Genomic DNA, 144,179 nt, shown 5'->3' on the forward strand with positions numbered 1-144,179 from the left:
GGCCCTGAACCCCAATTGAGATGAGCCCAGCAGTTTGTTTCATGTAGAAAATTGGCTAGTTGGAGCTTGATGGTCTACTCCAGGACTTTGGTGAGGAATGAGAGGAGGGAGATGGGACGGTAGTTCTAGAGCTCTCTGGGGTCTGCCAAAGGTTTCATGCGTCTGGAAAGGTGGCTGTAGTTATGGAGGTGTTGAGGATGGTGGTGAGCTGGTGGCTGATCTTGTTGCTTCCCAGGTTGAAGAGTCAATGGGAGCAGGGGTCGGTGGGTGCTCCTGAGCAGATGGAATTCATCATGGTGTTAGTTGTTGATGCGATAGGTTGATTCCATGCGGTGATCGAGTGGTTGGTGGCTGTGGTTGATGGGTTGCAGAGGCGGTCAGAGGGTTAGGGACCAAAGTTTCTGTGAATGGTTGCTATCTTGTTGTGGAAGTGGTCGTCGAGAGAGTTGCAGAGATCATGTGGGGTAGGATCAAGTTTTGTGTGGCTGATGGGCAGGTGATGATGGTGAAGAGTTCCTTGTTTTGGTTGATGCTGATTTTTATCTGGCATGTCAGGGTCTCCTTTTTTGTGTCTTTGATCTGGTGATGGTAGTTGTTGAAGGCTGATTTGTAGGCATCTCATTGGGGTTGTTCCTGCTGGTTTGCTATCTTCTTTTCAGTTGTTTACACCCATGTTTAAATGTGTAGATTTCTGGCATATACAAGCTGGCTTGTTTGGTGGGTCAGTGTGTTTTGGCTGGTTTGGTGAGGGCAACTTGGTTGGCAGCACTGGTGATTCAGTCGGTGAAATTCTCTACTGTCGGGTTCAGGTTGGGGGTGATGTTGATTTACCTTGATCCAGCTGCAGTAGGGATCATTGTGTCAGTTGGTGGTGGTGTGCGGTGGGCCAGTGAGGGTGAAGTGTACGATGGAATGGTCCATCTAGGTGATTTCTGATGTGTGGCTGTATCTGATTCTGTTGCTGGATATAAAGATGGGGTCTAGCGTGTATCCTGCTGTGTGTGTGGGGTTAGTAACAATATTCTCGAGGCCAATGTTGTCTAGTCTTTCGAGGAGGTTGGTGGTGTTGATGTCAGTGGAGTCATCAAGGTGAAAGTTGAGGTCTCCCAGGATGATGTAGTGTTCTGATTCAATGGCAAAAGGGGTAATGAATTTGGCGATGACGTCACATAGGCCGGGTTGTGGTCCTGGCGGTCTGTATGAGAGGATGCCTTTGACAGTGGGTTTGGCATCGGCGTGTACCTGGAAATTCATGTGTTCCATACTCAGTGTGGTGTCGTCATTAGTGAGGGTGCAGGTTATCTATTCTTTGTTTGCAATGCCTTCACCGTGTCTGTTGGTGTGGTCTTGGTATTTCATCTTGTATCCACTGGGTGTTGCTCTGGCAATGTCTGTGGCCGGTGTGGGGGTGAGCCAGGTCTCAGTGATGAAAGTCACGTTGGGGGCGATGGTGGAGATGATGTCCTAGATTCCGGTGTCATGTTTTCAGAATGATCTGGCATTGATTAGGAGGCAGTTGAGTTGATCTGATGGAGTGTCAGTACCTGGGATTGGTGTAGCATTGTTTTATGAGGTGGTGGTCGGAGGAGGGGTGGTGGTGAAGTGGCCGGGGATTCAGGTGAAGGGTCCCGCTGTGGAGAGTGGTGATGGGAGGTAGCAGTTGTTGTTGCATGCGCGGACCAGTAAATGGAGTTCTTTGACAGTGTACCTGGTGGGGTGCATTGGGCCAGTGTTCGTGGCACTAAATGCTGTTCAGGCACGGACGGGTGCAGACTTGCTTGCCTTTGGTGCACTTTCAACGTGCCTGCGGTGCAGCCATGCTATGGCATCCATTAAGTAGCCCTGAGAGGTGGGAGGGGCTGCCAATGGGGCAAGAGGACAGTGGGAAATGTGGCACAGAGAGGCGAGAACTGGAGTGAACCTGGTATAGGTAAAAGAAGACAAAAACAATAGGGGAGAAAATGAAGTACAATAATAGTCTGTTACAGCACATATAGGTTTACAATTGCAGGAGCTGTAGGAGAGAACACACAATCAGGCAACGGAGTCACATGTAATTTCAGGCAGTCATGCTTTGGTTAAAATGCGTTTTCAGTAATATAGTCAAAAAAAGGAGAAAAACATAGCAAAACTTAGCAGGAGTACCGGGGCTCGAACTGTGTAGAGGGCAGCTGGAGGGTTGGGATGGTGCCCATGCGCTACATGACCTGCAAGGAGGGGAGCGGCGAGGAAGACCAATAGTACTAATATATTACTATCAAAATTGAAGTAACAAGGTGCGTGTAAAAAAAGTACAAATGTAAATGGATATGGTGCACACTTATATATGTGCACCCCTTCACAGATATCTGTACTCTTTTTGTGAACACAACTTGTCATCAGTCTTGCAGTTTCAAAACAATGTTAAGAGATGACGACCACCCAATGCCAAGTCATTGTGGACACTGTCGCCTGCCCTGAACCTTTCACCTACAAATCATTGACTTCAGGTGTGTCAGTCTAATTTGGTCCGTGGAAGCAAAAGAAAACTAAAACACCCAGAATGCATTATCTTATCAGAAGAAATTGGACAGCTGGAAACAGTGGCTGTAATGACCTGAGGAGAGATGGCCACCCTATGTTGAGATGTTTTTGCATAGCACTAAAGGAAGACCTGCAGAATCCAAATTCAAATCTTAGCAAGATAGTGCAGTAGGCTCATGCAGTTGTTGCAGATGTCCTTGTGAAACTTGAAAATTACATGCTCTAATTCTGGAAAATCAATTATGAGGAATACACCTTTTACAAAGGTCTGCCTGTGATCAACTTAGAATAAATGTGAATTGTTTCAAGACTAAAGCAAACTTTATTTCCTTGGACATTGATAACATTATTGCCTTTGAATTGGACTGCAATATTAAGAAGTGTCAAAACAATTTAGATTGTTTTTGTGCTGTGAAAATCATCTTTATGCCCTTTATCCATATTCATCTTCATACTAGCAAGATTAAATATTATTAACTACACAAGGAGTTTACTAGCCTCTAACAAAGACAGGATATACCATCTGGTGCTTTTTTGCTCTTGTGACATCAGGCACATTTTTATGGCTTGCTTTAGCTCTTTGTCAACCAGTAAATGACACTCAGACAGATGAGTCACTTCGGACACCTCCTTGACCACAAATGCAACTTAGGCAATCAAAAAACAATAATGCATTACAATTAAAGAGACAGCAGGGGCTCTCTCATTTCATTTACTAATAGCTGCCTTTCAACTTCTCAGTGTGCGGCTTACCTCAGCAGCTGGAGCTCTAGTGTACACAGCAGGGGTTCTTTGCTGCCCATTGTGCGCCCCCTCCTGTTGTACTGCCTCGCGTGTGCCTACTACTGTGCTTCTGTGGCCGCAGTGGGTGTGTGACTGAGAGACCACCTAATTCTGACCCTGTGTGTATGCATTTGACTTATACAGAGGGAACCTAACTACATGCAATGGCACCACAGTGGACAATGGGGTTTGTAATAGGTTGTGAATTACAAGAAGGGGGTGTGGAAACAGAGCTCTATGGAGGGCTATGGACTATATTGGTAACTGAAGAAGTGGCCAAGCTGCAGGTGTGAGAGCAGATGGGGTTGAGTGGTGGTGGGGTAGGAAAAGTGAGTGCTAGAACTCCTGATGGGTATTCCTGTGTTTGGATGGTTATCATGCAACAAGGTATTGAATGAAGAGTTATGCTTTCAGCTACATGTGGAACCATTAAATTGTGCAATTTGTATCCCTAGTTCGAACCCAAACCCTAACCTTAAATCTAAGCCTTTCCCTAAACCTTAAACTAATTCTAACCCTCAGCATAAATGTAGCTTAATTTTAAATCTTAACCCTAATCTAAACCTAAATCCAGACTTAGGGCCTGATTATGGTAGAGGGCGGTCGGACCACCGCCCCCTATCATGGCGGTCAGTAGACCGCCCAACAAGCAGGCAGCGGTCCGACTGCCCAATTACAATAGGACCGCCATGCTGGCAGTCGGAAAGTGCTCTTTAACACGGCAGCTAGTGCTGTGACCCAGGAAAAGGGACGCAGCACAAGCCACAGTGTAAAAGAACACTTAGTGGACATCCATGCACTGTGTGCCATGCACCATCTGGTGTATGGCACACGGTGCATGGATGTGCGTGGACAGTACATGTGCCCCCAGGGCCACTATTTAGTGGCCCACAAGGGGAAGGAGCCCTGTTTGGGGCCCCCAAAGTCCCTTTCCGACAGGCTTTTCCTAGCGGTCAGACAGCCATGAAAAGGCTGTCAGAAAGGGACTTTGTAATCCCGATTGTTGTGCCTGCCTCAGCACTGCAGCCACTCAAGGGATACAATTCAGACTGCCGCCCGATGGGATCATATATACTATCGGAGGCAGTGGTCTATCTCCCGATGGTTTCGGTCAATCCGCCTGCATCATAAAGCAGTAGTCGAACCAAAGGCCTGTCTGTTGTTCAGACTTCCACCGACGGTCTGTCGGTGGCGGTCTCCCCGACACCAAAATCAGCCCCTTAGATTTACATTACACCTTACCATAAACATAAACCAAATTCTAAACCAACTACTACCCATAGTGTAATCTTAACCCTATCCATAACATTATAAATATCCCCAGCAATGTCCATGCATTGATGCTGATGTAGTAGTATTTAGAAGTGGTGCTATTCATTGGAGGAGTTTGTATCAGTGCAAATACCTATATGTATATGTGCATTGATATAGTAAATTCAAAGTAATGGGAGTGCACCAGCTGAATGAAACCAGGGCTTATCCTCAGAAGTCAATGTTATCACAGCATTAGAAAAAAAGACATTCACAGCATGTAAATAAAAACAATAGAAATATTAACCCCTTCAGTGCCCGCCCCTTTCCCCGCCCTGTGCCTGCCGTTGCATTAGCGGGTGGGGTTTATGACGAGCTGGACTCGTCATGGGCACAGCGCCACCGCGGCCCATGACGAGTCCAGCTCGTCATGGGCACTGAAGAGGTTAAAGTAATCGTAAAAACAAATAAAAAACTAATAGTGGCAAAAATAAATACAATTCTCCTAATTTTTATGAAAATAAACATGGAATGAGTGGAAATTCTAAATGTCCAAAGAGGCCCTGGCACAAAAATGTTGTGAATGCTGTGTTTCACCAAGTTTCCCTGTGGGAATAATGCTGCCTCAGAAAGATGATGCGGTTACTGCCCATGTGAAAGATTTGTATAGTAACCCCTTGCCCCTACTTCGAAGACCATGAAATAACTGATTGGGTTTGAGTATTGGTGGACGAAGTCGGGGTATGGATACACGTGAGAGAGTGATGATGTTAGAACATGGGTGTTAGAAATGGGAATCCTGGTGGGCTAAGGCTTGCGCCAAAGCCAGGCAGAGACCACCACTCTAGTCAGGTCAAGGGAGTTATACGCCAAAGATAACCCCTGCTCACCCACTTGGTAGCTTGGCACGAGCAGTCAGGCTTATCCCGGTGGCAACGTGTAAAGCATTTGCGCACGCACACAGCAACAACATCCCAGGCACACTACAAAAGGAACGCCACACAAGGTTATTTCAAAAATAGCCTTTGTATTCTCATAACACATTAGAATAGTAAACACATAATATACATGGTGCCACCTGGCACTAGGTCATATTTACAAGGGATTATATACACCTTACATGGCCCACTGGAGCACTGTCAAAACCATCACAAAGCGAACTTAGTAAAAGTAAAACATATCATAAACATACAACCAGTAACCATTGGTAATCACTGTACTTAGCATCAGCCTGTAACATAAACCACATTATGCACAGTATCACATTTAGGCATGAAATACATTCTGCGCCAACCTCACCAGCATAAACACATTATGCAATCCTCCCATAAGTCTAAACACATTAGACCCTAACCTCCTAAGTATAACTCACATTTAGGAAATAAACTCAGTAGAACATAATCACACTAGCATAAACCATAATATGCAAACCAACCTCATATTCATAACAACCACATTTAGAGGTATAAAACAGGGTGCGTAAATCATACTACACGAATCACATTTCCTAGCACCACATAAATCACATTTAGCACATAGTTTCCTAATAAAGACCATAGTAGACATAAATCACATTAGGGCCTGGAGCCCTACAAACCTCCCAGTCCCCCTGGCCAACTGGCCTTCTCGAGGGGGCTCAAACGCCCTGTGTCCAGAATGTCAGGGCTGCTGCCTGTGCAGCGGAATCCAAAGTGCACCCATGTGCTAGGGCAAAGGAGTGCATCTCACTCCTATCTCATAATGCCCCTAAAGAACTGCGGCCTAAACGTTGCAGCTGACCACTACTTGCTGGGCAGCTGTGAGTCAAGCGAAGACCTGGCACCTCTGTGCCACTTCTGTCCCTCTCAGGGACTCCTAAATTAATTATACCAAACGGTGCTGCTGCCCGCGCTGGTGCAGCTGGGATCAAATAACTCGGCCCTGGCACAACTGTGCCCTCGGGTCCTCACAGGTAGCAAAACGGGATGAGGGCAAAAATGTGGCAGCTGCCCACTGTCAGACGGGGCAGCTGGGGCAGGAGCACGAGCGCCGACAATGCGCTCCGATCTGGGAGCCCCCTCACGTACCACAAGAATCTGCTCCTCAACGTTGGAGCCACACAGGCTCCTAAAACCAAACATGCCCCCTCGTAGGAGTGGTAATGAAATGCGGCCATGTCCCCTGCCCAGCCCTCACTCACCGGACTCACTGGCACTGGATTCTCTCACTCTCCTTCTCCTGGGCAGCAGGTGGGTCTCTCTCTCTTATGAGAGCCTCGCTGGGGATCCGGCTGCAATTCTCTCGTGGCGCTCTGTGGGACCGGCATCACAAGGTGCCACGTCGGGCCTCGGCCGTGTCTCTCCTTCACCCGGGCCCCATCCTGGGACCCGGGACTTCTCTTTTCTTTGGCCTCCACCACGAGCCTCTCCCTCATGCATGGGAGACCTGCGTCACCTCTCACGCCGGCCTCTTTACTCGCGGGGCTTCCCTTCCTTCGCGGAAGCCCCTCCTACTGGAACACAGCCTTCCGGGTCGCACTGGGCAGCGGCCCGAAAGAGATTCTATGAGCGTCTCGGGCCACGGCAGTGCTTTTCTTTGCGGCCAATCCGGCTAGGCTCCCTGTAATTAAATATGCCAAAGCGAGGTGGGCACCCGCGTTTCTCAAACCAAAAGCGGGGTGGGCACCCGCGTTTCTCAATCCATATGCGGGGTGGGCTCCCGCGTTTCTAAACTTCAGCAGGGGGAATCCCCACATCGGGATTTCCTCAAGAAGATTGCAGCTCAGCGCTGCGGAGCTCTAGTGCTCCTTTTGCTGGGGGGATAATTCAGAATACAGCGCTCACAGGGCACTAGGATTCAGCCAAGGTTCTGGGGGAAATAAAGCAAAGCGCTCCCAGGGTGCACAGGCAGCCAGAAGTCCTTAGGGATCCAGGGCAATGCAGGGGATCAGAATAAAGCGCTCCCAAGGCTCTTAAGTCCTTCCAGAGTCCCAGGGGCATAGCTGGGCCCAGGTAGGCCAGCACACAGGGCCCTCCAGCAGGGAGGCAGCCCCATGGTGGTTCCTCCTGGGCCCCAGCAGCAGCAAGCCCCCACAGGTTTTGGATCAGGTTCAGAACAGCACAATCTCATGGGGTCACAGCCCCTCTATTTGCATCAGCAAAATCCCTTTGTGTCACAGTACAAGGCTTGGGGATACCAGTCAGAAATGGTTTAGAGGGGATTTGGAGCCCTTTGTTTTGCCCAGCTCCTCTCCCCTTTGTCAGGTTGGGGCTCAGTTTTCGGACACACCACAGGGGGCGGAGCCAGCAGTGTACTAGGGAAGCACCATCCCATTTAGAGACAGGGGATTACTCCTCCCACCACTCTTTCTCCAGGTGTCCCATTCAGCCTAGCTGACTCACCCTGCCCCTCCTGGAGCCACCCACACCTCTCAGCTCCTGTCAATCACAAGCCAGACATGCAATTCACATCAGGAAGGCAGGCACACAGAAATGCCAACTTCTAAAAGTAAAAATAACTATTGATGGACAGAATGCAGAACAATGTCATACATTCACCCCAGTACAGAGATCTGGGCATAAATCCATCGTTTTTTTGCTCACCATGCCATTCCAGTTTGAACCCAGCCATATGCAAATCAGTTTTGACCCTGTGCCTCATGGGAACAGTCCAGCCCGAACTGCCAAGCCAGGTCCTCCAAGGACGGGAAACAAGCATCCTAGGACCGGTTTCGGGGTTTCACCCCTCTTCAGCCAGGATAGCTTGATTCCAGTGGCATGGAGAGCACGGGACTCACGTCTGAGCATACCCGTCTCACTCGCTGTGACAAATGCAAAAATAACTATTGATGGACAGAATGCAGAACAATGTCATACATTCACCCCCAGTACAGAGATCTGGGCCTAAATCCATCGTTTTTTTGCTCACCATGCCATTCCAGTTTGAACCCAGCCATATGCAAATCAGTCTTGACCCTGTGCCTCATAGGAACAGTCCAGCCCGAACTGCCAAGCCAGGTTCTTCCTGGATGGGAAACAAGCATCCTAGGACCGGTTTCGGGGTTTCACCCCTCTTCAGCCAGGATAGCTTGATTCCAGTGGCATGGAGAGCACGGGACTCACGTCTGAGCATACCCGTCTCACTCGGGGTGACAAATGCAAAAATAACTATTGATGGACAGAATGCAGAACAATGTCATACATTCACCCCAGTACAGAGATCTGGGCCTAAATCCATCGTTTTTTTGCTCACCATGCCATTCCAGTTTGAACCCAGCCATATGCAAATCAGTCTTGGCTGAAGACGGCTGAAATGCCAGAAACCGGTCCTAGGAAGCTTGTTTCCGGTCCAGGGAAGGCATTGTAGGAGAGTAGGGTCTGCAATCCTATGATCACCCAGATTTTTTGCTTTTGCTTCATTGGTTTACGACTTTCTCCGGCTGTGGGCCTGCCAATCAGACCCACAGCCTAGCTGTTCTCTCTCGAAATTAACACACATGTACGTTAGGTGCATCCACTAATTGGAACTGGGCCACCTTGTCAGTCCCTGTCTCAGCATACCACAGGTATCCAGGGCATCGGTGTACCCAGGGCCTACCAGGGGCTGAAGCATGTATTATGCCACCCCTGGAATGGCCGCCCAAATCTGACACAACTGGCTGCACGACAGCTGGGGCCACGTGGTGTAATCACCCGTTGCTGTAGGTGTAGTATTCCTACACCTAAACCCTAAAATGGACACATGGATTCCTATCAGTCACTCCTATAGCAGGCCTTATCAATCCTGAAGGCAGAGTGCAGGGAATCATGTGGGACGGTGCTCTGGCGCGAGCTGAGCCCGTCGACGGCTTGCGGAACCAAGCCCTAATAGCCGTTCCATGGTGACGCGGGCCAACTACTTTTAATGCATTATAATCCTTGCGGTTATTTGCTAACTTTGGCATCGCATCACCTATACATGTCGAGTAAGGTGTCATACAGATGGGAATACGAACCCCTCGCCAGTCCTGGTGACGGGGTTAGCATTCCCCCCTTTTAGAGGGACACGACATGGAAGTAACCTTGAACCCCGGTTAAAGTTGACTCAAGCCTCAGCATCACAAAATGGATGCTGCCACCAGACACAAGTCTGACCTCCTGCTGCTGGGGGACCTTCCAGCAAGGGGAGCTTGGACAAAGGGTTTCCTGTCGAGGGCGGTGTTAGCACCATCCCAGACAGGGTTTGTGTATCCCAGGTAGGCAGGGCTGAAAGGAAGGTGATTGCAAGTGGCACCCCGGTGCTCACTGTGCATAGCCCGGCTCAAACCAGTTTCGGGGGCACACCAGCCCCTGAGCTGGCGCGAAGCCGGACAAAGGATAGGGGTGTAACCACCCCCCTCCTGGCTCCACCCATAGGTAGAACCTAGTCACGGGCCAGCCCCTTTTTCTTAGAATAAAGGTAGGAGCGAGTCCCCTTCCCAAATTGGATAATCAGATAATCGGATAACTCCGAATCACGAACTACTTTCCACGAAAGGAACTCTTGACTATTTCTGAAGACTCTCCCTTGTGGCTAAGGAGTAGCCACCCTGCACCAGCAGGCACCATCTAAGCGCTTGCGGTTTGCTGTAAGTCTCTCCTACGGATCAAGACTGCCCAGCTCGACGAGACCCGAGTTCCCTGCCATCTCTGACCTTTTACCTCCCTCATCAGCTCAGCTGAGAGTCGTAGGTGTGACGAGACCTGCGGGACCGGCTATCTTCAGAACCTGCACGACGCTTATCTAGCACGCCCACCGAGGGACCCTCGAGTGAGTGCACCTAGGGTTTGAGAAGCCCTAACCCTGAGCAGCTCCAGCATCGAAGTCTGCCTCCCCAGCATCCCCGAGATCTGCGTGGGGGCCCTTCCGCTCCTTGTTGTTCACCGCGTTGTTCGACCACTTGCCGACCGGCTTGTGGCCCTCTTCACGACACACCACGATTGTTTCATCACTAGTCTGGTTGCTCCAGACTGGCTCTTGCTCCCCTTCAACAGAGGAGTACCCCGGACCCTCCTGGTCCACTCCCGACGCCATCTTGACTCCCCCGCTTGGGTTGCCACTGCCAAGATCCGCTGCCCCTGCCTGGGCCCAGCATCATCGACAGCAGACACCTTCGTGGGACAGCTCGCCCTCCATCCTGGTCGCCGCCGCGCCTCCTGGTCCGAGGAACAGCCGAGTCCGACGTCACCCACTCACCTGGTCGAGGTGACTTCAGCCGGTACCCTCCTGGTACCCACACGATCGCTGGCTAGCGGTTGAGAACTGAGTCCCCTCTGCTTTCAGGTTTTCCTTCACCACCGATCCAGGCTTGGATCGCTCTGAACATCGTCACTGGTCGCCTGCCAGCAACTTCTTCTTTCAGGCTCCTGAGACTACACGAGGACTCCCGACATCTTGACGAACTTCACGCAGCCGCAGCCTCCGGGCTAGGTAACTCGAGCATCTCGGTGCTCCATCGCAGGTTCGCTCTACAAGTGTCCAGTTCCTTTTTCGTTTAGTCCCACTGATCGGATCACTCCGGAATCAGTACCTCCAGACTCTAACCATTCGCATTTCACTGTTAGTGTAGATGGTTTCTCGTGCCCCCCCGGGCATTTGTGTAAATTGTGCAACTGAAGTATTTTCCTAAGAGTTTTGTCGTGTGCTTAGCTCCCTGACTCATAAAGAGCCAGGGTAGTCTTGTTATAAATAAATATCCTTTTATTTTCATAACAACTTGTGTGGTGTCCTTTCACTTGGTGTTCAAGGGGTATATGTGATGGTAAACAGCTGGCTTAACACGCCCTCTAGAGTTTAGCCTAAGACTGCTCGTATCCACGCTACTAGGATAGCTGGTCTAAAAGGTTGACTTACAACCAATCATCAATAAGGGTCGTTTGGAATGATACACAGTGATCACTAGAATAGTGAGCACTACATATCAGGCCAACTTCTCACATTGGTGAGCAGCGGTTGGGATTTGAGCTTGCTGTTGTTTTACCACACACGTATCCTAAGAATATCGCAGTGAAAGATCACATAAGTACCCAGGTACATATAACTTAACTTAGAATACTCCGAGTTCTACTGAACCGGCTGTTGTAGTGTAACAGGGCTTAGCACACCCTGACTACAACTCTTAGCAAGGGATCAGTAGGTAAACCCATAGTGTAGGTAGGTGCAACACTTACACCTCACTAGAAAAGCATGTCGGTCCACGGAGAGTCTGCAGGGACTCCCCTAGTGGTCAGTGACCCTCCACAGGTCGTGTCACGATATGCAACTCTTAGCTTCAAGGAGATGAGACAACTGTGTGCCTCCAGGAAGCTAAACCAGGGTTCTAACCCTACCATCGCAATACTGATAGGTCTCTTAGAGGCGTACGATGCTAGGAGGTCCTCTAACCCAGGTCCCCCCAGTGCAGATGGGAACATGCCTCCCTTAGAGGGAACCCTCGGTGACCCAGACCTCGACCTCCACACAGAGGAGGAGGACGAGGACGAGTTATCGGGAGACGAGGCAGACAAAGGTCCAGTGGTAGTCGGCAGGCTTACAAGGACCAACTTAAGCAGGCATGAGAATGGAACTGGGGGAGCCCCGGGCCCACGCTCAAGCAGGCTTAACCTTGGGAACGGACGAGCTAGGTCTCTCTCCAGAGGCTCTGGCAGATCGGTTCATACACATGTCTCTCAGGCACCTTCTCAGAGAGGAATGACTTCCCCTCAGAGGAGGGAGCATGAAGCGAAGATGCGGGAGGTCAATCTGAGGATCGAGCGGGAAGAACTTGCCCTCGCCAAAGAAAGACTTGCCTTAGCCCGAGAGCAGAAATTAAGTGGGTTAGATCCCACTGGTGGCAGCATTCTCAATAGAGAGAAAGACAGGGGTATAGACACTAGACACCTGAGTAAAATAGTGCCCCCCTTTAAACAAGGGGACGACATCCACAAGTGGATAACTGCCTTGGAGAGGGCCTGCACTGTCCAGTGCGTCCCCCCAAGTCAGTGGGCAGCTATACTGTGGCTTTCCTTTGAAGGTAAAGGAAGGGACAAGCTCCTCACTACAAGAGCTGAGGATGCTAACAACTACCAGGTCCTGAAGAACACACTGATTGATGGGTTCGGCTTAACCACGGAACAGTACCGGGTGCTGTTCCGGGACACCCAGAAAATTCAGTCTCAGGATTGGGCTGACTTTGTCGATTGTGCCACTAAGGCTTTGGAAGGCTGGTTGCTGGGTAGCAAGGTTACTGATTACACAGGATTGTACAATCTTATCATGCGAGAACAGATTTTAAACAACTGTCAGAACCAATTGTTGCATCAGCACCTTGTCGACTCGGATCTGACCTCTCCCCAAGAATTGGGAAAGAAGGCAGACAGATGGGTCAGAACAAGGGTCAAGCAGAACCAGAATCAGAACCAGGGTGGTCAGAAGAAAGCAGACCAGAAGGGTAACAAGAACGAACAAAATGACCAGAAGTCTTCGACAGGTCCCCAACAAACCAAAGAGGGTGGGGGTCAGGCTTCACAGAAGAAGAAGACTCAAGAAGGCCAGTCAAAAAGGTGGTGCCAATACTGTAAAAGTAAGACTCACTGGTTTAGTGAGTGCACCAAGAAAGGAGGGCAAACTCCTACCACTGCAGCCCCTAAGGCACCTGCGCCCCCTAGTACAGTCAGCAGTGGTAGTGCGCCTCCCAAGGCATTAGTTGGGTTAACCTTGGGAACCGAGGGGAGTGACGACTTAGTCGGCACGCTCACTCAGGCCGTCCTTGTCTGTACAGGGGATATGGATATGTCCCCTGATGCCAGTCCCAATACTTTGGGCAAATACAGGCAGACACCTTTGATAAATGGAAAAGTGGCTCAGGCCTACAGGGACACGTGTGCCAGTGTCACCATGGTGACGCCTAACTTCGTGGACCCTGGACAGATCATGCTAGGTACCAGTTACCTAGTGACCAATGCCAGCAACGTCACTACCAATCACAGTATGGCAGTTGTTGATTTCTCCTGGGGAGGGGTAAGTGGCCCGAAAAAGGTTGTGGTTAGTTCAGACCTCCCCGTAGAATGTCTGTTGGGCAATGATTTGGAAACGTCACAATGGTCAGAAGTGGAGCAGAGGACTCACATGGAAATGTTAGGTTTGCCAGCACATGTCCTTGCTGTGACCAGGTCACAGGCCAAAAGATGCCCCACTGAACAGGTGCTGGATCCTGGAAGAACGGACCAGACACCTTCCAAGAAAAGGAGCAGTAAGGGTAAGGCTTCGCCTTCCCCCTTGCCCCAGGTCGTGGATCAAGTCTCCGAGGAGGCTGACCGTAAAGAACTGAGGGAAACTGAGCCGCAAGAGCTTGAACCTGGTCAGGTTGAGTTTCTGGGCTCAGGGGGACCCTCCAGGGAAGACCTGGGGAAGGCACAGTTAGACTGCCCCTCACTTGAACCCCTCAGACAGCAGGCCGCTGCTGAGGCTGCAGGGAACGCCACAGGTACCCACAAAGTGTACTGGGACGATGGACTCCTGTACTCTGAGGCAAGAGACCCCAAACCTGGTGCGACCAGGAGGCTGGTCATCCCCTTGTCTCTGAGAGGGTTCCTTCTCACCTTGGCCCACGAGATTCCCCTTGCAGGTCACTTAGGCCAGAATAAGACTTGGGACAGAATTGTTCCACACTTTCACTGGCCCCACATGTCCGAAGATACGAAGGAGTTTTGCCGCTCCTGTGTCACTTGCCAAGCCAGTGGTAAGTCAGGTGGCACGACAAAGGCCCCCCTCATACCACTACCAGTGGTGGGGGTACCCTTTGAACGAGTGGGGATCGACATTGTCGGACCAATGGAACCCCAGACAGCATCAGGGCACAAGTTTATACTGGTGGTGGTGGACCACGCCACCAGGTATCCTGAAGCTATTCCCCTTAGGACCACTACGGCACCTGTGGTGGCACGGGCCCTGCTTGGAGTGTTCTCCAGAGTGGGCTTCCCTAAGGAGGTCGTCTCAGACAGAGGTGCAAACTTCATGTCGGGATATCTGACTGCTATGTGGAAGGAATGTGGTGTCAACTACAAGTTCACCACACCCTATCACCCACAATGCAATGGGCTTGTTGAGAGATTCAACAGGACCCTGAAAGGGATGATTCACGGACTACCTGAAAAGCTTCGGCGGAGATGGGATGTCCTGATACCCTGCCTCTTGTTCGCCTACAGAGAGGTCCCGCAGAAGGGGGTTGGCTACAGCCCTTTCGAGCTTCTGTTCGGACATCCTGTAAGGGGACCCCTTTGTTTGGTAAAGGAAGGATGGGAGAGACCTCTCAGAAAGCCGGCATCAAACATTGTGGACTATGTGCTCGGTCTCCGCTCGCGGATGGCGGAGTACATGGAAAAGGCGTCTAAAAACCTGGAGGCGAGCCAAGAATTACAGAAAGCTTGGCACGACCAAAAGGCTGTCCTGACTGTGTACCAGCCTGGACAGAAGGTGTGGGTGCTGGAGCCAGTGGCCCCAGCAGCATTCAAAGACAAATGGTCTGGGCCCCACACGATCATTGAGCAAAAGGGAGAGGTCACCTACCTGGTAGACCTGGGAACTCCCCGGAGCCCCCACAGGGTGCTCCATGTAAACAGGCTCAAGGCATATGTCGACAGGGAGGGCATGGGCTTGCTCATGGCCACAGATGAGGGACAGGAGGAGGAGAGTGACCCTCTCCCAGACCTGCTCTCTCAGAACCCTGACGATGGATCAGTAGATGGTGTTGTCTTTTGTGGCAGCCTCTCTGGACATCAACAAGAGGATTGTAAACAGGTTCTTCAATCCTTCCGACATATGTTCTCTCTGACACCCAGTCAGACCAAGTGGTGTACCCACGAGGTCGACACTGGGGACAGTCTGCCCGTAAAGAGTAAAATCTATCGGCAACCTGATCATGTCAGAGACTGCATCAAGACAGAGGTGCAGAAAATGTTGGAGCTGGGAGTCATTGAACCCTCGGACAGCCCCTGGGCCAGTCCCGTAGTGCTCGTGCCGAAACCTCACACCCAGGGCGGTAAGAAAGAGATGAGGTTTTGCGTGGACTACAGAGGTCTCAATGCGGTCACTAAGACCGACGCCCACCCGATACCAAGAGCAGACGAACTTATCGACCGGTTGGCCTCGGCCAACTACTTAAGTACGTTTGACCTGACAGCTGGGTATTGGCAAATCAGGTTAGCTGAGGAGGCCAAGCCCAAAACAGCATTTTCTACCCCGGGTGGGCATTATCAGTTCGTGGGAATGCCCTTTGGTTTGAAAAATGCACCTGCCACCTTCCAAAGGCTGGTGAATCGAGTTCTCACTGGGTTGGACGACTTCTGTGCGGCGTATCTGGACGATATCGCTGTCTTTAGCTCCACCTGGGAGGATCACCTGGTCCACCTGAGGAAAGTGTTAGAGGCCCTGCAGAAGGCAGGCCTCACTATCAAGGCCACCAAGTGCCAGATAGGGCAGACACAGGTTGTATACCTGGGCCACCTTGTAGGTGGAGGCCAGGTTCAACCGTTGGAGAGCAAAATACAGGCCATCCAGGACTGGGCTCCTCCAACCACCCAGACTCAGGTTCGAGCTTTCTTGGGCCTGACTGGTTATTACCGGAAATTTGTCAGAAATTATGGATCCATTGTGACCCCGCTAAACGACCTGACAAGTAAAAAGATGCCAAAAAAAGTTCAGTGGACAGCAAGCTGTCAGAAGGCGTTCGATGACCTAAAGCGGGCCATGTGCACAGCACCTATCCTAAAGAGTCCAGACTACTCCAAACCATTCATTGTCCAAACAGACGCTTCGGAGCTGGGTGTGGGAGCTGTTCTATCGCAACTGAATTTTGATGGTCATGACCAGCCCATAGCTTTTATTAGCAGGAGGCTGACCCCCAGAGAGAAGAATTGGTCAGCTATTGAGAGGGAGGCCTTTGCTGTGGTTTGGGCCCTGAAGAAGTTGAGGCCATACTTGTTTGGCACTCACTTCAAGATTCAGACCGACCATAAGCCCCTCTTGTGGCTAAATCAAATGAAGGGTGAAAACCCCAAACTACTTAGGTGGTCCATTTCCCTACAGGGTATGGACTTCACAGTGGAGCATAGACCTGGCACTGATCATGGCAATGCAGATGGGCTCTCCAGGTATTTCCACTTAGAGCAAGAAGACTCACCTGGTCAAGGTTAGCTTATTGTCCCAAAGTTTGGGGGGGGGTCATGTAGGAGAGTAGGGTCTGCAATCCTATGATCACCCAGATTTTTTGCTTTTGCTTCATTGGTTTACGACTTTCTCCGGCTGTGGGCCTGCCAATCAGACCCACAGCCTAGCTGTTCTCTCTCGAAATTAACACACATGTACGTTAGGTGCATCCACTAATTGGAACTGGGCCACCTTGTCAGTCCCTGTCTCAGCATACCACAGGTATCCAGGGCATCGGTGTACCCAGGGCCTACCAGGGGCTGAAGCATGTATTATGCCACCCCTGGAATGGCCGCCCAAATCTGACACAACTGGCTGCACGACAGCTGGGGCCACGTGGTGTAATCACCCGTTGCTGTAGGTGTAGTATTCCTACACCTAAACCCTAAAATGGACACATGGATTCCTATCAGTCACTCCTATAGCAGGCCTTATCAATCCTGAAGGCAGAGTGCAGGGAATCATGTGGGACGGTGCTCTGGCGCGAGCTGAGCCCGTCGACGGCTTGCGGAACCAAGCCCTAATAGCCGTTCCATGGTGACGCGGGCCAACTACTTTTAATGCATTATAATCCTTGCGGTTATTTGCTAACTTTGGCATCGCATCACCTATACATGTCGAGTAAGGTGTCATACAGATGGGAATATGAACCCCTCGCCAGTCCTGGTGACGGGGTTAGCATTCCCCCCTTTTAGAGGGACACGACATGGAAGTAACCTTGAACCCCGGTTAAAGTTGACTCAAGCCTCAGCATCACAAAATGGATGCTGCCACCAGACACAAGTCTGACCTCCTGCTGCTGGGGGACCTTCCAGCAAGGGGAGCTTGGACAAAGGGTTTCCTGTCGAGGGCGGTGTTAGCACCATCCCAGACAGGGTTTGTGTATCCCAGGTAGGCAGGGCTGAAAGGAAGGTGATTGCAAGTGGCACCCCGGTGCTCACTGTGCATAGCCCGGCTCAAACCAGTTTCGGGGGCACACCAGCCCCTGAGCTGGCGCGAAGCCGGACAAAGGATAGGGGTGTAACCACCCCCCTCCTGGCTCCACCCATAGGTAGAACCTAGTCACGGGCCAGCCCCTTTTTCTTAGAATAAAGGTAGGAGCGAGTCCCCTTCCCAAATTGGATAATCAGATAATCGGATAACTCCGAATCACGAACTACTTTCCACGAAAGGAACTCTTGACTATTTCTGAAGACTCTCCCTTGTGGCTAAGGAGTAGCCACCCTGCACCAGCAGGCACCATCTAAGCGCTTGCGGTTTGCTGTAAGTCTCTCCTACGGATCAAGACTGCCCAGCTCGACGAGACCCGAGTTCCCTGCCATCTCTGACCTTTTACCTCCCTCATCAGCTCAGCTGAGAGTCGTAGGTGTGACGAGACCTGCGGGACCGGCTATCTTCAGAACCTGCACGACGCTTATCTAGCACGCCCACCGAGGGACCCTCGAGTGAGTGCACCTAGGGTTTGAGAAGCCCTAACCCTGAGCAGCTCCAGCATCGAAGTCTGCCTCCCCAGCATCCCCGAGATCTGCGAGGGGGCCCTTCCGCTCCTTGTTGTTCACCGCGTTGTTCGACCACTTGCCGACCGGCTTGTGGCCCTCTTCACGACGCACCACGATTGTTTCATCACTAGTCTGGTTGCTCCAGACTGGCTCTTGCTCCCCTTCAACAGAGGAGTACCCCGGACCCTCCTGGTCCACTCCCGACGCCATCTTGACTCCCCCGCTTGGGTTGCCACTGCCAAGATCCGCTGCCCCTGCCTGGGCCCAGCATCATCGACAGCAGACACCTTCGTGGGACAGCTCGCCCTCCATCCTGGTCGCCGCCGCGCCTCCTGGTCCGAGGAACAGCCGAGTCCGACGTCACCCACTCACCTGGTCGAGGTGACTTCAGCCGGTACCCTCCTGGTACCCACACGATCGCTGGCTAGCGGTTGAGAACTGAGTCCCCTCTGCTTTCAGGTTTTCCTTCACCACCGATCCAGGCTTGGATCGCTCTGAACATCGTCACTGGTCGCCTGCCAGCAACTTCTTCTTTCAGGCTCCTGAGACTACACGAGGACTCCCGACATCTTGACGAACTTCACGCAGCCGCAGCCTCCGGGCTAGGTAACTCGAGCATCTCGGTGCTCCATCGCAGGTTCGCTCTACAAGTGTCCAGTTCCTTTTTCGTTTAGTCCCACTGATCGGATCACTCCGGAATCAGTACCTCCAGACTCTAACCATTCGCATTTCACTGTTAGTGTAGATGGTTTCTCGTGCCCCCCCGGGCATTTGTGTAAATTGTGCAACTGAAGTATTTTCCTAAGAGTTTTGTCGTGTGCTTAGCTCCCTGACTCATAAAGAGCCAGGGTAGTCTTGTTATAAATAAATATCCTTTTATTTTCATAACAACTTGTGTGGTGTCCTTTCACTTGGTGTTCAAGGGGTATATGTGATGGTAAACAGCTGGCTTAACACGCCCTCTAGAGTTTAGCCTAAGACTGCTCGTATCCACGCTACTAGGATAGCTGGTCTAAAAGGTTGACTTACAACCAATCATCAATAAGGGTCGTTTGGAATGATACACAGTGATCACTAGAATAGTGAGCACTACATATCAGGCCAACTTCTCACAGGCATGGCTTGGCAGTTCGGGCTGGACTGTTCCCATGAGGCACAGGGTCAGACTGATTTGCATATGGCCATGTCTGAACTGGGGTGGCAGAGTGGGCTAAAGAACGGTGATGGATCAAACCCAGATCTGTTGACTGGGTGTGAGTGTTTGATTGGTTCTGATGCTCCGTCCATCACCACCCCCTTTTGTACAGCTTTGTTCGCCATAAGTTGGCAGGGTATGCTCAGACGTGAGTCCCTTGCTCACTTTGCCACTGGATTCAAGCAAGCCTGGCTGAAGACGGCTGAAATGCCCGAAACCGGTCCTAGGAAGCTTGTTTCCGGTCCAGGGAAGGCATGGCTTGGCAGTTCGGGCTGGACTGTTCCCCTGAGGCACAGGGTTAGACTGATTTGCATATGGCCATGTCTGAACTGGGGTGGCAGAGGGGGCTAAAGAACGGTGATGGATCAAACCCAGATCTGTTGACTGGGTGTGAGTGTTTGATTGGTTCTGATGCTCCGTCCATCACCACCCCCTTTGTACCGCTTTGTTCGTCATAAGTTGGCAGGGTATGCTCAGACATGAGTCCCTTGCTCACTTTGCCACTGGATTCAAGCAAGCCTGGCTGAAGACGGCTGAAATGCCAGAAACCGGTCCTAGGAAGCTTGTTTCCGGTCCAGGGAAGGCATGGCTTGGCAGTTCGGGCTGGACTGTTCCCATGAGGCACAGAGTCAGACTGATTTGCATATGGCCATGTCTGAACTGGGGTGGCAGAGTGGGCTAAAGAACGGTGATGGATCAAACCCAGATCTGTTGACTGGGTGTGAGTGTTTGATTGGTTCTGATGCTCCGTCCATCACCACCCCCTTTTGTACCGCTTTGTTCGCCATAAGTTGGCAGGGTATGCTCAGACGTGAGTCCCTTGCTCACTTTGCCACTGGATTCAAGCAAGCCTGGCTGAAGACGGCTGAAATGCCAGAAACCGGTCCTAGGAAGCTTGTTTCCGGTCCAGGGAAGGCATGGCTTGGCAGTTCGGGCTGGACTGTTCCCATGAGGCACAGGGTCAGACTGATTTGCATATGGCCATGTCTGAACTGGGGTGGCAGAGTGGGCTAAAGAACGGTGATGGATCAAACCCAGATCTGTTGACTGGGTGTGAGTGTTTGATTGGTTCTGATGCTCCGTCCATCACCACCCCCTTTTGTACCGCTTTTTTCGCCATAAGTTGGCAGGGTATGCTCAGACGTGAGTCCCTTGCTCACTTTGCCACTGGATTCAAGCAAGCCTGGCTGAAGACGGCTGAAATGCCCGAAACCGGTCCTAGGAAGCTTGTTTCCGGTCCAGGGAAGGCATGGCTTGGCAGTTCGGGCTGGACTGTTCCCCTGAGGCACAGGGTTAGACTGATTTGCATATGGCCATGTCTGAACTGGGGTGGCAGAGGGGGCTAAAGAACGGTGATGGATCAAACCCAGATCTGTTGACTGGGTGTGAGTGTTTGATTGGTTCTGATGCTCCGTCCTTCACCACCCCCTTTGTACCGCTTTGTTCGTCATAAGTTGGCAGGGTATGCTCAGACATGAGTCCCTTGCTCACTTTGCCACTGGATTCAAGCAAGCCTGGCTGAAGACGGCTGAAATGCCAGAAACCGGTCCTAGGAAGCTTGTTTCCGGTCCAGGGAAGGCATGGCTTGGCAGTTCGGGCTGGACTGTTCCCATGAGGCACAGGGTCAGACTGATTTGCATATGGCCATGTCTGAACTGGGGTGGCAGAGTGGGCTAAAGAACGGTGATGGATCAAACCCAGATCTGTTGACTGGGTGTGAGTGTTTGATTGGTTCTGATGCTCCGTCCATCACCACCCCCTTTTGTACCGCTTTGTTCGCCATAAGTTGGCAGGGTATGCTCAGACGTGAGTCCCTTGCTCACTTTGCCACTGGATTCAAGCAAGCCTGGCTGAAGACGGCTGAAATGCCAGAAGCCGGTCCTAGGAAGCTTGTTTCCGGTCCAGGGAAGGCATGGCTTGGCAGTTCGGGCTGGACTGTTCCCATGAGGCACAGGGTCAGACTGATTTGCATATGGCCATGTCTGAACTGGGGTGGCAGAGTGGGCTAAAGAACGGTGATGGATCAAACCCAGATCTGTTGACTGGGTGTGAGTGTTTGATTGGTTCTGATGCTCCGTCCATCACCACCCCCTTTTGTACCGCTTTTTTCGCCATAAGTTGGCAGGGTATGCTCAGAGGTGAGTCCCTTGCTCACTTTGCCACTGGATTCAAGCAAGCCTGGCTGAAGACGGCTGAAATGCCAGAAACTGGTCCTAGGAAGCTTGTTTCCGGTCCAGGGAAGGCATGGCTTGGCAGTTCGGGCTGGACTGTTCCCATGAGGCACAGGGTCAGACTGATTTGCATATGGCCATGTCTGAACTGGGGTGGCAGAGTGGGCTAAAGAACGGTGATGGATCAAACCCAGATCTGTTGACTGGGTGTGAGTGTTTGATTGGTTCTGATGCTCCGTCCATCACCACCCCCTTTTGTACCGCTTTGTTCGCCATAAGTTGGCAGGGTATGCTCAGACGTGAGTTCCTTGCTCACTTTGCCGCTGGATTCAAGCAAGCCTGGCTGAAGACGGCTGAAATGCCAGAAACCGGTCCTAGGAAGCTTGTTTCCGGTCCAGGGAAGGCATGGCTTGCCAGTTCGGGCTGGACTGTTCCCATGAGGCACAGGGTCAGACTGATTTGCATATGGCCATGTCTGAACTGGGGTGGCAGAGTGGGCTAAAGAACGGTGATGGATCAAACCCAGATCTGTTGACTGGGTGTGAGTGTTTGACTGGTTCTGATGCTCCGTCCATCACCACCCCCTTTTGTACCACTTTGTTCGCCATAAGTTGGCAGGGTATGCTCAGACGTGAGTCCCTTGCTCACTTTGCCACTGGATTCAAGCAAGCCTGGCTGAAGACGGCTGAAATGCCAGAAACCGGTCCTAGGAAGCTTGTTTCCGGTCCAGGGAAGGCATGGCTTGGCAGTTCGGGCTGGACTGTTCCCATGAGGCACAGGGTCAGACTGATTTACATATGGCCATGTCTGAACTGGGGTGGCAGAGTGGGCTAAAGAGCGGTGATGGACCAAACCCAGATCTGTTGACTGGGTGTGAGTGTTTGATTGGTTCTGATGCTCCGTCCATCACCACCCCCTTTTGTACCGCTTTGTTCGCCATAAGTTGGCAGGGTATGCTCAGACGTGAGTCCCTTGCTCACTTTGCCACTGGATTCAAGCAAGCCTGGCTGAAGACGGCTGAAATGCCAGAAACCGGTCCTAGGAAGCTTGTTTCCGGTCCAGGGAAGGCATGGCTTGGCAGTTCGGGCTGGACTGTTCCCATGAGGCACAGGGTCAGACTGATTTGCATATGGCCATGTCTGAACTGGGGTGGCAGAGGGGGCTAAAGAACGGTGATGGATCAAACCCAGATCTGTTGACTGGGTGGGAGTGTTTAATTGGTTCTGATGCTCCGTCCATCACCACCCCCTTTTGTACCGCTTTGTTCGCCATAAGTTGGCAGGGTATGCTCAGACGTGACTCCCTTGCTCACTTTGCCACTGGATTCAAGCAAGCCTGGCTGAAGACGGCTGAAATGCCAGAAACCGGTCCTAGGAAGCTTGTTTCCGGTCCAGGGAAGGCATGGCTTGGCAGTTCGGGCTGGACTGTTCCCATGAGGCACAGGGTCAGACTGATTTGCATATGGCCATGTCTGAACTGGGGTGGCAGAGGGGGCTAAAGAACGGTGATGGATCAAACCCAGATCTGTTGACTGGGTGTGAGTGTTTGATTGGTTCTGATGCTCCATCCATCACCACCCCCTTTTGTACCGCTTTGTTCGCCATAAGTTGGCAGGGTATGCTCAGACGTGAGTCCCTTGCTCACTTTGCCACTGGATTCAAGCAAGCCTGGCTGAAGACGGCTGAAATGCCAGAAACCGGTCCTAGGAAGCTTGTTTCCGGTCCAGGGAAGGCATGGCTTGGCAGTTCGGGCTGGACTGTTCCCATGAGGCACAGGGTCAGACTGATTTGCATATGGCCATGTCTGAACTGGGGTGGCAGAGTGGGCTAAAGAACGGTGATGGATCAAACCCAGATCTGTTGACTGGGTGTGAGTGTTTGATTGGTTCTGATGCTCCGTCCATCACCACCCCCTTTTGTACCGCTTTGTTCGCCATAAGTTGGCAGGGTATGCTCAGACGTGAGTCCCTTGCTCACTTTGCCACTGGATTCAAGCAAGCCTGGCTGAAGACGGCTGAAATGCCAGAAACCGGTCCTAGGAAGCTTGTTTCCGGTCCAGGGAAGGCATGGCTTGGCAGTTCGGGCTGGACTGTTCCCCTGAGGCACAGGGTCAGACTGATTTGCATATGGCCATGTCTGAACTGGGGTGGCAGAGTGGGCTAAAGAACGGTGATGGATCAAACCCAGATCTGTTGACTGGGTGTGAGTGTTTGATTGGTTCTGATGCTCCGTCCATCACCACCCCCTTTTGTACCGCTTTGTTCGCCATAAGTTGGCAGGGTATGCTCAGACGTGAGTCCCTTGCTCACTTTGCCACTGGATTCAAGCAAGTCTGGCTGAAGACGGCTGAAATGCCAGAAACCGGTCCTAGGAAGCTTGTTTCCGGTCCAGGGAAGGCATGGCTTGGCAGTTCAGGCTGGACTGTTCCCATGAGGCACAGGGTCAGACTGATTTGCATATGGCCATGTCTGAACTGGGGTGGCAGAGTGGGCTAAAGAACGGTGATGGATCAAACCCAGATCTGTTGACTGGGTGTGAGTGTTTGATTGGTTCTGATGCTCCGTCCATCACCACCCCCTTTTGTACCGCTTTGTTCGCCATAAGTTGGCAGGGTATGCTCAAACACGAGTCCCTTGCTCTCTTTGCCACTGGATTCAAGCAAGCCTGGCTGAAGACGGCTGAAATGCCAGAAACCGGTCCTAGGAAGCTTGTTTCCGGTCCAGGGAAGGCATGGCTTGGCAGTTCGGGCTGGACTGTTCTCATGAGGCACAGGGTCAGACTGATTTGCATATGGCCATGTCTGAACTGGGGTGGCAGAGGGGGCTAAAGAACGGTGATGGATCAAACCCAGATCTGTTGACTGGGTGTGAGTGTTTAATTGGTTCTGATGCTCCGTCCATCACCACCCCCTTTTGTACCGCTTTGTTCGCCATAAGTTGGCAGGGTATGCTCAGACGTGAGTCCCTTGCTCACTTTGCCACTGGATTCAAGCAAGCCTGGCTGAAGACGGCTGAAATGCCAGAAACCGGTCCTAGGAAGCTTGTTTCCGGTCCAGGGAAGGCATGGCTTGGCAGTTCGGGCTGGGCTGTTCCCATGAGGCACAGGGTCAGACTGATCTGCATATGGCCATGTCTGAACTGGGGTGGCAGAGTGGGCTAAAGAACGGTGATGGATCAAACCCAGATCTGTTGACTGGGTGTGAGTGTTTGATTGGTTCTGATGCTCCGTCCATCACCACCCCCTTTTGTACCGCTTTGTTCGCCATATGTTGGCAGGGTATGCTCAGACGTGAGTCCCTTGCTCACTTTGCCACTGGATTCAAGCAAGCCTGGTTGAAGACGGCTGAAATGCCAGAAACCGGTCCTAGGAAGCTTGTTTCCGGTCCAGGGAAGGCATGGCTCGGCAGTTCGGGCTGGACTGTTCCCATGAGGCCCTGGGTCAGACTGATTTGCATATGGCCATGTCTGAACTGGGGTGGCAGAGTGGGCTAAAGAACGGTGATGGATCAAACCCAGATCTGTTGACTGGGTGTGAGTGTTTGATTGGTTCTGATGCTCCATCCATCACCACCCCCTTTTGTACCGCTTTGTTCGCCATAAGTTGGCAGGGTATGCTCAGACGTGAGTCCCTTGCTCACTTTGCCACTGGATTAAAGCAACCCTGGCTGAAGACGGCTGAAATGCCAGAAACCGGTCCTAGGAAGCTTGTTTCCGGTCCAGGGAAGGCATGGCTTGGCAGTTCCGGCTGGACTGTTCCCATGAGGCACAGGGTCAGACTGATTTGCATATGGCCATGTCTGAACTGGGGTGGCAGAGTGGGCTAAAGAATGGTGATGGATCAAATCCAGATCTGTTGACTGGGTGTGAGTGTTTGATTGGTTCTGATGCTCCGTCCATCACCACCCCCTTTTGTACCGTTTTGTTCGCCATAAGTTGGCAGGGTATGCTCAGACGTGAGTCCCTTGCTCACTTTGCCAATGGATTCAAGCAAGCCTGGCTGAAGACGGCTGAAATGCCAGAAACCGGTCCTAGGAAGCTTGTTTCCGGTCCAGGGAAGGCATGGCTTGGCAGTTCGGGCTGGACTGTTCCCATGAGGCACAGGGTCAGACTGATTTGCATATGGCGATGTCTGAACTGGGGTGGCAGAGTGGGCTAAAGAACGGTGATGGATCAAACCCAGATCTGTTGACTGGGTGTGAGTGTTTGATTGGTTCTGATTCTCCGTCCATCACCACCCCCTTTTGTACAACTTCTAAAAGTGGCATTTCTCCACCAGTCACCTTAAAACTGCGCACACCATTGCGGAGCATTTATCCTCCCGCGTTAATACATACTAAACTCGCCCCTCCACTCCTCTCATACGAGGAATTACCATGGATACACATATCCCCCATGCATTCCTATGGGAGGGCAGGCCAATCTCACCACACGCACTCAGAGCGCACACGCACTTTACACTGGGCCACAGTGCTAAAGTGCCCAGAGGCCTAAAATCACTACCAACATGTCAGAGCTTATGGCAAAAAGTTCAGGGGTGAACCTGCCAAAAAGGGCCAAGTCCAACACTGGGTGAAAACACAAACTTTCCAATTGCCACCTTTTATCTTTTATTCCTAAAGTTTTCCTTTCTTTTTTGCTTTTGTGGAACAGCTAAATGGACCCCTAATCCCAGGGGACACCACAAACCACAAATGTATTGTAAGTATGGTGCATCCATGGTGGTGCAAGAGTATCGCAGGCTGGCGCAGGGAAACTGACGCATCTCTACAGATGTGCCAGTTTGTTGTAAATCTGCCCCCTAGACTCTTTCTCAAAGCAGGAGCGGTGGTCCGCGCGTTCTGCAGGAGCCTCAGGAGCACTGAGATCCACGGGAGAGAGGAAAAGCAGCCTGGAATCACAGAGATGGTGTTGGAAAGCAAACAGTCAACAGGGGAGAAGTTATAACCAAGTGTTGCTAAATATACACCAGCGCGAAGGTCCCCGCTCATCTCCTGCCGGCCTCCTGCGGCTCACAGCCGGCTTTTAGTGTGGTGCATGGAAGGACTGTTATTATGCCTCCTCTTTGGGAGACCGGGGGCGGGTGGGAGGACATATGAAAGCTCCCCGAGCACCTTAGCATTGGTGCAAAGAGCAGGTGCAGCACAGGAGTAGGGCAGAGTGACAGGTCAAAAAAAGAGGCCTTCAGGAGCCTATTTGAGGATGCCGGATGAGCACACACTTTCATGTAGAGACACAGAGGATCCTTAAAATGGCAGATGCATCAATATTTCCTGTCAGGTTGCCAAAAGGGGGTGGATTTAACACCAACTAAGACATTTGTTGCTGTTTGCTGCTGATTATTGATTTAAAAAATGCCTTTAGTATACCGCCAGCATACAAAACTCTGACAAATATCAGACAGACTGTACAAAAAAAAACATAATGATGACGAGAGGACTAAAATAAAGGCAGGTTTAGTAGCAAAAAGTGCACTTCACATCAAAGACACATGCAGCCTTGGGGAAATGTGAGTAATTTCATTGACAGAATGATAGTAAATGCGTTAAAAATTATGTGGTATTTTATGTTATTATGCTAAATGCCGTTTGCAGCATTCCGCAGTATTTTTTTTTTTTACATGAAATGCATCCTCTTATCCATTTTTGCTCCAAAAAATGCATTTTTGTGCTAAAAGAAAATAGCGCGCGATGCAATCAACAGCCGCTGAGATTCAGTTCACTTATGTTCTTCCTTTGTTCTCTTGATAGGATTTTTACTTCAAATTTTAATTACACAGTGTTGGGTATTCTCAGGCATTTCGAATTACAGTCGTTACATGAAATGTCAGAAATGGATCAAGATTATGCCAGCGTGAATGAAATTGTGCCCAAGCGCAGCATGCAGTGTGGTGAGAGCGTTCATCATGGTTTACTCAGGGGTGATCAAGGTGTGGCCCACTCTGAGTATTAAGGGTTTATTCAAACAAGGGAACTGTTGAGGACAGATAGTTTCAAACAGCTCTGATTTGAGGTTTTTTTCATATTTAATAACTTCCTCCATGCAAGCAGTGTTTGAAGGCTCAGTGACAGATTTCAGGTTCAAATGGGCCTTCGATGCATGCCTTGGTTCCTCTGCAGCAGGAGGAAAGTGGTGGGTTGGGGAGTGGAGTTGTTTTAAGGTGATAATAATTACCCATGAATAACAAAAACAGTTGTGATCAATAAACCATAAAAAGTTACCTTGCATGCCTCACCATCTTTTCAAGTTGCTTTAATTATTACTTGTTATCCTTGCAGCGGCAGCAGGCGCGGGTAAGCGCTGTGGGGTGGAAGGGGGGGGGGGGGGGGTAAGTCAACAGACGTCGGAATAGGTCATATTAAATAAATAAATAAAACCTATTCTGTTGTCTGTCGACTTCACCTCCCCCGCCCTGCTCCACCGCCTCACCGCCCGTACCTGTACCGGCCGCGACTGGTTAAAAGGCAAAGTGGACTCCTGGGACTTAAGTAGCCCATGAGTCCGTGACCTGATCAACATGTTTCATGCCTTTTCTTTACCCAAACAGGGTTAGTGGCAATTCTTCAGGACCTTAATCTGAAGCCCTAATCTTCTATGAAGGGACTGAAATTGGGAGAGATTTTTCTATGTCCCCAAATGTGAAAAGTATTTTCCCTTCTATTAAAGTGAAATTGTTTTGTAGTTGGAAAACCTATGTTTTTATAAAATTACATCTACAGCACTAAACCTTCATTTGTCAGTGCCCCTAAAGAATCCCAGGATTTGCCACCCTTTATTAGTTTTCTTTACTGGATTAGTGTGCAGCGGTCTCCCTACCCGTGGCCACCGCTCTGAAATGCGGCACTCAGGACATGAGAACATGCCTGTTTACCTTGTAGGTGACATTCATGTATAATCATGCTTTCAAATCACATTTGATGACATGAACAGGTTTATTTACAAGGGGATGGCGCCACCAGAATATCACTTTTAACAACGTTCTGGTGGCGCTATGACCTTCCCCATATTTACAAAGCGACACTGAGCCACTTTTTGTGGTTTAACACTGCCTTGTAAATACAGCCCCTTTACATGCATCACCTAGAGTGAAAGGGGCAAGCAATGGGTGTTGCTGCGTGTGTTCCACGGCAGCACCCATTGCTTTTTGACGCTGCCCTAGATTTACAAGGATGTGTAAATCTAAGGCAGTCCCAAAAACTAACACCATGCAAGAGCATGCCTTAAAATGGCAAAAAGAGCAAATATACTTTTATTTCACCTTGTTTTTGCTTTTTCTATGTGTGCTGCAGCGCACATAGAAGGAGCAAAATGCCATGAACGATTGTTTATGTGCAGTAAGGTGTCCCTATTTGCACATAAACAATCATTAAATAATGAAAATTTGCTACTTCTATGTGTGCTGTAGAATGCAGCACACATAGAAGTAACACATCGCCATTAAGGATTGTTGATTTTCAGGAAGGGACACCTTCCTGCACATAAGCAATCATTCCCTGCAACGCAGGCATTCTTGCACCATAGTCCAAGGGTACCTGCATTGGTACTAGGCAGCTAACTTTAGCGCCAGCGCTCAGTAAAACACAGGGGTTTTGTTGTTAACTACGGCGCATCCCTGCGCTTTGGAAATGTCGGAGTTCACCGCTGCCAAATTTGGCACAGCTCCGCGCTCCGACATTTCATTGTAAATATGCCCCGAAGTTCAGAGCATTTGAAATATATAAATATCACGCATTTTAAATCACAAATCACGGAGCATCACATGACATATTTGAACACTGAATGCAAGTATAAATAGCTCACACTAGCACAATTAGCAGAGCATCTTAATCACACATAAACACCTCAGCGAGATGTATTTTCACATAGTTTGCATATCTGCCATCCCTCCTGCCTACTGGAATGCATTGCAAAATAAATCAGTAAACTCGTACTTTTAGGGACCACTGCTAAAGCGGCCCGTTAAAATACCATAATCCAGACTTTGCAAAAAATGTGAAAATATCAGGGTTCCTTCGGCACGTGCTCCCCCAGTATTGCATCACTATATGGGAGCAGAGGAGCAACATACACCATGAATCCCAACACTTCACATTTCTTTCATATCAAAAAATAGCTTTTCATTCCGAGGTGGCCAATCAAATCAGGAACAAAGGGGCATATCAACAACAACCGGCGATAATTATCGCTGAGCGCACTTAGCGCTCGGATAATTATTGCCGGCTAGCACCGATTTGTATCGCTGAGATAGCGTGCTATTAGCAACGCTTATCTCATCAGCAATAAAAATCCTAGCGCTAACTGGCTAACGTGAGATTATCGCTGGAAACCCAGCGATAATCTCACGTTAGCTAGTTGATAGGGACTCACAAACTTAGCCATGATATCCACCTTCCATAGGATATCATGGCTAAGTCAGTCCTGAAGCAGGCATGAGGAAAGTAGCGATAACAGGGGTTATACCTACTTTTCCTGACGCTATGCTTCATAGCGTTAGGCTTGCTGATAGGAGAAATGTCGCTTAGCGACATTTCTCCTGTCATGCCAGGTCAGGAACACCCCACTTTGCATCTCATTAGAGATGCAAAGCTGGGCGTTAGGAATCCTGACGCTAAAGCAAGGTTTCACGCGTTAGCGTGACCTTGCTGCTTAGGCGATAAAATTATCGCCGCTTTTCGGCCGAAAACGGCCGCAAAAGCGGCGATAATTTTTTATCGCCTGCTTGTTGATATGCCCCAAAAACCTCCCATTATCACACTGTAACACTGTAACAAAAAATGGTATTAGCATTACAACATGTGGTGGTTTTTACACCTGATAACTTCTTCCTAATAAGGGAATGGTGAAAAACATGCAATCCTAGGCTTTCGACTGGTAAAACTACACTGCTTTTTGGTTTTGTACGGTTATGGCCTTCCGTATTTCTCCCTATGTTGCCTGAAAGCAACTTGCATGACTACAACCTCAGGATTAAGTGCAATCCTCATTTGACTCAAACTACAGTTGTTAGAAGCAAACATGTTTCTGCCTGATAGCCGGTTTTTGGCCTGTGGTGTTTAGGAATACCAAGGGGAGTTTGTGGAGGAGATGTGCTGTGCTATTTGTAGGTGGTTTTGATAGAGGTGCACTGTTAAAGTCTGTGCCTTCTCACTTTGTTCATACCAGACCTCTGGCACAATAGTTGCATTTGATTTTGGCAAAGAAGTACCAGGCATATGAAGGGAGCTAGAATTATTCAATCACTTATATAGGTATCTCTTGAGTCCATGTTGTTATGCTCCTTCGTGTGAAGCGAAAAAGTGGTCCAGGACGACTGTTAGCAATGCCATTCGCAGTGACAGTTCAGGAGTAACTTGCGTTAAATAACAGCAGCTCCAACATCCATAGTAATTTATCCATCCGTCTGATTCTTTTTTTCTGTGCGACCTAAAAAAGATGTAAACCAAGCAAAGTAATCGAAAGTTATTGATGGACTTCTCAAGATTGGAGTCAAATGATTTTTTACCTGAAACTCTGTGTCAATGATCTTTTGGGATTTTGAAACAAGTACCAACTAGCAGCCCATTGTTATGAAATTCTGAGGGGTTTTGTAACTTTAGGTCATGGGCTTTTTTTTTAACAAATACCTTTGGGATACACCAGTGTGGATGTTCTTCTTCTGCTTGTTGGGTGACTGAAAGTGACAATGTGCAGTTAAAAGTTATACGTCTGTATATGCTATTTTGTAACTGGTAGATCACTATTGGTGTGATATATTTCTATTATGAATTTTTAAAATAAAATAGTTTTATAATAACGTTTTTTTGTCGAGCATGGACATAATTTAGTTAAAGTGTGTATCGTCCTTTTTTGGCTTTTTATAATATACTTTGATCTTTTTGCTCAAAATTTATGTTCCCTTTTACATGCTTTGTTGTGATTTCAAATGTAGCGCAGTGCTCAGAATGAGGCAGTAAGTATTCTGATGCGGGGAAAATATCTAAAACATATATTGAGAAATTCAGAGCAACAGGGTTGATGTCCATTCGAACTAAAAGAAGTAATTTGAGATGAGACAAGATGTAATATTTGAAGCACGTAGACATTTAAGGCCTTATTTATCGAGGGGTTGAGTCGCTAATGCGACACAACCCTTAAAATGGCCTTGCTTGGCTAGAGTAACGCAATGCAGGGCAGATCTCTGCATTGCATTATTGTGCCCCAGGAAGGCATTCCAGGGGTGGTACATGGGTGTTCCCATGCACAACCCATGGATTTTGATGCATTCTGAGATTTACCATAACTGTTAGACCTGGGAATGTGCAAAAATGCTACACCTTTCCAGGGAGGCATAATGAATAGAAATACCTTAATTTCTCCTAGTTTTTCCTCTTTCTATGTGTGCTGCATTCTGTAGCACACTAGAAAGAGGATTATTTTTGTGCAGGAAGATGCCCATTCCTGCACAAAAACAATCCTGCTTACATTGCAGATACCCTTAAACCATGGAGTAGGAGTACCTGTGTTGGCACTAAGCAGCACATTGTGTGCCAGTGCTGAGAAAAGTCAGAAATACGACGTATTGTGTTAAATATGACACATTACTGCCCTTTCACTGTCACACTGTGCAGCGTAGCAAGGTGGCTTGCCACACTGCATTGCTGGAGCGGGTAATTCAAAAAGATTTTGTATACCCTCCCCATTTTGCATGTTTATGCTAATTAAATTAATTCATTAATTATAATCGAACTAATGGATTGAAGTGGAAATTATTAATCAATCTTATTAATAATTGAAATACACGTGGGATTGCTTTGCATGACTTTATTAATCCGTAAACTAAATTATGTACGCATACTAATGATAGACAATTAGAATATTGCATGATATATGTGGCTTTTGTGTTGTATTTGTGATTTGTGCTTTATTCAGTAAGTATAAACCGCTTGAGTGTTGCTTATTGCTAGGTATATACATACACATATGGGTATTAGCGAGGGAATAACATTTTATTAGTTATTTTTTATGTATTAATTGCGTTATGTGTTTCTTTTGCTTAAGTTGACCATTTGGGCCTGCCACATAATGGCTGCCTCCGGTACCTGACTTGACTGTCGACGCTACACGAGGTTTTGGGTGAAGTGCGCCTGCGCTAACGCCAGCTACAGTGGCCTCGTCATGACCCTAACCAGACTGTACCCTCCAAGGTCGCCCTGGGAAGCAAGACAGCTTTTCGAAAGAGCAATAAGACGCCTCTTAAAACCAGAACAAGCAAGACTGATGATCTAAGAGACATTAATTCATGAGAACCCTGTCAGACGATCTCCGACTGTCCAATCAGAGGAGCTGGAAACCAATATTTGTTCCATTTTGTCAATGATTTTACTATAAATTATGGTAGAATAGAGAGGTTGGTGCTGGTTCGTTTTGGCTTTTCTCGTTTTCCTGACGTTATGCTGACAGAGAGGACGGTGACGCTGCAGGACAGCTGTTTCCCTGAATCTTTGACGGACTGAATTAATGCCCAAACTCCAGATGAACTGAAATTACAAAATTTGATGGGCATAGATTTGCGAGACTACCGGATTTGACTTAGAGGACGACAATTAGCCAGAATAGGTAAATATGATGATTGGTGGCTTGAATAAACAAATGATTTAATTTGCATTAATTAGATAAAGATGGAATTGATTAACTACAGAATGAGTTGGGTTGTTTATTCATTGAAAATGTATTAATTTAAAGGTAAATTAGAGAATTGGAAGTCAACCTAAACCAGCAACTAACTGATCCATCCCAATTTATGAAAGGAATACTAAGGGTGAAGTTCAGGGCCTAATGAGTATCAGAAGGTTGTGTAGATTTGTTGCTCATTAGGGAAAAGAGGTAATTCCTTTCATGTCAGTGTTTGGAAGATAATCGCCTCCCGAGAAACACAGATTGATGGTGAGTGAATGTTGGTGTTATGGGCCCCACCAGCGAATGTATGGTTAGTGTGTGTTTGTGAGATTTTTGGTCTGTGACGGAAGGAGGGATTTGTATTCCACGCTGCATCAGTTTTTCTGGTAGCAGAATGATGGTTGTTATTGTTTTGGTTTGGTGATTATTGCTTGTACATTGCTTATTGATTTTTGGTTATTGATTGGTATTGATTTATGTACTAACACTCTATGTTAAGTTGCGTCGAGATATATGTTGTTTGCACTGCTTCTGGGATGTAGGAAGTCGGAAGTTTGTAACGGTTCCGTAGTAGAGCAGAGGTAAGCGCTGCTCTCGGGAAAGATGGAATTCTTGTTGCCCTGTAGGTACACAGGGGAAACGTGTAACGATTGAAGTTGCATGACACATTGTCTGGGTTCGATTCGGTAGCATCGTCGTGTGTTGCCATTAGAGACATTTATAGTGTGAGAGAAGAGTGTATGATAGCGAAGGTTACCTGTGAAGTTCTGGTCTTAGGTACCAGGGATCCAACTGGCATTCCGATAACGCTTATCACTGGAAAGGTATTAGGTATTCTCTGAGCTTGCTAGAAGGACAAAGTAGAGGGAAGCGCTGCTTTGTTAACGTATGTCATAATTCTGTAGTAGGACAGACTGTTCGCTGTTCTCGGGAAAGACAGGATTCTGTGTGAATGTACTACATTTTTCATGTGTGAACGTGCGTGAATGTAAAGGCATTCAGGTTAATTGCGAAACTCTGGGTTTATTTCTCAGGAGCAATAGGTCTCCAACTATGTGTCTTTAATACTAGAGAAACAATTAGCTAATGCTCGTTAGAAGGCTGCAGTAGAGGGATGTGCTACTTTATCAATGGAAGTAACGATTCCGTAGTCGGGCAGAGGTAAGCGCTGCTCTCGGGAAAGACGGAATTCTCGTGAGAAAGGTCTTTTGCTGTTCTTTGGTTAGCGAAGCGGACAATGGAGACGTTTCTATGTTGTTACTAACAGAAGGGTAGAAATTGAAACAACAACGTACTGAGTAGATTTGTAAAGGAGGGGTAGACAGGAGCAGGAGCTGCCGCAGCGGCTGCTGACGTCAGAACGACCGAGCTGGGATTGGACAGTCGGTCAGAACTGTAAAACACTCTGGATTGGTGCGTTAGTGTACGCCGCGCTAGGAGTAGAGAAATACAGGATGTCGTAGACGCTCCTTATAGGTGCGTTAGTGTGAGTCGCGTTGGGATTTCAGGATTGTGACAGTGACGTAGATGCTCTGAATTGGTGCGTTAGTGTGAGTCGCGCTGTGATTGGATAGAATAGCGGTACAGTGTAAAGAGAGATTAGTGATACACGAAAGACAAGAAATTGTATTACGATCCACCAGAAAAAGAGAAAAAGTCATGGTTCGGAAGAATCAAGAAGTGGTTTAAGAAGGACAAACCGGTCAAAACTAGGGAAGGACAGTTACTTCCTCCACCGAAAACCCTGCATCCTTCATGATTGCGAAATATGGGTATCATACTTGTGTTTGGTTAGACAATTGGGTGAGATACACAAAGGAGGATGGAGTATTAGCTTTCCCAGAACATGGTTCATTTAATTTGGCTGTTTTGAGAAATTTGAGAGAGAAAATGATGAATTTAGAACCAAGACCTAGACCGACGCAGTTTGAGGCTTTGACGGAATGGGAAGACGAAATGCATGAACGAGAGAGACAAAGAAATGGTGGAGGATATAGGTACCTGTTTGGCAGATCATATGGACATGAAACGCATAATGATCGAATGAGAAGATGGCGGGATGCGAGTATGACTGAGGGTTTGTTCCCTGTAAGAACTGCGGGAGAGAATGAAGGACGAAAGTGCGTAGAAAAGAGGCATAATGTGGAGTCGAGAGGATATGGAGTGAATGAGTCCAAGGATGATGTTCTAGATGATATGTTCTATAAGAATCCACCACCGTATCAACCAGAACCAGAAATATTAACTCCAAGTGCCCAAATGAAAGAAACAGTACGAATTATAAAATCTGAACCAGAGTTCCAAAGTTTGGGTAAAAACAATGCCATTAGAGAGATAGAAAAGAGGTCAGAAGAGAAAACAGATGGAGAAAATTCTGCAGAATTAGCAAAAACGACCCTAGAATTAACTGAGAAAATAAGAGAATTGACTAAGAATCTGGAAGCGGTAACTGTTCCAGTAACGATAGGTCCAGTAATGCCTATTTTTGACAAACAAAAAGACAGTGAGCATTGTTTGACAGTCCCATACAAAAGTAGTAAATGGGTTGAACAACCAAGAGTGAGTCAGAATGAGAATCCATGGAGACAGACTATGAGTATAAGTGAACAGAATTTTTCAAATAACCTGTTTGTAGGTCAGAACTGTGCAGAGAGACGTATGACAATGATAGAGACAATGTCAGAAACACAAAAAGATTTTGGACAAGGAAATGTAGAGAAGCCAGTAGGACCATCGACAGAGGAGTTAAGTGAATGGTTAAGAAGCTTGCAGAGAAAAGACAAAGAATCCCAATCAATTGATGTGGCTAAGTTTCGAATGGTATTGGAAGAACTAATAGAAATGACTATCCTAACAGAAAAATTGAAAACTTATCAGGATGAAGAATTACTATTTTTGTGCAAAAGTGTGACCTGGAGAGCGAAAAACCTACATGAAAGGTTAGAAGAAGTGGCAAATGAGATGGGTATTGATATTGAAAAGGTAAAAGCCTTACAGAAACCATATCGAGTAGATTTCACTGAAAAAGATATTGAAAACATGAACACCACAGGACGAATAGGTCAGATTAAGGACATAATCATTTTATTGAGAAAATGGGGAGATGTGGATAAATGGAGAAGCAGGTGGTATAGAAAACGTGATGATGCCTCAGATAAGACATTTTCAGCATTTCCTGTAAGAGAAAAGGAAAAGGTAGTGACAGAATGTCCATGGACAAGACAGGATATTTTGTCTTTTGCAAATGATTTCCCTCGACTGCGCGAGAAGCCCGTCGAGTGGTACAGGCAGGTAGACAGATTTGTAAAATTGTCTAAAGTACTATGGATTGATTTGAATAGTCTATTTGACATAATTGTACCAGCAGATTTATGGACAGAGTGCAAGCTCATGATAAATTGGCCAACTCAGGAATATCCTAGGGATCCCAAAACAGGAGCTCCAGACCCCGAGGTAATGAAGAAATATGAACAGGTTATGGTATTTTTGAAAAACAAAGTGCCCCCTAAAGAGACAGATTGGGTAAAAATTGATCGAACACATCAAGAAAGTAAAGAGTCAGTACATGCATATTATGAGATGCTAATACTAGCTTTTAAGCAGTTTAGCGGAGATGAGAATCTGAGTGAAAAGGATTTGAGTCATTTTGTATACAGATTTGTATATGGTTTACGTCCAGAAATTGGTGAAATGATTAAACAGCATACGGTAGATTGGCAAAACAAGAAAATAGACAAATTATTGAGACATGCTAAATTTTTCAGTGATGAAATTGAAGCAAAACAGTGGAAACTAAAAGAGAAGGCAATGTGGGCACAGGTAAAAGTAGCAGTCGAACAAGCAGGGTCAAAGCCGAAATTTAATCCTTTGAAAAATAAAGGGAATATTGAGGAAGCTAAAAAGAAATTTCCGTGTCATAATTGCGGTAGGATAGGGCATTGGAAATCCGAGTGTAAATTTCCCCCAAGTACTAACAATGAAAATCCATCATTGAACCACAGGTGCAGCATGAGGTGAGTGGTCAACTGCAGCAACAGCAGCAAGTTGTTACCCTCCAGAATCAGGTGCTAAAACCGCCTTTTCCACAGAGCAGAAACTCACAGAAGTATAGTAGTGAATCGGGATTCTACAATGAAGAACAGGTAAATAAGCTGCCACGCGCTAGCGCTGTTTTGCAGTATTGGCTGCAACGCGATGAAAGTGACTCAGAAGAAAGCTATTGACGGTGCCGAAGAGAGGAAGGAGAGTGCGTACTTGGCGCAACTCTAGAAGTAGACCAGACAGGACCATTTGTAGATGGGAAGGTTAATGATGAAAATATTACTTTCCTAGTGGATACTGGTGCTACTCGATCAACTGTTAGATCAGCTGATATTAAGAATCTTCCTCTCTCGGATGAAACAATCCAAGTAGTTGGTGTGTCCAACAGACAGATTAAAACGTACCTTACAGAACCAGTGAAAGTTAGCATAGGGAAATTTTCAGAAATGCACCGCTTTGTTGTGTGCGACACCAGTCCTGTGAATTTATTAGGTAGGGACCTGTTGTGCAAAATGAATTGCACTATGTTCTGTACTCCGGATGGAATAGCTTTTGAAACACCGGATGATGATGTACTGTATACGATGACCATAGCTAACAGAGAAAATGAGGTTACTGAAACATATGCTGTATTCAACCCTGATGAATTACCTAAAGAATTGAAACAGTCTGTAAAAGCGGAAGTTTGGGATTTCACTGGAGAAGATGTAGGACTAATGAGAAATGTAGATCCAAGAAAAATAACCGTAAAGGAAGGAGTAACATACCTAAATGTCCCACAATACAAATTGACACCTGAGATAATTGAAGGAGTAACTCCTGTAATAGAGTAAATGATCAGGCAAGGAATTTTGAGAGAAATAATGAGTAGTCCAGGTAATTCACCAATAATGGGACTGAAAAAGCCTAATGGGAAATTCAGGATAGTGCAAGATCTGAGAAAGGTGAATAAAATTGTGGTATCATGTTGCCCCATTGTACCGAATCCATCAGTGATCTTATATCAGATTCCCCATGATGCAGAATGGTATACAGTAATTGATCTGTGTCATGCTTTCTTTTCCATCCCATTGCACCACGACAGTCAGCAAATTTTTGCGTTTCGTTTTGGCGAACGTATTTTGGCATGGTGCCGAATCCCACAGGGGTATACAGAAAGCCCTTCGATATTTTATCAGTTATTGAAGAAGTCTTTGGAGAGTCTTGAAATTCCTGAGAATTCAGTGTTAGTTCAATACATTGACGACCTTTTGGTGGCGTCAAAAACACGTGAAGCCTGTGAGGTAGACACGATAGCTTTGCTGAATCATTTGGCAAATGGAGGACTTAAAGTGTCACCATCAAAGTTACAGCTTTGCAAAAAGGAAGTACAGTACTTAGGACATAACATTGAGAAAGGACTAAGAAAAATAACAATAGACAGAATCAGAAATATAAAAGGAATGAGAGCTCCCATGACTCAAAGAGAGGTGAGAATGTTTTTGGGAATGGTTGGATACTGTCGTCAATGGATCAGCAATTTCTCTTTGATTGCGAAACCTTTGGTTCGACTGACGAGAAGTGATGTGAAAGATCCCATTGAGTTGAACAAGGAGGAATTGGCAGCATTTAGAAAATTGATAGATGGTTTGTGTGAAGCACCTGCATTAGGTATGACTGACTATGAGAAAGAGTTTGAGTTGTATTGCAGTGAGAGAAATGGATGTGCACTCTCTGTGTTAATGCAGAAGCATGGAAAACTAAGGAGGCCAATTGCCTATTTTTCATCAATGCTTGATCCCGTAGCTGTAGCTTTACCTGGATGTTTGAAAGCAGTAGCTGCAACTTGCCGAAGTTTGGAGCAGAGTGAAGGAATTGTGATGGGATATCCATTGAAAGTGTTTGTACCTCATAATGTAGCGATCCTGTTAACAAGGAGTCGTACCCAGTATATGACACACAGTCGGCTGACTAAGTATGAAAAGGTCATATTAGGTGCAACTAAAGTGAGTCTTGCAAGATGTGTGAATGTGAATCCTGCAACATTGTTGCCTGATGCTGAGAATGTGGAAGTAAGAGATGAAGCAGGTCATGATTGTTTGGATGTACTTGATTTTTGTACAAAACCACGACCAGATATAAAAGATGTACCTTTGCCAGAAAGTGATTTTGTGATGTTCGTGGATGGGTCATGTTTGAGAACAGATGAAGGAGTGCTGAGTGCAGCGTATGCAGTGTGCACAGTCGCAGCAGTAATAGAAGCATCCTATCTGAAAGGAGTAAAATCGGCCCAAGTAGCAGAGCTTGTGGCTTTGACTAGAGCATGCAAGATTGGGAAAAGTGTGAGAGTGACTGTGATAACTGACAGCCAGTATGGCTTTGGAGTTGTCCACGACTTTGGCCAACTTTGGCTACAAAGAGGTTTCCTAACCTCGAGTGGAACTCCTATTAAGAATGCTGAAGTGGTTGGAAAGTTGCTTGAGGCGATACAGCTGCCTAGACAATTGGCTGTTGTAAAATGTGCTGATCATAGTCAAGGTGGTGATTATATCACCACAGGAAACAGATATGCCAATGACATGGCACAGTATTGTGCACGTAATCAGAATTCGGTCAATCGGGCTAAGGAAAGAGAAATGTCTTCTTGCTCATTGATGTTTACTAACATTGTAGGAACTTGGGAAGAGGTAAGACAGTTGCAAGAACAGGCAGGAGATGAGGAAATGAAACAGTGGGTAAAAGCAGGATGTGCCCCAAGAGAGAAGGATCATGTGTGGGTCTAGCGAGATGGAAGACCAGTTATGCCTGATAGCATGATGTCTACCATGGCACGGATGTATCATGGCCAGGGACACATAGGGAGAGACGCCATGATCAGGTCATTTAAGCAGACCTGGTACAATGCAAAATTCAGACTTGTAGCAGAAAGTCTTTGTCAAAGATGCCTAATATGTCAGCAATACAATCCTGGGAGAAAGACAGTAGTGAGTCTGGGAACAATAGGTCGAGAAGGAGGGCCTTTCACCAGAATGCAAGTAGATTTCATTGAAATGCCTCCCTGTAACAGACTGAGGTATGTTTTGGTTGTGGTCTGCCTATTCTCTAGGTGGGTGAAAGCATTCCCAACAAGGAGAAATGATGGGATGACAGTAGCCAAGCTACTGCTGAGCGAGTTCATCCCTAGCTTTGGGTTCCCAGTGACGATTGAATCAGACCGAGGAGGACATTTTCATAATGAGATTGTAAAATTAATTTGTGAAGCATTGAATGTACAACAGAAACTACATTGTGCCTACCGACCAGAGGCTTCTGGTGTGGTTGAACAGATCAATGGTACTATCAAAAATAGAATAGGGAAAATGTGTTTAGCCACAGGTATGAAATGGCCTGATGTCTTGCCTCTAGTACTCATGACTATTAGATCAATTCCAGACAGAACTACAGGATTAAGTCCTCATGAAATAATCATGGGACGTGCCATGAGACACGTATTTATACCAGTCAACAAGCTGATGACTATAACTGATGACATGGTGTTGGAATACTGTAAACGCCTGGCTGACGCAGTTCATTCTGTGTTTCATCAGGTTGGAGCGGATGCCACCACCCTTGAAAAGAAGCCAGCCCATGATCTGAGCCCAGGTGACTGGGTAAGGATAAAGGTTCACAGAAGAAGAAATTGTTTGGTTCCAAGGTGGGGAAAGCCAATACAAGTCATTCTGACCACGACAACAGCTGTGAAGTGTGCTGGTCTGAAAAACTGGATCCATGCGAGTCACACATTGAGAATACCAAATCCAGTGGATAGCACAGAAAAAAAATATTTTGATGAATCAGAATCAAGTACTGAGTCAGATGACGAGGAGTCAAAAACACAAGAAAACTCTGAAAGGGGGGAAACAGAACCAAGTCTAACTTTAGTCCCCAGAAGTAGCTCTCTGAGAAGAAGATTGCAGATTTCTGAATCCAGCAATTCTGGAAACGAACAGGAAATGCAAGGTTCTAGAACACAGAAAGAAAAGAGGGAAAGATACTGAAGAAACAATAAAAGAAATTGGTGAAAAGGAAGTACCAGATGAGAGACTGAGAAAAATTCCACCGGAAATAACAAATTTAAGTGAACAAGGGACAGGTACAGAGAGAGAGGGACAGATTTCTGTGGAAGACCCCCGAGGAGGTGTAGGGAACTGCAACATCCAGTTAGGTGAAGGGACAAGTAGCCAGCAGGAAGATTGCGTGTCGGAGACCCGAGGAGGGACAGAAGTAGGGAAAACAAAACAAGTGGTGGAAGAGGAAATTGTTGAAAAGACAAAGCAATTTGAGACAGAGTCTGAAGAGAGTGAAAATGAAAATACCTGAAGGTCGAATTCTAAGAAAGAGAGCTTGGAGGAGTGAAAAGAATGACAAAGGAAGTAAAGTAAAAAGAGTTGCAAAGGATGACATTTGGCCCAATAAAATAAAGAAATTGAGATATCGACTGACACGAGTGAATTCACCAAGAGCTGAACAGGTGAATGAAGTAACAAGTCAAGAAAAATCTAAAGAAGACGAAACAACTGAGAATAAAACAAGTAAAAGAACAAGGAAACCTAACCAGAAATATAAGTCACTGGAATGGACGTACGTGGCTCTGCCTGAAAAGGGAGAAGAGGCAGATAGTCAAGGAAATCCAGAGGAGGCTGTACTGAAAGTGGTTGAAGAAGAGGAAGAATCGGAAATCCTGAGAGTTCTCTTGTCCGACATTGGAGAAGAAGAAACAGAAGTTCTAGAAATTCTGTATTTGGATGATGAGAGGAAAGTGAAGAATGATGAGATGCCAAACTGAATAGATCAAGAAAGCTGTTGATGAAGAAAATAAGAAATTAATTCAAAAGATAGATACTGGTAGAACCAAATAGGTGCTTAGAGCCTTAGGTTAGAAAACTAGTTGTGAAGTGAAAGAGGCTAAGTCAAAAGACACAGTCCATTTTTAACAAAAATGGCTAACATAGATAGTAGCAAAGGTAGATGTACATTCATGAAAAGATGGTGTAAAATGTGTTGTTGTTGTACAGGATTATTATTGCTTTTATGGAGCACCCTTGCTCTTCTTATTTCTTTTAAAGTCACTATAGATACATTAGAAGGACCTAGTGAGAACAAAACGAATATAGGGAAGATTCAAAAGTTAGTTCCGACTAGAATAGATAACAATTATTTACATAAAGACAGGTCAATAACAGATTTTTCTAATAATGTGTTTTCAAAATTATTGTATGAATATGTAAAGACAATGGATGTAAGGGTCTGCTACGTATGCATGCAGTTACCTGCCTCTGTTTCTGAAGAAATGACTTATCATCACCTTCCAGCAACGTATGGAATAACATGTAGTGTAATTATTATTATTATGTGTTCTTATATAGCGCTCAACTTACCCTTGGGCATCTTGGCGCTTGCATTGGGAACCCGTCCTGGTTTTTCCCTGTGAGATAACCCGTACTGGGCATCCCCAAGGTGAAAGCCAGGCATCCCGCCGCGGGGGGGCCGTTGTGGAGATTAAGCAAGCTTGTTGCCCAGAGCTGCATAGTGTGAACTCGTGCTTAGAGTGGGCACCGAAGCGAGAATTATCGAGTCCGTGGACAATTGGGCTCCGGACTCTGCCGCGTCGGGAATTGAACCCTGGTCCCGGGTCTGACCTCTGCTTCAGGGTATGCCTCCTCTAACCAGTGAGCTACACTTCTCCACTGATAGCTAGTTTATTTTATCAGACAGGAAAATTAGAATATTATTTTTCAGATGTAGATAACATCTTTGCGCAAGTGCCTGCCTTTAACAAACTAAACAAGGTAAAACTTGCTAGGGTATTAGGTGAATTTTTCTTAGAAACTAAAGAATTAACATTAGCATATATTTTTAGAAACAATTTGACGTGCAGTTTGAAGAAAGAGGAAAGGACATTCTTAGACATGGTTGAAGAAAGGAGACTGAAAATGCAAAGAAAGACAGCAGAGGGAAAGTGGAGAAAACAGTCTGGGATGTAGAAAGGGAAAAACATTTGAAAGGAGAAGCTAGTCCAACCATAGCTTTAGATTGGCCTCAGAAAGGGAAATTTTGCATTCGAAGGAATCAAACTGTGTATGATAATTATTTTCTAGGTAATAGTGAGTGCCATGATACATACCGAATCATGGGTGGATGGGGATTTAAAGGCGGAAAAGATCCAGTCTTTCCTGGATTATATTTTATTTGTGGGAACAGGGCATATTATCATTTGCCAGACCATTGGTATGGCACATGTTATGTAGGCCTGTTTTTTCCGAAAATTTTTCATATGTATGGAGGAGAAGATGGTGTACATAGTTTAAGTAATCATTTAGTACGTAGTAAGAGAGAATCTTGGACAGAAATTGTAGGTGATATTTTTGGAGCATTGATACCAGCAGTGGGAATATCTCTGAATGCAAACAAAATTAGAAGACTTTCAACAGTAGTAGATCGCTTGTCAACAAGAACCGCTGGAGGATTTTTATTGGTAGACACTGAAATGGTTGCCATGCGTGCTATGGTAATGCAAAATCGACTTGCCCTTGATATATTATTGGCAAAAGAGGGTGGAGTCTGTGGAATGCTGAAAGTTCAACATTGTTGTACTTACATTCCTGACGAAAGTAAAGATCTGAAAATTTATATTAGGAATATTACTGAATTGCATGAGGAAATTGTACCACTGGAGGTTGAAGGTGTTTGGGAAAAGATCGGAAAGAAAATAGCTGCTATTAAAAATGTCTTAGTAAAGCTTGGTAGTACATTTATAGGTAAAATATTGTTTCCATTAACATGTGTGATTTTCATAATATTAGTGATAATATTAGGTTGTATTTGTTGTAGAAATAATAAAAACAAGAAAAGAGTAACAAGTGAAAAATTAAGAAGAAAAGACAAGAAACAAGAAAGAGAATTTGAGGAGATAGAATTGGAAGAGTGGAAGGAGAGTATGTAAGAATCAGCAAAAAGAGGAGACGTGGGTGAAACTGAATTATGATTAAGAGCAAGAAAACATTTTAAAAATCCGTAAAAGACAGAACAAAACTTTTGATTGGTTGGTATGGTGATAAAATCACCAAAGGGGGATTGCTGGAGCGGGTAATTCAAAAAAATGTTGTATACCCTCCCCATTTTGCATGTTTATGCTAATTAAATTAATTAATTAATTATAATCGAACTAATGGATTGAAGTGGAAATTATTAATCAATCTTATTAATAATTGAAATACACGTGGGATTGCTTTGCATGACTTTATTAATTCGTAAACTAAATTATGTACGCATGCTAATGATAGACAATTAGAATATTGCATGATATATGTGGCTTTTGTGATGTATTTGTGATTTGTGCTTTATACAGTAAGTATAAACCGCTTGAGTGTTGCTTATTGCTAGATAAATACATACACATATGGGTAATAGCGAGGGAAAAACATTTTATTAGTTATTTTTTATGTATTAATTGCGTTATGTGTTTCTTTTGCTTAAGTTGACCATTTGGGCCTGCCACAAAATGGCTGCCTCCGGTACCTGACTTGACTGTCGACGCTACACGAGGTTTTGGGTGAAGTGCGCCTGCGCTAACGCCAGCTACAGTGGCCTCGTTATGACCCTAACCAGACTGTACCCACCAAGGTCGCCCTGGGAAGCAAGACAGCTTTTCGAAAGAACACTAAGACACCTCTTAAAACCGGAACAAGCAAGACTGATGATCTAAGAGACATTAATTCTTGAGAACCCTGTCAGACGATCTCCGACTGTCCAATCAGAGGAGCTGGAAACCAATATTTGTTCCATTTTGTCAATGATTTTACTATAAATTATGGTAGAATAGAGAGGTTGGTGCTGGTTCGTTTTGGCTTTTCTCGTTTTCCTGACGTTATGCTGACCGAAAGGACGGTGACGCTGCAGGACAGCTGTTTCCCTGAATCTTTGATGGACTGAATTAATGCCCGAACTCCAGATGAACTGAAATTACAAAATTTGATGGGCATAGATTTGCGAGACTACCGGATTTGACTTAGAGGACGACAATTAGCCAGAATAGGGAAATATGATGATCGGTGGCTTGAATAAACAAATGATTTAATTTGCATTAATTAGATAAAGATTGAATTGATTAACTACAGAATGAGTTGGGTTGTTCATTGAAAATGTATTAATTTAAAGGTAAATTAGAGAATTGGAAGTCAACCTAAACCAGCGACTAACTGATCCATCCCAATTTATGAAAGGAATACTAAGGGTGAAGTTCAGGGCCTAATGAGTATCAGAAGGTTGTGTAGATTTGTTGGTCATTAGGGAAAAGAGGTAATTCCTTTCATGTCAGCGTTTGGAAGATAATCGCCTCCCGAGAAACACAGATTGATGGTGAGTGAATGTTGGTGTTATGGGCCCCACCAGCGAATGTTTGGTTAGTGTGTGTTTGTGAGATTTTTGGTCTGTGACGGAAGGAGGGATTTGTATTCCACGCTGCATCACATCACTTCTTCATAAATATGGCCTTATTGTAAGGATCACAGCATTGCCAATTTTTGGCTCGATTGGGATATTGTGCCAGAATTCGGATTTCGTCTCAAAGGGTAATATCCCATCGGCCTGGCATGGTTGCGTAATATTGTAACCATAATATTGTCTGACAGAAATATTGTTCTATAATCATTTTTCTTAAATAGCTAAACATCTGCCTCAAAGGGACGATATTTTTATAGATGCTATTGAGGACACACATTTTCCTTCACAAGATATTTCTGTTAACAATTCCCAGACATAACATAAATTGACCCTACAATTTTCTTCTCATAGATTTTGCAAGATAAAACCCGATAAAAGTGCCGATCACGATCCGGCAAAAACCGGGTACGAACCGTCGGACGGAGCATAATCTCCGTCCGACGCGTACCCGGTCGTCAATTTTTACAAACAAGGAATTACGATTCGCACGGGTACACCAGTACCGTACGAATCGTAAAAAAGCCCGACCGACCAAAAAAAACCTACCAATGCGATCCGGAAAAGCGCCGACCTGACGTCGGGACGCTCGCAGCCAGCCATTCACGACCCAGGAATCACGATTCGCACCGACGTCACCCCGCACGGTGAATATTTTGCGGCAGCCAAAAACTGCCGGGAAATCAGGACGACGCGAACAAGGACCACCAGTACGCGACGGACAGACGACGACGCGAACAAGGAGGACCAGTACGCGACGGACACACAGGACCACGCGACCAAGGAGGACCCGTACGCGACAGGACGACGCGATCAAGGAGGACCCGTATGCGACAGGACGACGCGATCAAGGTGTACCAGTACGCGACGGACAGACATGGACCCGAACCTACGAGTCATCCCTGCCCTCATAGCAGTCCACCTCCTCTACAGGTTACGACGCAGACGCCGCAGAAGGTCAGAATAACTAAGGGTGGGGGGAAAGTGGGGTGGGGTGGGGGTGGCAGGACCAGGGCAGGCCACAAAACAACCACATAAGTCACACACCACACATGGCCTGGACATACCTGACTCCCATGCCCTGGTCACCACGAGGGGGTGGGGGCGTGTCCTGATAAGCCAGCGACCGCCACAACGGAAGTCCGTCACCACGCGAACCGGCAACACAACCAGACAGGTACGTCCCGTACCCACGCCTGAAGAGCGTGGGTACGAGTCGGACCACGCCCACACACGTCACCCCAACAATGGCGGGACGGATCGCACCCACGTGGCAAAGGCCTGGGTACGGGCCGCACAAGCATCACATAGCGTGGGGACGGATATGTACAGACCCTACCCCCACCCCGTATGCAAGGAGCGCACCCCCCACCCCAACAGTGAAAGTACGACCCGTACCCCCACCCGCGTATGCATGGAGCGTACCCCCACCCCAACAGTGTAAGTACGACCCGTACCCTCACCCACGTATGCATGGAGCGTACCCCCCACCCCAACAGTGTAAGTACGACCCGTACCCACACCCGCGTATGCAAGGAGCGTACCCCCCACCCCAACAGTGTAAGTACGACCCGTACCCCCACCCGCATATGCATGGAGCGTACCCCCCAGCCCAACAGTGTAAGTACAACCCGTACCCTCACCCGCGTATGCATGGAGCGTACCCCCCATGCCAACAGTGTAAGTATGACTCGAACCCTCACCCGCGTATGCATGGAGCGTACCCCCCAGCCCAACAGTGTAAGTACAACCCGTACCCCCACCCGCGTATGCATGGAGCGTACCCCCCATGCCAACAGTGTAAGTACGACTCGAACCCTCACCCGCGTATGCATGGAGCGTACCCCCCAGCCCAACAGTGTAAGTACAACCCGTACCCCCACCCGCGTATGCATGGAGCGTACCCCCCATGCCAACAGTGTAAGTACGACTCGAACCCTCACCCGCGGACGTACGGACCGTACCCCCACCCCCACCAGTGTAAGTACGACTCCTACCCCCACCCGCGGACTCACGGACCGTACCCCCACCCCAACAGTGTAAGTACGACTCCTACCCCCACCCGCGGACTCACGGACCGTACCCCCACCCCAACAGTGTAAGTACGACCCGTACCCCCACCCGCGTATGCAAGGAGCGTACCCCCAGCCCAACAGTGTAAGTACAACCCGTACCCTCACCCGTGTATGCAAGGAGCGTACCCCACACCCCAACAGTGTAAGTACGACCCGTACCCTCACCCGCGTATGCATGGAGCGTACCCCCACCACACCAGTGTAAGTAGACTCGTACCCTCACCTCGAATGCATTGAGCGTACCCCCACCGTGTATGTTCCAAGCGTACATATCCTGAAATCGGAGGTGTGTGTGCAGAGTCCACCCAGCAGTGCCCTGAGACAGGAGGGGTGGGTGTGGAGTCCTCCCAGCAGTGCCCTGAGACAGGAGGGGTGGGTGCCTATCACTAACAGCAGTGCCCTGAGACAGGAGGGGTTGGTGCCTATCACTCCCAGCAGTGCCCTGAGACAGGAGGGGTGGGTGTGGAGTCCTCCCAGCAGTGCCCTGAGACAGGAGGGGTGTGTGCAGAGTCCTCCCAGCAGTGCCCTGAGACAGGAGGGGTGGGTGCCTATCACTAACAGCAGTGCCCTGAGACAGGAGGGGTGGGTGTGGAGTCCTCCCAGCAGTGCCCTGGGACAGGAGGGGTGGGTGTGGAGTCCTCCCAGCAGTGCCCTGAGACAGGAGGGGTGGGTGCCTATCACTAACAGCAGTGCCCTGAGACAGGAGGGGTGGGTGCCTATCACTCCCAGCAGTGCCCTGAGACAGGAGGGGTGGGTGTGGAGTCCTCCCAGCAGTGCCCTGAGACAGGAGGGGTGTGTGCAGAGTCCTCCCAGCAGTGCCCTGAGACAGGAGGGGTGTGTGCAGAGTCCTCCCAGCAGTGCCCTGAGACAGGAGGGGTGGGTGTGGAGTCCTCCCAGCAGTGCCCTGAGACAGGAGGGGTGTGTGCAGAGTCCTCCCAGCAGTGCCCTGAGACAGGAGGGGTGGGTGTGGAGTCCTCCCAGCAGTGCCCTGAGACAGGAGGGGTGTGTGCAGAGTCCTCCCAGCAGTGCCCTGTGACAGGAGGGGTGGGTGCCTATCACTAACAGCAGTGCCCTGAGACAGGAGGGGTGGGTGTGGAGTCCTCCCAGCAGTGCCCTGAGACAGGAGGGGTGGGTGTGGAGTCCTCCCAGCAGTGCCCTGAGACAGGAGGGGTGTGTGCAGAGTCCTCCCAGCAGTGCCCTGAGACAGGAGGGGTGGGTGCCTATCACTCCCAGCAGTGCCCTGAGACAGGAGGGGTGTAACACATGTGTGTGAGGCCAGAATTATCCACATGCATACTGGCTACAAGGGAACATGTCCCCATGAACTCATGTCAACAGACTCCACACACAAGTACAGTGATCACCAAGGATGCCACGATTGTTGCAGGTGGAGACATGGCCCTGCATGCATGGCCAAAGTAGAAGGGCTCCGTCACACACACAGCTCATGTAGACACAGCTCTGCGCTAAACATTGGGAACACCCTGCAGGGAAGAAAGCTGGGTACACAGAGGAAGGAATACACCCTGGGACAGGTGCACCATGCAGTAACTGCTTACATGAACAAAGAAAGTTAGCCAACACCTTGTGATGGCACACAGATCCCAGGGTCCCACCAATGAGCAGTACACTACTACATATCCCACACACCCAAACCCTTACACACCACCCAAAACCATGTAGCAGCCCCACCAACACCAATACCAGCATAGCAGTAGTGTGATAATGAAAACAAAATTAAGCTTTATTCAGCATGAGCACAATGTCCGTGGATCGCAGGCAGTTCAATCTTCACAAAGCCCATAGGGCAGTCAATGATTCTCAGCTGGATGGGGGACACAGTGGGATGCGTGTCCCCTACCTTGCCTGCACAGTCAAATGGCATCGTCTTCCACACTGGTGAGGGCATCAGGGGGGGGGGGAAGCAACAGGCACCGCAGGGACATCAGGGCAAAGGGGCGGCGTTGTGGGTGCAGGGATGGAGGACTCCACCACAGGGGGTGGGTCAGTGCCAAAGGCGGAGGCCAGGATGGCACTACACACCTTTGCAAGGTCCTCCAGGGAGTCCCCTGCACCCGAAGGGACCTCAGGCCCCAAGGAGGGGGGGGGGTCAGAGGGATGGGTCGCAGCGCCACCGGGGGAGGGTGGAGACAGGGGGGGAGACTCAACCACCCTGACCGTGGACCTCCTTGACCGCTTGCGTGGTGGTGTAACTGTGGGGCTCAGGGACAGAGCGGCCATGAAGGAGTCCTTGGGGGAGATGTGGCCAGGAGAGCTGAGGGGAGGGGATTTGGAGGGAGTGGACTGGGTGGAATGCGGACTCCCACTATGGCTGCGTGTCACACGTTTGCCCCCCAACCCAGTGGGTGTGCCTACCTCACCCTGTGTGTGCGTGTCAGGAGGAGTGCGGTGGACCTTCCCTGCTGGTGTGGTGCCCGTGTCCGTTGATGTGGGTGCATGCCGACGTCTGGGTGTACGTGGGACAGGCATGGGAGTGGGAAGTGTGGATGGGGCAGGGGTAGGTGGGGGGAGGTCGCGCTGCAGGAGACCCACTGCTGCAGTCAGTGTGGAGTCTATGGACCTCAGCAAGTTGCGTTGGTCAGCCTGCGATGAATGAATGCCCTCCAAGAAAGCCTCGATGTTGGTGAGGGTTTTGCCGTGGGCATGGAGGACATTAAGGATCGCAGCCTGACCAACCTGCAGTTGCCGCTGGATGTCCACAGACTCTGCATTGGCGGCAGCAGTGGAGACAGGGGCAGGGGGTGCGGTGCCTGGCAGGAAGGAGACATGCTGTGACCGGGCACGCTGGGAAGGGACACGAGCAAGTGGGAGGCGGCTGGTGGGAACTGAGGGGGCGGTGCGAGGTGTTGTTCCGCTGTCAGCTGCTGGTGCAGCCACCGCCCACTCGGAGACATCCTCCTCGGACCTGTCAGCTTCGTATTCTGACGTGACAGTCGACAGGTCCTCGGCCGCACTATCCTCCACCTCTGTCCCACTCGATGTGCCAGCCCCGATGTCACGGCTGGCACTGGTGCTCGGTCCCTCCGCCTTGCCTGTGTCCATGTCTCCCTCTGTGTCCCCCGACGATGCTGTGGGCAGGGTGGAGAGACAGAAATTAATCAGACAGCTGTACACATCAGTCACATGAGTCCAATCGACATAGGTAACACTGCATAGCCTGAAAAGGAAGATCCCTAACATCTACTAAACAAGGTACCGATGTAGGGCATGAAACACACAGTTGGTTGAGCCACCATGCCACTGAAATACCATGGAGAGCATGAGACAATAGCTAAACACAGGAAACGGAGTCTGACATAGCACCCAGGCCCTGGGGACAATCCAGCACTGCATCTGCACCACACAGCGTTGGCGAAAATACCGATGACCAGGGACCATATCCATGCACTTGAGACACATGCTGCATAGGTAATGCTGAAAACATGCCCAACATGACTCGGTCGCTGCACATTGCGTGTGTGTCCAGACACATCACACACTGCCCAGACCCAGCAAGTAGAAATCAGGATTTGACACATAGGCATTGCCCGCCCCAACAAGACCCTACACGAGGCAAATTGTTGAGACACAGGTGGCACCAACATCTCATAGTCTGGGTGATACACACAGGGGCAGGCAAAAAGCAAGATTGGACGCCAAACAGCCAAGGTGCGCCTGTACAAATAATGAGGTACCAGTGCCCATCCTCAGATGAGTATAACAAGACACACAGGCACTGGCAACTGTGAGTATGAAGAAGGACAATCAGGTCAGGCTGCACAGTGGACACCTGTACAAAATAGCACGTCTATATACATGGTGACAGGGGACAATGGCACAGAGCACAACCTACGCTGTAGACACTGAGATTGTCCACGTTTATGATGACACATACACCACTGAGGAAAATGTGCCCCAGGGGACAGTAGTGGGCACGCAACTACATGCTACTGAATGGTAATGACTGCAACACACGTCACCATCCCTGCACTATGTGTATCGCACACTCATGCACATCATGTCACAGGCCACTACATAGGACATGCGCGCTGTAAGGCATGACACATGAGAGACCAACTCCCATGTCTGGAGTCAGCATCAGTGCCAACTGACATGGAACCCACATGCAGTGAACTTGACAGTGCACAGGCAAGGTCCCACAACCTGTTACACACCACCCCCACACATGATGCTACAGTCATTGTTCTCGTGGACAAAGCGCCAGCCTACATTACCTTGTGAAGGAGTGACTACACACAGACCAGGGAACACATTGCAAGGAGGGGAAGGGTGGCAGGGGCGCAGCGCTATACTGGGGCAAACAGGATCTGCAGAGCACCTTTAAACCATGCCAGTGAATTCATGCTACTGTGCCCTTACAAATGCCGGTGACACACAACAAACACACATGTACCTACCCCCTTCCGGCTGCTGCATCGCCTGTAAGCGCCTCTCCAGGTCTGGAAAGACCACCGGCAGCACACGCCTGTGGAGGTGACTCAGACGGCGGCGGCTGCGGTTCTTGTGGCTCTCAGGTGAGTCCCCCAGCAGGAGCCGTGCAATCCTCCGCGTCCAGCACCGGATATCCTGCCAGCCTTTCCTCACCTGGGGCAGGCTCCGCCTCCGACCATCCACACCCCTCACGGCACTGACGGCGGTCAGCCAGATCTGCTCCTTGGCAGTGGCGCCTACCTGTGAGGAGGAACAAGTGACACCACATCAATACACCAGCCACATGTCACAGAGAGACATATGGGTACAAATTAGCTGGTTACAACAAGGCATGTCATGCAGCCAACGCATTGCACCTTTGTCATAGGGACATCATCCCCTGGTGAGGGAAAAAGCAGTACGTGCCACAGTGGGTACACAGGTGGAATGATGGCAATGTCACAATCAATGATCAAGGCTCACACTATGCATCACACCCACCCCTCCTGTCTCAGGGCACTGCTGTGAGTGATAGGCCCCCAGCCCTCCTGTCTCAGGGCACTGCTGTTAGTGATAGGCCCCCACCCCTCCTGTCTCAGGGCACTGCTGTGAGTGATAGGCCCCCACCCCTCCTGTCTCAGGGCACTGCTGGGAGGACTCTGCACACACCCCTCCTGGCTCAGGGCACTGCTGTGAGTGATAGGCCCCCACCCCTCCTGTCTCAGGGCACTGCTGGGAGACATCAGGCACCCCCCCCGGGACTCCCCCGACAGTACATGGCATGTGTGTTACACCTGGACACAATGGCAGAAGTCACAGTCACAACATAGGGACAGTCTGTGGCAGTGGCCTATGCACTCACCTGATACCCTGGTCGCCCATACAGCATGGAGTACTGTGGGAGGATCACATCCAGCAGAGCCATGTTCTCCTCCAGGGTGAATGGCTGTGTCCTCTCCACAGCCCTTGACATGGTTCCAGGGACTCAGTAGCAGCAGCTGGGTCGACGAATGCAAAGATGTGCAGGCAAGTACTCCCTCATGGGACCTGGCTGCCTTATATGTGCCCTTCTGCCCAGTCTCATGCACAGGAGTACAGAGTGATTGGTCACTCACATTTGCATCCTATGTTTCCACCAATCCCTTCAAACCTAGCAGTCTGTGGGTTCTCTATCGGTTTCATTCTCCTGCATGATGTCAGCCCCACAAACACATTGCAACAAAGTAGAATAATTCCAACTGACTTCTGCTGTGCACCTTCCAGAACAATTTCGAATTTTGAACTTGGTCTCCATGACAACCAGCATGCATGTAGGCCGTAATACTTGTCCCCTATGTAATTTGGAGCATCACACACAGGTACGGTGCGTTTTGGGGCCCTAGGGCACCCCAAATGCATGGCAACGGCCCGTACATGCATGCCTACGTTCACTATCACTATGGGTCTGCACGCGTATGCGTACTCGTAGTGGTACGGGCCGTACACTCGCATGTACGCTCACTATCACTACGAGTACGCATACGCGTGCAGACCCATAGTGATAGTGAGCGTAGATGCGTGTGTACGGTCCGTACCACTACGGGTACGCATACGCGTGCAGACCCATAGTGATAGTGAGCGTAGATGCGTGTGTACGGTCCGTACCACTACGGGTACGCATACGCGTGCAGACCCATAGTGATAGTGAGCGTAGATGCGTGTGTACGGTCCGTACCACTACGGGTACGCATACGCGTGCAGACCCATAGTGATAGGGCCGTACACACGCATCTACGCTCACTATCACTATGGGTCTGCACGCGTATGCGTACTCGTAGTGGTACGGACCGTACACACGCATCTACGCTCACTATCACTATGGGTCTGCACGCGTATGCGTACTCGTAGTGGTACGGACCGTACACACGCATCTACGCTCACTATCACTATGGGTCTGCACGCGTATGCGTACTCGTAGTGGTACGGACCGTACAAATGCCTGTACGCTCGCCATCACGATGGGTACACATACGGCAGCACTCCCACAGTGATTTGGGAACATACACAGGCCCTCTTAGCAGCAGTACAGCGGTTTTTACACATCACAGTGGTGATAGGCGACACACAGGTAGGAATAGGGCGGACATACTTGTCCATGGATGGACATACTTGTCCAGGAATGGACATCAAGGCATCGTCTGTGCATTACTACATGTGTGGGGCACAGGTGTGACAGGCTGTGATGTGGAACATGCCTCCTGAGTGGAGAAGGCACCAGATGTATGATGAGATGTGCATAGGTGTACTGTGTGACGGTGCAATGTGTGCCAGGCATGCCCTTGACTCCTTTGACATGTGTGCATGTCGTACTGCGCACTTGGGGTGAGCGTCACTGGCATGGCACGGACACCAACACACGGAAGTGTCCCATGATGCCCGGTACAGGGGTCATGACACATGACTTGTCACTACCCACAGTGCACAATGTGACTATGTCATTTATGTGTCCGGGATTTTCATCCGGTTGATGTTGTAGCACCCTCAAAAGCTGCAGCCGTTGCAGCAACCAACATGTGTCTGTGTGTAGATTGTCATTGCACACTGTTCCGCACACCATGCCACATGTGGTATCGGATGTGAGGTGCACATGTATGCATGGGACACGGAGTAGCGTGACAAGGCCATGTCAGCATCCTCACAAGGAATGTGTGGTGAGTCATGACATGTGCACCTTCATGGCAAGGTGTGTGGGCAGGCCTAGTGTAATGTCATGTGACCTGTGGCTCCGGTGTTCCGCAACCAGTCTCTGCAATCGGCATCCCACTTCTGCTGATGTGTGGGTGTATGTCACTCCTGTCTTGCGTCGGGCTGTTCACTTGCACTGGGACACAGCTATTCCCATGGCGTGGCATGGGGAGGTTCTCAATCTCCGTGTGTAGCTGGGTCTTGGAAGGAGTGTCACCTTGCATCCATACGTGTCCTGGGCATGTAGAACATACCTGACTCCCTATGTAGCATGTGTGTATTGCCAGATTTACATGTGCTCAGTAGACATGAGTTGTTGTCGTAGTGCACTCACTCTTCCTTGTCACTTCCAAATTACTGCAGAGCGCCGCCTCTTGCACGAAGAATTCCAGACTTGGCTGCCATGCAGGAGAATGACAGGATCCGGCTCTACCGCTTCACCCAACCGTTGATCCTGGAGCTGACGGCGAGACTGGCACCACACCTGCAACCGCAGCACAGGTATCCTACGGCACTGACACCCCAGCTGAAGGTAATGGCTGCCCTACATTTTCTTGCCACGGGTACCTTCCAAAATACCATAGCTCATGTTGGTGGCATGTCCCAGAGCATGTTCAGCGGTGTGCTGCATGATTTCTTGGAGGCCATGTTGATTCACCTGGATGACTTCATCAAGTTCCCAACCCCTGAACAGATGACTGAGGTCAAGCGTGGATTCTATGCCCTGGGAGGGATGCCCCATGTCATTGGGTCCATAGATGGGACACATGTAGGTTTGGTACCACCACACGCACGGGAGGTGGCGTACCGCAATCGGAAGCACTACCACTCCATCAATGCCCTTGTGGTGTGTCTGTCCAATATGGTGATTTCACATGTCTGTGCTCGTTTCCCAGGATCAGCACACGATGCCTACATCATGAGGCGTAGCAGGATGCCTGATATGATGATGCAGCTGCGCAACGAACGGGCATGTGTTGTTGGTGCGTACAGTCTGTCTGTCCTGTATTCTGTATAGCCGACCAGCACGACCGCTTCACCAGTTCTAACGATGTCCATGTGCTTCCCATGTAGGGGACGCTGGCTATCCCAACATGCCTTGGCTGCTGACACCTCTCCGCAACCCCATCACGCCGGCACAGCTCCGCTATAACACCGCCCATGGCCGGACAAGGCGAGTGATAGAGAGGATGTTTGGCATGCTGAAGAGCCGATTCCGGTGCCTCCACAAGACCGGCGGTGCACTCCCTTATGCCCCGGCGAAGGTCTGCAAGATCTTCATGGTCTGCTGCATGCTGCACAACATGGCAGTTGAAAGAGCTGTGCCACTCATCCTGAATCAACATGACGAGGACCATCCACCCGTGGAGGACGAAGGGCTTGGCAATGGGGCTAGTGATGGGGAGGATGTGGAGCCGCAAGAGGACATCCGGACTCGGCTCATACGCGACTTCTTTGCTTAGTGGTGAGTACCAGTGTCTGAGTGTGCACGCATTGGTCCCCGTGTGGCATGCGTTGTGATGTGTGTCTCCACCTACATGTATGGCACGTGGGTCAGAGGTGTGTGTGGGTGTGTCACTGGAGTGATGGTGGCAGTGATGGTAGTATTTCCCCAGTCATAATTGTGACCTAGCATGTTGTCATCCATACATGTGTCGAGTAAATGCACATGCAAGTGGCTGTGCTTTTTGTGGCTGACTTCTTGTGTGTCTCTCTTCCCCAGGTACCTGCGCATGCCGTTTGCTGGTTGCATTGTTGTGGCACTGCTATTCCTCATGGACATGACATCGTGGGCTGACTCAGCATTACAGGCACGGACACGTTTGGAAGTCTCCATGGGGTAAGGGATGCATCTGGGGTGTATTGGGTGTGGCAGTTGTTCACGATGTGTGCACACTGCCCCTGTCGGGGTTTGGTTCCTCTGCAGCCATGTTGCATCCCCATGGGACACGACATGCAGCTGTGTACACCTGAATAGATGGTCTGCCTGGTTGACAGTCATCAGTGATGGGATAGTGGATTGTGATGATGGCATCAATGTGTGTGACACTGCCCTCGGACACATACGGTTAGCATTGGCTTGACATGGTGTGGGACTTCCACATCAGCGGATCTATGGTGTATGGCAGGCTCTCCGTGTGCAGCTGTGGGTATTTAGCTGTTAGCCGACGCTTGTGTGCCAGTACCATGGCTATCACGCATTTGTGCTGCAGAAGGGGGGTGCCAGTGTTGGACCCACATGTCACTCCACATGATGTGTTCATGTGTACTTCGAGTTGCCTCTGCAAACCTGAATACATGACTAATAAAGGTGTCCCTATGCCTCCAAGGTGCCTCTTCTCAGTCAATGCTGGTGTGTTGGCACGGTGCATCCTGCATGTCTGGCATGGTATTCCCTGATTGTGGCTATGTGTCAATGTGTCGATTCGCAAGATGCAAGCTGTGTGTGTGGGCTGTGACTGTGTATTGGGCATGATGTCCATGACTGCGTGGGTATTGTGACATGTGCCATCCCCATGCATCCAACGTTGTCCAGGCCCCCATTCTCTGCATCCACCGGACTCAAGCTTGCAGGACATGGTTCTGCCACCTGTCTACACATACCTGGGTGCCACCCAGGACACTGGACTGGATCCCTGACCTCTGCGCATGACTGTTGGTGTACTCAATGTGTGTGTCAGCACGGTTGTTCGGCCACCCCCTCAGCTGGTTGTGCCCATCACGGGTGTGTATGGTGCTCCATGTCTGTCTTGCCTAATGAACTGTGACCCATGTGTCCTGTGCCAGACTCAGGCCCCAGGGTGTGGATGGTTGAAGAGAAAAGATGACTCAGGCATGTTTAGACTTTACAAGACACATGTTAGGTAATAATGCTACCAGCAGGCATATACTCTTCATAGTGTGATTTATTATTGGGGGGGGGGGGGACAAAGTGAGGGGCTTTCCGGGATTAGGGAATCCAAAGTTCAGTAGGGGAGTTGGTGTCCTTGCCATGGGAAATCCTCAGAGTCCATGCCACAGTCTTTGTCAACATTGGTCAGCCAGTGACCAGCAGGGCCATGTGGCAGAGAATGTCTCTTGATGCTGTGATGCTGTTGCTCCAGTGGGCCAGGTGCCAGGCCAGGTGTCCTGGGAGATGGTGATGTAGCAGCCACCCTCACGGTCCTTTCCGTGGACGACCCGGCCTCCTGCGGGGAAGCTCACCAGCAGGCCGTGACGACGTCTGGGATGCTCCGTCGGATGTTTCCTCCTCCTCCTCCTGATCCCTCCCTGTGGGTGGTGATGTTCTCCGCCTTCTGGCACAGGGAGGGTCGGCCATGGTGTCGGCCATCCGACGGAGTGTAGCGTGAATCCCCTGGAATGCCGTCACTTGCTCAGCCTGTCTGTCCTCCATCCTCCGTTGGTGTACCAGTAGACAGGCAATTAGCTCCGCATGTTGCTGGGCCTGCTGGGCCTTGATCCCCTCGAGGACGGACACAACCTGGGCCATGCCCGTGGTGTCCTGCCGGTATGAGTCCAGGATGTTACGGACATGGGAAAATACCGGATCCCCAGCCAACTGGTCAGGCTCGCGCCTCCGCCGTCCTCCACTCCCACCACCCCTGCCCACTTGCGCCTGGCCTGCACTTGTGGGCACATGGGGTCTCCGGGACCCCTGAGGGGTGGCATTGGCGTTGTCGCCTGCCTCCTCCTGGGTGCCCGGGACACCGTGTCCCTCCTGGCGAGCCTGGCTGCATTGTGGTGTTGGGGCAGGGATCCTGGGTGTCTCCTGGGATGTGGCAGGAGTGGGGGTGGTGGTTGGCACAGTTGTACCTGACGCAGGTGCTGCAGGTGGTTGGACACCAGAGGGGCCAGGTCGGTCGGGGTCGTCCACAGAGTGGTGAGAGTGGTCGCTGCCGGTGGGATCGGGCTCCTGCAGATCCGGGTCCTGTGAGTGTTCCCCCCCAGTGTTGGGGGGTGCACCACGACATTGACCTGTGTGTGAGAGAGACAATGTTAATTTTGGTCCATGCAACATCCATGTTTCATCCGTTTCAAAGTTGGCACATTTCCTCTTGGAATTAGGATCTGTCTTGCATTCCACTCACAGTGCACTTGTGCATGGGTGTGTCCCTTGGCCACCACTTTGGCCCCTTTAACTATGTGTGGCACAGTCTTACTTGCTGCGTCAAGTGTGACTGCAGTCAGCAGTGGAGTGGGCAGGTGTGGCGAGCCATGCATTGGCGCCTTCCGTGTAGCACTGTACATGCGCACATGGAGTGGATCCACACACTTATATGATCCAGGTAGCTTTCCTTGTGCTCGTGTACAGGTTGTGACATGGCCCTGTGTTTTGCCATGGTGAAGAGGGGGGGTTCTGGCACTGGCCACCCTTGTCTACATGCACGCAGTCTACCTGCTGACGAGCAGACATTCACACACGCAACACGGCTGATTAGCTCTCCCTGTGTCTCGCTCCCTCTGTGTCCCCCTCTCCCTCCCTCCGTGTGTCAGCCTCCTCCCTCTGTCTGTCTCCCTCCCTCTCTGTCCCCCTCTCCCTCCCTCTGTCCCCCTCTCCCTCCCTCTCTGTCCCCCTCTCCCTCCCTCCATGTGTCACCCTCTGTCACCTCGGCCCAGCTTCCTGGGCACACACTGTTAGCAGATCTTTGAGTGGCCCTTGGCTTGTTGATGTGAGTTTGTTTCTGATCTCCAGGCACCCATTGGGTGTGATGTGTGTCTGTGCGCTGCTGCTGTGGTGGTGTGTGCTGCCACTCTTTCACAATGTTGGCTGTTCATTAGCTGCTGTCATGTGCTAAACAGTGCCTTCACCCCCATGTGTTGATGCAAGGCGTCCGCCATTTGCTGGCAAGTCATTCCTGTGTTGGGACACACTGTTTGTCTGGCTGTGACCTAGGCCATATGGGTAGAGTGAATTGTTGTCTGCTTCTGAGTTGCACTATGTGCTTTTTTGGGCCCAGCCTCCCGCCATCCGGGTTACCGTGTCATGTGTTGTTGTCTTCTGTGGCCTGTGACTTGACATTGTCCAGCTGGGTGCATGGGGCATGGTGGCAGCAGTGGCATGTGCGTGCTCATGGAGTGTGGTTGAGTCATGCGATGGCTTGTGGTGGTTGCGTGCCTGTTAGTGATGTTGGTTGTGGATGCCGTTCCCCCCATGTGAGGTGCGTTGTTTGTGTACTCACCCGGGACTCGGAGTCCTTCTAATCCTTCTACTGCCTCCACCGGCAGTATGGCCATCACCCTCTCCTCCCAGGGATGGTAGTGTACGGGTCTGCGGGAGGGCCCTCCTCCGGTGGCGTTGGCCTGGTCGTGTTCATCCTGCCTCTTGGCTCGGACCCTCCTCCGCAGATCGTACCACCTGTTCTGGCATTCCTGCCTGGTCCGTCTGGTGTCCGCAACAGCATTCACAGCATCGACGATGGTCTGCCACATGGCTGTTTTTGCTGCCTGGCTGGTGTTTCTGACCAATGTTCCAAAGATCTGTGGCTCGACTCTGAGGATTTGATCAACAAGAACCTCCAACTCTCGGTTACTGAACTTTGGATTCTTGGTAGTGGGCATGATGAGGGGTGTGGATGGTGGGGGGGTGTGGATGGTGGGGGTGGTGTGTGGATGGTTGTGGGTGTGTGGGTGTGGTTGTGCAGGTGCGTGTGTGTGTGAATGTGATGAGGGTGTGTTTGTGAAGGTGGTTGTGTGAAGGTGTGCAAGTGTAAGGTGTAGTAAAGGTTGAGGTCTGGTGCTGTGGGTTGTCTGTGGGGTCTGGCAGCAGTGGGTCTGTTGCAAAGGCTCATGGTTTGTGTGTGTGGGCCCTTTTTATTGGTCCATTGGTGGGTGTGGCTGTGTTTGAATTGTGGGTGGGTTGGTTATAAGGAGTGGTGGTGTATTGGGCCTCTGTTTGTTTTTGGCAGTTGCAGGTCAGTGAAGGTGTTGTTTTGGTGTTTTTTGGCCATGTTTAGTGGCTTTGTGCCATTCGAATGGTGTATTGTTGTGTTGTTTTGTTGTGTCCTGGTTGTTTCCGTGCGTTTTGAGCGTGTGTACGGTGTGTACATGGGCCATTTGGTTGTACGGTGCTGTCCTTGTGTGTGGCTTGGTACGACTCGTACATGCGGTTGTGATGTTGGGGCCTGGGGTGCGCTCCGTAGTTAGGAGGTTGTGTTGGGGGTAGGACTCGAACGTACTGGGATGAACATACACGGTGGTTCGACACGTACTGGGGTGGAGGTATGACTGGAACATACTGGGGTGTAGGTACACGGGGGGTATGACACGTACTGGGGTGGGGGTGGGGCTCGAACGTACTGGGGTGTAGGTTCACGGGGGGTATGACACGTACTGGGGTGGGGGTGGGGCTCGAACGTACTGGGGTGTAGGTTCACGGTGGTACGACACGTACTGGGGTGGGGGTACGACTGGAACGTACTGGGGTGTAGGTTCACGGTGGTACGACACGTACTGGGGTGGGGGTACGACTGGAACGTACTGGGGTGTAGGTTCACGGTGGTACGACACGTACTGGGGTGGGGGTACGACTGGAACGTACTGGGGTGTAGGTTCACGGTGGTACGACACGTACTGGGGTGGGGGTACGACTGGAACGTACTATGGTGTAGGTTCACGGTGGTACGACACGTACTGGGGTGGGGGTACGACTGGAACGTACTGGGGTGTAGGTTCACGGTGGTATGACACGTACTGGGGTGGGGGTGGGGCTCGAACGTACTGGGGTGTAGGTTCACGGTGGTACGACACGTACTGGGGTGGGGGTACGACTGGAACGTACTGGGGTGTAGGTTCACGGTGGTACGACACGTACTGGGGTGGGGGTACGACTGGAACGTACTGGGGTGTAGGTACACGGGGGGTATGACACGTACTGGGGTGGGGGTGGGGCTCGAACGTACTGGGGTGTAGGTTCACGGGGGTATGACACGTACTGGGGTGGGGGTGGGGCTCGAACGTACTGGGGTGTAGGTTCACGGTGGTACGACACGTACTGGGGTGGGGGTACGACTGGAACGTACTGGGGTGTAGGTTCACGGTGGTACGACACGTACTGGGGTGGGGGTACGACTGGAACGTACTGGGGTGTAGGTTCACGGTGGTATGACACGTACTGGGGTGGGGGTGGGGCTCGAACGTACTGGGGTGTAGGTTCACGGGGGGTATGACACGTACTGGGGTGGGGCTCGAACGTACTGGGGTGTAGGTTCACGGTGGTACGACACGTACTGGGGTGGGGGTACGACTGGAACGTACTGGGGTGTAGGTTCACGGTGGTACGACACGTACTGGGGTGGGGGTACGACTGGAACGTACTGGGGTGTAGGTTCACGGTGGTATGACACGTACTGGGGTGGGGGTGGGGCTCGAACGTACTGGGGTGTAGGTTCACGGTGGTACGACACGTACTGGGGTTGGGGTACGACTGGAACGTACTGGGGTGTAGGTTCACGGTGGTACGACACGTACTGGGGTGGGGGTACGACTGGAACGTACTGGGGTGTAGGTTCACGGTGGTACGACACGTACTGGGGTGGGGGTACGACTGGAACGTACTGGGGTGTAGGTACACGGGGGTATGACACGTACTGGGGTGGGGGTGGGGCTCGAACGTACTGGGGTGTAGGTTCACGGTGGTACGACACGTCCTGGGGTGGGGGTACGACTGGAACGTACTGGGGTGTAGGTTCACGGTGGTATGACACGTACTGGGGTGGGGGTACGACTGGAACGTACTGGGGTGTAGGTTCACGGTGGTATGACACGTACTGGGGTGGGGGTGGGGCTCGAACGTACTGGGGTGTAGGTTCACGGTGGTACGACACGTACTGGGGTGGGGGTACGACTGGAACGTACTGGGGTGTACATGGACGGTGGTTTGACACATACTGGGGTGGGGGTATGACTGGAACGTACTGGGGTGTAGGTACACGGGGGGTATGACACGTACTGGGGTGGGGGTGGAGCTCGAACGTACTGGGGAGTACATAGACGGTGGTACGACACGTACTGGGGTGGGGGTACGACTTGAACGTACTGGGGTGTACCTAGACGGGTGGGGGTATACATACACGGGGGGTACGTGTCGGACGTACGGGGGCTGGGGGGAGTGTTGGGCGCGTATGCGGGCACATGTCTCCATGGTTGCTATAGGAGTTCGGTGCGGACGGTGTTTTTTCCATACGGTTGTACGCTCGGACGCACAGGATGGATCGTGATTCCTCGGTCGGACTTGGCTTTTCACGTTTGTAAGGTAAATCGTCCGAGGACGTGTCGGACACATTTTCAGACCCGAGGACTTGTGGGGAATGATTCCCAGTGCGGTTCGTATGGACTTTTTACCATGCGAATCGTGATTGCCAGTTCGTACGGCACTTGTACGATTCGTACGGTAAAAAGACCCGATACGAGTCGCACGGGGACATTTTTTACCGGATCGTGATCGGCACCAGAGTGTTTGTTTGGAAAAATGCACTATTCTATGTTTTGCAGGAGAGAACTGTGAAAAACTTCTGGTCTGACTAAATTATACTCGACCTACCTGTGGTTTTACCTCCCAGAAATACCACAGTACCGGAAGGAGCCCCAAAGTAGTAAATTCAATATTGAGAAGCTAGCATACGGTGTTATGGGCTTTGGGATTTTGTTGTGTGAGCAATGAGCACTGTATGAGGTCACGGGAAGGTGCCTGTTTATATGTCATCCCTAGACCTGGCTCTTCGGCTAAACAGATCTGCGGACACCCCCCCCCCCCCTTCAGCGCCTTGAGACCCTCACGGGTGAATAGTGAGCTTACAATTCCCTGATTGATTGATTGATCCCTAGACATATACCACTGAAACAATTTTAAGTAACTGCACTGACACTGAAGATGTAAATCACTCTGGAGAACATGGTTGTACTACGTTGGTATTGTACAAATCTGTAGTTATAATTTGAGCTTTCGTCACACGTTACCAAATGAAGGCATGTATTCAAAGAAAAGCAAAGAATACCAATACATTTGCAATCCTACTTCTAAAGCCAATATCACCAATAGCCTGGCAGAGACCTCATAAGATGTTAATTGTTCACGCAATAAAATAATGCACAATTGTGTTTCTGCACAGCCAGTGACCCTCATTTTTTTAGATCAATTATTTTCTGCATCAAAATGAAAATGTTTATGCAAATGTGTAAATCAAGAATTCCTCAGGGAGATATTTAATGTTATAGTATTGGCAACCTGTACCATGGGGGTACAAGGTTACCATCTATCAAGCATGCAAACAATAACCTGTAGTACTTTAGTATAGTGTTCTTCAAAGTTCATCAGGCATTTTAAGAATAGTGAAATATGTTGAGAATAACTGATATAGAATCTGAACCTCACAGGCACATCAGCCAGCATTTGTTTTGTCAGAAAGCAATCCAGCATATATGTATTTATTCAGTGGTCAATTTGTAAAATATTCTGGGGAAAATCACCTGCCTTCTAAATGAGTGTGTCCTTAATTGGTGGTATAAGCGCCGGTGCTAAGGATTAGGTGCAGGTGCTGTGCACCGGCTCAAATTAAGCACTGTATTAGTTTTGTTGGAAGCCTTTGAGAACGCATACAGGTGGACCATGTTTGACCTGGGACAGCCCAGAGTAGAGAAGAGGAATTTCAGTATTAAGTGGAAATAGACTTGCTGCAGGGGACTCCAACGTTTTCTGTAATATGATTTACTTGTATTCAGCGGAAATCACTCTGAACTATCAATAATATTAATGGTGTATCGTGACCACATAAAAAACATATTAAATTAGCGGCCATCATATGCAAGTTTACCAGCACTGGTCACCTTAGTGCATCATAGGTAATACATAGCAGCCATCTGAGATGTCCCTGGCACTCATAGGTAATACATAGCAGCCATCTGAGATGTCCCTGGCACTAAGGAAATACAATTAGTACTATATTTCCCCACCACCACATGATTTATCACTCAAACATCAGCTGCACATATATCATGACAGTTCAGCCCTTTATCTCCAAACATCAGCTTATGGGTTCTGAATATATACATATTTTAGTCTTGCATACACACTTTTCAGTTTTGGCATACATATATTAAGTTGACCAAGCAAATGCTTCTAATTTAGTACAGTGGGCTGCACATTGGAGAGGTACTTATGGGTAGCTGAAGAGCTACCAATAGCTCACGATCTACTCATAGGAGAAGCCTGCGCTAAAGGATCAAAAGAGAATATACGACGTTGCATCATGGTGTTTACACTGTGATACCTTTACAACGCAAGCATTACAACGCAAGTCGTTAGAACGACTTGCGCTGGAGGGCGCTGGACTTAGCAATAGCATGATTTACTATTCCAACTCCAGCCTACGTTACAGTATGGAAGGTGGTGGAATAGTAAATCATTCTATTCCTTATCTTAGAGCGCCATCCAGCGCAAGTCATTGTAATGACTTGCGTTGTAATACCCGCGTTGTAAAGGTATAGCGGTGTAAACACCGCGATGTAACCAATGTTTCCCATCAAAAGATGATAAGGCCTTTAATGTAAGTAGTAAAAGCCCAGGTGTAAGAGTGGACCAATCTTAGACATCTGAATGATTGCCTAGGTGCACTTTATGAATATAGGGCCTTATTTAGAGTTTGTCAGACTGGAACTCCGTCACAAGCATGACCAACATCCCTTCCATCTTGTTGCATGTGCCATAAAGATGTAATACACTTGTAATACAGCGGACAAGGTATCTATCACATTTGTGACAGATCTATGGAGTGCCATCTACCAAACTCTAAATTAGGCCATAGTCTCTGGGCCAGTGATTCTTAACTTGCAGTCTATGGAACCCTGGGTGTCATCAATGCCTACTCAGGGATTTTTTGGGACCGTTTAGAAAAATAATGTTAACAGATTAATAATGTGCATAGACATACACAACCCCAAATTGCAAATTGAATGTTTTAAAACACTGTGTAAATTTGAAAGAATCTAAAAGTGGAAGCTAGAAATGTAATTGGTATGCTTATCTTGATGTGTGGGTGTAGCACAAGCTCGAAAAATCTAGTGCAGATGACAGATGGCCTAAATTGAAGTAGCACTAGTATTTGCCAACAAAAAGAGGGGATGCAGTAAGAGCAAACAAGACAAAGCGATAGGCCAATTCTAGCACATCACTTTGTCTTTGAGAGATCAATCTAAGGGGATGATTACAATGTCGGGCCACAAAGCGCTGTTGCTGTTCTCAGGGGACCGCCTGACAGCAATTGGCAGTCTGACCGCTCAATTAGGATATGACCGCTGTGGTGGGAGTCGAAAAGTGTTTTTTTCCACTGAGGCTTGTGCTGTGGTCCAGGAAAAGGGCCACAGCACAAGCCACATTGCAAAAAAGCACTTTGTGCACATCCATGCACAGTGTGCCAGGCACAATGCGGTGTCTGGCACATGGTGCATCGACATACATGGGGGCACTACATGTGCCCCCAGGGCCACTTTACAGTGGCCCACAGGGGACGTGGACTCTGCTTGGGGCTCCCAAATCCATTTCCATCTGCCTTTTCAAGGCGGTAGGATCACCATGAAAAGGCAGTAGGAAAGGGATATCGTGATCCTGACTGTGGATCCTGCCTCGACACCGCCTCCATTCAGGATCACGATTCCGACCGCCCCCCCGATGGGATCAGTAGATCCTGCTGGAGACGGCAGTCTTTCCCCGATCCAACCGCATGCATCCAAATGCAGCGGTTGGACCCAAGGGCTGTCTGTCGGGCAGACCGCCCGACATTGTAATTAGCCTCCTAAATGTTGAAAAGCTCAAACCTACCAAGTAAAATTAAAATGCATATTTTTATAAATAAAATCGTTCTTAATGTGTGTATTTGTCAGAAATATGTGTGCGTCTGTATTTCTGTATATTCTTTTGAGGTTTAAATCATAGAAATTGCTCATTCAGGGGCACTGGCTTCTAGTAGTGATTTAATGGGGGTCCCCAGAAGTCAAAAGATTAAGAAACGTTGCTCAAGGCACAGGTATTGACTTAATGTCATGGAGAAAATATAAGTCTTTAAAGATTTCTTGAATTTGAAACCATCCTTTCACAATCTTAGGTGGTTAGGTAAGGATTTCCAGAGGCATGCACCATGATGAAGAACTGTCTCGCCGCCAAATCTTTTATGTTTGATAGGTGTGATGTCAGTAATCTTTTGTTGGCTGGCCAGAGGCTCTGGGAATACAAGAACTGATAGGGAACAAAGAGACTGACTTTATAGTACGTGATACAGTTTTTTATTGCTCTGTGGACAAGACAGAGTATGTTCATACCTAATATACATCTGAACATGTAAATAATGACAGTTTGCATTGTAGAAGAATAGCTGTTGTGTTCTCCAAACACAATGAAAGTCAACTGAATGTAATGCATAAAAGAAAAAACATGCAAAACGTCACCAGCACAAACAAAAGTTTTCACACAATGGCAATGTGTTATCTCATTAACAGCGAATACTAATTGTATCTTAGAAACAACACTAGCATCTCCCTCGTGATATTCTTTGTGCTACAAAGTAATTACTGATCGTAGCAGGGTAGGTGCCCAGGGGCTAAAAATATACAGTAGATTTAAAGGCGGAGAAAATGACTCAGACATGTTCACATCGACTGCATGCTTTACCGCCACTAGCTGCTCTTGTCAGTTATAAGGTCAGTGGCGGCTCCTCTGCTAAGGCGGAGGAGCGTCGCCCCTCAGTAGTGGAAAAAAGGAAAAATAAAATTAAAATAACGTGTTGATATTATCATTTTATTTTTCCTTACTGGGGCAGTTTTACAAGTCATGCACACTTAGCATGTTCTCCACTGGGCTGTAATGCACAATCTGGTTGGAGAACATGCCCAGGCTTCCACTGCCTGTCTGAGCACCACGGCGCTCAGTCCAATCATGGCGCTACTGTCATGGTGACAGCAGTGTCATGATAGGCTTAGGGAAACCTGGGTGCTTCCTACTTCCAGAGGAGAGACAACGCCGGAGGAGAGCCGGAGAGACAACGACCCTGTAGAGGAGGTAAGTGGATTTTTCTTTTTTCTTTCAGCTCACTCCACATAGACGCCCCTCATCACCCCCATTCTGTACCAGCCGCCACTGTGTAGGATATATGCAGACCCTTTATGTCATGTCTAACAACTTCATGTAATTTTGAAATTTACTTCAGGTGAACCATGCGTTGACTGAAGAAAAATAAAAAAGCATTCAAATAAAATCTGACAAAAAATCAATAACATTGATGCTTGATCTCTAAAAAGCAAACAGAAAAGGTAACTGAAAATACAACAAAGCCTCTATACAACCAGGCTTAAATTGGTGCTACCAGGCTCCGAGTATTTACCTGGTGGCCTGTTATAGTGGGGGCAGGTAGCACTGCTGGTGGGGTGGTTTGAAAGCCTACTTTAAAGTCAGGTGTTTTTGCATTTGGGTAGTTTCTGTCTCTTGCAGGGTCACCACAAGCAGGGCTTTAGAGGGAGTGGGGTGAGGGTTTGTCTGTTGCTTGACTCTGAGGGTCTAGTACATCTATGATAAAGACTCTTCAAAATTCAAACAGTGTATTTCATTGATAGATTCGAATCATGAACTTCGAAAAAATCATATCCCCACCATCACACTGACAATGATGCTACGCCACCAGTAAACCAAGAAAAAAGCTCTCCTTTGTCCCCTATACATGGCCTAGGGTGTCACTATAGATGGAGAAGCATTCCCCTTATGTCCCTCGTTTCAATCGGATCTCTGACAAAATTTCGAAGGTCAGAAAATCGACCTACAAAAATATCGCAACACAAATATCGATGTCAAGAATATCGACATCCTATCTACAACATGGTAAGTGCAAAAATATCGAAAAAAAAATATAGATGTCAAAAATATCGTTTTTAAAAATATCGATTTTTTTTGGTACAATAAATATGTTAAATAAACATAATAATACTTATAAATAAAATAAACATAATTAAATATATTTAATAATGTTAAAAATTAATAATTAATCAATATAATTTAATAAAAAATGAAGTAAACATATACATATAATATATAATATATATACTTACTTATTAATGTTTTTATAATTATTGTAATAAATTATAAATTATTTAAAAATATTAAAAATTGCAAACACATTACACACATAAAACAATAACATAAATAAAAATTAAATAATTATGTATAACAAATTTACAAAATTACATTTAATTTAAAGATTGTTAAAATTAATTATATACTACATTAGCTAAAATAATAAAAATAAATATTAAATAGCAGAGACAATAAAACTACTACTCCAGCTCCCAAAAAAACAACATAAAGGAAATTTTTGGATAGCGCAGGGCTAAAAATTACTATATCCACTCCAGATAGTGTAACAGTAGGGAAAGTGTTGGATAACGTAGAGGTATAAATTACTATTCCAACTCCAGAGAGTGCAACAGTAGGAAAAGTGTTGGATAGCGTAGGGGTAACAATTACTATTCCAACTCCAAAGAGTGCAACAGTAGGGAAAGTGTTGGATAGCGTAGGGCTAAAAATTACTATTCCAACTCCACAGAGTGCAACAGTAGGGAAAGTGTTGGATAGCGTAGGGTTAAAAATTACTATTCCAACTCCAGAGAGTGCAACAGTAGGAAAAGTGTTGGATAGCGTAGGGGTAAAAATTACTATTCCAACTCCAGAGAGTGCAACAGTAGAGAAAGTGTTGGATAGCGTAGGGGTAACAATTACTATTCCAACTCCAGAGAGTGCAACAGTATGGAAAGTGTTGGATAGCGTAGGGGTAAAAATCACTATTCCAACTCCAGAGAGTGCAACAGTAGGGAAAGTGTTGGATAGCGTAGGGGTAAAAATTACTATTCCAACTCCAGAAAGTGCAACAGTAGGGAAAGTGTTGGATAGCGTAGGGATACAAATTACTATTCCAACTCCAGAGAGTGCAACAGTAGGAAAAGTGTTGGATAGCGTAGGGGTACAAATTACTATTCCAACTCCAGAGAGTGCAACAGTAGGGAAAGTGTTGGATAGCGTAGGGGTAAAAATTAGTACTCCAACTCCAAAGAGTGCAACAGGAGGGAAAGTGTTGGATAGCGTAGGACTAACAATTACTATTCCAATTCCAGAGAGTGCAACAGTAGGGAAAGTGTTGGATAGCGTAGGGGTAACAATTACTATTCCAACTCCAGAGAGTGCAACTGTAGGGAAAGTGTTGGATAGCGTAGGGGTACAAATTACTACTCCAACTCCAGAGAGTGCAACAGTAGGGAAAGTGTTGGATTGCGTAGGGGTAAAAATTACTATTCTAACTCCAGAGAGTGCAACAGTAGAGAAAGTGTTGGATAGCTTAGAAGTTAAAAGTAACATACTTTTAAATAAAATAATTATTTAAAATAATTAATAATGTAATTATTAAATTACTCAAAATTACTTACAAATACCAATACATATTTATTAAAAACATAACTACCAATAAATCATTAATTAGCAAAAAATTATTAATAAATACCAATAAATATTAATTAAGGAATATTAATTACCAATTTAAAAATTATTGAACAATTAAATTTTGTATACCAAAAATTTATTATCAAACATTAATTACCAATTAAAAAACCTTAAACAATTACATTTTTTAACACAAAATAATAATTATTATACATTAATTACCAATTAATAATATCTTATTAATATAGTAATTAGAAATATCACTAAATAATATTTAAATATATTTAATTACCAATTGATTATTAATCAACAATAAATTATTTTTCATAACCAAAAAAGTATTATTTTAAATATTTACCAATTAATAATTAATCTACAATTAATTAATTATCAATACCCAACTACAAATTTAATAATTACTTAATTAGATTTCAATTACTTCCAACACTATTCCCCTATAAACGCACGAAACACTCAAATAATAAAATAATACAGTTAACATAATTATCAATGAATCAATTATTCAAAACTAATTACCAATTAATAAAAACTTAATTACCAATTAATACTTAATTAACAATAATATAATTAACAATTAATCAATTATTCAAAACTAATTACCAATTAATAAAAATTAATTACCAATTAATACTTAATTAACAATAATATAATTATCAATACCAATAAATAAATATAAATATTACTTAATTACAATTAAATTACTTTTCACCCTCTTCCCCTATAAACCCACAACCCGCTACAGAATTTAAACGCAAAAATGATTTTAAAAAAATTTATAATTCCTAAAAATGTATAATTAATTTCATATTATTAAATTACTTCCCACCCTAATCCCCTATAAACCCACAACCCGCTACAGAATTTAAACGCAAAAATGATTTCAAAATAATTTATAATTCCTAAACATTTATAATTAATTTCAAATAATTAAACTACTTCCCACCCTGTTCCCCTATAAACCCACAACCCGCTACAGAATTTAAATGCAAAAAATATTTAAATTAATTTATAATTCCCAAAAATGTATAATTAAATTCATATAATTAAAATACTTCCCACCCTATTCCCCTATAAACCCACAACCCGCTACGTTGCTAAAACACAAAATTAACTTTAAAAAAACCATTATTAACATATATAAATTGTATACATATATTTTAAAAACAGTAGAACACTTAACAAAAAATAATTAACACATACATATTAAATACATAATAAAATACATAACAATATTATAAATATCGATATTAGTGACATGGATATTAGTAACATCGATATATTTCATATCGATATTACTAACTTCGATATTACTATCATCGATATTACAAAAATCGATATTACTTACCTTAGGGTCGATATTCTGTCCATCGATATTCTTGACATCGATATTCTGTCCCTACGATATTCTAGACTCGATATTATGGTAGGTCGAAATTAAATTATCGATATTTAGACTGCTCACCGTTTCAATCATTACAAGTGAGATAGTGTCATCTAACACCAGGAACAAGGAAGGAGACTCTTGAAGCCAGCCCCACCCACCTTGCCTGGGTGCCATAAATGGGGCTGGCACTCCTAGATCCACCTGTTTTGTGTCCTGCACCGGGATGCAGATGAGGGACATCCCTACTGGGCTCGGGCCATTTCCTGGGGTTAAGCGACCCTCTTTTGCAGGGCCTTGGACGGTTCAAGCCCCACTGTGGGACCAGCATACCTGTACGGAGGTCGGTGTGATCCTATGTTTGGAAGATGACAGGTGTCTTACCCCCTCGGCGCTGGGCTCGAGAAGGTGGCCATTGCTTTCTTTCTCCCTTCATGGTCTGGAGCACAGGCAAAGGGAGTTTGCTGTCAGAGGGGGATGAGCTCTAAGTTTGCGCATGCGCAGTGAGGCTGGTTTGGTCGGCACATGCACAGGCTTTTGTTTCAGTGTTTGCCTAAAACTTGGTGTTGTTTTGTGGCATTTACTCATTCTTAGCTAATTTTCCTGTCTTAACTGGTATGGCAGGCATGGGCAAACACACAGAGAAAAGAAGGCATACCTCTCCTTCTTTTTTTCCTTCACCTTCCTTTTTATCCTTGTGCTCTCTTCCACCTAGAAGCACTAGAAATTCCAGAGAGGATGAGGAGGAGAAGATCAGGAGGATTGTTATCCAATCTTTGATAGCCTTCAATAAAGGTTCTTCCTCTTCCATACCAGAGAAGAAAGCTTCAGAGACTGTACAGAATTCTGATGATTCCTTATCTGGTGTTGATGCCACCTCCTCCGCATCTGACTTTAAAGGCAAGTATGTTTCAAAGGAGAGGATGAGGGATTTATTGGCCCATATCAGAGGTAGCATGAATTTCCCAGCTGGTGCGAGGCCAGGAACTTCGGGTGACTCCCTATTGAGGCAGTTTAAGCGGCCAAATAATTTGGGTTTACCATTCATCAGTTTGTGTTGATGTTGTGAAACAGGAATGGAAGGACCATGATAAAATAATTTTGCTACACTTCATGGCAAAGCTTCAGCCTTTAGAAAATATGGAGACAATGTTACCAAACAGCGTCCATGTGGATTCAGTAGTGTCTAGCCTGGTGGGCCGAGCTTCTATATTCTGAAGGATTCTTCAGACTAGAAGGTGGATTCTACTCAAAAGAAAGTTTTTCTGTTTTACATCTTGCTTAAAGGGCTCAGATTTATGGAGCCTACACAGCTCAATAGCTGATTACTGAGTTTAAGAACTTATTTATGGCTATACAGTAGCAATTAGACTGTCTCCTGCTTCTGCAGGATATCAAGCATCAGATTGAGCTCCTCTATGATATTTCATTTGCTGTGATCAGATTGGCAGCCTTGACAAGTGGGGCTTCTGTGGCCGCAAGAGAAAACTTATATCTGAAGGACTGGAACAATGATGCTGCTCAGAGGTCAGCTGCACTCAGGATGCAGGTTATAAGTTCCAGAATGTTTGAGTCGAAGGATAAGCTCCATCTCATTTTTAAAGAGCACAAACATTCCTCATCATTTCAGAGACAATCCTCAATGGGTATCAGTTCTTCAAAATCGAAAGCCTCCTTTCATCAACCTTCCTGGAGGCAGCACATTCAGGAGCAATCCTCAAAGTTCTAGGCAAAAACTTCTATCAAATCTTTTCAAAAACAGAAACAAGAGCCCAATGTCAAGGGTCAGTGGTCCTGTGGGAGGTGGAGTTTGATATACAAGCGAGGAGGCTGAATATAGTTTCTAAGGACACTTGATTTATTATCAGGATGGGTTTGAACAGTAAATACGGCTTCTTTCTTTTCTTGTTCTGCTCTTGATGTACTCGGTTTTTCGCTGGACGGGGATTCTGACGCCGATGGTGCTGGTCCCTCCTTGGTCTTGATGGGGTCTCCCCGGAGGCTCATAGGAGAGGAAAGAAAAGGAGCCGTCAATTATCCGGTTATAATAAATCTCAGAGTCTTTGCCAATCACCACACCAGGGAGTGAACGAATAGGGAAGTGTTGTATCTCCAGGGAGACACGATATAAATATACCAAGGGGAGCTTCCCACCTAGGAATGACAGTCATCCAGGGAGGGCTTGACGGACGATCACGAAAAGAAGGAAAACTAAATGATTTTCACGAGTTCCGTGGGGATACAGTAAGAGTGATCACTAAGTGCCAAAAACAATACAGGAGAACTTCTGGTGTCAGTAAACCCCCTCCCCAACACAAAACGCTGTGTGAGTATAGCGGAAGTATTGTGCACTGTCTATGTAGGTATTTTCTACCCGTGCTCCCCTCCCTTCGTATCTTCTTCCTCCTCCCGCTCACCCTCCCCTTTCTCCCCTGTAACGTCACTCACCGGCCCCGCCGCAACTCTCCGGAGTTGCGGCCGCTCTTCCGCCTCCTCCGGTGGGGACCACCACTCCTCGCTCCACTGATCTTCCGAGTCCTCTGCTTCCTCTCGGTCATCCTCGTTCTCCGCGTCTTCCTGGGTCTCCACGTCCTCCTCGCCGTTCTCTCCGCAATCTCCTTTCTCCGTGTTCTTCACCTGCGACCTTTCCCAGCCATTGGTCCGCGCCTCCCCCTTCCGGTCGTTCCCTTCTTTCAGTGGGCCGCAAACATTACTTCCGGGTTCGCTTCCGCCCAGTTCCGGGTCTTTCCAACAGTCCTGCGGTGGAAAACGGGACACGGTTGGGTGGTTGGTCGGCGTTTATGCTCGGCCTTCATGTTCCATGATGCACTGGGCTCCCTCGAGACGTGGAGCTGCCTCTCCCACGGCGACCCAAAGGTAAGCCCCGTACTCTCCTTCTCACAGGTCCTGACTATGCCGAGAAGGAGTTGTCATCATTACAGGTTGGAGGTTGGTTTCAACAGTTCATACCTCAATGGCAATAAATATCATCGGACAAATGGGTTGTTCAAGTCGTCGCCAAAAGTTACAGGATAAACTTCTCCACAGTACCGAAGTCTACAGAGACCATTCGTACTCCTTTGCCTTGAGATCCATCCAAGAAGGAGGCTCTACTGAAAGGGAACCTAGACCTTCAGAGGAAGGGAGCAATTGTTACAGTCCCCAGACAAGAAAGGTACCAACGAATGTCCTCCATTGTATTTCTTGTTACAAAGTCATCAGGATGTTTCCAGCTGGTGATAGACCTGAAAATACTCAATACATTTATCAACACAATCAAAATCAGATGGGAACACTTAGGAGGATTATCAATTTAAATCCTAAAAATCACTTTCTTATTGCAGTGGATCTGATGAATGCATATCTCCATATTATGATTGTCAAGTCTCACCACAAGTTCTTAAGGTTTGCAGTTCAGGGTGAAGATTGGCAGTCCAGAGTCCTTTCTTTCAGCTTGAAATGAGCCCAAAGAGTTTTCACGAAGGTGTTGACTCTAGTGGTGGCTCATCTCCATTTATTGGGAATTCTGGTCTTAGAAGACTGGATGATGCATGCTGCTTCAAAGGATCAATTACTGATGTTTTGCGATCAGACAAGATTAACCCTGACCCAGTTGGGATTTCCCATTCAATCTAGTCTTTATAGGAGCTCGATTCAGAACAGACCTTGTGAGAGTGATTATTCCATTAAAGAGAATCAATCATCTTCAGTCTGTTCTGCAGGAATTTTTAAAGAGGAAAAGGGCTCCAGCCAGCCGTGGTTGGAATTTCAAGACCACATGGCGGCGTCCGTACACAAGTGGGCAAGACTGTCTCTTCAGCCTCTACATTGGCATCTCAACAGTCACTGGTCTCCAGCTTCATATCCCTTGACCAAGTTGGTTCCTGTGACACAAGAGCTCAGAGACAATCTGAGTTGGTGGTGGATCACTGGGAACCTCTCCAAGGGCATGAGTATGCATCAAGAGCCACCTGCAGTCATCACAACAGATGTCAGTGCCCTAGGATGGGACGCAACTCTTCAGAACAAGTCATGTCAATTCAGGTGAGGGAAACATCGTTAACATCGCAGTCAGTACACCGCGATGCTGTTACATCGCGGTCGTTACAACGAACGCGATGTAACCACGCGATGCCATTACAACGCAAGTCTTTACATCGACTTGCGCTAGATGGCGTGCTAACATTACAAATAGTGTAGTTTACTATCCCAACACCTTCCCTACTGTTAAGTGGACTGGAGTTGGAATAGTAAATTACGCTTTTCTAATGTTAGCACCCCATCTAGCGCAAGTCGATGTAAAGACTTGCGTTGTAATGGCATAGCGTAGTAACATCGCAGTTGTTGTAACGATTGCGATGTAACTGCACGCGTTGTAATGACTCGCGTTGTTACGTCATACATCCTTCAGGTGATGCCATCTAGAAAGTCGGAGGCCTTCTAATTGGAGGGAGCTCATGGCGATTTTCAGGGCCGTGAAGTTCTTCCACCTCAGCGTGACACTAAGGAATGTGCTGATAAGCACAGACAACACTGTCACTGTTTCCTATATCAACAATCAGAGGAGCACTCGTTCCAACAGCCTCAATCAAATAGTTGTCCAATTGGGATTGTGGGTAGAAAAGAACTTGATGGGCCTAGTGGCCGTCCATGTCAAATGAGTGGACAAACTTGCAGTAGATGTATTGGGCAGGAAACTCCTTCATCCCAGGATTTAACCCTGTCATAATGACCTTTTGAAATATTTGCAGGCTTTTTGGGACCCATTATGTGGATCTGTTTGCATCAAAAAGCAATGTCCAACTTCACAGATACTGTTCCAGGTTTCCAGAAGAGGAAGTATGGGGAGTGGATGCGTTGGGGATAAATTGGCCAAGATAACTTATGTACACCTTTCCTCCTTTCAATGTATCTAGAAAGTTCTACAGAAATTACTGCTGGGGAGAAAACTAATCTTGGTAGTACCATATTGGCCTCAGAGTTACTGATATCCACTCCTGAAGCTCCTTGCACTTCCACCCCCTTGGGTAACTCTGAGGTTTCCCTCTCCTCTTAAAAACTCCCCATTCCCTTTTCAGCTCATACTGTCGGTTTGGGAGTTGAAGAGTCCAATCTCTTAGCAAAAGGTCCCTCCTCTTCTTTGGTGGAGATGATTCAGAGTTTCAGATGTCTCTCCACTGTTAAGGCCTACGCTAGGCACTGGAAATCTTTTGACACATGATGCTCTTCTTGTAATCTATCTGCTCCACTCAGTGTATTTTCCTCTGTCATACAATGCCTTCTGAATGGCTTTAATTTGAATCTTTCTGTTTCTACCCTTATATCTCAGTGGTTTTCTATAAAGGCTTTTATGGAATTACCGAGCCTTTGTCTATGTCTGAATCTTTGATTGCGAGATTGTTTAAGAACTTTTTTGTGATAAAACCTGGAAGGAATCACATCTCTGCATCCTGGGATCTTCCTACAGTTTTGAGAGCCTTATAATTTCCCCTTTTTGAGCCTTTGGGAAATGTAGACTTGAGATTTCTCTCCTTTAAAGTCCTCTTTTTGGTGGCCATTACATCAGTTCGTAGAGTTGGGGAATTAGGGGCATTGAAATGCTGTCTTCCTTACCTGAAATTTATGAATGATGGGGTGGTTTTAAAACCTGATCCAACCTTTATTCTAAAGTTAACTCTGTTTTTATAGGTCCCATGAAATAATCCTAGCTTCCATCTTTCCTATTCCTTCTAAGGCAGAGGAACAGTTATAAAGTACTCTTGATTTTAAACGTGCTCTTTTGATTTACGTTGACAGGTCACAGCATGCAGAGAGACTGATTATTTATTTGTGACTTTTGGACAATCTGAAAGGGGCAAGAGGGCACCCACCATCACTCTCAGCAGGTGGGTCAAATCTACTATTCTTTTAGCACTGCAGGATCTGGATACACGTCTTCCTATCCAGGGCAGATCCACCAGGGCTATGGCTACTTCCTGTGTGGAATTGCAAGGAGTCCAGGCAATGTATGGAGCAGCCACTTGAGCTTCAGAACTTACCCTCGTGAAGCATTATCCTCTTAATTCTGTTTCAGATTGTCAAATAAAATTGGGCACTGCTGTTTTGAATGCAGCTTTATGAGTATATAGGATGTATTGGTGCTGTACTCTATTTTGATTTAGCCTGTTTTTTTTTCTATTAAAGATTCTGTGTGTTGCATTATCATGTCTTTTGGATCTTTTGGGTCAAAGGTCTTCAGCTTTGGTATATCTATCTTGTACTGACTGGGACAAGGGACATAGGGGTAATGCCCTGGTTATTTACCGGCAATCTTCATTATCCGTATTTCGTCACAATCATCAATCCCGCACGCCCTCCCTCCTTTCAGTACTTTGACAAAGGGACTTTGGATATTTACAGGAGGAGCCAGGAGTGCCAGTCCCCATTATGGCATCCAGACAGGGTGGGTGGGGCTGGCTCTGAGATCCTCCTGATTTGTTCCTAGTGTGAGGTAATATTACATCACTTGTAATGACTGACGAGTACGAGATGGACTAAGTGTAATTAAGGTTACCAGTTAGTAACCGGGTCATTATAGTTGTTTGCTTTTGTGCAGCGCACACCTGAACTGATGTATTTTAATTTGCTTTCATGTTGCGATGGAAAAGGAGGGTCTGTGAAAAAGGCAATTGCCTAGGATCACACAATGTGGTCAAGTGGAAGCCGGGATTGATGCAAGGGTTTTGTGCAATTGAACCACTAGTTATCTTAAAGTATCTCCTTTTATGTAACATTAAAGCTTAATGATCTGTGTTTAATTATTTGAGGCACCAAATTAGTGCACGGTGTTGAATACATCCAGGGTATGCACGTTTCATAAGAATTGGTGGTAGATTTGTTTGGGGAGAGTGGATTTGTGTGAAAACCTATGGGCATTTGCACTGTTCCCACCGTGGTATGCTACTTTTACATAGATTACAAGGGGAATTAGATGTTTTGTACTTCATTCGTGATAAACTGGGCTTTAGTCATCGATTATAGCTGGATTAGATTTTTTTTGTACGTGACAATCTAGGCTAGTGCTGTCTTCTTTTTGTTTTACTCTTCCTCTTCTAGTTTGTGACTGCTTCCCTCACCCTCTCAGCTTGTGATGAGAAGAATCAGCAAATATGTCTTGCAAAGTTGCCTTTAGATTTTCAGCAAAACCTCTTAGCACCAAGGAAATAATATAAAGGTCACGTATGAAGGTTGTCTCTTTTATTTTGCCTTGGTGGTCTCCACTCTGGAGTTCTCAAATCAGCTGAGAGCTGGTTTCTGAGGGGAAGAAGGTGCTGCTTTGAAAACTGAAGACCTACCTACTCCGACCGCTTCCTCAGAACGGCCAGCAGGGCTGGGGCAGCAACAACTGTGTATAATGTTGGCCTGTCGAGTGACTGATTCTTCCCCGATCCAACCGGGCTTTCTGAGCCACTGTGTGATCAGAAAACAGCCCACTGCGTTTCCCGAAACCCAGTCCTACTCTGCAAGAAAGAGATCAAAACACGAAGCATTTTGCCTTTAAAGAATTAGGCAATTTTATGCTGTTTTGTTCAGACAAAAATATGCTGCCCTTTCTTTTCAGAAGTGCCATTGCTTAGGCAACCGAGGAGAACGCGATTGGACCATGTGACGTCAATGCAATCGGGCTCCTTTAGTTACCCTCAGGTCTGCGGCGCTTCATTATTCGCACACTGCTTTACGAGCACATTGACTTTTGACAGCCGATGGCAATATTAATGCGCAGCCCAGTATCCAGGCTATGTAGGCAGGCGTCCTGCGCGGCAACTTGCCATGGCCCGGCCCACGAAAGCGCCAGGACACTTTTCGGTTCTTTTTAAACCGAAGGCCAGGCGTTACCCCAGTTCTGAGTGCACCTTCAGTATAGTGGGATTTAAGGGCCCGCTCCGTTCCCACAATGCGTTCTAAGCCAGCTCAGGGAGACGGACAGGTTAATTGGGCGCACGAAATGCCACTTCACCGTCTGACAGTTTTGCTGAGACTCGAAATGTGCCCATCTCTGTAAAATAGGTCTGTTCAAAGCGTGGCAGGCGGGAGGTGCTGTGTCTAGCTCTTTCTGTTTCCCCAACTCCCACGTGCAGCTGATTTTAGATGGTTCCCTCCACCTGGCCCTCCTTCCTTTGCTCTGTCACTGGCGCTCTCAATCGTTCGTACTGGCGCAAGAGGCACGCGAGGATCACGCAGTGCCGTGCGCGCGCATTCAAAACCTTTTCAAAGAAGTTAAGTGTGTGCCAATAGCGTTGAACCTGTGTTAGGGGCCCTTGTGCAAGGAAGAAAGTGGGCCCTGGGGCCCTGGCCACTGTTGGGACTGTGAAATACAGCAAAAAACAGGGTAACAGGCCCACTGCACCTGCTGAACCAATGGAGCCGACGTCCCTGCTGTGTGCATGGCTTCAGAGAATTGTCTTGGGATGCTACCATTAGCTCTGACCTTTTGGGCTACAGTTGCTCCTCAGTGCATGAAAACCAAATAATCCACACAAAGTGCAGCAATTTGTGACATGGCCCTAAAGTTCAATTTGCTTCATTTTTACAACTTATAGGCCTATTACGGTGTCAGTTATAAGGCCTCCGACCTCTTGTCGGAGGCCTTACAACCGGCATCATCAGTTTCAATTCCGACCGGCTGATTTTGATTCAGTCAGTCGGAATTGAAACCGGCCGGTCATTCCTGCTGGCTTCCGACGGGCTCAAGGAACCCATAATACAAATGGATGGCGGTTTATGCCGCACTGATTACGATGCACGGTTTCTGGCAGGGTTTCCATACCACCCTTACCCACATGGAAACCCTGTCGGAAAGAGTGTTTGGGAGCCCATGGCCCCCTTTCCTTTGCGCCCTCCGGTTGGTGCCTGAGGGGGCACCATAGGTGCAGTGGCGTAGGAAAGTGGGAGCGGGCCGCTCCGGGTGTCATCACTGAGGGGGGTGACAAAAAGGCAAAAATATGTGTTTTAAACACATTTTTGCCATTTTGTCAAGCCGGGGGTGACAAGAAATTACTGAGGGGGGGGGGGGGGTGACAAAATGGCAATAATATGTGTTTTAAACACATATTTTTGCCATTTTGTCAAGCGGGGGGTGACAAGAAATTTTCTGCACCGGGTACCACCTGACCTTGTACACCACTGCATAGGTGCCCCCCTCTTGACCCTTGCACCCCGTGGCAAGCACCTTGAGGTGCCTGCCACGGGGTGCAGGGCTTACCATGACCTCACATTTGCCTATGAAAGCATGTACTATGGCCGGTTTTGGCTGTAACATATGCTCCTATAGGTAAATGTCAGAAAGCGACCCCACCATTTGTGGTCGCGCCATAATGAGGGACTCAGGACCACTGACCGGAAGTCGGTCGGTCCCGTTTTCGAGATGGTCCACTCGACCTCGTAATAGGCCCCTAAATATCTATGTTTCATCTTGAAAATGTCACTGCATTGATTTAGATTAGCATTACTGAAATGGTTCCCTATTCAGGGCCTTCAGTAGGACTGCTTTATTTTCACCAGTGCATGTCTGAAAGGTGATCCCTTAACATTGTCACTGGTGATGGGAAGTGAACGATACTCCACCACTCTTGGCATGTGTGATTACTGTGTGAGAGAGCAAACAAAATTAAAGTGAATGTCTGAAACTGTTGGAGAGAAAGTGAAGGGCATGGAAGAGAGAAGGTATGGTGTAAGGGAGTTTAAGGTTTAAGAGAAGAGGAGTAAGCCGGGTTTGCTAGGGAAAGTGGTTACAACATCAGAACTGAAAGGGAATGCCTGGAGATGGAGCCGCAGGCATTGAAAGCAGGCCTCGGTGGAAGCAACTAGACTTTTAAAAAATACACTAGGACTCGTGGTCTACAGCAGGTTGGCAGAGAATGGCAACAGTAGAATTTACTGGCCCGAACAACAGGAGTCTGAGAGCAGCAACACTGTAGTAAATGAGAAGGGACAAAAGGACTAGTCCAAGAGGGGTTTATATTGTATTGTGGTTGCATTATATAGAACTTACTGTGATTGACGAGGCCTTAAAGCACTTTATGCTGCTCCTGAACCCTAGTCAGTTTTCTTTCTCCAATGCTTAGTGTTAATGATTGGGATCAGTATTATGCTCTTAAAGAAACCATTCAATGCATTTACTCAAGTTGCTATGCAGTAGATTTAATTAATAGAAGTTCTGCATGATCTTTACTGGGAGAGGTTTTTTTGGGGGGGACTTTTATAAAGCACAAATTCGACCCAAAGGTATCAGAGTGCTCTACATGAGCACCACTTATGTTACAGACGGACACATTAATTTTGTTAGGCACGGGGGGGGGATTAAGTGATTTGACCGGAATCACAGGATGTTGAGCGCCCCCTGCCGAGCCTTGAACCAGTTCCCCAGATTCGAGGACGACCGCTCTAGCCAATTGGCCACTCCAATTCATAGATATGGTCGGTGGTATTAAGAGAAGAGCAACAGAGGATAGGTTATAATCTTTAGATTGAGGTGTGGGCAATTTGCAGAAATCCAATAATAGGGATTAAGGCAAAAGTTCCTAGATTTAGAGTAAGCTGTGCTCAGAGAGAGGGACCATGTAGAAGATGGAAAGTAAGAAGAGTGTAATTTGAAAGAAAAGTACAAGCAATACTTTAAAGTGTTAAAGCAAGGTCGATTTTCCTGTTTAATACAGAGGAGGCTTTTTTGAGATTGCATGAAATTTGAGAATGGAAAACCCGTAAAAGTAAACAATATTATTTGTATGTGGGACAGTGCTATATTAGGTACTTTTGATAAGCGGTAGAATCAGGAAAAAATGCTATTACTAGAGAGGCTAAAGTTGAACCACCAATTCAGCAAGAATAGCTGATCAGCTCAATGACTGGGAGCATAAAGCAATGGCTGGCTATACATATAGGTAAATTTGGAGAGGTTTAGGCACCAGTAACCTCATGATCGTCATAGCTAGGTGAGAAAGTATGCAGGGTAAATAACACAGACATTGAAAAGGACATTCTTAAAATGATGGAGTGGATATCTTCTGATGTTCACCCTTAAAGTGTTGCTCAGATTATTAATGTGAAGTGTTATCCATTTTGGATTACCCTGGTTGTGGAATGTCAGAAGAAGTCAGCGAGGAAAGGTTCCCACACAATAGAAGTGTGTTTCCGGCATTCCTGTGGATGGAGGATGAAGACCAAGACAATGAAGTGAGGAGGATGTAGGGCTACTTTTAGGCATTCTGTTAACTTTGTTAGCAAGGTGCTGCTAAGTGGTTTCGTCCTGAACACTGCTGTTTGGTAGACTGCAGAGGTGAGGAGTGGCACTGCACATTCTGTCCAAAATGAGGTAGTTTTTAAGCCTGACCTTGCCTGGCCTTTGTCTATTCCTAATTGCTGCTTCAGAAATATTAATGACAGTCAGGTACAGAGACCTCACATCTCATTGTGTCCATATTGTTATGGCTGGAGACCCTACATTCTTTGTTTGTATGACAAACAGGAAGAACACATGCGCAAAAAAACACAAAGTAGGTTACATGAAACAGTTTAGGCAAAACTAATACTTGAAAACGTTTTGCAGGTGGACCTTCAGCTCTACTCGAGGGATTTCAAGAAACGTACACTTGCTGAAGTCGAGGTGAAGAGTGCTGTTTCATAAGTTTTTGTATGTTTGGGGAGTAGAGCTCAGGGGAAGGTGGGGCCAAGCCATTCCATCAGCTTTAAATTTATATCAAAATAACCTACTCTTGTGGTCTGTACAATACCCCAATACCGTACAGGGGTGGTGCTATGGCATGCAGTTTTATTTGCGGTGTGTGAATGGAGTCTTGGGTCAGCTGCAGCATCTATGGGGGTTGGTAATTTGCCCTGGTCGTAGCTGGTTGATGATGTGCTGGACTGGTGGTTCCTCACAGCCCTCCCACTCAGTAGTTGACAAATGGTGCGAGCGTGACATGGTGAATCAGCTGGTTCCAGATGAGCAGGGTCATTCTGATCCCCGCCAAGGCATGTTGGGGATGTGGGGGAGGTGAAAGATCAGTCTGAAGACCCCTCCAACCCACCCCATACATCAGCAACGGGTGGGAGATTCTCAGATTCGCCCCAGTGGTGTGAGGCATCTTGTTCATTTTTGGGGCTGATTTTGTAGCTCATACCTACACCCTCTCACAGCTGCTTCATGGCGCTGACTGCCAGATCTTGCCTTGGATCGTGCATGTGGCTGGTATGTTCATTGTACAAAGTTGAGTGTGTATAGTAAAAAAAGAATCTCGGAGTGTCATTTGTTTTTCAGTGTTTTATATATTTTCTATCCGTTTGGTAGTAATTGCTAACCCTGGGTATAGCTCAATAGACCCCCCAGCCCTCCTAGGTATGTGTGCATGCTTCAGTCCCCGAAGTGTTTTGTGTACTTTGTGTTAAAGTTCACATAAAGTTCTTGGGACACTTTGCTGCCTGTATCAGTGTAGCAGTTTCAATTCGAGAGAAGGTGGCCGGTTTGAGCAGGAGTGCAGTTTCCACTGGGGCCCAGAGGCCTGAGAGCCCCACTGAACCCTGATCGTTGCTGTATTTCATAGTTCAAACAGCAGCCAGTGGGCCTATTTCCTTCCATGCACTAGGGCCATGACACACTGGCAATGTAACTGGGCGTGAGTACAGCTAACGTCCTGTGAACCCTGGCTTACGCATGGTATGGCTACACTATATATCACGTGGGCTTTAGTTACTATCGACTTAGAATTGGCACAACCCTGTCCCCAATAGTTACATGCGGAGCTGCACATGAATTATTTAATTTCACCGCCCAGTCATTGTGTCAGAAAAGCCCAGTGTGGCAGTGCCTGGAATTACACAGTCAACTGATCTGGGTTTAATCCATCATCATTCTTTAGCTCACTGCCACCATGAGGCACAGGGTCAGACTGATTTGCATATGGCCATGTCTGAACTGGGGTGGCAGAGTGAGCTAAAGAATGATGATGGATTAAACCCAGATCAGTTGACTGGGGTGAGTGCTTGCAATGTTCAACACTCCGTCCATCATCCCCTTCGGTTTTGCTTTGTTCACCCTAAGTTGGTAGGGTATGCCCAGACGTGGGTCCCTTGCTCAATTTGCCACTGGGTTCAAGATAGCCTGGCTGATGAGGGTAATGAACCCGAAACCTGTCCTAGGATGCTTGTTTCCGGTCCAGAGAAGACATGGCTTGGCAGTTCGGGCTGGACTGTTCCCAGGAGGCACAGGGTCAGACTGATTTGCATATGGCCATGTCTGAACTGGGGTGGTGGAGTGAGCTAAAGAATGATGATGGATTAAACCCAGATCAGTTGACTGAGGGTGAGTGTTTGATTTGCTCAAGCGCTCCGTCCATCATCCCCTTTGGTATCGCTTTAGAAATACACAGAGCACATTAATCAGCATCAAACGAGTCGATTAAGGTCATCTCTAGCAAGTGGCCTCATGACATGAGCACCAGCCATCAGCTGAGACACAAAGCAATCGAGCAATAAGGAACTATATGCCCCAGAATGCATAGTGCCGTCTGCTGAAAAGCCAAATTTGGTTGAATTTTCCAGAGGTGGATGGGGCTACCTGGCAGCGCCCGCTGAAGTAAAAGTGTGAGAGAAGATGACAGCATTGTGCACATGGATGGAGGCGGAGGCATGGGGCAGGTTCCAAGCCTGTACCCCCTCCCAGTGTAATCTCCCAGCATGAAACCCCTTATTGAGATGGACACATGGCTGCCCCTCCCCGAGCGAAGGGGTGTTGTGGGGAGCAGGGCGCAGAGATGCCTGATAGGAATTAAACGGGTCCTCAAAAGCACGCCCATGATGTACGTCAGGTAGTGATGAGATTAGAGGGCTATGCGGCAGGCGGCAGGCCTGGTCGGGCTGGAGGCACTAAGCAGCTGAACCAAAAAGGGAAAGTTTTTTGAAAATTTCATGATGATTTGTCAATCGGCACCAAAGTTATTGGCAAACAAAAAAAAAATTCTATGGAAACTTTGGTCCTAACTATAACTACCTACTAGCTGTCAGCAGCAGGTAATATAAATTATGGCCTCCCTTCTTTAGAGTACAAGGGACGGGAGGTGGTGGTAGCCCAGGAGGGGGTCTGCGTTGCCCATCCCAGTTTTTAAAGTTACTTGGCCCCACGGAGGTGGTGGACCCAGAGGCCTGGGGGATCCGCACAGGACCCCATTAATTTTTTGTTAGCCCCAGGGAGGAGGTAGTCCCCAGGGCATACCAAAGCCCCTAGAGGGCTTTCCACAGTGTCCTCCTCCATTATTTTTAATAAGCCCCACGGGAGGTGGTGATCCCAGGGGCTCAATAAACCCCGTGGAGGGGGGTCTGCACAGTCCTTCTCCCAAATTTAAGTAAAGCTCCTGGGAGTTGGTGGTTCTTGGGCTAAAAACAGCCCTAGGAGGGGGTCCGTGTGCCTCCTCCTTTAATATTTAAATGTAGCTGCATATCCCCGGGACTTGGCCCACCTGGGGGCTTTCTTTAAAACAAGTGCGGGAGACTGCGTTTGTTTGTTTTTTATTTGTGCCATGGATTCTTGCCTCCATTGTGATTTTGTGGCAAAATGTTCTTTAAAAAATGCTTTTTTGCCCATGCGGGCTCCCTAAGGGACCCCAGGACCAGGTCTAGCATGTCACGTTATTCCTACCTTGCCCCCTTTTTTTTTTATTTACATTTTTGGGGGGATTCGGCTTAAGCCGAGTTCCAAGATGGCTGCAAACACTTCCTGGTTGAAAGCTCCCATCAAGCGAGAACAAACATAACTCTGTTTCCGCTCTCACATGCTGGAAACAGATGAAACGTTTGCTCCTGCACACAGGGAGAGGCATTACTAGCAGCTCCCTGTGTGAGGGAGCAATGCCAGCGCCCGCAGGATGCAGCGAGCCGGCAGGTCCCGTTGGGGTATTTAGGCTCCCCGCGATCTCCATCATAGTACCCTGAGTGCCCTGGATGGGCTCCAGGGCACCCAGGGAGTGGTGGCTAGGTCCGGGGGATGGGGTCCCAGGACCGAAATCGGCCTGGGGAGGAAAGAAGTGCAACCTCCCTGCGTCCATTGAATTATGCTTGTGCCCTGGTGGGATTGGGACCCCAGGGACAAAATGGTCCCGGGGATGGGGCCACATGGTCCTCCTCCCCTTGTTTAAAAAAAAAGAATACAAACTTCTTGGGCTTGAGGAAGGCAAACCAAGTGTGTTTCCTCCCATTTTCCACATTAAAAACAATCTGAAATCCTTAATGGAGGTGACTGCATCACTGTTCTATTGGATTGCAATCTGATCTGGGTTACTGTGATGAGTGGTTTCTTTCTCATCATCTCCTAGTGAGAGCAGAGTCCATGAATCTCCCTTTTAATTACCGTGAGTACGCAAATGGCCAAAATCATCTGCAAGCTCTGTCTGTTTGTCCATGCCCCGTTTTCCGTTGTAGCATGCAATTGTCTACCCACCTTGATGGACAGCTTAACAAAAGGTTCCAGAGAGCATTTCCTCTGATTTTGGTGACATGTTATTGATGCAGAGGAATGCAAGAGAACATCCCTGCCAAACAAAGAACCACTTACTTTATTTAGTCAAGATGAAGTACTCCTGTTTGGTGGAGATTCACTTCTTTGTATGCTCATTGTATTCTCAGTACGAGGTTTCACGTTATCACAAATTTGTGGGTGAAGACGCTTGAGGAACTATCACATTGCTGAAATTACATGCACTCAAGGTCACTGGAAATATTAACTTGCGGTCCTTTACTGAGCTGTAGGGTAGAATATGCATGAGACATTTACTAATGAGGTAGCACTTACTAATTAACCAGAGGAAAGTACTCCAGTTGGGTAGATGTTTTATGGTAAAACTGTGGACACTTCTGGAGAAAAATGAGATTCATTTTGGCCATGCTGTGCATTTCACTCAAAATTGAATCTCAATGGGAAGCACATACTAAACATAGCAGGTGCCCCAGTTAAAGCTCCACTTCAGTAAAGCACAAACGTTTCTAACTTCTTGGGCTTGGTGAAGGCAAATCAAATGTGTTTCCTCTTGTATTCCACATTGAAAAATGATATGAAATGATTAATGGAGGCAAATTCGTCATTGATCTATTGGAGCACAATCTGATGTGTAGTGACTGTGATGAGTGGTTTCTTTCTTGTCATTTCTTGGTGGGAGCAGAGTCCTTGGTTCTCCCATTTAAATACCCTAAGTATTCAAATGCCCAAAATGCAAAGCACCACTCAAATACCCACTCACAGACATACACATGCACTCACACATCCACTCAGAGACCTACACAGGCACTCACAGACCCACCACAGAGCCACACAGGCACTCACACATCCACTCAGACACTCAGACAGGCACTCACAGATTCACTCACAGACCCAGACAGGCACTCACAGACCAACTCACAGACACACACAGGCACTCATACACTCACTCACACAGGTATGCACATACCCACTCAGACCCACACAGACACTCACACACACAGTCAGGCACTCACAGACCCACTCACAGACCCACCCACACAGCCACTCACAAACCCACTCTCAAAGGTGACAGGTTACAGTTAGGATTAATACGTACAAAAAACATAGAAATTCACTGAAAAAAACAAAGATTACAGGGACATTATAGTTAGGCTCAGAATTCACTCATACAACACCAGTTAAATTCTGCAGTTATAGTTATCTGAGTCAACTATAACTTACACCCCACAATGCACTGCTTATGACCTCACATATTACATTACTCATGGCAATAAAGACTCACAGTTTCCATTTAAATGGATTTTTGCATATAAATACAGATGGAAAAATATGTTTCCTTTGTCTGTATTTATAAATAGAAACAGAAAAATTCCAATAAATATGTTTAACTTTGCTGCTGTCTCCGAGGAGAAGACGAGCCTGTCCGAGTACAAGCGGGGAGAGGGCTTATTGGATTTCAGCTGAGCCTATAACAAAGGTCGACATATGGGGTCATCAGGCCTCATTTGGTTTAAGTATCCTAGCTGGGAGCTATGGGGGTTTGGGGAAGATGCACAGCTAAAAGCATTTGAGGGACAACAAATGCACACAGCTTATCACTTCACAGGTACTTAAGACTGGCATGCTTTTGACTTTGCTCAGTCCCTGGATCCAAGAGATATGCATGCATAGATGTGTTGGTCTGTTCCAGTATTTACACAATTAACAATTTAAATACCACTATTATATCTTATATCTTTTATAGCGCTATAGAGCTACTCATCCCAATGAAGGGTGTCAGAGCACTTTACATCGCACAATATAAGAATGACAATAAATCATATGTGTGTCAATCATTGTGTAGGATGTGTTACTTAAGACAGAGAGGGTTACAAGGTCCTTCATAGCTCACTGTGCTTTATTAGAAGGATTGCAATTTGTTAACTGCAAGTAACAAAAAGGATCTCCTTGTTAAAACAGTAACCCATTTACCCATCTATATAAGTCTATCTATACCTATAAAAACCAAGCGCATATTGCCTATTTGAATAAATGTGAAAAAATACTAGCTGCAGTGTCGTTTTTCACTTGCGACAAAAAACATGTGGATAAATACAGATAAAATGACCCAAAAATAAATATGAATAACTACAGATGGAAATGTTAAATAAATGCATACCATAAAACTCGAAGCCCTACTTACAATATATTGTTAAGTCTCAGAAACATTTACATAACACTTTTACTGTCAGAATAATGTCATCAGTGATTTCATCAGTGATTTCATTTGAGATGTCATCAGTGATGTCATCAGTGATGTAATATGTAAGCTCATAAGCAGAACATTGCAGGTGCATAGGTTATAGTTAGCTCTGGTAATCTGGTAAAACTGTGCTTAAATATAACGTCCCTGTAACATTTGTTTTTTTAGTGGATATATATATATATGAATATCAAAGTAAGTTATTTCGTTGTTGAAAATATTGATTTTTGTCTAAGGTAGAAATTTAAATTTTGTAAATGTATTCTTGTAAATAATACCGACTGTCTGGATTTTTTTTCTTTTTGTTTAATGTTGTTTTTTAATTAATTTGGTAGTAGTTATTTTATATGTTTTAATTTATTTTTTTCATGTGTAAATGTTTGTTTTAATTGTAGTTTCATTTATTTTTATGAGCAGGATGTTGGGTTAATAGGGGATAAGGGTGGGGAGTAATTTAAAAATATTTGTTTAAAGTTTGAAATAATTTTTAAATGTATGTAAAATTTTAGGAGCAGGATGTTGGGTTTATAGTGGATAAGGGTGGGGAGAAATTTAAAAATATTTATTTAAATTATTTTATTATTTTAAATTTTATGTGAACATTTAAGAGTGGGATGTTGGGTTTTTTAGAGGATAAGTGTAGAGAGTAATTTAAGAGTGTTGGTTAAAAATAAATGTAAATAAAAAAATTATTGGAATACATAATCATTTTTTGAAAAATCTAAATGTAAATTTAACATTTTCAAAAATGTTGAAGATTTTAGGTGCTAATATTTTGATGTAAATTGTATAAAATATTGTATATATTTTTAAAATAATTAAAATATATATATATATATATATGGTACATAAATGAAGTCAGCTCCTCCTGGGAATCTCGCCCGTAGTTGGGTGATGCGTTAAGCGGTAGAGCAACAGCCGGCAAGTTATTTAAAATTCACACAGTGTGAATAAACAACTCGTTACTGCCTCTGAGAGTGCGTTGCTTATTTGCGGATACGACTTGGATATATATATGGTAGTATAATTATTTTTAAATTTACTTCCCAGAATTTTTATTTTTTATTTTTTTATTATCAATATATTTTTTTTAATTTAGAATGTTTAAATTTCAAATATTTAAATTGTAATTTAGAATTTAATATTACATTTTTGAATTTATGTGAGAAGGGGTATCCCAAACTTTTAATTATCATTTTTTAAATATTGTATTTTCTAATTAACATTTTTTTTTAAGTTTTTAATTATTTGGACACATATTTAAAACATTTCTGTTACAGTTTGAATTTTGATAAAAAAATGTAAATTTGATAAAAAAAAATCTTCATAGTTTTGAAATTATATATTTAATATATTTATATTTTTAAATTATTTAACAGTTTCCTTTAGCTTTTTTGTTTTGGAATTAGGAATAGCAATTTTTGGGGGGGTTATTTTCTAGCACCTTCCCTGAATTTAGTTGGTTTTGGAGTTGAAATAGTAATTTGTTTTGATGTATTATCAAGCACTTTCACTGAGTTTAGTTGGTTTTGGCATTGGAATAGTAATTATTTTTGGTTTATTATCCACCACTTTCCCTGGGTTAAGTTGGTTTTGGAATTGGAATAGTAATTATTTTTGGTTTATTATCCAGCACTTTCCCTGGGTTTAGTTGGTTTTGGCATTGGAATAGTAATTTGTTTTGGTTTTTTGTCCAGCACTTTCCCTGAGTTTAGTTGTTTTTTGAGTTGGAATAGTAATTTCCTTTGGTTTATTATCCAGCACTTTCCCTGAGTTTATTTGGTTTTGGAGTTGAAATAGTAATTATTTTTAGTTTATTAGCCAGCACTTTCCCTGAGTTTATTTGGTTTTGGAGTTAGAATAGTAATTTTTAATGGTTTATTGTCCAGCACTTTCCTTGAGTTTAGTTGGTTTTGGAGTTAGAATAGCAATTTTTTTATGGTTTATTATCCATCAGTTTCCCTGAATTTGGTTGGTTTTGGAGTTTTGAATAGTACATTTTTATGGTTTATTATGTATTTTATTTGAGTTTATATGTATATTGAAATAGATGTAAAGATGTTATTTTTAACATTTTTATTTGCAAACACATGTATTCTTTTGATTTTCACAATTCAGGGGCCGATTTTGATTCCAGCCGCAAAACTTACCGACCGACACGGACCCGGACCGGAGACCGACCGACACGGACCAACGCCTTACGACCCGTGCAGTGCGATGCAACGCATGAGAATTACAACTGACACGTACGGAATACAAGCCGTACGACCGAGCCGTAGGGAAAATAGTGATCCGGCCGGAAAACCAACGCGAGTTGCACTGACCGACACGAACCCGGAATGAACCCGACCGACACGTACCCGCGATGTTCGATCCGCGCAGTACAATGCAATGCGTGTAAACCCAGACCGACTCGCATGGAGACCAAGCCACATGACCGACACGCACAGAAAACAGGGCCCTCAAGCAATAGAGATCGCCGCGACCGACGCGGATAAAACACAGAAGAAAGTCAGCGTGAACGAGGCGGAGAAGCCCGCACGAGCCAACATCAGCGTCCGTCTCGGTCAGAAGAACATCTCCTTCATGCCTAGAAAACCCAAAGGAAAAAAGACAAAAAAAGGACCAAACAAGCAATGACAAAGAAAATAAATATAAAAAAAAATAACCTGGGAAAAAGACACCCCCACAACTCCACCTATATAAAGGACAACAATCACTACCTTGATCCTTTGCAAATAGGAGACAACAGCCAGCAACAAACACCATCACACAGCAACCATAGACGCACTCACAACTCACCCGTCACACAACTCACACACCATTAGCACCTCACCAAAAGCACACACACATACAGCTAGCAAAACCAACACTAACCTACACTCACTTGCACCCTCACACACACATCACTCACCACCACCACCGATCACCATGCCCCAATGAAGAATCCAAAGTACACAGATGATGAGTAAGAAGTGCTGGTAGACAAGATCATCAGAGTAGAGACACATTTGTTTGGTACATTGGTCCAAAGGACCCCCATGTCACAGAAAACCAAGATGTGGGCGAGGATTGTGGACAAGGTGAACGCACAAGCACAAACGTTGCGCACAAAGGACGATATCTAGAACAGGTGGTATAACGTGCGCAGGAGGGTCAAGAAACTCATCGAGAAAGATCACGCCTTGAGTCAGCGCACCGGCGGTGGCCCTCCTGCCAAACCAGTCTACTTCAGGACCTGGGAGGAGAAGGTGCGGGACATCCTACCACCAGAGAGCATCCATGGTCTAGCAGACATACCAGAACCTGGTGAGTACACAAACAACATACTCAATATTGTGTGGCAAGGGGACAGTGAAACCATGCACCGTTAGCAAAGCCACAGTAAGCAGTAGATAATCATCCCAAGATGTGTATGCTAGTCAAACAAACACAATACCTGCTATCTCATAGTGACTTGGAACTGTATCATGACATGTACAAACCTACCAACAAATAGAGCAAGGCAGTGGTACAAAGCCAAATAAACACTGTCAGATAGTTTGCCACCACAAACACACTACCTCACAGTGCAGCTGACTGACAGGAAGGAATAGTGGGTATGCAGGTGAAGGGAGTGTATCCAAAAGCATGATGGGGTTTGTAGTCACAGATAATGCTCCCCCTCCAAATTGGCCCATCAAGACCTCTCTGAAACATGCCCACATCACAGGGAGTGGAAAATGACTGACAAGATGGCTGACACTGGGTCCTGCTGTGGAGAGCACAAGGCCCTGGTAGGGGTCGTGTGCAAATCAGAAGCAGGACACCACTGACTGACATCCTGAAAGACAACTTGCATGCCCTCCAATGGAAGCACGTTTCATGGTGGGATGTCTGGCCGGATGGTAAGGAGGACTGACAGCTCTAACCACACTTACCAGCATGTGGAGACCCCCCCTCAACACAAACTCCACACAACTCACCGGGTAGAATGCATTGACCCACACCTCAATGAAATATCAGCAAAAGATACACTGTACTGGGTGCTGCTGTGTGAAGCACACGGGGTCTCTTTGGACTTGTACCCAAACACCAGAATTTCACAGTCAGCCATCTTTCCATTGCTGTCACACACCCTGACAGGGAAGCAGAGTCAAGAGGAAGGAAGTATGGGCATGCTGGAAGGGGGGTGTAGCCAAGAGCATGATGGAAGTTGCAGTCACAGACAATCCCCAGCCACCCACATGGCCCAGCAAGCTCAAACTGAACCATGCTCGCCTCACAGGGAGTGGGAAGGGACTGACAAGATGTCTGACACTGGGCCTGAGAATGTTGTGGCTGACAATCACACATATGCATTGGCCAAACAAAACCCGGTTGCACACACTGCCATTGCAACCATATGTTCCAAATCATTGTCTGGGGATGCAGTGTCCAGGGGTGCCCCCTGGCCGGGCAGGGGAGGTGTGTCTTGCAGATGACAAATGTGGAGACCCATATATGAAAAATGAAATGAAATGAAATTTTGTACTTGTATAGCGCACTGCTGCCCCAGCGACGGGGCGTCCTGGAGCTTGTACTCATACCGCTGTGGAACCCTTCCTGGCTTTCCCTGTGAAATGTCCACTCCTGGGCACCCCCAAGGTGAAGCCAGGCATCCCCAGCGCTGTTGGGGCTGTTGTGGAGATTAAGCAAGGTATTGCCCAGAGTTGCAGAGTGGGACCCATGATTAGAATAGGCACCGAAGCGAGAATTGTCAGGTCTGAGGAAATTGAGCCCAAGACCCGCCGAGGCAGGAATTGAACCCTGGCCCCGGGCCAGATCTCAGCATCAGGGTCTGCCGCTCTAACCATTGAGCCACACTTCTCCACACATATATGGTACATTGCACAAAACACACAGGAACTCACATATACATCATTGACAGGGGACATCTGACAGTGAATGGAATGGACACACCAATATATCCGACACCATAGCATGTTCGCATTAACACTCGGTGCTATTGTGAGCTGCATTCCACTCCTACATTGTGCTGAAACATAGGCATCCTTCACACAACACACCACTCACTGACATAGACACTGTAGACACACGGTCAAACCTGGACAGCATTGGAGGAGACATGCTACTCACAGCAGCCAAACTGCAACACACACACACCACTGGCACTCACTGTCATGAGCCGGGGACACAGCACCAAATGAAGAGGATTCCCAGTCCCAGACTCTGGTGGACACTCATCTCTCTGGTTTGTCTCTGTCCTCTTCGGATGATGACAAACAACCTGGCACCTCCGGTGTGAGTCATCATGCTGCACCAGCAGCACCAACATCTGCACCCCCTGTACCCATGCCTCCAGCATCTGGAAACAGACAGGGCACCCCCGCCAACATGGACAGACCAAGGCCACAGAACACCCACAGCACAGGGACACAGGACCCCCCAGAAGCTACAGTCAACACCACCAGCAACACCACCCAAGGGGTCCCAGTGTCACCTGTGCATTCTGCTGCTGGTCCTGCACGTGTGGATAGGGGTGCTGGGAGGGGTGGGAGGCAGAGGGCCCACCTTGCAGAGGGGTCTGGACTGCATGATGACCCCCAACTGGCACGCATCAAAGATGCGTACCAAGATAGCACCGGAGGACTTGGCCACGTAGTGGGGATCCTCAAGGACATACAACAGGAGCAGGCTGCCCACCATGCCCGCATGGAGGCAAAGTGGGATGCACTTACTGCGGTACATCGGGACATACTCCAATGCCTCCGCCAGATCAGCACAAACATGTCCACACCTCCCTGTGTGGCCACAGCATCTGTTGCCACACTATATTCCAGTGCCACAGGGAGGGAGGAGGACTCTGGCAGAGTCCCCTGCACCACAGAGGCCTGTACCTGAGGATACCCCCCCAAGAAGAAGAGGGGTCGTCCAAAGAAGGACATGTGAGACGCAGATGTCCCTGCACATCCCCCAGGGCCTCTAGACCTGTTCTGGACAATGTTCTTTGTGCGCAACCCGTTCACCTTGTCCGATCGGACACAACTCGCCCACATGACATGGAAGGTTCATGTTGGTCCAATGTAGCAGATGACTGTGGACTTTACTCTGGACATTTCATCTACCAACACTTCCAACTCTACTGTGAACTTTGGATTTAAAACCCAATGTACAGCACCCACCATCCTGTGCACTTTCCTCACACATGTTCGAAAATAAACTCACCAGTACACCATACTTGCCTCTGTTGTGATTCCAACTTGTCATGTGTCATGGAGATGTTGATCTGCTAAACAACACAGTGCATGCCAAATACTACAGCAATGTGACCACCGTTATGTGAGTCATGGTGATGTGACACATGTGAGGGAGACACACTACTATGGCACCACAACACAGACTCTCCATGGCCATGTTACTCATCCCACACAATGATGTTGACCTGAAACACATTGGTATGCACAGACACAACACCTATCCACAGTCAGTGGTAACAAGTCCACATATGAGGTAAGTAGATGTCACTCAGATGTGGGAAGACAGACAACGCACCTAACAAAGCATAGCACACGTTCATTACACATCAGCAACATGTTTATTCTAAAATAGTTGCAAGGCAATTGTATGTTACGGTGGACACACGGTCACAGAGTGTCTGAGAATTGAAGTCCAAGGGTGTGTGGCACATCACTTGATGGCAATTGACTACTCCCACACTGGTGTTGGATTCTGGGTGTTGGGGGGTCAGTGTGTTGACCAAACAACAAGCAAACTACCCTGGGATGGACAGACACAAGACACAGTCAAAAGCACAGCAGAACAGGAGAGAAATGCAATACACATGCACAAAACATGTCACAATAAACCTACACAGAAACAAGTTAGCAGTACTGCACTATTGTGGAGTACAGATCACCTGAATGGACACATCACTGCACACATCCAGTCAAGTGGCACACAGGCACATTCAGACAGCAACAGAGCAGCCACAACACATTTCAGGCCAACTCCATACATTGACATAACAACCCTGTAAACTCACATTCAGGTGAAGAAGTTGTTGATGAGCTGTGTGCGGACGTCACCCTCATCTTCATCATCACTGACATCGTGGCCCAGGCCGGGATCCTCCACAGGTGGCGGAGGTCGGTCATCGTCATCCTGGATGAGAGGCACCTTCTTCCGCACTGCCATGTTGTATAGCATGCAGCATACAAGGATAATGTTGCACACCTTTGCAGGGTCATATTGGAGGTAGGCCTGGGCGAAGCACTATGCTACGCTCGCGTAGTTTGCGAAGTTCGCGCTACTTCGCACTACGCGAACTGCACGTAGCACAGTGCGAACACGCGTAGCGTAGTGTTGCGTAGTGCTGCGGTCATTTTTTGCTTGCTCGCGGTCCTCAACGTCAAGTTGGCGACCGCGAGCAAGCAAAATGACATCCTGGCGAGACTTTTTCCTTGTTCGCGATCGCGAGCATGGAAAATAAACCTCCCGGCGAGATTCCCAACGCGAGAAGGTCAGGTTTCTCATTGCGAGGGGTCGCGTATGCTCGCGACCGCTCGCGATGAGAAACTACCAGTTCGCGTTGAGAAAGCTGCAGCTCGAGTAAAAATCTACTCGAGCAGCAGAAAACTACAGCTCGCACTGTGCAAGATGCCATTTTCAATGATTGCACAGTGCCGGTTGCTTGTCCGCACTGTGCAATCATTGAAAACAACATCTTGCACAGTGCGAACATGTTACTTCGCAGTTCGCGAAGTGCTACGCGTAGCTCGTGTAGTGCGAACTTCACTTTGCGTAGCTTCGCGAAGTGCTACTTCGCGAACTACGCCCACCCTTAATTGGAGGGCCCCTCCGGTCTTGTCCAGGCAGCGGAAGCGGCTTTTCAGGAGGCCAAATGTCCGCTCAATCACCCTCCTGCTCCGACCATGTGCCTCATTGTAGCGCATCTCGGCTTGTGTCACAGTGTTTCTGAGGGGTGTCAGCAACCACGGCATGTTGGGGTATCCAGAGTCACCTACACACAAACAATTGAACAATTAGCTGAGTTTTGTAGGAGTGCGGAATACAACATTGCCAAACACACACAATGGTAAACAGTCAGTACATACCGACAAGCCAGGCACGCTGGTCTGGCATCTGTGACATCAGCGTTGCAATGCGACTACTCCTCATGATGTAGGCATCGTGCGCAGAACCAGGGAAACGTGCACACACATGTGTGATACACATGTCTGCAAGACATACCACCAGAGCATTGATCAAGTGGAAATGTTTCCTGTTCCGGTATGCCTGCTTCTGTGCCTGTGGTGGTATCAGGGCCACATGTGTACCATCAATAGATCCAATGACGTTCGGCATCCTCCCCAGTGTATAAAAGGCATCCTTTATTTCAGGGAGCTGAGCTGGGCTGGGGAACTTGATGTACAGGTCAAGGAAATGCACCATCCCCTCCAAGACCTCGCTTGGCACACAACTAAACATAGTTTGCGACATACCACCAGCAGTAGCCACAGTGTACTGGAAGGTACCAGTAACAAAGAAGTGCAGGGCTGCCATCACCTTCACCTCTGGGGTCAGTGCTGTAGGGTATGTCTGGCCAGGTAGCAGATGTGGTGCCAACCGCTCCGCCAACTCCTCAATCAGTGGCCTGGTGAAGCGGTACCATCGGATGCAGTCGCGTTCCTGCATGGCTTCAAGTTCTGGGAACGGTCGATGGACAGCTGGTGCCCTGCAGAACAGAGATGCACAAAGGAAGATTGTCGGTTCATCCACCCATGTGGCCATGACCAAGCACAATATCACATGATACATCATGACAATACACAATGTACTGAGGTGTGTGCTGTTGGGCATGGACACATTTGTCACCTACATGGCCATCACCCCACATCTCAAGTCCACATGTCCACATAAGTCCCATGTAGTGCAATGGCCAATCATTGGGCTGTGTCACCCTACCTATGTACTGCTGTGATGTTACAAACACACACCACAGTGACAAGTGAGGCCTGATGTCTCCCAAGCATCACAGATCTTTGCCTTACAGATACCCAGGGTCCCTGTATTGCCACTTCGACGCTGGCATGACATGGCGTATCACGTACACGCCACAAGGCAAGCGTGAGTCCCACAGGTAGTGGCCACTGTTGTCTCTGCAGGCCCTACATGTACGTCTCATAGACACACACAACATCAAGGATGCTGCACATACCACATGGATGTGGAGACTGTCTCCCATTGGGCACATTTGATAAGTCACATCTGAGACACAACATACACATAGACTGTGGGTGTACATCAGAATTGTGGCTACAGGTCACACTGTGACATTCATGCCATCAGCCCCAGGACTCAGGGTGTATGTGACATGTCCTAAACAAATCCAACCTGCAACTGTGTCCATGACTCATGCCCATAACTGTATAGTTGCACATCACAGTGGTAATGTGCACAACACATAAAGGATTCTGCCCCCATGAACACGTGCACAGCCTGGGAGTGGCTGAACCAAAGTGCCACACAACAAACCAAATGTTGCCCCCTCAACACACAGGGAATGCAGCCTTACATGCCATGGGACACTGCGTGGCCAATGCTGTAGTGTGGTAGATGTGCACATGTGTCCCTGGCAAGTCATTGTGTGTTGAAGCCGTCAAATAGTCACACCAATGAGGTCCGACGTGAGTGACAATGCGTACGCATTGAACGGTTCATGACCGAGCCGTGCGTACGGTTTGCCATTGACTGCACTGAGGTCCGACGCGGGTGAAAATGCGTACGCATTGCACGGTTCATGACCGAGCCGTGCGTACGCTTTGCCATTGACTGCAATGAGGTCCAACGCGGGTGACTATCATGCATGCGCATCGGGCAGGCATGGTCCGAGACAGGCGTACGCCTTGGCAATTGAATTGTATGGAGACGGGTGCATGTGTATTTTCACAATACGCGTTGTACAGTTAGTTGACCGAGCCGGGCGCACCCATTGGCTCTGGACTGTCATGGAGACGGATGCAGATTCAAAACTTGTACGAGTTGTGCGCTGGAAATTCAGTTGGATGCCTACAACAATGTTACAATTCCTAGGGTTTTATGAAGGTGAAGATTTGAACGATGCGGAAGACGTGTACGAGTCGTACATTTCCATGGATTGGCCAGATTCATAGAATGCAACCATGTTGGACCTATCACTGGGGACACATGGCACAGAGTATGCCTCTGCAGCACAGATATAAGGCTGGCTGCTGCTATAGCACGTACTCTGGAGAGGGCCCCAGCCTTCACTGAGGAGGAGAACCAGGCCCTGCTGGACGGGCTCCTTCCACAGTACAGCAAGCTGTATGGGAAAACAGGGGAGCAGGTGAGTGTGCAGTCCTCGGCCTTCCTAATTATGCATGTTGTTTGACTAGCAGTACTAGCAGTGTGTACACCAGTGGCAAGCATACTCACTGAGTACTTTCATCCCCCAAAGTTTGTAGGTACATGTAATGAACAGGTGTTCTGCAGCTAAAGTGCATTTGTGAAAGCTTAAACTTCCCAGGCATTGTTAACATGTCAGACATGCAGGTCATTTGACCTTTTCCATGGGTGCACTACCTGTGTCACTCATTTCCCTTTGTGATGATGACATGTGTATCCAAATGTGTGCAGCACAAATATGGGGCATGTGTGTTAATGGACTTTTAACTTTGTCATCCTCACAGGTTGATGCCCACCAGAAGCAGGAGATATGGCTGACCATCGCCCTGGCAGTTCGCTCGGTGGGGGTCTACAAGCGCCGGATCCTCAGCTGCCAGAAGAGGTGGCAGGACCTTCGGGGCTGGACCCGGAAGATCGCAAGGGTCCAGCTGAAGCTGTCGCCTCCTCGCAAGAGGGGCGGACACCGGACCCTGACCCCCCCCATATGCTCCGGATACTGGCGGTGGTCTTCCAGGACCTGGATAGGCAGCTGAAGGCCAGACAGCAGCAAGGAGGGGGTAAATCCATGCCTAATCTGTGTACTATGTCTGACATGCTAATTGCAGGCTTTTGGCCTGGTCACACTTCCACATTACGTAGGTCTTGTAGTCCAATACTCATGTCCCTCAATTGTGTGATGCACCCTCTTCATCTGATCCACAGGTGTGGCACCTACAGTCTGTTGCTTGTGTCACTAGGGCACTGTGTCCCTGCAGTCAGCTATGCTTCAAGTTCCGGACAGCATTTGTTCCTGTGAGTCTGTTGTGTGTTTCATGGGCGGGTCAATTGTTTGCCCAATGCCTGAGATCTGACATGTGATCTGTGTGCGCCCTTGATATGTGTTCCAATTGCTGGTCTGACTCACCACATGTGGCTAGGGTATTTTCAACAAACCCATGTAGCAGGGGACTCCAATATGTGTGCCTCAGGAGTATGTATATAAAGTGTGTCACTCTTGCTTAGCCACCTGACTACTGTCCAGGGCCAAACACTGTTTCACGTAGACCTGGGCAGTCATGCCTATTCAAGGGTATTTAGAAACACTCTGCAATCGCACTCCTGTGTATCAACTTACAGATTGTGCTTAGTGACATGTGCCTCCAGGTGTCATTATGGTGTGGCTTCCTGTTACGTACAACTGGGGTGTTCATGAGTTTGAGGGTCACCAGGACATCTGAGATGTGACTATGAGAGACAAGACCTGTGTGACATATCGGTGTGTGATCATTTGACAGTGCACAATGGTGTATGCAACTGTGCACTTCAGGCAGCTGGGTTACATGCACAGTAGGGGTGGGCGGAATTTGTGAAAGTGCCTTTCTCAAAATATCGCGAAACGGCAAAAAATCTCCGCGATCACGCGAAGTTTTTCGTGATCGCGGAGATTTTTGTGTGCTGAATTAAAGCGTTACTGAATTCCTGTTGGGGTTTCATTTTTGTGACAGGAGGATCGTGCCAGAATGAATCGTGCCCTGCATATTTACCCAAGAAGATGCTACCGTTTTGTGCAATACCTCTACTCAACTGGAGTACTTTCTACTGGCTAATCAGTAAGTGCTACCTCGTTGGGTAAATGTATAGTGCTTTTCCCACACTACAGCTGCATAAAGGGCCAGAAGAGTTGTCTACAGTGAGCATCTGTGTCTGTAACGTTGCCGACGGGCCCCGGGGTCCCTCGAGTCAGCTGTCCATCATAGTGGGGAAAAGGGAGGTAAGACGTTGCCCACTGCAGTTCACATGCCTCTTGTTTATAAAGGGCCAGAGACCGATCAGAGCAGCAGATGAGGAGACAGAACCTCCTGGCGTCAGCAGCTACACGGGGATTGCGCTCGAGAAAGTCGTGGATGCACAGAGCTCCATCAAGGATCACAGCTAATTTTTGATGGTAGATGTGGGGAGTAAAGCACACCTGCCCAGTCTCGACCTAGCTCCCGAATGTTTTGTGCTGATTAATGCATTACTGAATTTGAGCTCCAACTCGGGCACCTGCTTTATTTATATCTGTAAGTGCTTCTTGTTGAGGTTTAATTTTTGTGACAGGAGCATCGTGCCAGAATGAATCCTACCCTGCATATTTACCCAAGAAGATGCCACCGTTTTTTGCAATACCTCTACTCAACTGGAGTACTTTCTACTGGCTAATCAGTAAGTGCTACCTCGGTGGGTAAATGTTTAGTGCTTTTCCCACACTACAGCTGCGTAAAGGGCCAGAAGAGTTGTCTACGGTGACCATGTGTGTCTGTAACGTTGCCACCATGCCGACGGGCCCCGGGGTCCCTCGAGTCAGCTGTCCATCATAGTGGGGGAAAGGGAGGTAAGACGTTGCCCACCGCAGTTCACATGCCTCTTGTTTATAAAGGGCCAGAGACCGATCAGAGCAGCAGATGAGGAGACAGAACCTCCTGGCGTCAGCAGCTACATGGGGATTGTGCTCGAGAAAGTCGTGGATGCACAGAGCTCCATCAAGGATCACAGCTAATATTTGACGGTAGATGTGGGGAGAAAACAGCACACCTGCCCAGCCTCGACCTAGCTCCCGAATGTTTTGTGCAGAATAATGCATTACTGAATTTGATCTTCAACTAAGTCCCCTGCTTTATTTATATCTGTAAGTGCTTCCTGTTGAGGTTTAATTTTTGTGACAGGAGCATCGTGCCAGAATGAATCCTGTCCTGCACCTGCATATGTCCGTTCCGGTCGCGGATCGCGGAAGTTTTGACATTTCGCAATTTCCGCGAGCAGAACGGAAATTGTCGCCCACCCCTACTGCACAGCAGACTGTGATGTGCTAATGTACAGGGAGTTGTGTTCGCAGAGACTCATATGTCTGATTTGTGATGTGATGTACTCACTGTGGTATGTGCAGTCAGTGTAGGTGACTGATGTTGTTCTCTTTTTTCCAATTTCTATCCAGATACATCCATGGCCACAGGAGGGGACAGCTCCACGGACCAGGAGGAGCCACAGAGCCTGACTGGGACAGAATGCGAGGAGTCAGGGGGACCCAGTGGCACGGAGGGCAAGTTGAGCCACACCGAGGAGTCCTCAGCACCATCCACTCCATCTGAGGGCCACAGCAGCTCGGAGGATGACTCCCTTGTGGAGGCGGGTGTCAGCAGCCACCAAACCCCAGCTAGTGGGGCTGTCCCTGCCACCGCCCCCACCACCACCATCACCACCCTCCCATCGGCTCCCATCCCAGAGGTCCGTGGAGGCTCCCATGTTCGGGAGCATGTCTCCTTTGTGCCAGCCACCGCACCCACTGCCCCTGTGTCCCCTGCTGCCCTGAGTGAGGAGTCTGTGGACTTACTTAGACACATCCATGTAGGGCAGAAATCAATGCTGAGTGTCCTCCATGCACAGACCAGTCTGTTGATGCAACTGGTGTCGTTCATGGAGGGCATTTAATCGGGCATGTCTGCCCTACAGAGGACCAATCAGTCCGTGGCCTCCTCCCTGACGGCAGCAGTGTCCCTCCTCCAACAGTCCTGCACCCCTCCTACTCCTGCACCACCCACGATTCCTAGCACCCTACCTGTCCCAAGCACACACACACCTGCACATTCTCACAAAGCCAACGACACAGGCAGCACACAAGCACCCAAACCAAGTTCTAGACATGCACACAAGCAAGCACAGGGAACTGATACCACACTCACAGGGGATGGTTTGCAGACACACACACAGTCATCTACAACCACTCCGCAGTCTTTCGATACCCCTCCCTCCCAGCCCCTTCCCTTGCCTCACCTGCCCCCATCTTCACAGAAGCTCTTCCTCTGTGACATTGGCCTTTTCCGCACTGACCGAGCAGATCCATCTTACAAGGGGAAGAGGAAGTCCCCACATATAGAGGGGGGTGCCCCTCACACACGGACACCCTCCCCCAGGCGCAGACTGATGAACCCACCCGCAAGTCCCCCCGGAGCCGGAAGAGCAAGACCCCATCCCCGCCCAGCAGCTCCATGACGAAGTCTCCGTCCTCCATCCCCCAGGGCCACCACTCCAGAGGTTCCCCTGCCACACCCTGCCCCAGGTTCCCCCACCCACAGATACACCATCCCCAAAATGCTGAGGCCCTCCCCCCTCCCACTTGCTCTTCCACCCCCGGTCAGACGGTTAGTGCCACTGATGTGGGGACCATGTCCCCCCTTTGTCCTGCCGGCCTCACCTGAACCCAATTCCGCTCCCATTGAGTTAGGCACTGCAGTGGAGTCCACGACCACCCTGTCTGACTTGGGCACTGCAGTGGGGACCCAATCCACTCCATCTGACCTGCCCACTGCAGTTGTACCGGCACCCAACCCATCTGACTTGTGCCCCACAGATGTGACTGCACCCACTACTTCAGTCAGCTCCACTGCAGCTGTCAGTGATTCTCCTGCATCCACCACCCCTTCACTGCCTCCTTCTGCTGTGCCCTGATCCTGTCCATGCGGTGCCTTGCCTGCCCCCATGTATGCCCCTCCGAGGGGATGTCCCCTGTCCTTAGCAGTGCAGGCTAGCAACGTGTGACAGTTGTCACTCAAGATCACTTCTTGTCATTTGATAATGGACTGGCCATTGGCCTTTGTTTTGAACGGAAGTTACATTTTTCATCTGCTGAATAAAGCTTTTTTCTTTATCCTTGTGAATTTGATTTAGCTGTACATTATGTTGATTATGTTTACCTTGACCTTGCAGTTCTAATGCTGGATTTCCAATGTTGAATACTGAGGTGTTGATGTGAGGTACTCCATGTGGTCCATGAGAAATGTATCCTATTCTGGTCGGTATCCATGTCATCCTTTGCAGTTAACTGGGTGTGTCATGATCAACAATTTGTGAACATCTCTGTAAACATTTCATTTGCATGGTCACATCTGTGGCTTGCACACATGCACATATGATGTGCTTCCCATTGTCCAATTTGTCTATTTCCCTGACTGTGGGCGCATCTCCACTGGTTTGCAGGTGTGGGCATCATTGGTGTAGGAGCTACTGGGTCCTCTGTGCAACTTACTGGACATATGTATTGAGTATGTGCAGATTACTTAAGGGACACTCCCGTACCCAGGCTGTTGTGACCAGTGCCTTCATTGTGTGGTAACTGATGGCTGACTAACCAAGTGTTCTGCTGACATGACTGAGACCTGCTGGGACTATGTTTTGCACAGCTGAGCTTTCACAGGAGTTGAGTCCCCTCAAGTAAGTGTGTTGTTCCGTGACATTGCCTGGGCCCATGTTGTGTGTTGTGTGAGCATGTATGTGTGTCCACATCCCTTTTCATACACAGGCAGTGTTCCCTTGATATGTTCCTGTTGGTGATGCTTGCTGAGTTGTACTGTGTTCATCCCACATCTTTGTCCTGGGCTACCAGATGTGTGGGTGCATGACACACTACTGTTAATTGGTGTTTCATCATTGGGATTTGTCAGTTCGGAGTGGTGATGATGTTGTCAGACGCAGATGAGACACAGTCAGGGGTCCCCAAGGCACTTGTTTGTTCGCAATATCATGTAGTTGTCCCTAGGTGGTACCTTTCAGTGATTGAGACATGTGTATGTGTGTGTGACTGCTCCCACTTGTCCGGTTCACGGCAGCAATGTTTGCAGGTGTCAGCATGTGTGCCTTGTAGTTCTCCTTGGCTTCTGCATTGTCTTGGGACTGTGGCAGGTATTCCGCAGGTTACGTGAGCTTTGATGTCATGGCCATGTACCGCATACTGTGCAGTATGTCTGTCATTCACCAGGGTTGTAAACTGTTCTTGTGTGATGAGTCTGTGCACCTTAGTTCCTCCCAACATTCCTGTGTTTGTCATGGGTGCATGTGCAATGTCACCTGTCCATGTGGGTTTCAAGATTCACATTGGTGCAGTTCAGGGTGTGTGGTGTTGAGGGTGGACTGATGTAAATGTTTGCATGGATGGGCCCCTAGTTCCCGTTTGTCCATGGATGACGGGCCATGCTGAGTGATTTGTGTTTGTTTAGGTGTGATGTATGTTTGTGGCACAGGACACATGTCTGGGTTTCACAGTTCGTATGACATCTACCTTTGTCAACACAGTGGAGGTGTCATGCATGCTTGTGTCACCCCAATGTCTGGTCCCTGGGGGTAGTGCAGTTGCGTGTCAGTCTCTTGCTGTGTTAGTTAGTGTTCATTCCAGCTTGTGTCACATGTGTCTGTTGTGCTCCCTCTCATCTCACAATGCCTGATTGTCCACTAAGGGGGGTCCATTGATGGGTTACTTTTGTATGGCACTGTGTCACTGTGGTTTAGCCCCCCCTCATGTGTTGTGTAGTTGCCTGGGGATACTGAGACATACACACACACATGTTGTGTCAGATGTGCAGTGTGAGGTTGCCTGTTTGTGTTTGTGCATCTGCACCAGTGCATTGGTATTGCTATTGTGGGCCATTGTCTGGATGTTGTTTTTGTGATTTACCCTGCTGTCCCTGCGAGTCATATCACATCATTCTGCACATTCATCCTGGTTGTTAGGTCCCATTGCTGGCATGGAATGGGAGTTTGTGACCTGACACCTACAGTCTACACAGGTTGTTTTCATTAGTGTGTCTATTTTAGAGATGTGTGTATGCTTTGTGATGGTCACTTCTGATTTTGTGTCATTGTACACTGTATGCATTGTCAGCCCCCATGGGTGGTGCTTGTCTGCACATGGCCGAGTGTATGTTAGGTTATCACAGCACTGTTAGCCTCACCATATCTCTGTGGGTATGGGACACAACCCCTACTTTGCCCCAAAAGTGTTTCATGTGTTGGGACCAGAAATCATACATGCTGTTTGGCATTTGCAGCTTTGTCCGTGATGACACTTACCTTTTGGTCACTGTGATGATGGGGGTTTTGGACCCCATCAGCGCAATGCTCAACATCTGCTGCAGTTTGGAAGCACACATTTAACTTTTGTTCTACACAGTGAGGGGGTGTTATTTTTACATTGCCACAGTGCTAGTGATGCTTGCCTTGTGTAGGCCACAATCAGTTTTTGGTCACACATGTGATGGTAGTTACATTGTGTGTTTGAAGTCATGATCACTGTTGTGGGCATTTGTCACAGACTACACACTGTTGTCATGATGTTAGGGGGGATGTATTTTGCTGACTTACCTAATGTTGGTGTGTGATGGATGTGTGGCCCATCACACATCCTATGAGTGGGGGTGGCATTAGTGATGGGCAACATAGTCCCTATGGGTGGGGGTGGCAGGAGTGATGGGCAACAGGTCCCCTATGGGTGGGGGTGGCAGGAGTGATGGGCAACATAAGTCCTATGAGTGGGGGTGGCAGGAGTGATGGGCAACATAAGCCCTATGGGTGGGGGATGCAGTAGTGATGGGCAACATAGTCCCTATAGGTGGGGGTGGCAGTAGTGATGGGCAACAGGTCTCCTATGGGTGGGGGTGGCAGGAGTGCTGGGCAACATAAGCCCTATGAGTGGGGGTGGGAGTAGTGATGGGCAACAGGTTCCCTATGAGTGGGGGTGGCAAGAGTGATGGGCAACATAGTCCCTATGGGTGGGGGTGGCAGGAGTGATGGGCAACAGGTCCCCTATGGGCGGGGGTGGCAGGAGTGATGGGCAACATAAGCCCTATGGGTGGGGGTGGCAGTAGTGATGGGCAACATAGTCCCTATCGGTGGGGGTGGCAGTAGTGATGGGCAACATAAGCCCTATGGATGTATGTCGTTATAACGCATACTTTTACAACGCATGCACTTACAACGCATTTTTTACAACGCAACACCAACTACAACGCATTCCATTACATCGCATGACACTACAACGCATTTTTAAAAACTACCTTTACAACGCATTCCATTACATCGCATACTACCTTTACAACGCATACCATTACAACACATAATATTACATTGCATTTAAGGTAAGTATTGGATAGTATAGGGGTAAAAATTACTATTCTTACTCCAGGGGGTGCAACAGTAGGGTAAGTGTTGGATAGTATAGGGGTAAAAATTACTATTCTAACTCCAGGGGGTGCAACAGTAGGGTAAGTGTTGGATAGTATACGGGTAAAAATTACTATTCTAACTCCAGGGGGTGCAACAGTAGGGTAAGTGTTGGATAGTATAGGGGTAAAAATTACTATTCTTACTCCAGGGGGTGCAACAGTAGGGTAAGTGTTGGATAGTATAGGGGTAAAAATTACTATTCTAACTCCAGGGGGTGCAACAGTAGGGTAAGTGTTGGATAGTATAGGGGTAAAAATTACTATTCTAACTCCAGGGGGTGCAACAGTAGGGTAAGTGTTGGATAGTATAGGGGTAAAAATTACTATTCTAACTCCAGGGGGTGCAACAGTAGGGTAAGTGTTGGATAGTATGGGGGTAAAAATTACTATTCTAACTCCAGGGGGTGCAACAGTAGGGTAAGTGTTGGATAGTGTAGGGGTTTTAATGTAATATTATGCGTTGTAATGGTATGCGTTGTAAAGGTAGTATGCGATGTAATGGAATGCGTTGTAAAGGTAGTTTTTAAAAATGCGTTGTAGTGTCATGCGATGTAATGGAATGCGTTGTAGTGGATGTTGCGTTGTAAAAATTGCGTTGTAAGTGTAGTGCGTTGTAATAGTTGCGTTGTAAAGGTTGTTCCCCAAGCCCTATGAGTGGGGTTGGCAGGAGTGATGGGCAACTGGTCCCCTATGAGTGGGGGTGGCAGTAGTGATGGGCAACATAGTCCCTATGGGTGGGGGTGGCAGTAGTGATAGGCAACAGGTCCTCTCTGGTTGGGGGTGGCAGGAGTGATGGGCAACATAAGCCCTATGGGTAGGGGTGATAGTGGTGCTGGCCATACAACCCCTATGGTGGCCTGTTGTTACTGGCCAGGATATGGATCCACTGTGTGTGTGTGACAGTTTGCGGGTACGTGTCGTTTGTTTGTGTGGTGGGTGTCTGACTTACCATCTGCGCCGTCCGCGTCAGTTCCTGATCCAGTCATAGATGTAGAGTACTGGTATGACCTGCGCGAGGGGATTCATGATGTGTTCGTCTCGTACACGCTGCTTGTTGCTACATCTCGTACCCGTTGCAAGCTGGTCCATCTCGTAGCCATGGATTGAGTTGTGGCGTGAATCGTATCTGATATGCTTCTTTTCCAGATGCTGTGACGTGCCGTATGTGGCGACCCGTCCGGCGCGTAGGAAGTACGCATCATACTTTTCCGGGCGGAAGCTGCTATGGATACTGCTTCCGGGCGACTAGGTTCGGCGTTAGGAGTTACGGCTCGGACGGAGAATGAAGCTTGAATCACAGCCTACGTGTCGGACGGGTTTTTGGCAGTTATGCGCATCGTACTTCATCAACAGGACGGACCGGCTCCAGGTACGGGTCGGTCGCAAGGTAAGGCTACGAACAGCTCTCGAAGAGCTGTCCGACCCGGATCGGAATCGACCCCTAAATTGTTTCTATTTGGTTTTGTTATACTATTTTTGAAAATATTGAAAAAACAGGAATCAGAAATTTTTATGTTATTAACAATTTGATTATAAAGTATAATATATATCTTTTTTATGTACATTTGCAAAATTTAAAGTATATTTTTACATGCATATTTCTTTTAACAGTTTTGAAAAATGGTAAATTTTTCTGAAGTATAATCATGCTATGGTAAAGTAAATATATTTTCAGTTCTTTCATCATAAATGTTTTGATTTTCATTATTTATCATTTTTTATGAAAAAGTAAACATTTTAGTACATTTATTTTTACATGTTTTTAATATATTTTATGTAATTTTAATTTTGTTGTAAAATGATATATTATTTATTTTACAAAGTTATATTTTGTACATTTTGTTTTTATTTAGCATATTTAATATTATTGAAAAAATAATATTTAATATAATAAATAATGTTCATTTGATTACAAGTATATTTTTGCATCATATATTTCTGTATTGAACATTGTTATATTGGTTGCATATTTACAAAAGTGTTATACATCAAACAAACATACATTTTTAAAATAGATTAAATATGATATTTGTGGTTTGTGATAATATAATATTTAATATATTTTTTTTTTAATTGAGCATTTCTTTAAAAAATAATTCCCTCAATAAATAGAAATATACAGTAAGGGGTCTATTACGATGGCAGGCGGACAAAGTCCGCCCACCACCGTAACGGAATGCGGGACCGTCTGCCAGGGGTGCGGCGGTCCCGCACCTGCAATTAGGATGCCACCGTCACCGTGGCGGTGGCATCCCCCATTCCCATCATTGTGATGGGCAGAGCTCACAGCACCGCCCGCCACAATGCTGGGAATGCACATTGTGCATTGACATGCACAAGGCCACAGGCAACACGGGGTGCCTGCCACTTTGTCCATGCCAATGCAGGGGGGTACCATAGGTACCCCCATGTGCACCCCTACCCCCGGCACATTAATATGCATGTTTTCCGCCCGGTTGACAAGTCAACCGGCGGAAAAGCAGCGGACGGTCTTTCCGTCTGCCGCAGACACCCCAGCCATCCTAATATGGCGGTGGTCTTTGAAGTATGGATGGCGGGCGAATCGCCCCCCTCCAGGGCGGCGGTAGTCACTGCTGGCCCGGCGGGGGCGATCCGCCCGCCATCCTAATGTGTCGCTAAGATTTGGAGATTTTTATTATTATTTATGGAAGTCAGTCTTGTTTTTCTTTTTATTAGGTGGCCATTTGTTTTCCTTTTTTCTCACTTTTCTGTCTATCTTTTTAGGTCATTTTGGAAGATTGAACCTCGCAGTTGGGAGCTGTGTTTCGTCAGTTGAGATAAGTTTGATTTAGTTTAATTTTAAGGTCGTTTTAAGGTAGGGGCAAGGTATTAGTAGTAGTGTAGTTAGATTTGTTAGTAGGTTAATTGTTTGGTTTTGGTGTAGTTAGGTGTTGTTTTGATAGTTTAGTGTTTTATGTGTTTGACGTAGTGTTGAAGAGAAGTAAAGTGTTATGCAATGTTAGTTATGTGTTGTTTAATTATGATATGTTGTATTTATGGGCAGATTCCAATCTCGCTGGAAGGGCTCCGAACGCAATCAGGCCGTAAAAGGTAAGAGCCGTACGCGTGTTTACCGACCGACTCGAACAGCTGTATGAGCGAGCAAGTACGATGCAAGAAACGCAAAATCGCTGACCGACTTGTTTCCGGGTCCGAACCGCTCCGTACACCTCGTCCGTAAGCAAACCGTGCCGCATCGGACCCCCCGTCACCCGCAGCCTTACGACTTGGGCACAGGGGGAGACCCAAGGATCTACCCAACACAGGCATGTACGGTACGGATGGCACCGACGCGTACCCACTGTAGGGGGCGCCCTTGTGCGAGATGTACCGATTCAGTCAATGGGAGCCCATGTACGTGTCGCACGACCGGCTCCCTTTGACTTCTATGGGAGTCCGACCGAACCGAGTCCCGCAGCATGCGGTAGCATGCGGCAGCATGCGGCCGCATCGTACTCGCTCGGTCAGACTGCAGGAGTCCGCTTCGGTTGGAAAACACTCCGGATCCGGCTCGGTTGGAAAGCTTTACGACCCAGATCGGAATCGGCCCCTTAATGTTGATATTAATGCATGTGGGTTTGTACAATAACATGTAGCATGTGGGTTTGTACATGTTATTGTGGGAGGGTGATCTTTTTTTTTCTTTACAGGTTTCCCGTTTAGTGATGAGGCGTTTCTTTTTAAAAAAAAAAGAAAAATGTATTTTGTTTATTTGAAACAAGTTACTTTTTTACATTTCCTTTAATTTTTGGGTTTGGTGGAGTGTTTTTTTTAAAGGTAATGTTCGGGTTTTTTCATTATTGAGAGGATTGCATCGTTGGAGCCATTTTCTACAGTTGTATTTTTGCATTTTTTTGGGGCTTTCTTTTCGGATTGATTTGTTTTTCAATTTATCTATTATAGATTTGTTCCTTTTTGAGGACCATCTACTGCAACATAACTGTTAGTTATTTTTTATTGTTAAGGGTGGGAAATGATTTTGGTTACATTTGGTTTGTTGTTACTTTTTTATTTTAATAATTATATGATTTCATATATTTATATGTACGTTTTTAATTTTTAAATGACATAATTATAATTATTAATTTAAACAAGAGTAGAATTATGTTTTCTAAATGTTTTGTGATTTTAAAATGCCTTTGATGTTTACCATTGTTTTCTGGTTAACGTATAGATTTAGTAATCATGTCAAGGTATTCCAGCCCTTTGGTGTTTGGAAATAGTCGTGTTTTGTGTTGTAGGTATTCATACATTGTTTTTGTTTGCTTACTGAGTTTAGGACCTATTTTAAGGGTTGATTAGGATGGCGGTCGGAAAACCATTCCGACCGCCATGGTAGCGGAAATTAACCGTCTGCATGTACCGCGGGTAAACCGTCAGTCAGATCAGGATGAACCGCACAAGAAATCTGACCGTGGCGGTCGGATTTGATGTGAAAAGACCCAAAACCGCCGCACGGTCAGCAGATTGACCGCATGTGAAATTAGGATACGGTGACTAGGCCTGGGCGGCAAATTCCGTTCCGCTCGCGAAATTTGCAGAATTTGCATAATTTCGTGTTCCGCGGAGAACGCGAAATTACTCAAAAGTCTGCTTTCCGCGATTTTGCGAAATTTTTGCTTGTTCGCGTTCTCAAAATGCATGTTCGCGAGATATTTCTCCTCAAGCACGCAAACAGCAATTGCGAACAGGAAAAAAGCATCTCGAACAAGCAATTCCGCGTGTTCGTGGAATTGGGATTTTTTACCGTTTCGCAGAGATTTGCGTAACGCAATTCCGCCAATTCCGCCCACCCCTAACGGTGACAGCTGAACGATCAGTGATTTGCCCAAAATCACAGGATATGCAGCGTCATTGCCAAGACTCGAACCTGGTTCCCCAGATTCGAGGTCGACCGCCCTAGCCGTTAGGCCAACTCCTCTCCCCTCCAATTGATGAATGAGAGAGCTGGCGGAAGGGCTGTTGTATTCCGAACGCCACGGTCGCTCCAGAAGAGTAATGGCGGTCGAAAGCAACCACACAACAAGGCTATCAATTGTGGCCATTAATCTGGCTCAGCCTCAAAAAACACTGAATACACCCCAATGATGAGACATCCCCATGGCAAGTAAAAAATACAAATCCCAGGTCAACCCACACAACACACCTGACATGAATACTCCATTTTGACCCACCCACATAGCTGAGTATAAAACCAGCCTCTTCCCTGGCCAGAATCCTTTTCACAACTCCACACCTGAAGGGCCCAACCCTGCAGCACAAAAGGAATTGCAAATCTGCACACAGCAAACCCTCACAACCACACACACCAAACACATCACCATCACCACCTTCACAACTGCACTTTTCACACATTTGTACATCACACACCATGTCACAGAAGAAAATGCCCAAACTAACTGACAATGAGTTGTTAGTGATGGTAGATGAGGTAATCAGAGTAGAACCACATTTGTTTGGAAGCATGGTCCAACAGACAACACTAGCCACTAAAAATCAAATGTGGGCAAGGATAGTCAACAAAGTTAATGCAGTAGGGGCCACCCCACGCACCCAGAAGGAGATCAAGAGGAGGTGACATGACATCAAGACCAGGGTGAAAGAACCTGCCAACAAGAACCATGAGCTGGCTCAGAGGACTGGTGGTGGCCCTCCCATTCCACCACGAACATTCACCGGATGGGAGGAGAAGGTGCTTGCCATACTGCATCCAGAGAGTCTCACAGGAATAGCCGAGGGAGTGGAGGCTGGTAAGTACCAACAAATGTCTACCATTACACTGCTATGTACTGTCTTGCACAACTACAAAGTTACACTTCCTATGCCCAAATGCACTTATGTGCACCACACTCTTCCCAGCACATGTCTCACAGATCTAACATTTACTCCCTCTGAATCCCCCCAAAGGTAGCTAGCAACATTCCCAGGGGGGCATGTGTACAGGCAGCCAGCACCCCAACTCCCACCAGGCCCTCTTGTTCCACAGCTGAGCAGGATAAAGCACTCCCCCCACCCAGAACCATGTGGCAGACATTACATTGCTCTCTTCAAACTTACAGGTAGGTAGCCATCTTAACAGGGAGGGGGGTTTGTGGGTGGGAAGCCAGCATTCCAACTCCCACCAGGCACACTTGTCCCAAAGCTGAGCGGCATAGAGCACTTCCCCCCAACCATGTGGCAGACATTGTATTGCTCTCTTTAAACTTACAGGTAGGTAGCCATCTTAACAGGGAGGGGTGTTTGTGGGTGGGAAGCCAGCACTACAACTTCCACCAGGAACCCTTGTCCCACAGCTGAGCTGGATGGTCACCCCCACAACCATGTGGTAGCAATTCCTCTCAACTGTGCATGCACCCTGCCATTCCTCTCAAACAGCATGGACCCATATGACCACACCAGCCCTCACATGTCACCCAACTTGGCATAGATCCAATGGCCACTTCCAGTGTGCAGACAGCTAAGTGTACGTAACAAACACTGAAAACAAAGTTTGACTCACTGTGAGATACCCGAGAAGCCGGAGGACCGAAACTCTGCCGAGGCGGACCACGACTCTAAGGAGGGACGGAGCGGTCCAGTGGCGTGGACCCACCTCCCGAAGCAGCCGATGTCCTACGAGACTCCGATGCGGGATTGGTGGAGCGAAGGAAAGGAGGTGGAGTCAGGGGCTGTCCCAGAGAGTAAAGAGGCGGAGAAGGGAGCGGAGAGGCGCGCCCGAGAGGAAGCAGCTGGAGAGGACGAGGTGAACGACGGGAGCAGAGCGGAAGGAGAATCGAGGCAGAGCGGAGCACCAGCAGAACGGGAGGAGAGCCAAGAAGAGCCTAGCTGTACAGCGGACCAGAGTATCGCTGCAGAGCCCAGCCGTGCCGAGGACCAGAGAAGTACTGCAGAGTGGAAGGCGGGAAAGCCCGGAGGCATAACAACAACAGAGGACGCCCCGGGTCCGAACGCCGCGGCCCAGCCCTTGGGTCGTGGCCCAAGGCAAGTCACTCAAAGGGGATCGTTTTGGAGGTGGGCTGGGCGAGGGTGCATGAGGCTGTAACTAGGACGCTTGGCGGTATGTGATATGTGGGGTTTCCTTTTTCCCTCTTCACCGTATCACCTCTATCAGCCGCTGCCCCACACGTGACCCCCCCTGTTGTCCCAGCCGCTACTAAGATTGATTTGTATCACCTTTCTTTTCACACCACGATTGACGTAGGCACCTGGTGGCGGTAGCACTCCATATATAAACGCAAGGGCAAGGCAACTAACCCGGCTTCTCTGTTGTCTGTTTATCTTTCTGGGGACGGAGTCCTGTTACGAATAGCCAGAAGAGGAAACACCGCGACTGGGGCTCCCAGAAGATTTGTTGGCTCACCCAAGGATCAACGACAACCTGAGCAGAACAGACTGACAGATCCCTTGTGCTTATTCATACACCTTTGTGTACTGTCTCTCCTGAATCAAGGGGAGAGGGCGATGCAACAATAAAGGAAGCAGTGACTTCTTTCAAAACAAGTCCCCCTCTGTTTCGACCTTTCTTTGCCTAAACTCATCGCTCACCACGAGGTTGTTTCCCCTAAAAAAAAAAACCCCTGGCTTCCCTGAAATACCACACTCACCAAGTCACATGTTGAAGCAATTCAGGGCACAATCATGCACAGCACTGAATGCTATGTGTAAGTGCCATGGTGTCAGAGCATGTGATAGTTACACTTTGTGATGTATCACATGTAACATCCAAACGTCTAACACCAAGCTATTGGGGTGCACTTCAATGACCATTTCACCACTGTTCAACAGGAGATCCACAATTAACTATGGCAGAAGACAACACCAACCTGCAGAGCCAGTCTCCCACCTCCCCCAGAACATGGACTCTCGGATGCAGACTCCTTACGTTTCTCGGATGAGGAGCAAGAACCTGGCCCAGCTGGACTGCCAGGGTGCACCATGTCCCAGGCCCCCACTGTCCCCACCACCACCACCTCAGCAACAACAACCATGCTGACCCCTACCGCAACTACCTATGCGGCCTCAACCACCACCACCAGTGCTGCCTGCAACACTCTCCCTGCCTCAGTGGTTACCAACACCACCACACAATCAGAGGAGGGCAGGGAGAGTCTGCGGGTGCTTCGAGTGGCAACGCCACAGGTGCAGGACAGCAGGGAAGGTGGGAGGGCAACTGGGGGATAAATTCGAGAGGACACTGGGACCGAAGCCCTGGCCAACATCGCCAGAGTCCTTGGCGCATACGAGCAAACCCAGGGACACATGGGCCAGGTTTTGGAAGAAGTGCGTGAGCTCCACCTGCTGCTGAGGTTCATGGACACGCATATGGGCCAAATTGTGGACCTCATGAGCCAGCTCATGGGTGTGCTGAGGGACAGTCATATGGCCCAAATGACAACTCCACCCCCATCCAGTGGCTCGCAGGTTGATACTCCCACCACCTCAGCTGCGGCCACAGAGAGGGGTGAGCTGCAACAGGATGACTCCTCAGACACCGCTGAGCCCGCAGCAGTGGCCCCCCCACTGGAAAATGCAAAAGGGGCCGTCCGAGAAACATCAAGGGAAGATCACATGGCAAAGCACCATCCAAACGCCAGTCCCAGAGCCAGCCATGATGGCACCTTTGTTCCCCTTGACATTTACTGTGTTGACTATCCTTACCCACACTGCCTTGTTGATGGCAGATGTCTGTTGGACTGTGTCACTACATCAATTTGGTGACTACTCTATTGTCTCATTTACCATCACTGACAGCTCATTAATTCACTTAGCACCATTTTTCAAAACATCACTTGTCTGTCACAAATACTCATTGTAAATAAACAATCTTTACACACCTATGTCTTTGTGTCAGCTCCATGTTTATTACAGTTTTTACAATGTTGACTCAGATTCCAATGTACCAGAAGCTCTGATTGTGATGAGGCATTGAGAGGCTGAAGGGACCTAGAAAGACACAAGAGAACGACATTTACTTGTCAGGTGATGGCATCACAGCCAGTACACAACACTAGTTATCAAGGTACACAAACCAGCACACATTACAATGAGAAACAATATCGACATAGACATCATGTGGCTGGTCATAACTACCCTGTGCCACAAACATCATCCATCAGCACAGAGCCAACAACAGGCAGCAGTCAAAAAGCTCCTCTAAGCCTTGTCACTACCATCAAAGACAGCAGACAATGTCACTGTTGTACAATGTCACTCACACTCAAAGGAAGTAGTTGTTGACGAGCTGTTGACGCAGGTCGGCACCTTCCTCCACTCCACTATCGTCGTCACTGGACATGTGTGGGTTTGTAGGGGGGGCATCTGCTGCTCATCATCGTCCAGGAGCAGGGGGATCTCTTTGCCCAAGGCCAGGTTGTGGAGGATGCACCATGCAACTACGATCTGACACACCTTTTGGGGAGAGTAGAGCAGTGCACCTCTGCTCTTGTCCAGACACCGGAATCTAGACTTCAGAAGACCAAAAGTACGCTCCACCACACGATGTGTCCTCCCATGTGCATCATTGTAGCGGACTGCACCCGGGGTCCTGGGATTCCTCAGTGGGCTCAGCAATCAAGCCGGTAGGGATATGCAGAGTCACCTGTGAGATGCACAGACACATTTTGTAATATAATAGTAGCTGAGGACAGCATGTCACACATACAGCACACTACTTGACTCTACGTACTCACCAACAATCCATGCACACTCTGGATGCAGATTTGCCATCAGCTGTGGTACGATGCTGTTGCGCAGTATGTAGGAGTCATTTGCTGATCCTGGAAATCTGGAACAGACATGGGAGATAATCATATCCACTTGACATGCCACTTGCACATTAATGGAATGGAAATGCTTCTTTCTTGTTCCTGTATATGTGCTCATGTGCCTGTGGTGGAACCAGGCCAACGTGTGTGCAGTCAATGTCGCCAACAACATTAGCGATGTGGGCAAGGTAATAAAAATCACCCTTCACAGCTGCCAATTCATGTCTCCTGGGAAAATGGATGTAGCGGTCCTTGTATGACATCATTGCGGACAGGACATCACGTAGCACCATGCTGAAAATTGGTTGAGGCATCCCACCTGCACTGGACACCATGTACTGGAACGAACCAGTTGCAAAGAAATGCAGGGCCGCCATCACCTTACATGTTGGTGTCAAAGCAGTCAGATAGGTTCTGCGATGCCTCAGATGGGAATCCAACTGACCACATAGGTCTTGAAGGGTAGGTCGATCCAAATGGAATTTGTGTATGATGTCCTCATCCTTCATGTGCGCCAGCAATGTGAATGGACAATGCACATTTTAGTCGTCTCTTACATAAAATAAAAGGGGACACATGTCAAGTAAATTCCCCTTTGAGATGTGTCCAACATCTTAACTCTTGACTGACACAGCGCCAACAATGACTAGACAGAAACAACAGCTTAGTTACAGCACAAGTCACATGCAGAGACAACTTGGTCTCAAGTAGTTGTACACGTGTTCAGTAAGTACATACTGAGTATCCCCAAAACTGATTCAGACTATGTGAATGTCAAATGGTACATTCCGACATCTTGTGTCACCAACCCTGAGAGTAGTTGACACAGCACATGTTTGAAACAGCAACACTGCTGGCTTCTACATAGCTGCTGTACCTGCCACACCTTCTTGCTTGAGTCGGACAGAGCACACATTAATAACACAATGAGCACAGTGTATGTATAAAGATCAACTATCAACATGAGTTCAGCAATCCATACAGTAACATAGGCACATCATGTAGTCAGTCCATCATTACTATGGGTTGATTAGCCATCTCACACATTGACATGTTTACAAATATGAGAGTCCATTACACAACAGATCTGTGTACATGCACACAAATATCATATGTGACATGTGAAGGAGTAGATGCCAATGCCTGTAATCCTGTGCACTGACATGGCATGTGTAGTCATCAGTGAGTTCAATGTCACACTAGCAATGAATTTAACAATCTGGTGGCATGATTCATTGTAAGTGTCTACTGTTCAATGATGAAAACTGGCCATTGCCATTGCTACAGCATGATGTGTCCATAGGTGCCGTAAGCCTGCACCGTCACCGCAATCACAGTCATTGGCACCAATTGTGCCCTGCGGTGTGACACCGCCAATGCCCATGCCATTGCAGCCAATGGGAACCGCGATTGCGGTAGTAAAATACACATTTGAAAATCGCGGTAGGCATGCACCGCCACCGTGGGCCCGGTCATTGGGTACAATTGAAAGATGCACGATTGCCATAGCGACCGCCTGGCCCCCCTGGTTTGACACCGCCAATGCCCATGTCCTTTCAGCCAATGGAAACCACAATCACGGTAGTGAAATATAAATTTCAAAATCGCGGTAGGCGTGCACCGCCACCGCGGTCCCAGTCATTGGATACATCTGAAAAAAGCTGACCTGAAACACCAATTGCAGCAGCTGAGTACCACTGAAACAACCCCAGGGGGCTATATATGTCTGTGAGAGAGCCACACATTGCCACTGCATCTAGACCCTGCTGCCTGCCATTCTTCATCCCCAACTGCTGCTGTTCCTGTCTCCTGGACCCAGTGATGGCAAGAACTGAGAACATCAGGGCCCGTCCCTTCACCACAGAGGAGCTGGATGTCCTGGTGGACGAGGTGCTTTCACAGTATGGGAGGCTATATGGTGCTCCAGATGTACTGGCAAGTGCTTCAGAGTGAAAGTTTGAGAGTGCAAAGAGTGCTCACATGATGTTCATCTGCAGTAGTATGTGCCTGGGAGTGAATGTTAATGTGGATGTAATCTCATTTTTCATGTTCCATGCTCCATACATGGCCTAGTAAATATCGCACTTGAGTATTTGGGGAGGATGGCAACATGGACATTTCTACAGCCCTTCTACAACAATAACAATACAAACATTGGTCTGAGACTGGATAAGTAAATGTGTGATACACTGCCTAGCATGCTGACTTCATGTCAATGGGGTATGTAGCCTTATTTCCACAGATCCATGGCTGCATTGAAGGATGGGAGGGACATGCAGTGTTTTTGCAGCCCTACAGTAACACTGCTGGTTTGGACAATCGAAGTCTGAACAAACATTGCCTGTGCCATGTGATGTCATAGTCCATGAGGTTTTCACATGCTCATTTGTGACATTACAAATGTATTTCGTCCAGAGGGTACTGAAGAATTTGTGTACATTTTTCATATTGCCCCCATGGATATGTGTGCGTTATGCAAAAGATTAAAATGCCTGAGTGTAACACTCTTAGTGGTAATTCACCTATGACACATCAGATAACTGAAATTTGGAGATATCATCCTTCCATTGTTTTCATTATGTGTTCTGTCTCGCATGTGTAGGCACTGTTTGCCCTCTCATCTTGTACATGCATGTGAATTTTCTGATGGCCCACGTTTCACCTCAGTGTGAGTCACCCTGGCCTGCACAGAAGCTGCCCAATTTTAAAAGGACCCATAAGTAAATGGACTAAGTGAAACATATGTGTTGTCCACAACCCTATTTCTCAATGAGCTATATTAGGCCTGAGGATTGCACAAGACAGGCCTACACCTTGTGAGAAGAGTGTGAGAATGCAAGATCATGTCCCTAAATGTGACTTCCATGACACAGGTAGCCATTCACTGGCCAGGGACATTGAGGGGTGTGTAGTGTTGGACACAGTTAGTCTGCCCCAACACATCGTTTCAAATACATTGTATGTATTGATCACTCACATACTGCATCACAGATGAGGGCCTTCTTTACAATGGTTTCTGTACTGGCACTCTGCATGTGTATGAGATGGCCAGGTACTGTGCTCATCATCATACATGTATACATTTCTATGAGATTATTTGATGCAAATGTACTACGTGTCATGCTGTATGGGCTCTGCTCAACATTTATGTTTTGGTGTGCTATGTTTTTTCATGCTCCTGTATTGACAAACAGTGGTACATAACTCAGTGTCACTGAAACTTCCTCTTCTTGTTTCCCATGCCTGCAGCTTAAAGTCCACCAGCCTAAGGCCATATGGAGGGCCATTGCACGCAAGGTGCAGGTTCTGGGTGTCTGCAACCGACGGCACACAGACTGTCACAAGAGGTGGGATGACATCTGTCGGCTGAGAAAAAACGTGGCAGAAATGACACTGGGGATGCTCCCTCGGACTGGAAGGTTAGCGCGCAGGAGCATGACACCACTAATGGCCCGCATCTTGGCAGTAACACTGCCAGAGCTGGATGGACATTTGAGGGCCCATCAGCAGCAAGTTGGGGGTGAGTATTCTGCGATGGGTGACTTTGGGTGTGAGTGACTGCATGTATCCCAACCCTGGGCCAGTGCAGAGTTCTGTGAAGTTTCTAGTGTGATGCAATAGCTTGTAAGTGGTATCTGTGTTGAGTGCAGCTGTCATGCATTTTCACTACATGTACTTTCTCATGTGTTTAATACAATGGTCCTTGCCATTGCATGTTGAGATGTGGCCTTCTGACATCTGCTGCATTATGGGTGTCATAGACATTACCGTGCAGTGAACAGAAGTGTGCATCATCTTAGTGTGCTTTCGTAGATGTGTGCAGTGCTTAACTTGGAAATTGTGAGAACTACACATCTGACACCAATGTGCAACTGTTGTTGTGCTTCGAAGCACAACATGGTGGATATCAGTAACTCATGGCCATTGCAAAAGGACATTTGGGAGTCAATATTTGTGTTGTTCCCTTAAAGTGACCCCATATGTGACAGAGACAACATGTTGAGATGTATATCTATATCACCTACAGGCACGTAGGTATGCATACAGAGGTCAATATGTTAGGTTACAAGGAGGACGGGCCAGCTATTTGGCTGTGTTACTGTTAACGTCACATGGGTCATTGATGTTTCCATGCATTTTCTGAGGATTGCATAAAGGTTGCACATGCAGACTGCACATGGTGGTGGGCAACATGGGGGCATCATTTTCTATTTTTGTGCTTTGCTTGCATATGATGTTTGTGAGTATAGTACTATACTGAACCTACCTCTCTGTCTAGTGCAGCATCTACCAGGGGCACAGAAGGACAGGGAACTGACACCAGTGGTGAAGCTTCTGTCACAACTGCTACACATGAGCTCACTGACACTGATGTGACCAGTGCCTCGGAGGGGGACAGGAGTGCCCTGGAAGAATCACACCCAGAAACACCAACCTCAAATTCATCTGACTCCAGCGGTGACTCCAAGATGTTGGCGGACACAGGGAGTTCAAAATCTGACTCTTCTTCTACCACACAGCATCCAGTGCCCTCCCTCCTGCCTGCTACCACTAGTGCTGGCCATGCCCACAGCCCTAGGAAGGGTAGAGTGTCCTTCCCACCAGGCACCGCTGCCCCTGCCCCTGTCTCCCCTGCTGCTCTCAGTGGGAGGCGGTACACCTTTTGTGCCAGCTGTGTGTGGGTCAGGCCGCTCTCCTGAATGCCTTCTAGGATTATGACGAGAAGTTGGCACAGGTAGTTGCCTTCATGGAGGGCATTCATTCTGACGTGGGTGGGCTACACAGAACTGCCCAGTCTTTGTCCTCCACAGTGATGGCAGCCATTCAGCTGTCACAGGCTCCCAGTCCAGCTCCAGTCCCTTCAGCAACCACCTTGCCAGTGGCACAACCTGATGAGAGTGCCCACACACCACAGCCCTCAGGCGCCAATTCCTCCACACGTAGCACACAACAGCAGCACTGCAAGCGGCCCAGAGCACATACACCATCCCCAAAACACAAAACAGGCACACAGGAGCACAAAGGCAAAAGCCCTTCACGTGACACTCAGGGGAATCAGGACAAGAAGCCGGGCTTAAGTACACATTCATCCAAATCACCCCCATCCAAGGGCACTCACATCCCCACACCTGCTCCCAAAGACAAACAGTTGCCCTGTCTGCTGAGAACCTGGTGCTTGCAATGACTCAGCACAAACACCTCTCTAAGGCAGATTCACCCACAACATCAACTCCTACCCACACCCCTGTGAAGATGGGACAGGAGAGCAAAGTGGGGGGTTTGCCTGGACAACAGGGGATGGAGCGGAAAAGGCAAGGACACCCCAAGCGTACCACCATATCCAGCAAATCCCCACAGGGAGGGCCACCTTCGCCTGTTACACCTTTGGTGGAGAGTGAGGCTGTTGTGCCCACCCCAATTCCCACTCCTGCCAAGACAATTGTTGGCTATCGAATTCCCAAGAAGCTGAGACCCAGCCCTCAACATTCACCCTCACACACTGTGTCTGATGGCAGCATGCCTCCGCCTCCCTGTGCCACCATGCCACCCAGTCCAAGCAGCCCTCATGCTCCCACAACCACTGATGCCTCTACCTCAGCTGGTCCTCTCTCTCCTAGGTCCAGCCACCTCCCAGTTCAACTGACAGCCAAATCTGAGGCAAATTCCCCCTCCCAACCCCATCTCCCCCACAGCGGTGCCTGGACTGCCCATTTGTATCCCCGGAGCTGGGGTGATTCCCATGGAAGTGGCCAATATTACCCATTCCCTGTGCAGTTTCTCATGCACACATGTGCACACCGGAACTATGGACTGGCCAATGGCCTTGCTGTTTGTCACTTTGGATGCCTATTCCCTTTGCAGTTTCTCATGCACACATTTGTACACCGGAACTATGGACTGGCCAATGGCCTTGCTGTTTGTCACTTTGGATACCCATTCCCTGTGCAGTTTCTCATGCACACATGTACATACTTTTGATGGCTATCTGGATCTAATGTAATAAAGACTGTTGTCTGCTTTGTCAGTGTCCTTGCTAAATAAAATGTTTTCTGTATGGGTATGGTTGCATGTGACGCATGCTCTGTATGCCACTTTAACATTGACAATTGCTTGTTTTACTTTTTCAGAGTTTGCCAGAGGTGACAGGCACTTTTGTTCTTGTTGACTCTGAGGCTTGAGGGTGCAATGATGGTTGTTTGTGAGGATCTACTGTTATCCTAATCATTCTATGGTCAGGTTTGCTAAACTGTACACATGTCATGTTAGGATGCAATACCACAACAGAGGTGAATTCTATCCACAGGATTACTTGCGGGGTGGCCAGGGTCCATCATATCTGTGTGATCTTTCTTGATGTGTGAACAGCAGTGTTGATGTCTGGTCATCTTGTGCAGGCCTGTCTTCATAGTCACATGGGGACATTTGAATGTGTGAACTTGAGTAGTCATACAGTGTGAATGGGCTGTCATTGTCAGTAGTGTTGATGTTTGTGTGCCCCTGCAATGCCAATTACACACATGTATGATCCAGGTAATGAGTGCCTGTTTGTTTAAATTGTCAGCCATGTGCTTCGGATTGTGGTCACATGTAGGAGTTGTAGGTTGAGCACTGTGCAGTGTGTTGGTGTGTCCTTGCACTCCTGGGAGACACCTACTTGTTGTTGCTGCCAGTGTGAGAATGCGTGACAGCCAAGTCTGTGATGTGTTTTGTTGATCAGCCATGTGTCGTGTTTCTGTTTGTGCTCACTGTGCAGACCTGCTCAGCCACATTGACATTATTTGTGAATTTTCTCATGCATTGCTTTCACTTGACTCATTTTGGCTCCAGTATGGTATGTGGTCTGTGGAGTCATACCATCCCCTATATGTACTTCTGATGCCTACACATTGTGAGTTACTCCTCTATGTGCTTGTGGACTGTACACTCCTCACCTGTCCACGACTGAAGTACACACCACTTAAATCTCATGTCTTCCACACCATGCCTTGCCAGTGTGTGAGCCTCCCCACCACTTCATAGTGTGTCACTCTGCTGTGTGAGGATGATCAGTGTACAGGACCAATATGCCACTCAGGACAGTTTCACAATTAGTTTTTCTTCTAGTGGTTTGCAGTCATGGTTGCTCATGTGCAGTGCATGTATTTGAGCATCACAGTCCTCTAGTCATGTTGTTTGCGTCTTGGTTTCCATGAGATATGCATCTGTGAGTGAAGGCTAAGGTGTATATGTGTTTGCTGAGGTACTGCTACCCTTCCTGAGTGTGATGTTATGTTTGTGCTGTGATGATTTGTGTTGTGGGAGTTCATGGTGTGGCTCTCAAATATGTGTACTACTGTTTTTGTAGTTGTGCACACACTGCTTGGTGACGTCATCAGCAGTGCATTGTGGGGGCGCGAGTTATAGTTAGCCGAACTAACTATAACAGCCGAATTTCCCTGCTTTTGTACAAGTGAAATGTCCAACTAACTATAACGTCCCTGAAACCTGTGTTTTTTTTCAGTGAATTTCAAAGGTTTTTTTAAATGCTAATTTCTAACAATAACGTCCCTGAAACCTATGGTTTTTTCAGTGAATTTCAAAGGTTTTTTAAATGCTAATTTCTAACTATGCCTACAGACGTCATAGTCGTAGACATAGTTATCCTGTGCCCCCAACTTTTTGCTGACTGGTACTGGTGGTAACTGACTGACAAACCAGTTAAGTACTAGTCACGTTTGCAGAGTGGTGGAGAAAGGGTGCTGGGCCCAAACTCCCTTAGGGGGTAAATTGGACTTCATCCCCCATCCTGTAGTCTGCCAGGAGGGGCGTTTGCAGACTGGTGGAGAAAGGGGGCATGGCCTCCAAAGACATTTTAGCAATCCCACTGTGTGGGACTTACTGGACGTAACAAGAGGGGTAGTTGGCCCCCAAGGACATCCTTGGTGGCCAACTACCCCTCCTATTACCTCCAGTAAGTCCCACACAGCAGCATTGGTAAGTACTCATAGCAGGGCACGCTCCCTTTGCCCACCACTCTACAAACGCGCTCCCTGGCGTGCTCTTGGATGCAGATTGAAGTCCCCTTCGCTACTGGGGGTCCTTTAGGGGCCAACTAGCCTACCTCTTACCTCCAGTAAGCCCCACACAGTGGAATTGCTGAGAGGTGCACAAAGGTCACACCCCTTTTCTCCACCACTCTGCAAACTCACCCCCTGGCACGTTCTAAGTTGGGGGATTAAGTCCTCTTCAATACTGAGGGTCCCTGGGAGCCAACTAGCCCACCAGGTACCTCCAGTAAGTGCCACACAGCTGGATTGCAGAGAGGTGGTCTGAGGACATGCCCCCATTTTACACCATTCTGCAAACGCACCTCTTGGCACACTGCTACTCAGGAGATGAAGTCCACTTGTGTCCTGTGGTCCTCAGGACACAAGAGGACCTCATCGCCAAAACAGCAGAGTGCCAAGTGGGGTGAAAAGGGGTGTGGCCTCAGACCACCTCTGTGCAACGCAGCTCTGTAGTGCATACTGGTGGTACCTGGTGGGCTAGTTGGCCCCCAGGGACCCTCAGTATTCAAGGGGAATTTAATACCACAACCAACAACGTGCTAGGGGGCGCGTTTGCCGATTGGTGGAGAAAGGGGGCGTAGCCTCTGACTAGATGCCAGATTTTTTTTAATATGTTTTTTTTACAAGGGTGGCTGTGTGGCCCACCTTCTTTTACATTTTTGGGGCACTGGGGACCCGAACCCCCAGGGCCTGACCCATTTTATAACTTTTTTTTTTAATCGGGAAGGGGGCCGATTGGCCCCCCTCCCGAGGCCATTTTCGGCCCCAGGACCCCATCCCCCGGGGTATGGCCAGACTTAATTAAAAAAAAATATATTTGGTGGGGGGCCGTGTGGCCCCCTCCTCAGACCAATTATGGCCCCGGGGACCCCATCCCCTGGGGCTGGCCTCTCCGTTAAAAAAATAATAATGATAACAATTAGAGGTACCTGGCCTCTCCGTTGTGGACCGTGGGGGGAGCCCAAATGTCCCCATGGTCCCACCAGCTCCCTGCCTCCTGCGGTAACCAGCATTGCTTTTGCACAAGGTGAGCTGATCCCCTTGTGCAAAAGCAATCCTGCTTTGCTTCATTGAAGCGAAAGCAGAGTTTGCAATGACAAGGCGGGAGCCGCACGGCTCCCGCCCTGCCATAGCAAACAGCAATGTCCCGGGGTGGGCACCGCACCCTGCCATAGCAAATAGCAATGTCCCTGGGGTTGGCACCCTGGGACATTGCAGGAGCCGGCCCTGGGGGGTGGTGGTCCCCAGGGCCATCAAGGGCTCCAGGAGGGGGCCTTGCAGCCCCCTTCCCTTCATTTCTAAAGCCCCGGGGAGCTGGTGGTCCCCGGGGCTGGGGGTCTGTAACGGACCCCCGAATTAGAATATTTAGTGCCCCAGGGAGGTGGTGGACCCCGGGGCGTGTGGGGAGGCTCGATCCCCACACACACATTTAACTTTTTTTAAAATAGAGCCCCGGGGAGGTGGTGGTCCCTGGGGTTGCTGGGGCCCCAAGGGCCCCCGCTATATAATTTGGGATTGCCCCTGGGACCTGGCCCACCCGGGGCCTAATAAAGCGCGTGTGCTCACGCTTCATTTCTTTTTATTTTCTTCACGGAAGCAATCTTGCACCCAGCGCAAATTCTGTTGTTTAAAAAAAAAAAAGCTTTTTTTGCCCTGGCTTTCCCTGTGGGGCCCCCTCGGGAGGCCTAGGGGGTCAGGTTGTTACTACCCTTCCCCCTTTTCTTGTTCTTCAATGTTTTTTTCACTGTTTTCTTGTGACTCGGTTACCGAGTCACAAGATGGCTGCCAACACTTCCTGGTTTGGAGTGTTGGCAGCCAATCAGAAGTTAGCTCGTGCTCGGGAGGAGTCGCGACTCCTCCTTGGTGCTCAGATATCAAAACGTTTTATTTTTCTAATTTCTCTGGAACTACTGAACGGATATACACCATTTAAAAAAAAAGGTCTCTTTGTGAACCAAGACCTACCTTTTTGCCAAATTTGGTGTAATTCCGTTCAGCAGTTCGGGCTGTAGCTTTGTTTAAAGTTCCTATGGAAATTAAAATGGGGAAAACACCCCTTTTTTCTCGGCCCCCGCTTGATGAATCACCCGAAACTTTCAAGACAGGAGCTGACCGGAGTGCCCCATTAGTTTTGAAAATTTCCCGAAGATTCGTCAACCAGCAGCAAAGATATTGGCAAAAGAAAAAATTATTTTTGAATAGAAACAAGGTCCTAACTATTTCTATGGAAAATAACATGGGGAAAACATGTTTTGGGACCCCTCTTTCTTCTCTGGCACCGCCTGATGAATCACCCCGAAACTTTCAAGACAGGAGCTGACCGGAGAGCCCCATTAGTTTTGAAAATTTCCCGAAAATTCATCAACCGGCGCCAAAGATATTGGCAAAAGAAGAAACACTTTTTGCCTAGAAACGAGATCCTAACTATAACTACCTACTAACGACCACCAGTAGGTGATATATATATATAATATATATATATATATATATATATATATATATATATATATATATATATATATATATATATACATCTATATCTATAGCTTTACGTGAGAGAGAGATGGCGGCAGAGGAACTATTTACCAATCTACCTCAAGTCCGTGAAAACGCCCGCACAAGTAAAACTGACAGTGGCATACACATGGATGCGAAGCGATTATTGAGACTATCAGAAAAAAACCACTGGAGCGAGCTCACCAAATGGTGGGAAGTGAAATCGACTGAAAAATATCAGGAAGCAGAAAGAATCCCACAGGGTCTCAGAATAGTGCTAGCCCCTAGTTTCGAGAGTCCAAATCCTCGTCTCTTGAAGGAATGGGCGGAAATCAATTTAGAGGCCTCCATGCGTCTTGTGTGTTTACTCATCAAATACGCCAAAATAGACCGGGACACTAACATTAAAGAAATTGCTTGAATTAACATCGAAATTAGTAAACTGGAAAATCCAAGCAATAAAGAATTTATTGAAAAAAGCATTAAAGATATGAACGAGCTTCTAAGAAAACAAGAAGATGTAATTAAAAACAGGAAAGTGTACAAATTTGCGCGCGATAAGAATGACTACGAACAGGGGCAGGTGTTCACCTTTGCGCGCAAATTTGATTCTTTACATAAACAGAAAGTGGTCAGACATGAACAGTCACAGCAAGGTTCTATATCAGTGCCGCTGCGTGAGGCTTTCTTGCCGGCGCTTTTCCTTTCCTGTCCTGCCTGCAGTGGGGAACCTGTGCTGCCCGTGGACTGGGGGCGTGCTTCTGGGGGTCGAGGGCGGGAGGAGGGGCCGACCTGTTCCCCGCCACCCTCCGTGTACCTGGAAGAACACGGACTACCACTCCCAGCAGCCCAGCGCTAATCGGTGAGCCAGGAGCACCTGTGGCCAGTTAGCCTCGCAGTACATCACAACTTGCCGCACCCGCTGGCGCGGGTGCCGCTGCGTGAGGCTTTCTTGCCGGCGCTTTTCCTTTCCTGTCCTGCCTGCAGTGGGGAACCTGTGCTGCCCGTGGACTGAGGGCGTACTTCTGGGGGTCGAAAACGGGAAGAAAAGCCAACCTGTTCCCCGCCACCCTCCGTGTACCTGGAAGAACACGGACTACCACTCCCAGCAGCCCAGCGCTAATCGGTGAGCCAGGAGCACCTGTGGCCAGTTAGCCTCGCAGTACATCACAACTTGCCGCACCCGCTGGCACGGGTGCCGCTGCGTGAGGCTTTCTTGCCGGCGCTTTTCCTTTCCTGTCCTGCCTGCAGTGGGGAACCTGTGCTGCCCGTGGACTGAGGGCGTACTTCTGGGGGTCGAAAACGGGAAGAAAAGCCAACCTGTTCCCCGCCACCCTCCGTGTACCTGGAAGAACACGGACTACCACTCCCAGCAGCCCAGCGCTAATCGGTGAGCCAGGAGCACCTGTGGCCAGTTAGCCCCTCCTCCTCCTAATAATAAACTCCCAACACTGTGCGCGACGCGGGACGCGCGCGGGCAGCGCCGGGAGAAGCCCGGGATAAGGGCGGGCCCTCTGAGGCCCTCAGAGGCACGAGGAGGACGGGACGGGGCCACCTCCCTTTATTCACCTATTCGTTACAACTTGAAGGTACTGTTCATTGGTTCACTGGCCATTCCTCATTTGGGAACTGTGGGTACTGCTATCATTTCCGGGACTATCTGCCTTATAACTATAATGTTTGCTATGTGTCATTGATACTTGTATCTGTAGTCCTGCGTAACAACCCAAACTGCAGAACAGGGGTTATTATTTGTCAGCATGGCCCCAAGAGGCACCCGCAGCAAAACTGCTGCCGCTGTGACTGGCCCCATTGACCTTTTTATTTCTAAGGCCAATGATGCCATCAACCAGGGCATAAACCTACTAGAACGCAGGGTATCACAAGACTTGGCGCATGCCAAACGTTCTTCGCTTGGCCTCATTGCTACCGCCACTACACCTGCACAAATTATGCCTAATAACATCAGACCCCTACTTGATGTTTGTGCTGACATACACACCATTGCTAGCGAGGTTAACCTCTCAGCCTCAATTCCCCTGTTAGACACAGATACCGACACTAGCACAGACCTGGAAAAAACGCCTGACTTACTAATTAACCCCTCTCCCAAAGTACAATCTGCTGATAACACCAGGCATGCTAGAGGTAGGCGTGAGGGGGCAGTTCAAAAACTGAAGTTACACGTACCCAAGCCCCGGGTAACTACGATCAGGAAATATGGCCGGGCACAAAGGAAACCTGGGAAAAATACCAACTTTGTCCCTGACAATAATCATAACGCGACTAAGGTTACGGTATTACCCCAGAGGGATGATAGTGAAACTGTTCAGCAGGGCAGAACAACGAACACTAACGGAAATATAGACAAGGCATATGACCCCCTGTTGGAAAGACTGGGGGATTTATTAAGCATTTATCTATCCCCAATCGAAAATAGGCTTGCTCGATTAGAAAAACAGCTAGATGAATTGAGCAACCCTCTTAAGATTTTCCTAAAGGGAGGTCCTGCAACCAGCACAAAAAATAGTAACCCCACCAATATAGTAGGCCCCAAAACAACTATCTTACAAGTACCCCCAGCCGCCCCAAATAATGCAGATAAAGTTGTACCTGTTGTGCTGGCCAATGGCCCAATTACTAAACAAAAAACAGCAACACCACACACTAATAGCAAATCCACAGATAAAAGAAAGGATCCTGGCATCAATACCACCGCGAATACCACACTCTCAACTGCGAGCACCACAGGTCACCCTTCAATTTCTACAAGCAATCCTATCTTGACCCAACCCATCCCAAAACCGCCCAGACAAGTTCCGGCCCGCATCAATCTTCCTCCGGAATGCGGTGCATATGTATTAGTGTTAGTAAATGTTACTAAACTAAGAGAGGATCAGGATGAAAATCCCATATCACTCAAAAATAAAACCCTGCACTGGCTAATTACTAACTGCAATTACCCGATTGATGGTGCAAGGGAGATTATTAACACACAGCGGGTGGGTTGGATTGGACCCCTTAGGAAAAAATTTGAGTGCGACTGTGTCATTATTAGTTTTAGAAAACCACATCGGGCAGAGAAAACACTAGCCAACGCCCCTTTACCATCGCCATGGGAATTTAACACCACGCTCCTTCCCTTAGGATATTTTTATCGACACCTGATACCTCCAGAACAAGCCACGGTTAACCCTCCCAACAATTTCCCCATTAACTCATACCAAGAGATGAATTTTGGTGCAAGGGTCAAATCACCCTTTTTTGCCCAAAACCAGAACCTAAATGCCGCCTTTTCCAACAACCCCAATTGGCATCCACAACCTCTAATGCCAATTCTTACCCCCAACCATCCACAACATTTTCAAGCCCCAACTATGCGTCAGAGCAATCACAGGGATAGGTCTTACCCAATCCCTAACCCATTCCAGTTTGTACAGACGACACAAGTCAGGCCAATGTACAATATCCCAACTTTCAATCGGTTCGACTATCTATCATCATTAGACGAACAGGATTGACTGAGCATACCCCTTAATAATGAATTATGCAAGAATGCAAAAGCTTGTAACCAAGAGGATGCCACAATCATAAATTCACTTGCATCACTCCATGCTAAAACAGTAGTTCCAGAAATCATATTGTCGGATAGCACTCCGGCCATTTCAAACGAATCAACTATCTATGATAATGGGAATACTAGGTGCACATTTATTAACCAGGGGTTCAAACACGGCCTATCAATCCTAAGCTGGAATGTCGCAGGTTTAGAATCCAAGCTCTCTGACCCTTCCTGGACCGAACTAATTAAGGACATAGACATACTCATGTTCCAAGAGACTTGGGATGTTGATAACCTGTATATCGAAGGCTACCACTGTTTCAGCCTGACATCTCTAAAACCTAGTTTTGGCCGAGCGGTGGGTGGACTCTTTACGGGGATTAGAATTTTGGCAGGCGGTACAATTAATGTTTTGAAGTCAGATAACCTTGCTAATTCCAACATTCAAATTCTGGAATATAAATTGAAATCAAAGACCACAATTTATTTAATCAATTTTTACAATAATGATTTTAATGGTGTACCGAACAAAAATTTTGTTGCTTTATCTAAGGTTTTAAATATAATTGATTGTTCCATGTCAGTAGATATTAAGACTAGTATTCTGATCGGGGGAGATTTTAATGTGAAACTTATAGATAACTATGGATCCACTAACTTTGATCACTGTAATGACCGCAGGGGTTTGGAACTGATTAGCATACTCTCTGATTTTAATCTTGTTGATGTAATGAGTGTAGGGTATGATATGAATTTTCCCTATGCCCCTACGTTTAAGGGCAGGGATAACGGTTCAATTATCGATTACATTTTTACATCACCTGTGTTAACGGACTGTTTAATCAAATCTTCTGTGGTGCAAACGTCCTTCAGCGATCATAATCCTTTGTTTGCTATTTTTAACCTCGCACCCAGTCCGATTTTTATGAATTTTTTTTTTATGAATTTAAATGGAGCTAGGGATATCACACCCTCAATTGATGGCCTTCGCCTTAAATGGAGAGGAATTGATTGTGGGGCCATTATAGATACGATTCAGGAGGCATATCCGGATCTATTGAAATGTCTCTCCTCCCCCAGTACAAATAATGAAGAACTGATTACTGATTTTGAAGCTTTATGCACCAATATAAAAACTCTCCTGTCAGTCCCACTCTCTACTGACCATAAAGAGCCACGGTGGTTTGATACATCTTGCTCCGTGGCCAATAGAGAGTTAAGAAAGGCCCTCTCTGCCAATCCCAGGTGTAAGGACGCTGTTCGAGCCGCCAGGAAAAACTATAAAGATAAAACATCGAAAAGGAAGGCAAATTTGCTCTCCGATCACTGGGATAAGCTGGTTATCAGCGCCAATCTGGGTGGCAGCGGCCCATTTTGGACGGCAGTTAGGAGAACGAGGGAAATGGGCAAAGAGCTTACTAAAATTAGTTGCAACATAACCAGTACAGCCTGGGAGACCCATTTTTCTAATATTTATGCTGCCCCCTCTGATGAGCAACCTCTCCCTAACCTGAACCAAACAGCAGGCTTAGAGATTTCGGACTTAGAAGTCAGGAAAGCTATCAAAGAGAGCCTAGGCAACAAGGCGCCCGGGCCAGACGGCCTCCCTATAGATATCCTTAAATTTAACGTTGATCTTTGGACACCAATACTTTTAAATATTTTTAATAGTCTTCCACATGTAGCCATGCCTGCCACCTGGGCTACTAGTATTATTGTCCCCATTTACAAAAAGGGAGACAGATCTGACCCAGTAAATTATCGTCCCATCTCCCTCCTGGACAATACTTTAAAAATACTAGGACGAATAATTTATAATAGGGTACTGGTATGGGCGTCTGATTCTGACTTTTTAGACCCCTGTCAGATGGGGTTTAGGAGTGGGGTAGGAACAGTCGAGCAATGCCTAAACTTAAAATTGATAATAGATAAATACTGCATTGCTCGCTCATCCCCCGTTTACCTAGCTTTTATGGATCTTTCATCCGCATTCGATCTTGTGAATAGATCCAAGCTATGGTTAACTCTCCTGTCAAATGGTCTCGATGCCACTCTTGTTAGATTCTTAGCCTATCTCCATACTGACTTGAAAGCTCGGGTACGTATTGGTATGGGCGGAGAGGTATCGGGAGCCATTAAGATAGGGAGGGGGGTGAGACAGGGGTGCGTTTTAGCACCCCTGCTGTTTATCATTTATATTAATGGCCTGTCCAACTGTTTAAAGAAAGCTACCCCCGATGTCCCAATCATTTTAGGAAATCCCTTGCCCGTACTTTTATATGCAGACGACGCTGTCCTTTTGGCACGTACACCAAACGCCTTACGTCTGCTTGTACATAGTTTTGTAAATTTTATGGAGGGACTGGATTTAAAAGTTAATTTTAAAAAGTCTTTTATTATGCCTTGTGGGCCGGGCAAAAGGAAACTCGGCACTATTCAAATTGGAACAGATAAACTTGAATCTGTCCATAAGTTCCCTTATCTGGGGTTGGTTTTCGCTGCAAACGGCTCCTGGAGTGGGCATGTGGCCCACGCCACGAGCAAGTTCTCGAAAGCCAACAACTCCGTCCTGAGTCTCCCACGCCCTAAGAAAATCGGCGCCACTAAAGCTATTGTTCAAATTTTTAAATTACAGTGTTCCCCTGTTGCTACGTATGGAGCCGAAGTTTGGGGATCGGCCAGCAGCATTGGTATTCAAAGAGAGGAAAACCGTTTTTGCAGGAAACTGCTGGGAGCACCAATTTCCTCTTCCAATTTCATCTGTCATAACGAACTTAACCTCCCATTCATAAACGACTTTATTAAAGCAAGACCAGCACTCTTCTGGATCAGAATCTGGAGGAATGAGGCTGCTGCCCTTACGCAAAACATCATTAGGGACTGCCTCAATAGTGATAATGGCATACAGATCCCCTGGTTTAAAGAAGTTTTTAAAATATTTAATGAAATAGGAAGAGGTATTTTGTTTACTGAGCCAACGGCTATTGAACCAAAGGACAAACATGAGGTTCAAAAGGCACTCTATGCACTTTATCGTAATGAACGGCTTGGAATTGAACTACAGAAATCAGGGGTCAAAAAATACATTGGTAATGGTCTCTGTATGCAAATCATGCCACCCTACCTATCACTGCCTATGTCAAATTGGGAACGATCTCTACTGTTTCGTCTAAGGGCAGGAACTGTTAAATTTCTGCTCTCTTTTCCTCTGGGGTATCAACACCATACTGTCCTTACCCCCTGCCCCTGTGACGGTACAAGTACTCAAGATGATTTGCACTTTCTGTTTTTCTGTAAATATTATGTGAGATATACCAAATGGCTTTTAACCCCATATTTTAGAAAGCTCAGACCTCTTACACTTCAGGAATCCTACATGCTGCTGCTCACCCTGGACAATGATGAACTGACATTTCGCACTAGCACTTTTCTAAGACTAGCCATACGTGCACGCAAGACTATGGAAAGTCCTTGTAATCAGATTCAGTCAAAAAATACTACTGCTAAAACCTTATAAGTTAATGGAATTTACTGTCTATCCTCTGTATGAATTGCTTTGTTACTATGAAATGTAAATTATTTAACTGTTTTGTATTATGTGTATGTATATGTTCTTTGATGTGTCGGTACTTTTATGAATTTTAACAAATTCGAATAAAGGTCTTTTGAAACTTGAAACTTGAAACTATATCAGTGGCTCCCCACCCCACGACACACATCTCTCTATGTCTGAAAGTAGCACTATACCAAGTGATTCGGAGTCAGATTTGAGCGGAGATAATATTGCATATTGCCGAGCAGACATGGGGGTCCTAACCTATGCAGAGGAAATGATTTTGTACGGGAACAGAGAAAACAGTCCCTACGTCTGCGGAACATCAAAATTACCTCAAACACAAAAGGAACATCAGAAGGAGAGAGAGACGCAAATACCGCAAAATCCAAAGGAAGAGGGCGACAGAACAAACGGTGGCAGAAGCGCTAACTGATGTTGATCGGACTATCATCAATTTAACAAATGTAAAGCTTAACCAAGCGGAAAAACAACTGCTCGTACTGGGTTTAAGTTTCTGTCCTGAGAGCAGTTTTAACTATGGTGAAACCCGGATAGACATTTTTAAATTTATTCGAAAGCTCAAACTCACGAAATACTATACCAACAAACGACAATCCAAAAAAGACCTAGATTCCCAATTGGCAATTCAAGGTACCAGTACTGGACTAGCAGTGGGTAATGTGTCACTCCTTAAAACTTTACTTTCTTTAGGGAGCGACAGCAACATCAATACAGCCGTAGCAGCAAGCACTCAAAGTTTTGCATCCATGGAAGATGTGAGCGTGTCATCATCATGCCACAGTCCTTTCAAAGCCCCATCCACTTTCATTCCCAATATGCCGCGTGACGCAGTGGATATTTTCCACGATAGAGTCATGGATGAACTCAAGAAATTGTACACCTCTTCAAAACAGCATAACAAGGCCTATCCCAAGCAAAACGCACCGTACTTCCAACTGATGAATAAATTAAAAAATAACTCTTCAGTGTAATAAATAAGAGTGATAAAGGAGGTAATATTGTGTTATGGGGCAAAAAGGAGTACAAGACTGAGGCCTATTGGCATTTAAATGATCTGGAATGGTATCGCAAAATCCAGCAAGCAGAGGCAAAGAAAATCAAAGAAACTACAACGATGATTTAAATAAGTGGAGAAGAGAAAATGTAATCAGCAAGGACGAATTTGCATTTTTAAACAATGATTATCCAGTAATGCCTACTATTTACTTTACACCAAAAGTGCTCAAGGGGGTTAGTCCAGTACCGGGTAGGCCCATAATATCTGCCAGAAAAAGTATTTTTGAAAACACATCTAGGTATGTAGATTACTACCTCAAGAGTTTGTAGCTTCCCTGCCTACATACATCAAAGATTCTAATGATTTCCTCCTACAGTTAAGTGCACAATCCTGGTCTAATGAATTCTTGTTTCTTACTCTAGACATCGCATCCTTATATACCAGCATCAGGCATCAAGATGGTATCAATGCAGTAGAGTTTTACCTCAACAAAAGACCAATTGAACTATATACTCACAACAAAATGCTGCTAAGCATGATTAAATGGTGCCTGTATAATAATATTTTTACTTTCGATGGGGCCATTTTCCAGCAATTACAAGGAGTAGCTATGGGGACATGCTTCTGCCACAGCTATGCTTGTCTCAACATTGGCTGGTGAGAGGAGCATGTCCTGTGGAAAGAACATCGCAATGCATGGGATAAACATGTGGTAAAATGGTGGCGATACATTGATGGCATTTTTGTCATCCGCCGGGGTTCGACTAGTGAAGCTGAGGAATTTGCAAATAAAATGAATGTAAACAACATGAATTTGCAGTTCACGGCACACATCGATCAAGCCAGTACCAATTTTTTACACATTAAAGTACAGGCTTCAGCTGATAAAATTGAAACCAGCTTATATCGTAAGCCCACCGTGGGAAATACCCTATTGTAAGCTAAGAGTTTTCACCCGGCCCATACAATCACCAGCTTTCCATATGGTGAATTCCTTCGAATTCGTAGAGCATGCAGTAAGGAAGGGGACCTCATGTTACATCAGCAAGCAGCAAAACAGAGATTTTTAAAAACAGGTTATAACTCTTTTAAATTAGATGGAGCTATGAAAAAAGCCAATAAAATGAACAGACTACATTTGTTAAAAGGTGCTAAAAATCAAGTTAATGCTAAGCATACCCCAAATCAGGTCTGCAGTGACGAAAATAATACAGACACTATACAGTGTAGACTAATTACCACGTATAGCAAGCAAGCCTAAGAGATTGGCATGGCGGTGGCGATCCGCCTGACATATTCCCCCGCCTGCCTCCCATTTCATCCGCCGCTTTTCCGCCCGGTTGACGAGTCGACCGGGCAGAAAAGGGTTTAATATGGTGGTGGTGTCTGCTAGACACCGCCATCCATATTTGTATGCGGGCGGGAAACAGCGTTTACGCATGCGGGATTCACAATTGGGGGACCATTGCGGGCCCCCAGGAAGTTGGGGGGTGGAGGGTGCACATGGGGGGTCCTGCATTTGCATACACAAAGCAGCAGGCACCGCGCGGTGCCTGTCACGTTGTGCATGCAAATGTACAACATGCATTTTTGGCATTGCGGCGGGTGATGCTGAGAGCACCGCCAGCCGCAACGTCAACAATGCAGGATGCGCCCGCCAGTGTGGCGGGCGCATCCTAATCACCCCCACGGGACCGCCACTTTTATGGCAGGCGGTCCCTTTTTACACCAGGTCGGCGGGCGGACTTATCCTAATTATGCCCTAAGTATCCACACGGCCTTAACATAGGAGAGGATATGCACAACTTCCTATAATTTTATGTCTCCGTCAGAGTACCAAGTCTTTCTGATATCTTTACGTTACTGTTAGTATCCCTGTTTTAAAATACCTTTAGATCAGTTGCACGGTATGAAAAACTATTGTCTGTATTATGATGGAAACATTAGTATGCCATAATTTTGAATTTTGATTGTAGCCATGACTTTTGCCATACCTTTTAGTATATATTTTTTAGCTCAAGACGGTTTATAAATAGCACCTAATAATTTTGATACTATCGACTAGAAATCTGGCCTGGGCAACTGCTATATTGTTTCAAATAGCATTACTCAGTAAAAAAATTTAAGGGGGCTTCCTATGTAAGTAAAAACGTGGCATTTTTCTGATGAATCTTTTCTAGACAATGAATACTTTTCTATCTTACCACCAACAGCAATGTTTTACTCTTTAACACTATAGACACTTTATTGGTTTATGCACTATTTGCACTTTTTTGCACATTGTGACAATATATGAGAGCGATGTATATGAATTGTAATAGTTGAAATGGCCATTGGAGGTCCGTAATTATTTGCACATGCAGTATTTGCACAGGAATTGTTACTTTTTATTCAACTATTTAAATATGTATTAATATTTAATGACAATTATTCATTCTTGTGGCTTTTAAAATGTACAATATATGACAGTTTTTAAAGGTTGGTGCAGCATTATGATTTCAGCATTTGCGCTATGATATTCATGATAACAGAAGTTATGTTTTATCCAACCTATCCACACAAATGATGTAAAAGGTTTCTAAATAGAGGTTTTCATACAATATTGCAATGTATTAATGACCTAAAAGTGTTTGACTAGTCTATGTTTGTACCATTGAGCTGCATGACTGAGTATTTTCTCTAGCTCCATTATTGCTGTCACATGTGATGTCAGGTGAGTTTTGCACTACCAATAAAAACTCAGCATGTACGTAATGCGGTCATGTGACCAAGGGCAAGGAGGCCCGAAACACGTCATGAAGGAGCACTGCACTTTTACTTAAAAAATAAAATAAAGTAATATCTGGCACCAGCTGAAGACGTTGTCAGTACCTGTTTGTTTGCGCGCCAAGTGCACAAGGGAGCTTAATTGGAGATATATATATATATATATTCACTGAAGAAAACATAGGTTTCAGGGGCGTTATAGTTAGCTGGACATTTCACTCAAAACCCTAGAAATTCCCCCGTTACAGCTAGTTCAGAGAACTATAACTCGCGCACCCGCAATGCACTGCTGATGACGTCACATATTACATCACTCATGACATGGTCAGTGACATCACTCATGACATCACTGATGACATCTCAAATCACATCACTGATGACATCAATGCGGGAGCCGGCATTGCTTTTCCACATGGGGAGCTGCTAAGATGCAGCTCCCCATGTGGAAAAGCAATCTGCGGAGTTTGCTATGGCAGGGCGTAGTGTAGATAAGCTCTGGGGGTGGCGGTCCCTGGGGCTTGGGGGGTCCTTTAAGCCCCCCACACATTACATGAAAAATCCCCGGGAGTGGCGGTCCCCGGGGCTGGGGGGGCTGTGAGCCCCCCTGCAACTATGTTAGATAAGCCCTGGGGGGTGGCGGTCCCCAGGGCTGGGGGGCCCAAAGGGGCCCCCCATCCCAATACTAATTTTGCCCCCAGGATTTGGCCCACCCGGGGGCTGAATATTAACGAAGCGCTGGAGTCCGCGCTTTGTTTTTTTTTTTCTCGGCTGGGTCTGCGCACCCTGCGTGGATTTTGCAGATTATTTTTTTTTAAAAAGAATATTTTTTGGGGCCCTAGGGGTCCTTGTGGGACCCCCTAAGCAGGCCTAGGGGGTCAGGGTGTTTCTACCCTGGCCCCTTTTTGCATTTTGCGCACTTGTTTCACTGATTTCTTGTGACTCGGTTCAACCGAGGCACAAGATTGCTGCCAACACTTCCTGGTTTGGAGTGTTGACAGCCAATTAGCATCAAGCTCGTGATCGAGAGGGTGCGCGGATCCTGCGCGACCATAGATATCGAAACTTTTTTCATTTTGAATTTCTCAGGAACTACTGAACGGATTTACACCATTTAACAAAATGGGTTCTTTCTGAACCAAGATATACCTTTTTGCCAAATTTGGTGTAATTCCATTTAGCAGTTCGGACTGTAGACATGTCTAAAGTTTCCTATGGGAAGTTGCATGGGTAAAACACATTTTGGGACCCCCCATTTTTCTCAGCACCCGCTTGACGCATCACCCCAAAACTTTCAAGATAGGAGTGGACCGAATCAGGCCATACGTATTGAACATTTCGCAAAGATTCATCAATTGGCGCCAAAGTTATTGGGAATAGAATGTTGTGAATTTCCTATGGAAAATAGGTCCTAACTATAACTACCTACTGGCAACGGCCAGTAAGTAATATAGATACATATATATATATATATACATATATATATATATATATATATATATATATATATATATATATATATATATATATATATTCACTTAAAAAACCATAGGTTTCACACATGTTATAGTTAGGTGGATATTTCACTCGTAAAAAACCAATGAAATTCCCCCGTTATAGTTAGTTCAGATAACTATAATTTGCGCGCCCGCAATCCACTGCACATGACGTCACATATTACATCATTCATGACATGGTCAGTGGCATCACTCATGACATCACTGATGACATCATCCTTGTGATAGAGTGGCGGTCGCGCGAGTTATAGTTATCTGAACTAACTATAACGGGGGAATTTCATTGGTTTTTTACGAGTGAAATATCCACCTAAATATAACATGTGTGAAACCTATGGTTTTTTAAGTGAATTTGCAATGTTTTTTAAATGCTAATTCCTAACTATAACGTGTGTGAAACCTATGTTTTTTTCAGTGAATTTGTACGTTTTTTTAAATGCTAATTTATTTATGTATTATTATTTTTTTAATAAATTTATTTTACAATAAACTACGTATTAAAAATTATTATTTTTTTTTTTTTGGTTTTCACCCTGCGATTTAAAAAAGAAAAAAAAAAAAAATTGGGGGGGGTTCTTCAGGGTGCGCGCACTGTGCACGCACCCCCGCGATTTAAAAAAAAAAAAATTTTTTTGCCTGACAAAGGCTAGGGGGTCAGGAATTCTCTACCCTGCCCCCTTTTCACGTTCGCCACCTTCCTTTTTCACTCTCGCACTGAAAACAAACAAAATGGCGGCCGACACTTCCTGATTTCGACCGATTCGAACGTTGATTAACATGTAACCACCAATCAGAATTACGCTCGCGCACGTTAGGGTGCTCGCACGGTGCGTGCACGGTGCGCGCACCCTGCGCGCGTATAGATATATATATTGTTTTAAATGCTATTTTCTCTGGAAATACTTTACAGATTTACACCAAACCTGTAAAAGGCACTTCATGGACCTTATGGCTACCTCTCTGCCAAATTTCACATAATTCTGTTCAGCCGTTCGGGCTGTAGCTGCGACTAAAGTCCCTATGGAAAAATCCATGGGGAAAACGTGTTTTGGGACCCCCCTTTTTCTCAGCCCCCGCTTGACGAATCACCCCGAGACTTTCTGGGTAGGAGCTGAACGGAGCGCCCCATTAGTTTTGAAAATTTCGTGAAGATTCGCCAATCGGCGCCAAAGTTATTCAAAATAGAATTTTGAGATTTCCTATGGAAACTCGGTCCTTTCTATAACTACCTACTGGCGACCGCCAGTAGGTAATATACATATATATACACACACCCATATATATATATATATATACACACACACATATATATATATACACACACACACACATTACCTACTGGCAGTCGCCAGTAGGTAGTTATAATTAGGACCTATTTTCCATAGGAAATCCACAACATTCTATTTGGAATAACGTTGACGTCGATTGATGAATCATCGTGAAATTTTCCAAACTTTTGGCCAGCTCCGGTCCGCTCCTATCCTGAAAATTTCATGATGATTCGTCAAGCGGGGGCCGAGAAAAAAGGGGGGTCCCAAAACGCGTTTTCCCCATGCATTTTCCAATAGGACCTGTTGACGCAGCTACAGCCCGAAGTGCTGAACGGAATTACACCAAATTTGGCAAAGAGGTAGTCCTCAGTTCAGACTCGTGCCTTTTGCTTAAATGGTGTAAATCCGTTCAGTAGTTCCTGAGAAAATCAAAAGTAAAATCACATATATATCTGGGCGGAGCCTAACCACACATCTCATCGTGAGATCTGATTTGCTGTCAGCACTTCATCCAAGAAGTGTTGGCAGCCATCTTGGGACCAATATACATGATAGCACCTCATTAAAAAGCATTGCAGTTAATAGAAGGTTTTAAGACTTTAGTTACATTATAAATCATTTGTTGATGGGACCATACTCATTTTAGGAATTGTGGTGTGTTCTAAGGTGATTTTATCATGTGACAAAGCCTTCTGCTGTGATATCATGAATCATGTTTGAGAGAAAACTATTTTCTCATGCTTTTCCCACAGAGGTTTGGAAGGTGATCTATAAGCTAAACTGAGAGCATATTTTCTGTAAATTCACATTATCTTTCTCAGTCATGTGAGAATGAAATCTGACATTCTCAGTAAAACATGTACATCCAACAAGGGCAGAGACTGTCAGTTGATTCCTTTGTGTTCTACTGCAGCTTCCCAGAGTGTTCTAAAGAACAACTAGAGCGCTAACAGTCCTACTTATGACAAACGTATGGCACACCTGAAGCCATCTTGGTTGGAATAAAGTGGTAACTCTTAAAACATTTAATTTAAAAAGGAACACAGTGAGGGGGTTTATTTTGCCATAGAAAGTATGATTAGTGCTGCAGAAAGAAAAAGTAGGGCACATTTTGAGTGACTTCTCAAATCCTCTTCTATTTGATTAAAAAATTCTGACATGCAGACTGAAACATGCACTTTCAATACCAGCAGCAGACTTCCCTGGTGAGCAGTAGCTTTACTACAGTGATCTAATAAGCAACTAGAGTGCTAACATTCTGAATTTACGGCAAATGTGTGACACATCTGAATGCCTTCTTGATGGAATCAAAGTAAAAAACTGAAAGTATTTCCTACTGAGGAGACTGTAGTAAATGAGGAAATTATTAAACATCATAACAAATAAGTCTCCCAAAATGGCCACCAGAGACAAAAGAGCCCAAATGTAGCCCAAATATCACCCAGAGGTGGCCAAAGTATAGCCCAATGACATAATGTCCCAGAGTGTTCTAACGAACAACTAGAGCGCTAACAGTCTTACTTATGACAGAAGTATGGCATACCTGAAGCTATCTTGATTGGAATAAAGTGGTAACACTTAAAACATTTAATTTATTTACAAAGGAACAAAATGAGGGGGTTCATTTTCCCATAGAAATTATGATTAGTTCTGCAGAAAGAAAAATTAGGGCACATTTTGACTTCTCAAATCCTCTTCTATTTCATAAAAATATTCTGACATGCAGACTGAAACATACACTTTTAATACCAACAGCAGACTTCCGTGGTGAGCAGTAGCTTTACTACAGTGATATAATGAGCAACTAGAGTGCTAACATTCAGAATTTATGGCAAATGTGTGACATATCTGAATACCTTCTTGATGGAATCAAAGTAAAAAACTGAAAGCATTTCCTACTGAGGAGACTGCAGCAAGTGAGGAAATTAGGAAACTTCATAACAAATAAATCTCCCAAGATGGCCACCAGAGACAAAAGAGCCCAAATGCAGCACAAATATAACCCAGATGTAGCCCACATGTAGCCCAATGACAGAAGTGTGCAAAACACTTATTTGTTGTGTATTTGCAGTTTTATATAGTGCAGACTTGTCAGGTATTGGAGTGCTTTACATGAGCATTGGTTACATCACACAAGATCAAATTCATTTTGGTT

The sequence above is a fragment of the Triturus cristatus genome, chromosome 11 (assembly GCF_964204655.1).
Source record: "Triturus cristatus chromosome 11, aTriCri1.1, whole genome shotgun sequence".
In the NCBI taxonomy this organism is placed as follows: Eukaryota; Metazoa; Chordata; class Amphibia; order Caudata; family Salamandridae; genus Triturus; species Triturus cristatus.